The sequence below is a fragment of the Mya arenaria genome, chromosome 10 (genome assembly GCF_026914265.1).
Source record: "Mya arenaria isolate MELC-2E11 chromosome 10, ASM2691426v1".
NCBI lineage: Eukaryota > Metazoa > Mollusca > Bivalvia > Myida > Myidae > Mya > Mya arenaria.
In genome coordinates, this window is record NC_069131.1 from 73,706,856 (window position 1) to 73,851,034 (window position 144,179).

The 144,179-nt window shown below is 33.4% G+C and overlaps 9 protein-coding genes, 1 long non-coding RNA gene and 1 pseudogene across 17 annotated transcripts in view; 5 read left to right on the forward strand and 6 right to left on the reverse strand.

Moving 5' to 3' along the window:
* Window positions 1-2,009: 2,009 nt before the first annotated feature.
* Window positions 2,010-10,398, reverse strand: LOC128205335 (5-hydroxytryptamine receptor 1F-like). Of its 3 annotated transcripts, none has more exons than XM_052906902.1 (3): window positions 10,093-10,398; window positions 7,103-7,137; window positions 2,010-6,508 (listed from the first exon to the last, which is right to left on the reverse strand). In XM_052906902.1, exon 3 carries the CDS (start codon window positions 6,458-6,460, stop codon window positions 5,285-5,287), a length of 1,176 nt encoding a protein of 391 aa, XP_052762862.1. In that variant the 5' UTR covers window positions 6,461-6,508; window positions 7,103-7,137; window positions 10,093-10,398; the 3' UTR covers window positions 2,010-5,284. The 3 variants fall into 3 exon arrangements, with proteins under 3 accessions (XP_052762862.1, XP_052762863.1, XP_052762861.1); XM_052906903.1 differs by lacking the exon at window positions 10,093-10,398 and adding an exon at window positions 9,396-9,490; XM_052906901.1 differs by lacking the exon at window positions 10,093-10,398 and adding an exon at window positions 8,003-8,350.
* Window positions 10,399-24,557: 14,159 nt separating this feature from the next.
* LOC128206259 (cholecystokinin receptor type A-like) lies at window positions 24,558-32,959 on the reverse strand. Its single transcript, XM_052908613.1, has 3 exons — window positions 32,755-32,959; window positions 28,332-28,366; window positions 24,558-27,745 (listed from the first exon to the last, which is right to left on the reverse strand). The coding sequence occupies exon 3, from the start codon at window positions 27,695-27,697 to the stop codon at window positions 26,510-26,512; it is 1,188 nt and encodes a 395-aa protein (XP_052764573.1). The 5' UTR covers window positions 27,698-27,745; window positions 28,332-28,366; window positions 32,755-32,959; the 3' UTR covers window positions 24,558-26,509.
* A 4,647-nt stretch (window positions 32,960-37,606) lies between these two features.
* Window positions 37,607-41,828, forward strand: LOC128204179 (perlucin-like protein). The gene is made up of 5 exons (XM_052905553.1): window positions 37,607-37,619; window positions 38,613-38,707; window positions 38,996-39,086; window positions 39,578-39,788; window positions 41,739-41,828. The coding sequence occupies exons 2-5, from the start codon at window positions 38,633-38,635 to the stop codon at window positions 41,764-41,766; spliced, it is 405 nt and encodes a 134-aa protein (XP_052761513.1). The 5' UTR covers window positions 37,607-37,619; window positions 38,613-38,632; the 3' UTR covers window positions 41,767-41,828.
* A 3,541-nt stretch (window positions 41,829-45,369) lies between these two features.
* On the reverse strand, window positions 45,370-53,502 carry LOC128206281 (cholecystokinin receptor type A-like). Of its 3 annotated transcripts, XM_052908648.1 has the most exons (3): window positions 53,315-53,502; window positions 48,893-48,927; window positions 45,370-48,306 (listed from the first exon to the last, which is right to left on the reverse strand). In XM_052908648.1, exon 3 carries the CDS (start codon window positions 48,256-48,258, stop codon window positions 47,071-47,073), a length of 1,188 nt encoding a protein of 395 aa, XP_052764608.1. In that variant the 5' UTR covers window positions 48,259-48,306; window positions 48,893-48,927; window positions 53,315-53,502; the 3' UTR covers window positions 45,370-47,070. The 3 variants fall into 3 exon arrangements, with proteins under 3 accessions (XP_052764608.1, XP_052764609.1, XP_052764610.1); XM_052908649.1 differs by lacking the exons at window positions 48,893-48,927; window positions 53,315-53,502 and adding an exon at window positions 48,823-48,873; XM_052908650.1 differs by lacking the exons at window positions 48,893-48,927; window positions 53,315-53,502 and adding an exon at window positions 48,681-48,792.
* Window positions 53,503-58,062: 4,560 nt separating this feature from the next.
* Window positions 58,063-62,384, forward strand: LOC128205040 (perlucin-like protein). The gene is made up of 5 exons (XM_052906443.1): window positions 58,063-58,176; window positions 59,170-59,264; window positions 59,552-59,642; window positions 60,134-60,344; window positions 62,295-62,384. The coding sequence occupies exons 1-5, from the start codon at window positions 58,143-58,145 to the stop codon at window positions 62,320-62,322; spliced, it is 459 nt and encodes a 152-aa protein (XP_052762403.1). The 5' UTR covers window positions 58,063-58,142; the 3' UTR covers window positions 62,323-62,384.
* A 3,541-nt stretch (window positions 62,385-65,925) lies between these two features.
* On the reverse strand, window positions 65,926-69,408 carry LOC128206385 (cholecystokinin receptor type A-like; annotated as a pseudogene).
* Window positions 69,409-78,635: 9,227 nt separating this feature from the next.
* Window positions 78,636-82,962, forward strand: LOC128205258 (perlucin-like protein). The gene is made up of 5 exons (XM_052906776.1): window positions 78,636-78,749; window positions 79,744-79,838; window positions 80,127-80,217; window positions 80,709-80,919; window positions 82,873-82,962. Exons 1-5 carry the CDS (start codon window positions 78,716-78,718, stop codon window positions 82,898-82,900), a joined length of 459 nt encoding a protein of 152 aa, XP_052762736.1. The 5' UTR covers window positions 78,636-78,715; the 3' UTR covers window positions 82,901-82,962.
* A 3,137-nt stretch (window positions 82,963-86,099) lies between these two features.
* Window positions 86,100-88,738, reverse strand: LOC128206945 (annetocin receptor-like). The gene has a single exon (XM_052909689.1). It carries the CDS (start codon window positions 88,724-88,726, stop codon window positions 87,551-87,553), a length of 1,176 nt encoding a protein of 391 aa, XP_052765649.1. The 5' UTR covers window positions 88,727-88,738; the 3' UTR covers window positions 86,100-87,550.
* An 11,017-nt stretch (window positions 88,739-99,755) lies between these two features.
* LOC128205480 (uncharacterized) lies at window positions 99,756-101,829 on the forward strand. Its single transcript, XR_008256255.1, has 3 exons — window positions 99,756-99,839; window positions 101,397-101,491; window positions 101,780-101,829. It is a non-coding gene; the product is annotated as an uncharacterized LOC128205480 (long non-coding RNA).
* A 4,947-nt stretch (window positions 101,830-106,776) lies between these two features.
* LOC128205024 (perlucin-like protein) lies at window positions 106,777-119,728 on the reverse strand. Its single transcript, XM_052906418.1, has 4 exons — window positions 119,609-119,728; window positions 118,827-118,917; window positions 115,214-115,421; window positions 106,777-106,807 (listed from the first exon to the last, which is right to left on the reverse strand). Exons 1-4 carry the CDS (start codon window positions 119,726-119,728, stop codon window positions 106,777-106,779), a joined length of 450 nt encoding a protein of 149 aa, XP_052762378.1.
* A 15,464-nt stretch (window positions 119,729-135,192) lies between these two features.
* Window positions 135,193-144,179, forward strand: part of LOC128205213 (annetocin receptor-like) — a 9,141-nt gene continuing 154 nt past the window's right edge. Inside the window, exons 1-3 of one of the 4 annotated variants that reach the window (XM_052906709.1) lie at window positions 135,193-135,427; window positions 141,006-141,040; window positions 141,614-144,179. The exon at window positions 141,614-144,179 is cut by the window's right edge and continues 154 nt beyond it. In XM_052906709.1, the coding sequence (XP_052762669.1) occupies window positions 141,662-142,849 (1,188 nt within the window). In that variant the 5' untranslated portion in view covers window positions 135,193-135,427; window positions 141,006-141,040; window positions 141,614-141,661 and the 3' untranslated portion in view covers window positions 142,850-144,179. The other 3 variants (XM_052906710.1, XM_052906712.1, XM_052906711.1) reach the window with 3 other exon arrangements.

Genomic DNA, 144,179 nt, shown 5'->3' on the forward strand with positions numbered 1-144,179 from the left:
ATTTTCCCAACAGTGCACATTTATCCAACGGTGCCTATTTATCACATTTATTCAACAGTTCACATTTATCCAACGGTGCACATTTGTCATATGTATCAAACAGTGCGCATACATCCAACGGTGCACATTTGTCCAACAGTGCACATTTATCCAACAGTGCACATTTATCCAACAGTGCATATTTATCCAACAGTGCGCATACATCCAACGGTGCACATTTGTCCAACAGTGCACATTTGTCCAACGGTGCACATTTGTCATATTTATCCAACAGTGCGCATACATCCAACAGTGCACATTTATCCAACAGTGCACATTTATCGAACAATGCACATTTATCCAACAGTGCACATTTATCGAACAGTGCGCAAAAATCCAACAGTGCACATTTATCCAACAGTGCACATTGATCGAACATTGCACATTTATCCAACAATTCACATTTATCCAACAGTGCGCATACATCCAACAGTGCACATTTATCCAACATTGCACATTTGTCCAACAGTGCACATTTATCCAACATTGCACATTTATCCAACAGTGCTCCTTTTCCCTAAACCGTTTGCGCTCAGTGTTGATACTTTGGCTCAGGGCGATTAATATTTGATAAACACAAAGAGAGCCGATTTTTCTACCTTCTGTACCCTGTGCACAGGAGTGTACAATATGCATTTGATTCACAGTGCACATTTGTTCCATTATGAATATTTGTCACATTTGTCACACAGCGGACATTTGTTTCATTTGCCACACAGCGCACATTTCTCCCACAATGCATACCACAAAATAAACCTATGTCCAGTAAATTAGTCACACAATGCATACTTGTCCCACAATCATTTTGGTCTCGAAATGCACAGTTCAAGACTTTAAATGCATGAGCGTACTGTACATAACTGCATGACAAATTAAGTTCAATCAATGTGAAATAACTCTGAAATACTTCAGAAAAGTATGGAATTGCACTTTAATAAAATAACAGTATCAGAGATTACCAAACATTCACATTGTCAAACAGATTATACACGTATTTTCGTAAGAGATTGTCAAACAAATTGTACACGTATTTTCGTAAGAGATTGCCTAACAGATTGTATACATATTTTCATAAGAGATTGTCTAACAGAGTGTACACGTATTTTCATAAGAGATTGTCAAACAGATTGTACGCGTATTTTCATAAGAGATTGTCTAACAGATTGTACACGTATTTTCATAAGAGATTGTCTAAAAGAGTGTACACGTATTTTCAAAAGACATTGTCTAACAGATTGTACACGTATTTTCATACGAGATTGTCTAACAGATTGTACACGTATTTTCATAAGAGATTGTCTAAAAGAGTGTACACGTATTTTCAAAAGAGATTGTCTAACAGATTGTACGCGTATTTTCATAAGAGATTGTCTAACAGATTGTACACGTATTTTCATAAGAGATTGTCTAACAGATTGTACACGTATTTTCATAAGAGATTGTCTAACAGATTGTACACGTATTTTCATAAGAGATTGTCAAACAGATTGTACACATATTTTCAAAGAGATTATCTAACAGATTTAACACGTATTTTCATAAGAGATTACTTCACAGATTGTACACGTTTATTTCGTAAGAGATTGTCAAACAGAGTGTACACGTATTTTCATAAGAGAATGCTAACAGATTGTACACGCATTTTCGTAAGAGATTGTCAAACAAAGTGTACACGTATTTTCATAAGAGATTGTCAAACAGATTGTACACATATTTTCAAAGAGATTATCTTACAGATTTAACACGTATTTTCATAAGAGATTACTTAACAGATTGTATACGTTTATTTCGTAAGAGATTGTCAAACAGAGTGTACACGAATTTTCAAAAGAGATTGTCAAACAGAGTGTACACGTATTTTCGAAAGAGATTGTCAAACAGAGTGTACACGTATTTTCATAAGAGTTTGTCAAACAGAGTGTACACGTATTTTCGTAAGAGATTGTGAAACAGAGTGTACACGTATTTTCATAAGAGTTTGCCTAACAGATTGTACATGTATTTTCATAAGAGATTGTCTAACAGAGTGAACACGTATTTTCGTAAGAGATTGCCTAACAGAGTTTACACGTATTTTCGTAAGAGATTGTCTAACAGAGTGAACACGTATGTTCATAAGAGCTTGCCTAACAGAGTGTACAAGTATTTTCATAAGAGATTGCCTAACAGATTGTTCCCGCATTTTCGTGAGAAATTGTCAAACAGATTGTACACGTAATTTCGTAAGAGATTGTCTAACAGAGTTTACACGTATTTTCGTAAGAGATTGCCTAACAGAGTTTACACGTATTTTCATAAGAGTTTGCCTAACAGATTGTACATGTATTTTCATAAGAGATTGTCTAACAGAGTGAACACGTATTTTCGTAAGAGATTGCCTAACAGAGTTTACACGTATTTTCGTAAGAGATTGTCTAACAGAGTGAACACGTATGTTCATAAGAGCTTGCCTAACAGAGTGTACAAGTATTTTCATAAGAGATTGCCTAACAGATTGTTCCCGCATTTTCGTGAGAAATTGTCAAACAGATTGTACACGTAATTTCGTAAGAGATTGTCTAACAGAGTTTACACGTATTTTCGTAAGAGATTGTCTAACAGAGTGTACACGTATTTTCATAAGAGTTTGCCTAACAGATTGTACACGTAATTTCATAAGAGATTGTCAAACAGAGTGTACACGTATTTTCGTAAGAGATTGTCAAACAGAGTGTACACGTATTTTCATAAGAGTTTGCCTAACAGATTGTACATGTATTTTCATAAGAGATTGTCTAACAGAGTGAACACGTATTTTCGTAAGAGATTGCCAAACAGAGTTTACACGTATTTTCGTAAGAGCTTGTCTAACAGAGTGAACACGTATGTTCATAAGAGTTGCCTAACAGAGTGTACAAGTATTTTCATAAGAGATTGCCTAACAGATTGTTCCCGCATTTTCGTGAGAAATTGTCAAACAGATTGTACACGTAATTTCGTAAGAGATTGTCTAACAGAGTTTACACGTATTTTCGTAAGAGATTGCCTGACAGAGTTTACACGTATTTTCGTAAGAGATTGTCTAACAGATTGTACACGTAATTTCGTAAGAGATTATCTAACAGAGTTTATAGTATTTTCGTAAGAGATTGTCTAACAGAGTGAACACGTATTTTCTTAAGAGATTGCCTAACAGATTGTTCCCGCATTTTCTTGAGAAATTGTCAAACAGATTGTACACGTATTTTCATAAGAGATTGTCTAAAAGAGTGTACACGTATTTTCAAAAGAGATTGCCTAACAGATTGTTCCCGCATTTTCGTAAATGATTGTATAACAGATTCTACACGTATTTTCATAAGAGATTGCCTAACAGAGTTTACATGCATTTTCGTAAGAGATTGTTAAACAAATTGTACACGTATTTTCAAAAGAGATTGCCTAACAGATTGTTCCCACATTTTCGTGAGGAATTGGCAAACAGATTGTACACGTATTTTCGTAAGAGATTGTCTAACAGATTATACACGTATTTTCATAAGAGATTGTCAAACAGAGTGTACACATATTTTCAAAAGAGATTATCTAACAGACTGAACACGTATTTTCATAAGAGATTACTTAACAGAGTTAACACGTAGTTTCATAAGAGATTTTCAAACAAATTGTACACGTATTTTCATAAGAGATTGTCAAACAGATTGTACACGTGTTTTCGTAAGAGACTGTAAAACAGATTGTACACGTATTTTAATAAGATATTGTCTAACAGATTGTACACGTATTTTCATAAGAGATTGTCAAACAGATTGTACACGTATTTTCGTAAGAGATTGTCAAACAGATTGTACACGTATTTTCAAAAGAGATTATTTAACAGATTGAACACGTATTTTAATAAGAAATTACTTAACAGATTGTACACGTATTTCGCAAGAGATTGTCAAACATACCGTACACGTAGTTCGCAAGAGATTGTCAAACATACCGTACACGTATTTTCGTAAGACATTGCCTAACACATTGTATACGTATTTTCATAAAGGCATGCCAAACAGATTGTACACGTATTGTCATCAGAGATTTCCTAACACATTGTACACGTGTTTTCGTAAGACACTGCCTAACAAATTGTACATGTATTTTTCTAAGAGATTTCAAAACAGATTGTACGCATATTTTCGTAAGAGATTGTCTAACATAGTATACATGCATGCAGATCAAACAGAATGTACACGTATTTTCATATGATATTGTCTTACAGATACTTCACGTATTTTCAAAAGAGTTTGCAAAACATATTGCACACGTACTGTCATAGGAGATTGCTTAACAGATTTCATAAGATATTGTCTAATAGATATTGCACGTATTTTCGTAAGAGATTGTCTAACAGATTGTACACGTATTTTCGTAAGAGATTGTCAAATAACTCATACACATATTTTGTATAAGAGATTGTAAAATAGATCATACACGTATTTCTAGAGTCGGAGGATCCTTCTCCGTTTTATTTTTGGCCATCGCCCAAAGATGTATTTGAATGTACTTGTTTTTGATGGAGATGGGAAACGAAAATGTATAAAAATCTTCTCAATTAAAGAAGACACCTAACGCTTCCTACATGTGTGACGGAAATTGGAATGAGCATTGCACAGTTCCATGCATTTCATCGAGAATAGTACCTACAATGGAATTCATAACAACTCCATTCAATTCATTTCGTCTGTTTTATATTAAAGAACCATTTTCGATTCGAAATGTGTTTAGTTAATATGAACGCACATAATAATGAGGATTGACCTACATCTCTGACACTGGCTCTTAAACTGTCAACCTCCATATAGCACATGGAACCTACTCACATTGTTGGATTTACGATGGATTTCGGAATCCGATTTGAAATTAAGAATCCATATTCGGGGCATATGAAAATATTTCAGTTTATGCCCTTGAGTTTGAAACCTTTTCAGGGCATTTAGGTTAAGTAGAAGCTTAAGTTTAGTGCATGAGCCTAAGATGTAGACACAATTCATTTTCAGCTATTTTTGTTCCCCAACAGACAACAAAGTCATAGACCTGACACGCCACAGTTCATATATGAGTTGACCTTCAGGCGTAGCAATGACGTGATACTCAACTATACAGCCTTCTACTATAAAAACGACATATAAAAACTGTTTTATTCACTATCTAAAATTAAGCCTATTCAGGTTTTGAAAAACGTTCCCAATCGCCTTTGACAGGTTATCGTTTACTTCGTCCATTAACACCTGTAACAATAGAAAAGTTTGCAGAATAAATTCCTAAAGTCTCTTCGGAAGTCACGTACACATGTGAAATATACCAGAGGATTCGCCATGTTATTAATCACAAACGATCTCAGAAAAATGTTATATGTCACAACCTGTAATGACGTCATATCCTGCGCAAAATCTGGTCGAAAGGTAGAGTAGATGATAATAGCAAGATGAGGAATGAAAGAGAGCACAAAAACGGCCGTCAACCAACAAAACATGCTGGTCATCTCATGGGCGGCTCTGTTCACGCGGCTAGTGGCGTTGGACACTGCCTTCCCAACAGGCTTGTGTAGTCTGTACGTACTTCCAGTTTGATCTGACGTCGTGGTCTTCATTAAGACACTTCCAGCTTTGTTTTTATGTGTGCTTGTAGCAGCTTTGGGTGTACATAGTGACTGGCTTGATTTGGTTGACTTGTTTAAGATCGAGCCTGTGGAGTAACGTCCCGTGAATTTCAGATGCCACTGTAACTGTCGTCCAATCCGAATGTACAACACAAGCAATATAGCAAATGATATACTCACGACAATGGATTGAAATGGGAAGTATATTTTGGGCCATATTGAATCAGATTGTATAAAGTGGTCTTCAACAAAGCATTCAGTCCCTGTGATATTGTGAACTCCAGTTTTGACTGTCCTTATTCCGTAAATAAATATAGCCGGGACGGCCACTACAACTCCCATTATACAAGACACAATACACATGACATGCATTCGCCTTGTTTTCATTTCAACCACCTCAAAATTGCAGATAGCTCGGTGCCTTTCAATGGCAATACTAACAAATATAAACACTGACGTCCCAACAAGAAAAACGTGTACAAAACGTAACGTTTTGCATACGTTCTCGGACTGAAACTGGTACGGGTGGATCATGCTGAACACCAGAAGAGGCGTTCCAACGCTGGACGCTATAAAGTCTACAACAGCAAGCCACAGAATAAACACACGTGAAAATGAGCTTGGGTGGGGTATGTAGACGCTTAACACGATCAAGTTTCCGATGATCCCGATCACTGCAAGCGTAGCGCAGATGACAATGGCCGGAAGGTGTAGCGTGACCAAAGCGTCGTTGAGTTCAGTCAACGAGGCGTTGACGTCGAATTCGTCCCGCCATGATTTTGGTAAAGTTGTGTACATCTTCAGTTTCCTACCGTGGCTTTTTGAGTATACACCGCACTAACATCCCTGAAGTTGAAAACAATTTGTTTTTTGTTTTTTTATGGTTTTTAAACGTCATCTTGTTTAATAACTGTTCGTCTTGAAATTCCAATTATATGTCGATAATACGCTTTTTATGTAAGATACACGAAAACGTCGGGTTGTAATACAATTTCCAAAATACACGCGCATTTCATTTTGTCCTCAAAATTATACATTTTCAAAAAAGGTTTGCATTACCAAAATTGTTACAATTTAAAGTAAACAAATATATTATTTAAGCCCTCATCTTATTCATCTTGATTCCTACGTTGATAATTCAACAGCCTGTTCAAAAATGTTGACTTGTGGCTTGTTTGGTTGGCTAATATGCTTGTACGAAAAATACCTATAAGACTTATAATGTACAAACCACTCGGCGTGTACCCGTCTTAATATTCCTCATCATCCCTTATAATTCAACTACCTGTTTAATATGAATTTGTCTCGTGATGTGTATGAAAAGTTGGCAAATATGCCTGATCGGAATAGATCAATTTTAATGTGCAAAACACTCCACGTATCTTGAATTATAGCTTTTATGAACAGTTGATCGAATGTTCCAATATATAATGTACTTACCACTGAAAATATATTCCTTCTGGATAATAAGCTCCCTGAAATAGGATAAAATTACAGATAATGTTTCCTTCAAAACATTACATGATTCTACTTAAAGCTGTGCTCTCACAGATTGACAGTTTTAACAATTTTTGTTGTTGTTTTTCTCTCAGAATCAGCTGATTTTGGTATGAATGCCTTCAATTCAGTCATATAAGATGACTCGCAATCAAACAGATTTTTAAGGCATAAGTAACGCTTATAGACATAAAATAGCAATGTTCGAACGTAAATATGAAAAATTGCGAATTGATCTTTTTCCAACCGCCTTGTAACAATAGTTTTCAGACACAAAATTTGTCTCATTCCAATAGAAAAAAAATGCTAAAACGGCCAAACTTAAGATACCGATTGTATTCAGAACCAGAATGCATATAAATAGTATAGATTCTTTTTTTCCTTTTTTTACACAGCCACATATACTAAAATCATCAATTAGTGAAGGGGAAGTGTGAGTGTGCGTATGTGTGTGCGTGCGTATGTGCGTGCGTGTGCGTGGGTGTATGTTTTGTTTTTTGCGCGTGCGTGATTAGTATTCTGAAAATATGAAACAAATAGATATGTTTTTGATTTATAATGTGTTTGAGATTATCATTCGGTTATAATATTATCTTTGTTCAAAATAAATGAGAAAAAACGGCCAAACTGAGAGTGCAGCTTTAACCTAATAATTCTTATCAAGAATTTGCATGCGATAGATCCAACATAGTGATGCTTTCTACTCATTCTAACTGAACTCATTTTATTTAAGTAAACAAAGGCCACCGGCCAAAAATCACAGTACTTATAACCCATAAAATGTAAAAAATAAGAAATATATTTATGATAATGTTAGATCATTAATATATAAAAAACACTTACATGGATTTTATATTCCATAGAAGATGTATGTACATCGCCAATTGTAACATAGAATCATCATTGTTAGGTCCTATTAATACCACAATCAAAACACCTTATATGCCATTCATGATTGTCAAAGTACAATGTAAGTGTACATTGAGGCTATAATAACACTAACTTATCATATATGTTCGGATCATTTCTCATCAACACTGATAATTCAACAACCTGTTCAAAATTAACTCAACTTTATGGATTCTATGAGCAGATAGAATACACTGCACATAACTTCTTTGTTTAAAAAGTAACAGGTATCTACTTTAGCGTACATTTCTTCTCAAGCATTGGCCCGAGATATAAGACCAATCTAGAAATGATATGAACAAAACAGCATGCATAATGAATCCTGAAATCCTACAATCAAAACACCATATGGTTTATTGATAAGTGAAAGATACATGTATGTGTAAACTGAGGTTATAACAACACCGTGAGAGAATCTAGACCACCAGTTCGCGCTATTAATGATTAATCCGTCTGCTCTCCGCTGTATTTTGTAAACAGCAGGCGACAGGCATTTCTACGTGCAATTGCTTCTATTTAACTAATCCAATATCAATATAAATGTACAGTACCTTTAATCCAACCATAATTAACATTCATATCGTGTATGCGTAGAGAAATAGTCCATTACTATACCCCATATAGCAAGGAACATAAATCGAAAACAATAGTTTAGACGTTCGATATGGTGGCGCAAACAGTTTCTATTCCTTAATTGTTTTAGATATCATCAATATTTGCATTAAGGTAAATAGATCGTGAAGCCGATCGTCAGCTGACCATTAACGGTCGGTATCTTTTTCAACAAAGCTCAATACATGAATATTGCTGTTTGGCCCTTTTATCACTCTATTAAATTAGAACATTAAGGTTACAAATAATATCAATACATTAATGTTTGACATATACTATAAAATGAAGTACGCTCACTTCGCCTATTCTTAATCATTACTATTTTAGTTCATCTTACTATTACATAAAATCGTTACATAGAAGATTTAGGTCAGAAATAGTATCAATACATCAATGTTAGACATAAACTATTAAATGAAGGACGTTCACTCCGCCCATTCTTAATCATGAAAATCTTAATTCATGTCGTCTAACTATTACATTAAACTATATCATAGACGGTTAGGGTCAGAAAAAGAATCAATACATCAATGTTAGACATAAACTATTAAATAAAAAACCCTCATTCAGCCCATTCTTGACCATGAAGATTTTAATTCATGTCATCTAACTATTACATAAAATCGTATCATATAAAATTAGGGTCAGAAATAGTATCAATGCACTAATGTTAGACGTACATCAAAACTATAAAATGAAGTTACTAAGTACATACCAGATATACGAAAACATCCCAGAACATTCCCTTTCCTGATACACGCAACAATGCAAGTATTTATGTTTCATTAGTTGAGCTATATGTGTCATTCAGATCAATACAAATACTTAAAAGAATGGATATTCAACGAACGCATGGATAGCATTCAATTATTGTTTTCAGATTTTGTTATTTGTTCCACTTTATTTAGTCTGTATAACCTTAAACCATTGTTATACCAATAAATACGACTGATCGTGATTGAATAATATTATTTTTGTATTCGACTTAATCAAAGCGTACTAACTGGTTTCATGATTACGATGGTATGTTAGCTTGAGATCCGTTTACCCGCCTGCCATTTATTCGAGTTGACTGATTAAAATGTAATTAGCAATAGTTGAGATTTAAGCAAACAAACTGCGAAGTATTTGTTAAATTTGTAAATTCTGCTTATAATAAATGTTAGATGTTTCAAATCTCTAAAATGAGAACACTCCAAAACAAATCCAGTGACTCACTCAGCTTCAATACCCCCCATGAATAGTAATGTTTTCGATATATGTAATATTCCACACGATACTCGGTCTTGTACTTACAAAAAAACACATCTCAAATAAACTGAATACATTACAAATGAAATCATATAGCTTGAAACAATGAAAACGCGAAAACAACACAAAAAAAGTCGAAATGTTTTCGTAATAACACTCACCTTCTCTAAAAATACTCCGAATTTCATAGAAAAAACAGCATTGCCAATGATTTTGCTACTATACATGTTCAAATGCACTTAATGAAATCATGCATGTTATAGCCACAATTCACACGCTGTTATACAACTATGTTGTATTGATATATGATACTCTTGACTCCAATGTCCATAGAACGATTTGCAACTACGCATGTTCAACGCTCCTTCACATATAACCACTTTTCACAGGTTGTTTCCAAATGAACTTCTCTGATGTATTGATATAAAGCAGCCATTTTCACTTTGTGTAATTAATGAGTAATATTCAATGATGAGTGGAAACATTTAAATACTGTTTCTGACTCTAGGCTGTTTACCAGATACTTCCTGGTCGCTCGATAAAGTGCAATTAAGGCGATTACAAATTGTTTTATGTTTAGCTTAATGGTGCAGGCAACAGATACCAATAATTGATTAGTTGATAAAGCAATAGATAGGGTTCGTAAATAATGGAACATTCTTGCATATTCTAATCTCTTCAATTATTAGTATGCATGTTCATACTCCCAATTCATTTGGACAAACAGATATAGTATGGCTTCATTTGATAGTTTGCCTGTTCAGTAGAGTGGCTGCAGAGAAAATAGACTGCCACAAACGATAAAGACTATGTAAATTATGCCATATTAAAAAAATAACAATAATTTTAATTTTATTTTTAGATGTTCTTCTTTCAATGACCGTCAATCAAAGTTTATAAAATGTATTTATGTAAAACCATGCATGTTTAAATTTATTCAGCTTATAAGAAGTAATAACAAATCAACTAAATGTATGTAACTACTTGGAACAGGCGAAAAATTGAAGAAACTAATAAATCAATTATATTGTTTAAGTTTTGATCGATTAAGTTTTATTTTAAATCAATGGTATTGTTTAAGTCTTGATCGGATAAGTTTTATTTTAAATCAATGATATTGTTTAAGTTTTGATCGTATAACTTTTATTTTTAAACCAATGATATTGTTAAAGTCCAGATCGTATAAGTTTTTATTGTAAATCAATGATATTGTTTAAGTCTTGATCGTATACGTTTTATTGTAAATAAATGATATTGTTTAAATCTTGATCGTATAAGTTTTATTGTAAATCAATGATATTGTTTAAGTTTTGATCTTATAAGTTTTATTTCTAATCAATGATATTGTTTAAGTTTTGATCGTATCAGTATTTTAAAATCAAAAGTATTGTTTAAGTTTTGATCGTATCAGTATTATTTTAAATCAATGATATTGTTTGTCTTGATCGTATATGTTTTATTGTAAATCAATGATATTGTTGAAGTCTTAGTCGAATAATCATTGCAGTAACCATTAGCGATCCGCTCTTCCAAAATAAATCTAATTTACTAGATAAACAGCTTTAAATTGTTTTTGATGCATGAACATTTTGTTTATTTGTACGTATTTGTTTGACAAGATGCCTTGTTGAATAAATCGTAAAAACTTCTGTTCTGGGGCAGTTTTCAATAAGCGTGTTAGTGACAATTATTTAACTTAGTGAAACATTGTTGTTGTTTCTCTAATTTGAATTTTAGGAAAACAAACAATGTTTGTACACAAAAGGTATGGAAATTAGCAAGAAAATGGTCTAAACAATATATGCAAATGAATAAATCTGATGAAAAGTAGCGGGGTTTTAAAATAATCGATGTCTCACAAAGTTGAAAATATAAGATGCTTATTGAATACGGCCCTTGTTCTGTTAACAAAACAAAAAGTAATTCAAAATGGAAAAAAAAACTAGATTACTTTAATAACTAATGAAAGAAAAATTCAATAACTATATATGAGTAATAAGAGACGAAACATTTCAATGTATTATTTGTTCCTACTATGTTGTATTCTGCTCACGGTTAACTATATACATGCTTTCGAACAGCGGCATTTAAATTAAGTAAACAGGCAAGTTTGAAGATAAGCATGAAGTAAGCCTCAAGAGATATGAGCCTTATCAAATATAATAATCAACAAAATGCGCTCGTTAGAACAAAAACGTTTTATGAACAGGTTTCAAGGCTGAACAGGTTTGGGGTTTTGATTTGTCTCTTTTTAGACATTTTCACACAAACGCGCATGTTTCAAAAATATTTTACTACAAATGGCTAGATTTACTTTCCGAAAAAGACGTAACAAAACAAGTAACCGGTAACTTGGGATCCCATATATTGTGTTATGCTCGAGACAACTCCCGCACAATTCCGACACTTATTATGACATAAATTACGTCCGCCGTTGTCATAAAAATATTTCCGTTTTAGCTTGAGACGGAATCGGACTTGTATTTTTAAACATATAGTGTTGGGTCCTAATTTATCCAGGAGTGAGGTATCACCCGTCGCCTTTCCACAAAAGATTTAAAACACCCCCACAACCCACAGCCCGCACAACAATCGCGTCTTGTATCAAATTGTTTTAGGTCCGAGACAAGGTGTGACGATCCATCTGATTTTTTAAACATGTCACCATCAGTTTTCGAAAGCCGTACATGGCCAGCTACCGAATCTAACTAAAATTACTCAAGTTTCCTACTCTAAAAATGCACGCACTTTTATACCAATTTTTTGACCTGAGAACATGCTGTTCAAAGTTAGCTTTAAACAGAAGAAAACCTCGGGAATAAATGCTAAACGAACGAAACTCGACTTCTAATGTCGCCTACGCTACAATTTTTGGGGAAGCAATTATATTGCATCTGCAAAATTTTACAACCTAATTTTATAAAGTTTTAATAAAAGGTCACAAACAGTTGAACATGACCACGTTCACCTATTGCCATATAATTATTAATGCTAATATTAAGATCAAGAAAGTTTACACAGAACTTAAAACTCGCTTCTTGTTTCTTGGGGCGTATAACCCCCGCTCCGTTTGCAGCCGACAGTTTTTAGAGAGCGGTATTTCAGAAACGCGACTAGTCGCCTGACACGGCACATTGAACATGCAAATATTGATTTACACCACCTGCGTAGCAACAGAACTACTTACGTGAATGTGGGTGTCAAGCACATGCTTATGCTTATTTAACGCGTTATTGCATTATTTCATGACCAAACGTTGCGTATTATTTATAGTACGGTTGTACTTGTGATTTGATGAGTTTATTTGAAACAGAATGTAAATAACGCATTTACATACGGAGACATTATACTCTACAAACAATAGTTAGCTACGTCATATGTTTGTAACCCGTGTGACGTCACACATATCCCGGTATTCAAGACTGACCTAGTAAAGAAAAATATACGAATGAAAGTTATTGATATATAATTCATACGCGGTTTACAATGCTGTTAAATAGTCCTTGACATGTAATATTTTGTAAAATGGCTTCATGTTTCCAATGGCATTCATTCAGCAAGAATCGAACCAATTCAAACTATCATTTGTAAGTGGTGTAGCAATTAGTATGTCAAAACTGGAAGTATTTGTTTGACATTCAGATTTAAACTATCACAGCGTGTCAATATGATGACGTCATCTATACTATAGGGTGTAGTTTTTTCATGTATGCGTAAAGAGGTGATAAATCTTGATAAAGACAATCCAGAAATGAGTTGCCAGGAAGTGTTCGATTTCGGACACGAAGGTAAAAATAACGACTACATCTACAGGTTACTTCTTCCATGTCACAGTTTATTATTGTCGTTAATCCTGAAACACCCAAACCATCAAAACAGACGTCTGTGCTTCAAGTGTTTGATTTATTGTCTTTATAATACACCAGCTAATTGTAACCACCCCCACCCCCAGGTCGGAGGGGATAGCGGGGCAAATGGGCCGTGTTTTGTTACCTTCTGTTGCTTCTGGTTTTGTTTTTGCACCAAAAATAGCGGGAAATCGGCCTTACCTAGGATGTCCCGGGGTGCGGGGCTTTTGGCAGGGATTTTACCAGGAGTTTTTGAGGATTGTACCCGGGATTGGTTAGAACGAAAGTCAAAGTCCCCACTTTTCTCAGGACCCTTGGGCGCCATGGTTACAATTGACTGGTGCGTAACTTGCACCATACAATTTACAAGGTGCATCGTACAAACTTTAAATGTTCAGTATTTAAACCCAGTGTTGAGCTGTATTACACAAGACTCCAATAAAACTCTTGAAAAAATCAGTTACCCAGTTAGCTTAGTTTCATAGATCACAAAGCAAGTGTTCCTTTGGTCGTGGGTTCAAGCACCATACCAGTGGCACCGTTTCTCACAGGTCTACTTTAGAACCCATGATCACCCAGGGGTTAAAAAAAATATTTTTATTAACAATTACAGGCCATGTTCTTTTGTAAACTTTTAAATCGACGCAGGTCGCAATATACAACGGTATAAAACGTAAGTACCGAACTTACTGTATATCTTACTATTATTGTTTTGTAACTATATTGTATCTGCCTTTTACAGATAATAAACCAAATCAATTCATTGTGTTTTTTATGAACCAAATGACAGAAACGCGTGCTTAATCATGTGCTGCATATGAAAAAAGTGTTTAATGTCGTAACGATTTTTCTTTAATGAAATGTTTAATCGATTACATTGATTGTTTACTCAAATATACGCACATTCTCAATGTTTTCACAGTTTGCAAAATTTTTAATTGGCATTCAGTGGAAGGCCTTTCTATATCTTGATTATGTTAAATAAACTTGGATCAGGGTGTATCTTATTTTATTACCTTAATTTCCAATTAAATCGATAATTGATATGGGTATATGCACTAATTGGCATGTCGTACCACTATAACGAGTGTCATAAACCGTGTGACGTAGAAGACGGAAATCACGCGCCCACCATGTGGAGATTATGCAGTCGATCTACGTTTCAGGTTGTTGTTTTAATTTGAAAAAATGAAAAACCACAAATTCAGGTACCCACGAAAATGTTAATTTTCGGAAAACCATGAAATTTCATACCAACGAATATAAATGATTTCACAGTATCTGGAATGGCTGCCTGACCTGACTTAGAAATCGGGTGGTAATACATCTGACTAGAAGAGAGGTATTGAGATGGACAAAACCCTGAGAATACTGAAGCTGACAGATTGCACAAGAAACACATGAATGCAGGTATTTCCTGGGATATTGTAATTATCTCATGATATTTGTAATTTACTGAGGAAGCTTAGTTTAAACCGAGCTGGCAAAAAAAAGTTACAAAGGTAAATGTATTTTGAATTCTAATTCAAATTAAGAAATTTGGAGAACAGTTCAGTGCCGGCCCAGCACAAATGGTAAAACGCTAGTCTACCAATATTAATGTGCCTGATTTGTATCAGTAAAGCTGAGGAATGTACTGGTTCAGTGTATTCAAGATCTTGATGAGTCCAATTTTGACTGAGAATGCCTTTACATAACTCAAAATGTTTAAGGCTGCATTCTCACAGATATGTTTTTGACTATATTTTTTCCATTTTTTTGGCGAAAAATTCATGCCATTCATGGAACCTTAAGTTATGAATGTAAATATGAAATATGTGATTTGATCTTTTTTCAGCAGTCTTAAATCATCGTTTTCAGATATTTACGCAAACAATTTTCAAAGCGAAAACAAAAGTCAAAACTGTCGAACGTGAACGTGCAGCTTTAAATAACTTTAAATGTTTTGATTGGGCGCAATTCCCATCTAGCATTTTATAATCTTGTGGTAATTTAATGTATGTTTTAACAATATTGCATATATATGTATAAATCTATTCTCAAGTTTTGTTATTAAGGCTGGAAGTTCATTTTCTGTCTGGAATGTGGAAAGGGGCATGTTAGATACTGGTATCAGAGCCATGACAGAAACCATATTGAGGCGCTGGTCCGTTCGTATGAAGAATTGAGCCATTGGGGTGGAGCAGCGGTACTGTGGGCCATTTGGCTGGGAAATTCTCGTAATCATGAATATAGTTAATGCGACAGTTTCATTGGTTCTGCAAAGTACCCGATGCTTTACGGTTGGCAACTATCCTGGCGATTGGCGCAGTTTAACCGGGTCCGCCTTCTCTGTTCATTGGATGTAGTCAAGACCACACGACCACGGAGGCCACTGACATTGAAAAGTTCTTGGAAAATATTTGAGCTTAACACGCAAATTCATTGGAAGGAGAGTTGCCCGTCCTGCCTCATGCATATTCATTAAAACGAGATTTTGCCAGTCAATTGTCCCACGGTATGTATGAAGAGTTACAAAACTTTAGTGGGAAGTCAAAGGGTTGATCAAATTATACACCTTGGACTTTCTTTGCGTCTGCACTCAATAAAATCAGAGTTAAAGCCCTTTTTAAAACTATGCATTTCTGGACATGTGTTGCCTAACAATCCAAAACTATCTGATCTTAATTCTTGTAACATTAGATCAATGTTGATTAGGAGTTGCAATTTTGCAATCAGGTTCTTTTTTCTGCACTTAATAAAACCAGGTTTATGGCCCTTGATTCAGCAAAAATAGCATTTCTGGATATTTGTCGGTCCAAACTTCAAAACAACGGTATATGACCAAGAGTCATGAATGTATGGGGAATGCTGTTGGGGTGAGGAAGTTGGGCACCTGGGTTTTTACTTTCTAGCTGCCCTTTTTACAATCAGAGTTGTTGCCCATGAAATTGTGTTGCTGAAAACTCCAAAACGGAATCACATAGAGTCAGGAAACCATGGGGGAATGCAAATGGGTTAATAAAGTTATGCATCTGGAGTTTTGTTTGCCGCTGCACAAAGTGTATCTAGAATAATGGCAAAACACCCGGATTATTTAGATTGTTCCACTAGAGTCGCTCATAACTTTCTGGAATGTATTTGATGTTTATAATATGTGGAACTCATTATTTTGATGCACATTCATGAAGAATGGACACAATAATGGACATTGTAGTTGTGAAGAAAGTGGCCCATTGGAGCATCTGTGTCCTACGCACACATTTATAGTCGAACGTTTTTTAAGTTAGTTGATTTTTAAGTTAGTTAAATGATTATTTCAAGTATTTCAAGTATTTCAATTGGAATAAATTGTCTGAAGTTTGTTTTTGAATCCACGTTTCCCATGCAACACTTTTGAAATTGAAAGTTTACAACTTAATTTAAGTGAAGAATGCCCAAATGCCTAGAATTCAGTAGCACATTTTATTTTATTCTAGCATTCTCAAAATAGTTAATAAAAATGTAGTCATCGTTCTATTACCCAAACATTGTCATTTTATTTTCTGCAATACTTTAATATTTTATGCTAAAATTAAAGCTAAATAAGTTTACGTTTGCTGTCGAAAATTATCTCTTATACCTTTTGTTTCTTTTTATTATCCAACCCACTAAATAAGTCGATACTCTTGTTTATTGCTGTAAAAGAGTGCTTAGATTACGATTTAACATTTATTTTTTGCAGTTGTGAAATAGTTTAATTGCTTATGTTTCTTGTTATATTTACCTTTCTTGTTATATTTACCAAGTCATTTTCTTATAGTTCTGTATTACCTAAATACCACGCTTTGAAATACTCGCACAGTATTAAATGAACGTTGCAGTTTTTTTAAGGACATTAGTTTATTATTCTGATAAAGATAAGATGCCACTGCACCATGCAGATTTATTATCACTTTTTAAAGTGTAACTAGAAAACGAATTTTGTCGAAACATGTATGTGAAATATGTAATAGAAGAAATATTCAGCTATTAAAAGAGCATATTAAAGTTACATTTCCAGTCTGTCCCCTGAGTCTTGCGCCTTATTGAACGCGTCGCCTTCCTACGCCTTTCTTGTAGGCCGATCATTGATTATACTAGACAATATTCTGTACTTAATATGACGAGATATTTGTAAGCGAACTACTGTGTATCAGCAATATGTAATGATACTTCAAAACGTATAAACAATCTCTACACACAACGTGAATCAGTCGAAATATTTTGATATTCGCCGTGAGTCTCACGATTTTGGCAATGAAATCACGGTCTCATGCTGACTTTTTAAATTATCAGGCTTTTCAATGAAAAAAATGCACGAAATATACACTTTGGTTTTATGAATGTTACCCATTTCCCGTCTCTATAACGTTTACAACTGATCGCAGGTGCCGGTTCAGATTGGTCTTTACTATATGCATTACTACAAACAATTGATTAACTCATAAAATTAATGTTTTAACAAGTTATGCCCAAAATATCTGACAATACATTATTTCGATTGGCGATACTAAAGCCTGCGCCATAGAGCCTAAATAAAACAATATCACAATGTTATATAATATAGAGTGGCAAATCCGTGGTCTAATTGTAATCTTTGACTGTCATTCCAGAGGTTGCAGGTTCGAATCCCCGTTGCACCATTTAAATATGCTTATCGGCTTCCGGAAGGGACATCAAACCGTGGTCCCGTGTGACAGTGATATACACTGGTGTAAGTTAATGACACAGGGTAGCTCTAACCAGGGTTTTATTCTGTCTGTGCACTATGCTTAATAATGTACTGCTTTTGTTTCTGTTGTTTTTCATGTAAATATTGTTTTCTTTTCCGTTAAAATGACTCTCAAATTATTCAGTTTGTTTTATTTTCAGTATTCGAAGTGTACTTTACAACCTACATTTTCAGCCAATGATATAACAGATAGGCAACTATTAGTAAATAGTTAAATAATAGACTTTACCTTTAAGAATATATCAACTTTCGTGCGTGTTTAAAGGTCCTCCCTCTGCCAGTCATCCGATTTACACTCGCGTGTCAGATTTTGCATTGACAATTGTTTGGTATTCCATTCATATAAAATGTAACCATGATTACTCAGAGCTGCTAATGAATGTTCTTATTACTGTTGCAGGCTTTTATACATAGGAGAGTTGTGTTTACTATCATTAGATTAATATCGTTATTAGAGTATAAAATATTGAATTGTGTTATAGGTAACACACCACCATTGTCATTTCCTCTATAATTCAATGTGAAATGACTATTTTTAGACAACATTTAAAAGGCATTTTTAGCGAATGCAGACTATGATAAACATATATATTCTTAAAGTACAAGCTTTAAATTACCTTTTAAGCTAATAAAAAAGGGAGGTAAAGAAAGATTCTTTCCACGTGAAAAACAAACTCTAAATATTGCACAGTCCGCCATGACAGTTCTTCCAAAATGTCCTTTCAACTATAGGGCAGCAGTTTATGCTTAAATCTCTATTCTTAATGATAAATCAAGCAATAATATATACTCAAAGTATAACAGTTTCAGGAATAATGATTTTTTTTTATTTACAGTGTATTGTAGTCATGTCTATCAGTCATAAAAACACATTATTTTTTTATTGAGAATTTTCCACACAACGGAATGGTGACGTCATACCTTTATACACTGACCGCCCAATTTCATAACTTAGTATCAGAAGTAAATTCAACTGCTTGTGAGAATGGACAGCCTTAGGTATAAAAGCAATATATGCAGTGCTACTGAATTTATTTCTCTGCACCACCGAAATATACTTTCACAGATTACAAGATGAACAAATTTCATTCGACGGATAATTTTGACTTTTCATCACCAACTGAATGGGAAGATTGGAGAGACGCTGAACATCTGTTTAAACGTTTTGGACTTTCGGCAGAGAATCCAAAGAAATTTGATACCGTATTGGAAAAATTCAACGGACATTTCACACCAAAAAAGAAAATTATTCGCGAAACAGCAAAGTTTGATTCTCGAAAACAAACAATAGGCAAATCGGTCGAATCTTTCATCAGGAGTCTATACGGGTTCACTGAGAGCTGCGAGTTCAACGCTGCCGTAAAATCAGAACAAATCCGTGATGGCATAGTGGTCGGATTTTTCGACAAACAGTTGTCAGAGAAATGCAGTTAGAGGGCGATCTAACATTGGAAAAAAAAACAGTCTCAATGGCATGACAGAGCGAACTGGTTAAGGGACAATTTCAAGCACAATCAAATGGACCAGCCGCACTGAATAAGCTTAAAGAAGCAAAATTTTAGTCTGGTGGCGGGTGTGGTCAGCCGAAAAGTTGGAAATTTAATAATTTCTGCAATGGTGTTAGTGAATTACACGTATTATCAAATATGGATTACACAAGCGACAACGAAAACAATGACAAAAACATACTATTTAGGCTCCATTAACTGTGACAGGCACAAAGATGATCCGTGGAAAATCAAATTGACAATTTGTAGTCCATATTCAAATTTATGGAAAAACTCCAAGCGCTAAAGCTTTTATTTTAAGTGCTTCGTGGTCATGGTGGTCAAAATGTTTGTAAGGGTTACTTCATTGCTGATACGTACAGAGATGGTAAAAAGGTTCTGTTTTGCGTGTTTGTGATTACAGGAAACGATTAAAATAGATTGCTTAATAGAGGAGCCGCGAATGCTATGAATTTAGTACAGCGTTTAGGTGAAATTTCACAAAGCATTTTATATTTGGAACTAAGGGTACCATGAAATGTGAGCCTGTTAGAATAGAGCTCAGATCAGATGCACAGCCGTACAGTGTGAATACAGCGCGCTGCGTACCATTTCCACTATTGCCGAATGTGAAAAAAAAACACTAAATGACATGCTAAATGACGATGTCATAGAAAAAGTAACAGAACCGAAAGACTGGTGTGCACCGATGGTACTAGTAGTTAAGCCGAATGGATATGTAAGAATAAAAACGCGAACGCCATATGTTACCAAATCTTGACGATGTTTCACCGAAACTTTTGAACATGACAGTATTTTCAAAGTTAGATGCAGCGAATGGTTTCTATCTGTTACCGCTTGATGGCAATAGCTCGCGATTGACGACACGTTTGGGATCACGTCACCACATGAAATATTTCAAAGAAACATGTCTGAGCTTTAAGATGGTCTGCAAAGTGTTGATGCCATTATGGATGACATTGTCGTCTATGGTTAATGCATACTTTGATAAGATTTACCTTTTGTGTTTTATCTTTTTGAAGGATTGTTGGGATAAGAGTGAGGTTTGTGCACATAAACTGGTTTAAACCCCCTGTAAATTTACATTTTACTGACCGTTCCAAGGCGGTACCCAACTATTCTTGATAAACATACCTATTTTATATATATATATAGTATGTATGCACTGTGCTCTTTGTGGAATTTTGTGCTGTTCTATGTTTCTTGTCTGTAATTGTGTGTTCTATGTCTAGTGTTTGCCCACTGCCACTAAACTGGGTTTATGTTTAAACTTTTTGCTACTGAGCTTGTTTCTGTAGCTTTTTGCATAAATATTTAGACGTACAGGAGCATAACTGTAATTTGAGTAGAGTCCTGCAAAGGATCGATGTTCGGGACTGAAGTTAAACAAATAACAATGTTTGTTCAGACAGACCAAAATTGAATATTTTTGCCATATTTGATATTTGGGTCAGTGTAAATCCCAAAAAGGTCCAAGCAGTAAAAGACCTAAGTGCGCCAAATAATGTCGCGGAATTGAAACGCGTGATAGGGATGATTAATTATCTATGCAGATACACTCCAAATTTGTCATTCAGTCATGAGTCCTATGACTGAATTGTTAAATCTGTTTGGCAAAGGGGCGACGCGCAGGAAAAAGGCTTCCAAACTATTTAAGATTTGTTGACAAACGCGCCGACTTTAGCGTATTATGACAGATCGAAACCTTTAGTTGTTAGCGCTGATAACAGTAATTACGGATTAGGTCGAACACTGTTCGTTAAAGAAGGTTCGAATCTCAAGCCGGTAGCATATTGTCCGAGAACGTTGTCCAATGCAGAAAAGGGATACGAGGAAGAAATGACCGCCTCGGTATGGGCATGCGAAATCTTATAGGGCTAGATTCATTTGTTCTATTGACAGATCACAAACCGCTGATATCGCTTATTAACAATCAGGACATTGACCAAGCACCTTTTAGAAGTCAGAAGCGTCTCATGTGAATAAGAAAATTTAATCCAATATGCAGTTATATACCGGGCAAAAAATGGTTATGTCAGATACCAAAAGTGTCAAAGTGTCCATCGAATGATTTTTATCAAACTTATGATAATGAAGTGAATACAGCAAATGAAACAGTCGCAACAAAATGATGAAAGCATTCAAACGGGTATTACAAACACAAGGCATGGATGATCGGAAAAGGAAAATTTACTTACTCAGGAAATAAAGACGTACTCTCCAGCAAGAAATGATTAATCTGTGGCCAAAGGTTTACTGTTGTACAGGAGTAGAATTGATGTACCAGACAAATTACACTCAGAAATTTTACAACAATTGCATACAAGTCACATGGGAATTACTAAAAGTAAGAACCTAGCTGGCCTGATAGTTTGGTGGCCAGGAATATCCAAAGACATTGTGAAATTAATTCAAAACAGTCAAACTTGCCAAAAAAATAAACCAAGGACGTGAACTATTTAAAACAATGCCTTTGTCTAATGGGCCATGGGAGAAAATTGCCGCAGATATTTGCGAAGTTTCTGGTATTAATGGATTATGATTCCCGTTAATTAAATACTTACCGAGGGCAACAAGTGATTACTTTGTGGGAAAAATGCCAAACATGTTCTCACATTGGGGCGACGCCACAGAGCTAGTGACCGATAACGGTACACCTTTTTTATCTGATCAATTTACAAAATTTATGGAAAAACATAATGTAAAACACTGATTTTCTTCCCCGAGGTATCCGCAAGGAAATTCTCAAGCCAAAGCTGGGTTAAAATTAGCGATGTGTATTTTGAGGCAATCTGATGTTATAAGCGTACTTCAAAAGTATCGGAACACGCCAACAAAAGCAACAGGATTTAGTTCCAATCAGCTGATGATAGGCAGGAATGTTCGCACGTTTCTTCCACGTATGCCGGAAATCACTAGACCAACATGGCCTAGACGGTCAATTGTTCAAAGAAACGACAAGAAGACAAAACAAACTGACGACCATTTCTATAACAAGAGATATTCTGCACGTACATTGCCTTCATTGAGTGAAGGTTAAATGGTCAGAATAAAGCTAAACAATGAGAAGAAATAGGAAAGCCAAGGAACTGTTACGAGTTCAGTGATTTTCGTTAGCCTGACAAAGAAAACGATAAACAAAGTGAATATTGTGTCACTGTTCCTTTTCAACAGTCCAGGGAATCTCTGAGTGAACAAACTGATAAAACACGAACATCTCCAGTTGCATATAAAAACCGATCTGGGAGGGAAGTTAAACCCCCACAGCGATTTAGGAACTATGTTTAATGTTAGAAGTAACGACATTCAGATTAAGTTCAACAGTCTTTAAATGATTGAATAGAGAACTAATATTGATAGGCTATTTCCTTTTCCGTATTTTAATTATAACCACGGAATACAGAACAAGGCAACTAAATTTAAATTATAGAAAAGAAAAAGTCTATCAATTTTGGTTTTCTATTTAGTCAGTAGAAAAACGAAAAAGGATTTGTATGTTCCTAGTGTACCTAGAAATTGGGTAAAAACTAATGCCGTGTAACATTTTTCAAACAGTTGGTGTTGATAGTGCTTGCATGGATGGAAGGCTTCATAACAAAGACTCGTGTTACCTTAATGGGCATACTGACGTGACTTTTATTGATGCTCAGGTAATTGATGGATGTTGTTGGCCATTTTGGTTCTATAACCGTATTTTGATAAAGCTTAGAAGTATAATAGTAGATACTATTGTTCCATTATATGTACCGATGCACTTGTACGGTCTATACATATGGTTATACTATTTGTGTGCGCGTACGTTTGCATGTGCATGCGCATTCACGTGCGTGTACGTGTGTATGACGTAATCTGTGAAAGTGACTCCTGTTGATGTATTCACGTTGAAAATAAAGAAACCAGGGATATGAAAAACAAAACAATCTAATAACTGTGTCGCGCAACATTAAATTAAAGCATGTTTTTGAAAATACATGTACATATAAAATAAAACCCGTGATTGGCTAGTAATCAAACCCCGCAATTATGAAACCTTTCTTTTCCCTACACATGACTCATTACTGCTGACAGTGTCCCATATATGTCAAAACTTTCGAAAGGACAAGAAACATGTTTCATTGTATATAAAAACGATGATGAAAACACCTGGTTACAACAAATTAATATGTAGGGATTAAACGTTGAACACATATATCTCACCCTATATATATAGATTGACCTTTATCTTAATTAAGTCAAATCTTTGTTTGCGTAACCGTCTAAATTTTGAACCACGTTTCACTTTATAAAAGTAGTTCATATTCTCTTTATAGAGATATTACCAGAGTCTTGGGGCGAACCGGGTCAATTTAGAGCAAACGGAGAACACGTTTCTGAAGGGTTATCTCTCCGATCTGAAAGGTATGTTATGGTTTTGAAGTATTTATTGACTTCGTTTTGACCATTTGAAAATTATTAAGATACGTTGACAATTTTGCCATGGATATTTCATAAAAACATAATCATTACTTGTATTTTTTATTAAGAGAACTATTCAGATTTTCAATTGCGCAATAGCTAGTTTGAGCAATCTGCGGTCAAAGTAAGTTAATTATTCATTTAAGCTTTATAAAACAATTAATTGGGCAGCCAGTTTTCGCTCGTCTTTTTCAGTTGCACATATAATGGTACATTTTAAGCCATTAGTTAATTAAAACTCTTTTGAGCCTATACATCGTTAGGTTACTTTACCTTATGGAACTGACAATTTGCATATCTTCTCCATTCAAAAGTCATGAACAAAACTACATACAAACGTTTACAAAAAAACACATTTTTATTTCAACAGTTCATAAAGTTCTTAAACTGGCAAAATTATTGAATGGTTCATGAACAATAAAATCAGTTAAAGTGATACATACATAAACGTTCTCCTGTGACAAAATATATTAAGCATGTAAACACATCAAGCAACCTACTTACACAACGTACGCGCAAAATATATATAAATAAATGACTTAATAATAATTGGCAGTTGGTTGTGTTTCTTAATTGATATTGACAGATGTTTTCTTTTTTTAATGGAAATTTAGAGGTTGAAATCTATAAAATAGATATTTGATTGTCAACGCTTTTCTGAATGAATAAATGTGGATGTATCTGGTGATCTCATTGTCTGATGCATGAGCCCTCAAGTATTTTTATACTAGCTCGTGTGTGTTCGTAGTCTACAATAAATGCATTTCGCGCTCAACACTAAATATGTCAGCATTTAATTTTGGACTTCTTAACAATTGAATCGGCGACGGGCTGCGGTGGGTCTGCCGACTTAATTGTTTATAAGAACAAACTTAGAGACTGACTATAATAAAGCATTAAACTTAAAATGTCTTGTAAACGGATATCAGTTTATTGAACTTCGCACGGCTTCTCAGGTGTTAAGGATGATTGTTGGTAGTCAATCCATCTATAAGATCAATTGAAAACTAATGGTAATTAGTTTGACTTAAAATACGTCTTAAAAGCAGATATATCTGGATGAAAAATACCCAGGACATAAACTACAAACAATATGATGAGCTCTCTCAACTGATGTTTTTAATACAATACTGAAACACTAACCCTACACGTATTTTCGTAAGAGATTGACTAACAGATTGTACACGTATTTTTGTAAAATATTGACTTAAAGATTGCCCAAGTATTGTCGTAAAAGATTGCTTAAGAGATTGTACAAGTATTGTCGTAAGAGATTGTCAAATAACTCTTACAGATATTTTGTATAAGAGATTGTAAAACATCATACAGGTATTTCCAGAGTCAGAGGAGCATTCTCCGTTGTTTTTTATGCCATCGTCCAAAGATGTATTTGAATGCATTTGTTTTGATGAAGATGGGAAACGAAAAATGTATGAATATTTTCTCAATTAAAGAAGACATCTAACGCTTCCTACATGTCTGACAGAAATTGGAATGAGCATTGCACAGTTCCATGCATTACATCGCGAATAGTATATTCAATGTAATTTTTAACAACTCTATTTAATTCATTTCGTCATATTTTTAATATTAAAGAACCAGGATTGACCTATAGGTCTGACACTTGCTCTTCAATTGTCAACCTCCGTATATCACATGGAAAAGATTCACATTGTTGGTTTTATTTACGATGAGTTTCGGAATATAATTTGAAGGTATGGAGTCATATTCTGGGCATTTCAGTTTATGCCTATACCTTTGAGTTTGAAACCTTTTCATGGCATTAAGGTTTAGTAGAACCTGAAGTTTAGTGCATGAGCCTTAGAGTTAGACGCAATTCGTGTTCAGCTATTTTTGTTCCCTGACGGATAAAAGTTCATATATGAGTTGACCTTAAACCGCAGCAATGACATGATCCTCAACTATTCAGCCTTCTACTTTAAAAACAACATAGAATAACTGTTTCATTCACTATCTAAAATAAGCTAATTTAGGTCTTGAAAAACGTTCCCAATCGCTTTTGACAGGTTATCGTTTACTTCGTCCATGAACACCTGTAACAATAGAAAAGTTTGCAGAATAAATTCCTAAAGTCTCTCCGGAAGTCACGTACACATGTGAAATATACCAGAGGATTCGCCATGTTATTTATCACAAACGATCTCAGAAAAATGTTATACGTCACAACCTGTAATGACGTCATATCCTGCGCAAAATCTGGTCGAAAGGTAGAGTAGATGATAAAAGCAAGATGAGGAATGAAAGAGAGCACAAAAACGGCCGTCAACCAACAAAACATGCTGGTCATCTCATGGGCGGCTCTATTTACGTGGCTAGCGGCGTTGGACACTGCCTTCCCGACGGGCATGTGTAGTCTGTACGTTCCCTCAGTTTGTTCTGACGCCGTGGTCTTCATTAAGATACTTCCAGCTGTGTTTTTATGTGTGCTTGTCGCATCTTCTTGTGTACACAGGGACTGGCTTGATTTGGTTGACTTGTCTAAGATCGAGCTTGTGGAGTAACGTCTCGTGAATTTCAAATGCCACTTTAACTGTCGTCCAATCCGAATGTACAACACAAGTAATATAGCAAATGATATACTCACGACTATAGATTGAAATGGGAAGTATATTTTGGGCCATATTGAATCAGTTTGTATAAAGTGGTCTTCAACAAAGCATTCAGTCCCTGTGATATTGTGAACTCCAGTTTTGACTGTCCTTATTCCGTAAATAAATATTGCCGGGACGGCCACTACAACTCCCATTATACAAGACACAATACACATGGCATGCATTCGCCTTGTATTCATTTCAACCAGCTCAAAAATGCAGATAGCCCGATGCCTTTCAATGGCAATACTAACGAATATAAACACTGACGTCCCAACAAGAAAAACGTGGACAAAACGTAACGTTTTGCATACGCTCTCGGACGGAAACTGGTACGGATGAATCATGCTAAACACTAGAAGTGGCGTTCCGCCGCTGCACGCGATAAAGTCTACAACAGCAAGCCACAGAATAAACACACGTGAAAATGAGCTTGGGTGGGGTATGTAGACGCTTAACACGATCAGGTTTCCGATGATCCCGATCACTGCAAGCGAAGCGCAGATGAAAATGGCCGGAAGGTGTAGCTTGACCAAAGCGTCGTTGAGTTCAGTCAACGAGGCGTTGACGTCGAAATCGTCCCGCCATGATTTTGGTAAAGTTGTGTACATCTTCAGTTTCCTACCGTGGCTCTTTGAGTTTACACCGCACTAACATCCCTGAAGATGAAAACAATATGTTTAGTGAAAATAAATGTCATCTCGTTTAATAACTATTCGTCTTGAAATTCATATTCTATGTCGATAATATGCTTTTTATGTTAGATACACGAAAACGTCGGTTTGTAATACAATTTTCAAAAATACACGCGCATTTTATTTTGTCCTCGAAATTATACGTTTTCAAAAAAAGTTTGCGTTACCAAAATTGTTATAATTTAAAGTACACAAATATGCTATTAAAGCCCTTATCTTATTCATCTTAATTCCTACACTGATAATTCAACAGCCTGTTAAAAAATGTTGCCTTGTGGCTTGAATGGTTGGCAAATATGCTTGATCGAAATTACGTAAAAGATTTATAATGTACAAACCACTCGGCGTATATCTCTCTTAAAATTCCTCATCATCACTGATAATTCAACAGCCTGTTCAAAATGAATTTGTCTTGTGATTTGTATGAAAAGTTGGCAAATATACCTATTCGAAATAGCTAGATAAATTTAATGTACAAACCACTTCACGTATCTTGACGTATAGCTTTTATGAGCAGTTGTTCGACTGTTCCGATATATAATGTACTTACCACTGAAAGTATATTCCTTCTGAAGAATAAGCTCCCTGAAATAGGATAAAATTACAGATAATGTTTCCTTCAAAACATTACATGATTCTACTTAAAGCTGTTCTCTCACAGGTTGGCAGTTTAAACAATTTTGATTTTTGTATCAATGCCATCAATTTAGTCATATAAGATAACTTACAATAAAACAGATCTCAATTATTTGGAAAATTTACGAAAAAATCTTTTTAAGGCATTACTAACGCTTTTAGACATAAAATAGCAATGTTCGAACGTAAATATGAAAAACTGCGAACGGATTTTTTGTCAGCCGTCTTGTGTCAATAGTTTCGAGACATTTACGCAAAATTTGTCTTATGCCAATAGAAAAATAAATTTGATGTTAAAACGACCAAACTGAGAGGGCAGCTTAAACCTATTTCTTATCAAGAATTTGCCAGCGATAGTTCCAACATTAAGTGATGCTTTCTACTCATTCTAACTGAACTAATTTTATCAAAGTAAACAAAGGCCACCGGCCAAAAAACACAGTACCTATACACCATAACTTGTAAAAAATATAAGAAATACATATATGATGATGTTAGAACAGAAATATATATAAAAAAACACTTACATTTATTTTATATTCCATAGAAGATGTATGTACATCGCCAATTGTAACATAGAATCATCATTGTTAAGACCTATTAATACCACAATCAAAACACCTTATATGCCAATCATGATTGTCAAAGTATACATGTAAGTGTACATTTAGGTTATAATAACAATATCTTATCATATATATTCCGATTATTCCTCATCAACACTGATAATTCAACAACTTGTTCAAAATTAACTAAACTTTATGGATTCTATGAGAAGATAGAATACACTGTACATAACTTCTTTGTTTCAAAAGTTACTTGTATCTACTTTACCGTACAATTCTTCTCAAGCATTGGCCCGACATATCAGATCAAAACAGCATACATAATGAAATCCTAATATCATACAATCAAAACACCATATGGTTTATTGATAAGTGAAAGGTACAAGTATGTGTAAATTGAGGTTGTTTAACAACACCGTGAGAGAATCTAGACAACCAGTTCGCGCTATTAATGATTAATCCTTTTTGAAAACAGCAGGCGACCGGCATTTATACGTGTATTTGCCTATATTTAACAAATCCAATATCAATATAAATGTATATACATCTGATCCGAAGTATGAATGCACTTGTATCGTTAATGAATATACTAAACATTACCTTCATCTCACTATCGAAAATGTTGATAATAGCAAAAGATATCGCATTAAACTTTCTTTTAGCAACAAGGGTATAGATATTTTTAATCTAAATAATTTATTGAAGAATAAAAATGTTGAAAAATGTATTCCACAATACTTTAAGAATAAAGAAATGCCAATGATATGTTACAAATATAAAAAGCCTATTAGAAATTTCATATTTAATTATAATTAAGTAGTATCAGAAGATGAAATATCCGCAAATACACCTTCTTCTTGAAATTGTATTGACTCTATGTACCACTACCCTGTTTGATATATTGTTACAGGAGATCTTTTATTAAAAATAACCTTCTTAGAAAACTTCCAAATAAAGGTCCTAAATACCGGATAGCATCTGAAATTAATTTCCAACACTTTATCCAAATATAGTAAAAGCTGGTGCAAAAGAGAAGGGGTCGAACCAAATGCCTTATTGCCGTGGATGAATAAAATACTGTACCTAATAGATAAGAAAATAGAGTTTTTCAACAATAATCCGTTGGCCCTTCCCCCAAAGTCTATTTCGATAACTCCAAAGCTGATCATGGATATCAAATCTCAACATAAAAATTGTATTTGTACCAGCTGATAAAGCAGCTAATAATGTAATCATAGTTTGACGTTTATTAAATACTATTATTAAAGAGTTTCAATCTTCTAGAACTAACATTCCTAGCCAACTCGATGAAGAAAGTGTTCTTAAACATCATTCTGATTCTAATGCTAAATTTCAAGTTCTTTTGAATGATGATCATAAAAACATTCCTACAATACACTGGTTGCCTAAAATGCATAAAAATCCGTATAAATCACGATTTATTGTTAATTCCATTTCTTGTTCTACTAAACAAGTTTCAATTTTACTAACATCCTGCTTAACTGCTATAAAGTTTCATGTGAAAAAATATTGTTGTAAAGTTTATGAGAATTCTGGAATTAATCTCTTTTGGTCTATCAATAATTCTTTAGATTTAGTTAATGATTTTGAAAATAGACGGTAAATGATCTCAGTGCTTAATACTTATGACTTTACAACGCTCAATACATCTATTACACAACATTTAGTTACAAACAAACTGACTCCTCTTATCGAAAAAACTTTTGCGAGGGAGAAAATGTAAATGTTAAAAAAGCTTATTTTACTAATGATTGCCCCGATAAATATATATATCAGATATGCATCGATGTCATTGAAGTTTTAAATTTTATTCTCAATAATTATTAATGGAATTCCAATGGGTGCCAATTATGCACCTTAACTTGCAGACCTCTTTTTATACTGCTATGCACGTGAATTTATGTTGAAATTATCTAAGTCTGGAGATCTAGCTCTTGTTGATAAATTCAATAACACTTTTAGATATATTGATGATATTCTAAGTTTAGATAATCCTGTGTTTACAGATAACATTCATTCGATATACCCTTCACAATTGCAACTTAATTTATCTAATACATCCGTTTTAAAAGCATCATATTTAGATCTGCAACTTGAAGTAAAGGAAGATATATTAAGTATCAATCTTTATGATAAACGTGATGGGTTTAATTTTAAAATAATTAATTACCCTTCTTTAGATGGTGATGTTCCTAGTTCACCATCATATGGTGTTTTTATTGCACAGTTGATAAGATTCGCTAGAATATGTACAGATGTAAAAAACATATCAGCTCTCGCAGTAAACTTATGACGCAAACACTTCTAAAACAGGGTTTCAGATATTATAAATTAAGGAAAACTTTCTCAAAATTTGTTAATTGTCATCATAATCGCATATCAAAGTACAATAGTAGTCTTAAATCGCTGATTGCTAATAGTATTGCTCATCCCGATTTTTATGGTAATGTTTTAAAGAAAATTCGTAAAATTAAAATGTTTCAAGCTGGTAGTTGAGCAGATAGACTTAATGAATTACTTGGATTTTATTTAAACCGTGGATATAAAAGTAATATTTTGAAGAGCACTTGCCTTCTAGTTTTTTTAAGATGAATACCTTAAACAAAATATAGGATTGAATATAGAATCTTTTTATAACTTAGTTTTCAGTCCTTGGATTTTCTATGAAGATTTTGCTAATTCATGTTATCATTAAAACCGTTCTTGGCGAACACGTTTTTGGCTGACTCGGAGTGTTTTGGCATGTGACTTCATTTTCTTCAAACATTTTACATTTGCAAATTATTTGGAAGGAAAGATTTGCCAATTTATGTCGCTTTTATTTTTAATAATGTTTTCTTTATTTGTTCCAAGTTTTAGTACAATGATGCTTTTTATTATGAAACTCTATGATCACACAGTTTTAAACATTTTATTTTATAAGGCAGACTGTGTTGGATGTTTATAGTTTTTAACAATGATTTCATCGTAACTTTGAAAAGTTTTTGCATTAGGTGCTCTGAATTGTTTCCCTCCGTCTGCAGAAAGAGTTGGGATCTCTACTCATAGAAGTACTTGGGGTATACCTATATGTTTATTATTATTTGTTTTATTGACAAGTTTCCTCAAGTTAATGCATACTTTGATAAAATTTACCTTTTGCGTTTTATCTTTATTAAGGACTGTTGGGATAAGAGTGAGGTTTGTGCACATAAACTGGTTTAAACCCCCAGTAAATGTACATTTTACTGACCGTTCCAAGGCGGTACCTAACAGTTCTTGATAAACATACCTATTTTTTTTTAAATATGTATAGTATGTATGCACTGTGCTCTTTGTGGAGTTTTGTGCCGTTGTTCTATGTTTCTTGTTTGTGATTGTTCTTTGTCTTTGGCGTTGTCCCAGTTCCACTAAACCGGGTATATGTTTGAACGTTTTGCTACTGAACTTGTTTCTGTAGCTTTTTGAATAAATACTAAGCTAACAAACTGCAAAGCATTTGTTAAATTTGTAAATATTGCTCATAATAAATGTAAGATTTTCAAATCAAAAAGAGAACACTCAAAAACAAATCCAGTGACTCACACAGCTTCAATACCCCACATGAATACTAATGTGTTCGATACCTGTAACATTCCACACGATACTCGGTCTTGTTTACAAAAGGCATCAAATAAATTGAATATATTACAAATTAAATCATATGGCTTGAAACAATGAAAACGTAAAACAACACAACAGAAGTCGAAATATTTTTGTAATAACACTCACCTTCTGTAACAATACTCCGAAGTTCATAGAAAAACATTGCCAGAGATTTTGCTATCAACATATTCAAATGCACTTAATGAAATCATGCATGTTTAAGCCACAATTACCACGCTGTTCAACTTCTCTGTATTATATTGATATGTGATACTCTTTACTCCATAGAAAGATTTGCAACTACGCATGTTCAACGCTCGTGCACATATAACCACTTTTCATAGGTTGTTGCTAAATAAACTACTCTGATGTATTGATATAAAGCAGCAATTTTCATCGTGTGTAGTTAACGCGTGATTATCAATGGTGAGCGGAACATTTAGATACTGTTTCAAACTCTAGGCTGTTACCCACATATTACCTGCTCGCTCGATAAAGTACAATAAGGCCATTGCAAATTGATTTTATGCTTAGCTTAGTTCTTCAGACAACAGATACCAATAATTGATTAGTTGATAAAGCAATAGATACCTCCTGCTTTGTAAACAATGGAACATTCTTCCAAAATCTAATCTTTTAAATTATTTGTATACATGTTTATACTGCTATTTCATTTGGACAAACAAACATGGTGTGGCTTCCTTTGATTGTTTTTTTTTCTGTTTTATAGAGTAGCTACAGATAAAATAGACTGACAAAACATTAAAACTTATGAATATTCTGCCATATTCAAGAAATTAAGAATGATTTTTAAGATGTTCTTGTTTCAATGACGTTCAATCAAAGTTTATAAAATATATGAATGCAAACACGTGCATGTTTAAATTTATTCAACTTATAAGTAGTAAAAACAAACAAACAACTAAATGTATGAAAATATTTGGAACAGGCGACAAATTGAAGAAACTAAGCAATGAATGATATTGTTTAAGTTTTGATCGTATAAGTTGTATTGTAAATCAATGATATTGATTAAATTTTGATTGAATAAATTTCATTGTAAATCAATGATGTTGATTAAGTCCAGATCGTACAAGTTGTATTGTAAACAATGATATTGTTCAAGTCTTGATCTATAAATTTTATTGTAAATCAATGATATTGTTCAAGTCTTGATCGTAAATGTTTTATTGTAAATCAATGATATTGTCTAAGTTTTGATCGGATAAGTTTTATTGTAAATCAATGATATTGGCTAAATTTTGATCGGATAAGTTTTATTGTAAATCAATGATATTATCTAAGTTTTGATCGGATAAGTTTTATTGTAAATCAATGATATTGTCTAAGTTTTGATCGGATAAGTTTTATTGTAAATCAATGATATTGTCTAAGTTTTGATCGGATAAGTTTCATTGTAAATCAATGATATTGTCTAAGTTTTGATCGGATAAGTTTTATTGTAAATCAATGATATTGTCTAAGTTTTGATCGGAATTTTTATTGCATATCAATGATATTGTTCAAGTCTTGATCGTATAAGTTTTATTGCAAATCAATGATATTGTTTAAGTCTTAATCGTATAAGTTTTATTACAAATCAATCATATTGTTTAAGTTTTGATCGTTTCAGTTTTATTGTAAATTAATGATATTGTTTAAGTCTTTATCGTATAATCACTGCAGTAACCATTAACGACCCGATTTTCCGAAATAATATAGAATAATATAAATTACTGGATACACAGCTTTAAATTGTTTTAAGGTGTGAACATTATGTTTTCTTGTATGTATTTGTTTGACAAGATGCCTTTAAGAATAAGTCGAAATAAACTGTTGTTTTGTTCTGCTATCAAAACAAAAAGAAATTCATAATGGAATAATAAGACATTGATAACTTAAATAACTAATGACAGAACAATTCACTAACTATATATGAGTAATAAGAAACGACACATTGCAATGTATTATTTGTTCCTACAATGTTTTATTGTGCTTACTGTGAAATGTATACCTGCTTCAGAACAGCGGCATTAAATAAACAGGCAAGTTCGAAGATAAGCATGAGCCTCAAGAATTATGAGCCTTATCAAATATAATTAATCAACAAAATGTGTTCTGTTAGAACAAAAAGTTTCATAAACAGGTTTCAAGGCTGAACAGGTTTGGGGGATTTTATCGTGTTTAACGAGTTTGAAAACATGAATGGCAGCATAATCTGAAGAATCACAAGCGGACAGGGCCCCACATACGGTCGTTATTTAAAACACTGGCATGATTTGTCTCTTTTTAGACATTTTGCCCAGAAACGGGCCTGTTTCAAAAATAAATTACTACAAGTGGCTAGATTTTCCTTTCCGAAAAAGATGTAGCGAAACAGCTAACCGGTAATTTGGGATTTATTATGCTCGAGACAACTCCCACACGATTCTGACACTTCAAGATGCACTCTTTCTCCCAAATAATAATATTAACCACTATTAATTGTTTTGATATACCATAAACGATGAATAAATGTCGGAAACAATGGTTCTGATGAAGGAACCTTTTGAGACGATAGAAGATTACAGTATACCTTTTAGCACTCATCAATCATTTAATATTTGTCCGTTTTTAGCTATTAAATACACCTTAAACGCTTACAATATTGTTAATTTGTGTTCTTAAATGTCATCAGTTTTTGAAAGCAGGTCGCGGCCAACTATCGAATCTAACTAAACTTACTCAAGTTCCATTCTCTAGAAATGCACCCACTTTTATACCTAAATTTTGACCTGAGAACAAGCTTTTTAAAGTTCGATTTCAACAGAAAAATACTCGGATATATATATATATATATGCTAAACGCATGAAACTCGACTTCTCACAAAAATGAGCGGTGAAAATATAAATGTCGCCTACGTGCAATTTTTGGGGAAGCAATTATTTTGTTTCTACAGAATTTTACAACTAATTTTATTCACATTAAAAAAAGGTCACGTACAGTTGAACATGATCACGTCTCCCGACTGCCATATTATAAACAATGCTGATTTATATGGCAATCGGGAGACATACGCCCCAAAACACACAGCGAGAATAAAGTTCGTTTTGTGTAAACGTACTAAGACCAAGAACGTTTAGACAGAACGAACTTTAAACTCACTGTGTTTCTTGGGGCGTAGTTATAATACACGCTCCGTTGTTAGACTGTGTAGAGAGTGGTATTTCGGAACGCTACTGGTCATTGTCATTGCAAATTGATGTTATGTTTAGCTTTATTGTTTAGACAGCAGATACCAATAGTTGATTGATTTATAAATAAAGGATCATAAAGGGTTAATAAATGATGCAACATTATGGCATGATCAAATATATTAAATTACAAGTATGCATTTTCAAATTTCAGATTTATATGGACAAATAAACTTCGAAAACAAATATGATAGCTTTTTCTATCAGTGGATTGACTATCGGAACAAGAAGAAATTACAAACGGAAAAATTAAACATTGATTTCTTAAATAGCTAATGCCATAACAATTAAAAATAGTATCAGTAATGAGAAACGATCCATTGAAATGTATTTTTTTGTGCTTGTAAGGTTATGCAATGTTTACTCTACTCTCTTTTAAATAGGTACCTTCTTTTGGACATCGGCAGTAACTTTTAGCAAAGAGATAAGAGCTGAAAACATTGCTAGAGTACAGCCTCAACTTATATGAGGCCTGCACAAAATATGTCTTACCAAAATATGGTAAAATTGGTCTAAAGGATGTAAACAGTGTTTTTGTCATTAATCGTTATTCATGAGTTAATTATAATATACTGCATATTCACTATATCGATAATAATTTACGTGTCAAAAAATGAAAACATAAAGATACAAATATGTTTTCGTATTGGTTTAGTGCCTCGATATATCAAATAAACTTAATATTTCCACATGACATAGAATGTTTATTTTTATCGAAATACTGTGAATCATTGGTAATTTTATTGCACAATTTTAATGATAATTCAAAACGTATACACAGTCTCTCCAGACAACGGAAATCAGTCGAACTAAGTTGTATGTCATACTGATTGAATATTAAAATAAATCACCGGAGGTGTTTCGTTTGAAGCGTGCATTATTTTTAAATTCAGCATCATTTTCAAATATGTTACACTTTCAATGCTTTTAAAATCGTACGAATTTTTGTAACGTCGTTACTTCCACAGGTCGCAGTATCAGTCAGGGTAACGAATCAACTATTTGATATATTTATTTGTTGTTAATATTATTGGCTTTGAAGAGCTTGGATACACAAACACTCGTAAAAACCATCTTTAGAATATTTTTGAAGTGATTTTTCGAGAAATCAGACTTTGATCCCTTTTTAATTGTGTTTTATTTTCAAATCTGTTTCTTTGGATCCAATGACTAGTAGTTATTAAACAAAACAATACCACTTTGTGGCATAGTGAACTTGTCTGGGTTTCCGGTCCCTACAGGTAAATGGGATTTTTAGACTTTCTTTACAAAGCAAATGCCAAATGAATGGTATAATTCAATGTAACAGTATATATTACCTCTGAAATATGCTGTTCCGCATTACAATATTTATATGATTGTATGTTTTTCTGCTTATCATGCATGAATTTTATTTTGCTAACTTTGCTGTTTGTGCGTACTTGTCACAACCTGTGTCAAAGTGTTTACTACCTTAAACTTAGAAAAGGGGCTTTGAAGCAAAAAATACCGGGGGATAACAAATTTACCAGGTCACTTTATGAGCTTTGAAACGGCTAGTACAAAATCATTCATGATTATCTTATCACGCAGGACCATTTGATCCCAAATATGGACACGTCAATTTATCATTAGTGATAACGTTTCACTCCATTTTTAACGGTCATGCAATCAGTTTGTTTTATCTTTACATTGAGCATTATAATTCTTATCAGTGTGCTCAAACAAGTCACTACAGTGTAACATGAACATTCAAATTATTTTAATAATTCTTATAGGTAAGCTTTTTTCGTCTTTTTCATTTATTACATTGATTATTGACTATTTGTTTGTCATAAATGTAACACTTTTGTCTGTTTTTATGATTTTTATTTTATTTCGAAAAAATATAAATACAAGTAGTCCCATTTTTTATGTGGATTATCAGATGAACATTCTAATTAAACAGTTTAAATCAATTTTGAAGACTTCTAGGCATTAAACGAGTTAAAAAAATACTCACTTACTTGTGCTTATTTGGAAACATATCGAACATTTTTACAATTCTAACGAACCTTTGCATAATTTCAACACAGTGGTTACTTCCTTTGCCAGACAGTTATCATTGGCATCATGCAAATCACGTGATGATGTTGAAAATAATGTGACGTCATTCAAAAAGTTTAAATTTTCTTTCATTAAAACAAGTATATTCAAAACCTTTTCATACAAAATTAGATCTGCAATTGGCAAGTGCATACACCGTTTAAAACATTAAACAAGAAGTTGTTACAACATGATATCTATCACTCTCGTTGCACAATGTAATCCTGTGCTGTGGAGGAAACCGGAATACCCGAAAGAAACTTGCTAACCACACGATCCATTTCCGGGAGTTGGCCAAGATAGTTGGTGTTTGTACTATTTTAGTCTGCTATAGGCGGTTTTGTAATCTTTTCCAATAACACGTTATGTTTGTTATCAAATGCATTGAAATGTCTTTCCAAGTATTTCGTTCGTTTTATTTTCAGCATTTCGTTATTGTACTTAAAGTTATAATTCCTGCACTGAAGATAGCATCTCTTATGGAATGAGAACGTGTTGATGACCATTTTGAAAAGGCTAAATGTTTAATTCATGATTTGATGTCATTTCTACAATAAAGTGCGCTTATTAGAACTAATGTATGTGTTTATTTATCAGACGTCCGTTATGGCGTTGAAAACTGAGGATATCCAACATGGTCCTCTATTTGAACCTATGCAAACAATAATATCGTTTAATTTTTAAAGTTGGCACTGAGGGCGCTTGCATGGACGGATGGGTTCATTACGAAGACTCGTGTTACCTCATTGGACATACAGATCTGTCTTTTATAGATGCTCAGGTACTTGATGAAAGTTATTGTTCATGACTCATTTGTTCCCTTTGCTTATCTTGCATGTTTAATTTACCAATGTGACATATTTCCCATTGTAGTATAAGGTGACTGTCGATGTTCCAAAGGACAAGAAACGTGCTTGATCAAATATAAAACGGTTAAGAAAGCATCTTATGTTAACATAATGAATTTAATGTCGAACATAACAAATACCTTTTTCTTAATTAAGAGGATTAAGGTTTTGTTGTGTCGACGTACTTGTAACTTATTGACAGAGATCCATGTCCTTTACAGAGATACTGTCAGAGTCATGGGGCGAACCTAGTCAATTTAGAAACCCCAAAAGAGAACACGTTTCTAAAGGGTTATCTTTCAGATCTGAAAGGTAGGTTGGAATTATTCTTTTTTTACTGATCACGTTCAAGAATATATGATATTTAACCTTAATTTTGGAATGTTAATGAATTGCAAAATGCGTAGCAGTTCGAATATTTATGACTTTACCAGGACTTTACGTTAGAGGGGGCGTAAGAAAGGCAAACAATGCCCCTTTGACTTCAAAATATTATTTAAGTCGCATTTGAGGATGTGACGGGGTCAAGCCATAAAACAGCCATTATATGGCGCGGACAGACCTTCCGAAACTCAACAACAACAATACGACCCAAAAACAAATATAACACAACTGTTGAAAATATGTTATTTAATACGTTTTGCACTGTCAGTGAAATCTTAGTAAGACTTTACTGGGAGTCAATTCGAGACCATCCAACCTTCCACTTGTCACGACATGTATCAACAAAGTGTTAAGTGTTCCAAATGGCACGACTAGGCATTGAGGCTATGATAATAAACGAATAAATTGCTTTGGAACAGATTCGAAGCATTGGATTGGGCTTACTGACGAAATAACGGAGGGTGTGTGGAAGCAATATCCGTCAGAAGAGCTTGTGACCTTCACCGACTGGGGAACTCACCAGCCGAACAACGGCAAAACATCGAACTGTGCAGCTTATTGGGAGTCATTTGGATACCACTGGGTTGACGAACCGTGCACATCACACTATAAGGCTCTTTGCGAAATGCCGTATGTATCAGTTTATGGTATATGTATACTGTATCAGTATTAATTTTGAGATGATTTAAGGTATATGTGTGCACATGCCACCCGGAAAAGGCATATATTCGAGCTCAAACATGCTTGCGTTCTTTTGGCCTGGCTAAGATGACATCCATACCGATTAGGGTCTATAAAATACAAACATTAGAGCTTTATTATAAGGTAGTTTCACGGGAAATTTAGGCTTTTATTCATTATTCAGGTATAAACTAAACTGACTAGTTAGAGAACGTTCTTTACTATAATAAAAAGTGACGTCGTCTGCGAAAACGAATCGTGCTTGGGTATTTACTTTAATAACAAATAATCAAAATAGTCACCAAGAGATAGGATTACAAAGAAATCTTATAACAATATTATACATTTAATTAAAACCTGTTCGAACATATATATATAAACAAACTACGATTTTCTGCTTATGACGGACGAAGTTTCGCCAGAATTAAAATGTCACTTTTTCCTTCTCATCCTTTACGTTGGCACATATATATTGTCAACTTAATTAAGGACGAAGAACATGCTTCATGTAATACATATAGGATCTGACACTCGTTGTCATTTAATACAAGATTTTATTAAACGAGTTTATGAAATTTGATAGTAAGCGAGCCTCTGGCGAGCTTACTAACACCTTCCATGGACGAGTTTAATAAAATTCTTGTATTAAATGACAACGAGTGTCAGATCTTTTTTATCACATGCTTAAAACGGTGTTTTTATTACCAATATAGTTCCACTTTCTGAACCGATTGTTTGACAGCCAAAGTACTCAGAGTAGAATGTCAACGATGCGTCATATAAATAGTTCCAAATTAAAATGACAGAAGTAACTAGCAGTTATCAAGTTTTAATTCTGATAAAGCGCTTAACAAGTCACAACTATAAAAATGTATAGTAAAATATCCAACAGTATGAATAACGAACAATTTTAACAAAAAACAACAACAATAAGTACACAATTTGATGACGTCACACTCAGAGTACATGCATTTACGCGGTTTATGTGACCTGCATCGATCTATCAAGTTTTACTGTGTGCACGGATTTAAAAGTTATTCGCTGTCGCTTTCTACGATGATTTTGCAGCGTTTTCTTAGTGTACATAGAGTTTCACAACATGCAGATGATTACGGCGAAGCCTTACTCTGTACTGCATGGATGTTGATGTTGAAAAAGTTCCACCAAAAATGTTTCCAGAAAACATGATGTTTTAGCCGCCATTGGATGTGTAAGGAGGTGTCTGTGCTGCGAAATTCGTATTTGTGTTTTCGGTAACCGACAGCTGATTAAACTGGCAAGCAAATGGCATTGATTGCATATTGCTTGTGTTGGACAAGATGGAAATGTTTGAAATGTTCTTGTGGTGTTTGTCACTAATGTGGCTGTATTTGTTGACTGACTGGATATTTCTGTGACTAATGATATTCATTATCTGGTTGGCGGAACATTGTTATCAGAAAGTTTTTGTACAAGATGCTTTCTGGCACTATGATTCGTTAGCCATTTGTCTCCCGGAAGTCTTACAGCTCATTATTGAGGTAAGTATTTGTTGGCATTTAAACCATTTTGTTTACAAACAATGCGGAGGGATATCTAGGTTGCGTGTAGTCTAGCCAATAGAAATGTCTGATAGGTTATCTTACACGTGTTTAAGATAAAAATATTCGTTATGGGTATATTACACGGAAAACAAGGGTAAGCATGTGATAAAAAAAATTGAAGAAGACTTCATGTCAAAACAAGTGAATATGTAGGAATGAAAATGCAATGCTTATACTTAAGAAATAAGATAGTACCCCGTGTAAAGAACAGGACATTCTGAACTAATACTACGTCAAACTATTAGTAAAACATGCATGAAATTATCCAGCCTTGAAAACAGGTTATCCAAGTTATCTTTTTATGATATATTTTCAGGTTCGAGGCTGAGCATATCGTTGGCTAGTTATCAAATATCATTTGTACAACAATGATTTATTTTAATAAAACACTAAGACGGTTATCAAAGGTGTTGTATTTTTTCTGTTTAAAAGGCTTTGTAAATACAAGTATCACACATGATTATTGGTTGAAACTACCCTGACCAAAAAACAAACAAAAAGCTTTAAAAATATCTGACATATTTTTTTCTGAGTTAATATTGCTTAACTCTTTCTTACATCAGAACGAAGATATAGATAGAGTATGCATTTCACCATTGAAAATGATTGCATCTTCAGCCTATGAAATGCCTTACATAGTATCAAAAAGAGAAGGAAAGATTAGAGATTGAAACGTTTTAAACTTCCTAAGATCGTCTGATTATCGAATAAATTTAATAAAAGTATCATAACTGTCTCGGTGTCGTCATCGGCGTTGGCAGCGTCGTCGTGCAAACTCTTGATATCAACGTTCATGATTTTCAAAAAGACTCTTCCATTTGTAGGTGCAGCGAGGCAATAGTTCTTACATCAAGAATGAGTTATGCCCCCTGTGATTAAAAGATAAGACTAGCGTTTGCGACGTTGCAAAAGTGTTGTTTTTAGATATAAACAAACACCACTTTGCAAAGTTTTCAAATACATCATTTTTGGAGATATAATTCATTAGGAATGCATTTTACCTATTTCAACCTGGTATAACATGTCGAAAAAAGTCGACGTCCTGGCAATCCAATTAACAATATATTATGGTATCTTGATGAATACTTTCAAATTTAAAAGATATTAAATAATGTAGTGAAACATGGTGTCTAATTCTCACCTCATCGCTACTTAAATGATAATAGCTTCTGTAAAATAGAAGCAATCACAACACACAAGTGGGAAACATTCTTGAATGGATAGGGTCAATCATCTTGGCATCTTCAAATATAACTAATCTTTCTTCTTGTTTGTGTAAAAATGCCAATCCTTTTAAATCAAGATCTTCTGATGAGGTATTTCCCGCAAAATTGGTAAGGCGTTCTGAAACACATGAACATGTTCAAGCCTTGTACCTCGTTTATGCTTAAATATTTAACTCCTCGGATTATCCCTGTATTTTTCATTGTATAATAAAAACACACGTGTGTATGATGCTTGATAAAGAGTTTACCTTAAAAACATAATACTTGACCTTGTAAAATGTTTGTTTTTTGTCCATCAAACCCACTTTTGCATTATCACGATCCGTTAATTGTTCATCTTCCCGACTTTATACTGTGGAAGGCCCTTTTATCATTCCGAAAAGCGCTAAGAAATTAAAATGTAGTTTTGAGGATATCTCAATCCCCTTGTTCGCTCTATGAGACATGAACAACCATTGCTATGGTAAATTCAGAGTATTGCATCTTTCATCATGATATTTACGTATCTGCGGGATCATTTTGGAAAACATAATTAATGTTGCAGCCATGGGAGCACTTGTATTATGATGGATATACCATCCTCACTGTAAACTGTTCCTGAATAAACAACATATAGAAAAGCAGATGTTCTAGAAAGACTATGAAACGTCGAATGATAAAACTTATGTGTTTTTTACTGTTGAATGCATTTTACAAAATACGTTAGCACACCGATATCATTTATATTCAATAATTGAATGTTTGCACCTTTTGATTTATGTCTGATTACCTCATGAAGTCAACATCATAAATGATATCGACGAATTAATAAACTATTAATATATTCAACTTGAAAAGGAGTTACCTTTTAATACATTATGCAATTGTAATACTTAATTTATTCAATGATGTACAATATTTACGTTAAATATGTTATTTCTACATACATATTGAAGATACGGTTATTCCCCGTTTTATTTATAGAAATTGAATATATGGTTCGCAAAAAAGTCAATGGGTCTCAATTTGTGTATATTAATGGGAAAATTATCAACTGTTGTCTAGCTATTCTCTTACTGTTTTTAGTGTTTATGCCCATATCCACACAAATGGGATCACTTGGAGGATTCAAATTTAGAACCAACCTCAATATTTCCATATATTTCTTAATTCATATTATGAAGTGGGTTTAAAAGAAACTCGCGCATGCGCACTGGCTGTGGTTCTAGGTCCTAGGTCATTCTATTTTGATTTTAATAATCAGCTTATTCGACAGTCCAGCTGAGCCCGTCCAATGGCGAATATGGTTAAGTAAATCTAAAATGAAAAACCAGATTACATCTAAAACATATTTTTTTCACTTCATGTTATCTTATAAATGTTAATTGTACTTCATTTGAACAGGATGTTTAACGTCATTGTCGCCTAATGCTGTTCTCGATGGAGTTATTTTCAGCCGGTGTGAACAATATCGATAAAAGACTGAGACAATTCGAATCAATTTGTAATAGTGATGATATAGGGGATGAATTTAATTTTGTGTCGTTACAAGACTTAGTTAATCCGTCTCATAAATGATGTGACAACGTGTCGAAATCGTCCAGACAATCCAATCAACAATATATTATTGTGGATGAGTTTAATTTTGTGTCGTTAGAAGAATTAGTTAATCCGTCTCGTAAATGATGTGACAAAGACGGATAACACATAGAATGAATTTGACGAAATATAGATACCTTTATCGCTCCAAAAGAAAACATTCCCATTGAATGTTCTCACATCAATCTTATTGACAGTTAATTACTTTATTCTATGCATTATATGGACTTTTTTCTACCAAGGTTTTTAACTAAAGATACGTTTCTTATTATCGAGGGAATCTGTATCTAAATTAAATAATTATTTTATTTCTCCCAGTTTCTATTTTGCGTATGAAATGAAATAAATGAAGAGTTGTTTTACAAATGTCGCGAGGTTGACTTTTCAATTAATTCAGGATTGATGCTTATTCTACCTTGCATTCATTTGGAACATTCGCAAAATCGCGGCGAAGTGTTCATATTTATTCTTCATATTTACATTTTCCCTTTTCATTGATTTTTTTGTGATAATAAAGATATTGGTTTAATGATTTTCGCGTATAGTAAGATTACTTATTTAAATACGTGTTTTATATATGCATGATTCAGTCTCAGGTCCTTCGTGCAAAACTCCGCCTATAAAGGAAACAAAATTTCGAGGAGTACTTGCAAAATGAATAACAATTTCATCGTACAGAAAATCAAGTGCGAAAGTATTTTTTTATAAAATGTCCTCAAATGTTTCTCTGATGAAAAATGTTAAAAAACGTTATGGAATCCTATGGGATTCCCATATAATCGGTGAAAACATCTCTGACGAAAACAACCGTCAAATTTACAATTAATCATTACTTGTTTTCTTATTAAGAGAACTATTCAGATTTTCAATTGCGCAATAGCTAGTTTGAGCAATCTGAGGTCAAAGTAAGTTAATTATTCATTTAAGCTTTATAAAACAATTAATTGGGCAGCCAGTTTTCGCTCGTCTTTTTCAGTTGCACATATAATGGTACATTATAAGCCATTAGTTAATTAAAAACTCTTTTGAGCCTATACATCGTTAGGTTACTTTACATTATGGAGCTGACAATTTGCATATCTTCTCCATTCAAAAGTCATGAACAAAACTACATACAAACGTTTACAAAAAGCACATTTTTATTTCAACAGTTCATAAAGTTCTTAAACTGGCAAAATTATTGAATGGTTCATGAACAATAAAATCAGTTAAAGTGTTACATACATAAACGTTCTCCTGTGACAAAACATATTAAGCATGTAAACACATTAAGCAACCTACTTACACAACGTACGCGCAAAAAATATATAAATAAATGACTTAATAATAATTGGCAGTTGGTTGTGTTTCTTAATTGATATTGACGGATGTTTTCTTTTTTTTAATGGAAATTTAGAGGTTGAAATCTATAAAATAGATATTTGATTGTCAACGATTTTCTGAATGAATAAATGTGGATGTATCTGGTGATCTCATTGTCTGATGCATGAGCCCTCAAGTATTTTTATACTAGCTCGCGTGTGTTCGTAGTCTACAATAAATGCATTTCGCGCTCAACACTAAATATGTCAGCATTTAATTTTGGACTTCTTAACAATTGAATCGGCGACGGGCTGCGGTGGGTCTGCCGACTTAATTGTTTATAAGAACAAACTTAGAGACTGACTATAATAAAGCATTAAACTTAAAATGTCTTGTAAACGGATATCAGTTTATTGAACTTCGCACGGCTTCTCAGGTCTTAAGGATGATTGTTGGTAGTCAATCCATCTATAAGATCAATTGAAAACTAATGGTAATTAGTTTGACTTAAAATACGTCTTAAAAGCAGATATGGCTGGATGAAAAATACCAATGACATAAACTACAAACAATATGATGAGCTCTCTCAACTGATGTTTTTAAAACAATACTGAAACACTAACCCTACACGTATTTTCGTAAGAGATTGACTAACAGATTGTACACGTATTTTTGTAAAATATTGACTTAAAGATTGCCCAAGTATTGTCGTAAAAGATTGCTTAAGAGATTGTACAAGTATTGTCGTAAGAGATTGTCAAATAACTCTTACAGATATTTTGTATAAGAGATTGTAAAACATCAGGTATTTCCAGAGTCAGAGGAGCATTCTCCGTTGTTTTTTATGCCATCGTCCAAAGATGTATTTGAATGCATTTGTTTTGATGAAGATGGGAAACGAAAAATGTATGAATATTTTCTCAATTAAAGAAGACATATAACGCTTCCTACATGTCTCACAGAAATTGGAATGAGCATTGCACAGTTCCATGCATTACATCGCGATTATATATTCAATGTAATTTTTAACAACTCTATTTAATTCATTTCGTCATATTTTAAATATTAAAGAACCAGGATTGACCTATAGGTCTGACACTTGCTCTTCAATTGTCAACCTCCGTATATCACATGGAAAAGATTCACATTGTTGGTTTTATTTACGATGAGTTTCGGAATATAATTTGAAGGTATGGAGTCATATTCCGGGCATGTAAAAATATTTCAGTTTATGCCTATACCTTTGAGTTTGAAACCTTTTCATGGCATTAAGGTTTAGTAGAACCTGAAGTTTAGTGCATGAGCCTTAGAGTTAGACGCAATTCGTGTTCAGCTATTTTTGTTCCCTGACGGATAAAAGTCACAGACCTGACACGCCACAGTTCATATATGAGTTGACCTTAAACCGCAGCAATGACATGATCCTCAACTATACAGCCTTCTACTTTAAAAACAACATAGAATAACTGTTTCATTCACTATCTAAAATAAGCTAATTTAGGTTTTGAAAAACGTTCCCAATCGCTTTTGACAGGTTATCGTTTACTTCGTCCATGAACACCTGTAACAATAGAAAAGTTTGCAGAATAAATTCCTAAAGTCTCTCCGGAAGTCACGTACACATGTGAAATATACCAGAGGATTCGCCATGTTATTTATCACAAACGATCTCAGAAAAATGTTATACGTCACAATCTGTAATGACGTCATATCCTGCGCAAAATCTGGTCGAAAGGTAGAGTAGATGATAAAAGCAAGATGAGGAATGAAAGAGAGCACAAAAACGGCCGTCAACCAACAAAACATGCTGGTCATCTCATGGGCGGCTCTATTTACGTGGCTAGCGGCGTTGGACACTGCCTTCCCAACGGGCATGTGTAGTCTGTACGTTCCCTCAGTTTGTTCTGACGCCGTGGTCTTCATTAAGATACTTCCAGCTTTGTTTTTATGTGTGTTTGTCGCATCGTCTTGTGTACACAGTGTCTGGCTTGATTTGGTTGACTTGTCTAAGATCGAGCTTGTGGAGTAACGTCTCGTGAATTTCAAATGCCACTTTAACTGTCGTCCAATCCGAATGTACAACACAAGTAATATAGCAAATGATATACTCACGACTATAGATTGAAATGGGAAGTATATTTTGGGCCATATTGAATCAGTTTGTATAAAGTGGTCTTCAACAAAGCATTCAGTCCCTGTGATATTGTGAACTCCAGTTTTGACTGTCCTTATTCCGTAAATAAATATAGCCGGGACGGCCACTACAACTCCCATTATACAAGACATAATACACATGGCATGCATTCGCCTTGTATTCATTTCAACCAGCTCAAAAATGCAGATAGCCCGATGCCTTTCAATGGCAATACTTACGAATATAAACACTGACGTCCCAACAAGAAAAACGTGGACAAAACGTAACGTTTTGCATACGCTCTCGGACGGAAACTGGTACGGATGAATCATGCTAAACACTAGAAGTGGCGTTCCGCCGCTGCACGCTATAAAGTCTACAACAGCAAGCCACAAAATAAACACACGTGAAAATGAGCTTGGGTGGGGTATGTAGACGCTTAACACGATCAGGTTTCCGATGATCCCGATCACTGCAAGCGAGGCGCAGATGAAAATGGCCGGAAGGTGTAGCGTGACCAAAGCGTCGTTGAGTTCAGTCAACGAGGCGTTGACGTCGAAATCGTCCCGCCAAGATTTTGGTAAAGTTGTGTACATCTTCAGTTTCCTACCGTGGCTCTTTGAGTTTACACCGCACTAACATCCCTGAAGATGAAAACAATATGTTTAGTGAAAATAAATGTCATCTCGTTAAATAACTATTCGTCTTGAAATTCATATTCTATGTCGATAATATGCTTTTTATGTTAGATACACGAAAACGTCGGTTTGTAATACAATTTTCAAAAATACACGCGCATTTTATTTTGTCCTCGAAATTATACGTTTTCAAAAAAGGTTTGCGTTACCAAAATTGTTATAATTTAAAGTACACAAATATGCTATTAAAGCTCATATCTTATTCATCTTAATTCCTACACTGATAATTCAACAGCCTGTTAAAAAATGTTGACTTGTGGCTTAAATGGTTGGCTAATATTCTTGATCGAAATTACGTAAAAGATTTATAATGTACAAACCACTCGGCGTATATCTCTCTTAAAATTCCTCATCATCACTGATAATTCAACAGCCTGTTCAAAATAAATTTGTCTTGTGATTTGTATGAAAAGTTGGCAAATATGCCTTTTCGAAATAGCTAGATAAATTTAATGTACAAACCACTTCACGTATCTTGAGGTATAGCTTTTATGAGCAGTTGTTCGACTTTTCCGATATATAATGTTCTTACCACTGAAAATATTTTCCTTCTGAAGAATAAGCTCCCTGAAATAGGATAAAATTACAGATAATGTTTCCTTCAAAACATTACATGATTTTACTTAAAGCTGTTCTCTCACAGGTTGGCAGTTTAAACAATTTTGATTTTTGTATCAATGCCATCAATTCAGTCATATATGATAACTTACAATAAAACAGATCTCCATTGTTTGGAAAATTTACGAAAAAATCTTTTTAAGGCATTACTAACGCTTTTAGACATAAAATAGCAATGTTCGAACGTAAATATGAAAAACTGCGAACGGATTTTTTGTCAGCCGTCTTGTGTCAATAGTTTCGAGACATTTACGCAAAATTTGTCTCATGCCAATAGAAAAATAAATTTGATGTTAAAACTACCAAACTGAGAGGGCAGCTTAAACCTATTTCTTATCAAGAATTTGCCAGCGATAGTCCCAACTTTAAGTGATGCTTTCTACTCATTTTAACTGAACTAATTTTATCAAAGTAAACAAAGGCCACCGGCCAAAAACACAGTACCTATACACCATAACATGTAAAAAAAATAAGAAATACATATATGATGATGTTAGAACAGAAATATATAAAAAAAACACTTACATTTATTTTATATTTCATAGAAGATGTATGTACATCGCCAATTGTAACATAGAATCATCATTGTTAATACCTATTAATACCACAATCAAAACACCTTATATGCCAATCATGATTGTCAAAGTATACATGTAAGTGTACATTTAGGTTATAATAACAATATCTTATCATATATATTCCGATTATTCCTCATCAACACTGATAATTCAACAACTTGTTCAAAATTAACTAAACTTTATGGATTCTATGAGAAGATAGAATACACTGTACATAACTTCTTTGTTTCAAAAGTTACTTGTATCTACTTTACCGTACAATTCTTCTCAAGCATTGGCCCGACATATCAGATCAAAACAGCATACATAATGAAATCCTAATATCATACAATCAAAACACCATATGGTTTATTGATAAGTGAAAGGTACAAGTATGTGTAAATTGAGGTTGTTTAACAACACCGTGAGAGAATCTAGACAACCAGTTCGCGCTATTAATGATTAATCCTTTTTGAAAACAGCAGGCGACCGGCATTTATACGTGTATTTGCCTATATTTAACAAATCCAATATCAATATAAATGTATATACATCTGATCCGAAGTATGAATGCACTTGTATCGTTAATGAATATACTAAACATTACCTTCATCTCACTATCGAAAATGTTGATAATAGCAAAAGATATCGCATTAAACTTTCTTTTAGCAACAAGGGTATAGATATTTTTAATCTAAATAATTTATTGAAGAATAAAAATGTTGAAAAATGTATTCCACAATACTTTAAGAATAAAGAAATGCCAATGATATGTTACAAATATAAAAAGCCTATTAGAAATTTCATATTTAATTATAATTAAGTAGTATCAGAAGATGAAATATCCGCAAATACACCTTCTTCTTGAAATTGTATTGACTCTATGTACCACTACCCTGTTGGATATATTGTTACAGGAGATCTTTTATTAAAAATAACCTTCTTAGAAAACTTCCAAATAAAGGTCCTAAATACCGGATAGCATCTGAAATTAATTTCCAACACTTTATCCAAATATAGTAAAAGCTGGTGCAAAAGAGAAGGGGTCGAACCAAATGCCTTATTGCCGTGGATGAATAAAATACTGTACCTAATAGATAAGAAAATAGAGTTTTTCAACAATAATCCGTTGGCCCTTCCCCCAAAGTCTATTTCGATAACTCCAAAGCTGATCATGGATATCAAATCTCAACATAAAAATTGTATTTGTACCAGCTGATAAAGCAGCTAATAATGTAATCATAGTTTGACGTTTATTAAATACTATTATTAAAGAGTTTCAATCTTCTAGAACTAACATTCCTAGCCAACTCGATGAAGAAAGTGTTCTTAAACATCATTCTGATTCTAATGCTAAATTTCAAGTTCTTTTGAATGATGATCATAAAAACATTCCTACAATACACTGGTTGCCTAAAATCCATAAAAATCCGCGTAAATCACGATTTATTGTTAATTCCATTTCTTGTTCTTCTAAACAAGTTTCAATTTTACTAACATCCTGCTTAACTTCTATAAAGTTTCATGTAAAAAATACTGTAGTAAAGTTTATGAGAATTCTGGAATTAATCTCTTTTGGTCTATCAATAATTCTTTAGATTTAGTTAATGATTTTGAAAATAGACGGTAAATGATCTCAGTGCTTAATACTTATGACTTTACAACGCTCAATACATCTATTACACAACCTTTAGTTACAAACAAACTGACTCCTCTTATCGAAAAAACTTTTGCGAGGGAGAAAATGTAAATGTTAAAAAAGCTTATTTTACTAATGATTGCCCCGATAAATATATATATATCAGATATGCATCGATGTCATTGAAGTTTTAAATTTTATTCTCAATAATTATTAATGGAATTCCAATGGGTGCCAATTATGCACCTTAACTTGCAGACCTCTTTTTATACTGCTATGCACGTGAATTTATGTTGAAATTATCTAAGTCTGGAGATCTAGCTCTTGTTGATAAATTCAATAACACTTTTAGATATATTGATGATATTCTAAGTTTAGATAATCCTGTGTTTACAGATAACATTCATTCGATATACCCTTCACAATTGCAACTTAATTTATCTAATACATCCGTTTTAAAAGCATCATATTTAGATCTGCAACTTGAAGTAAAGGAAGATATATTAAGTATCAATCTTTATGATAAACGTGATGGGTTTAATTTTAAAATAATTAATTACCCTTCTTTAGATGGTGATGTTCCTAGTTCACCATCATATGGTGTTTTTATTGCACAGTTGATAAGATTCGCTAGAATATGTACAGATGTAAAAAACATATCAGCTCTCGCAGTAAACTTATGACGCAAACACTTCTAAAACAGGGTTTCAGATATTATAAATTAAGGAAAACTTTCTCAAAATTTGTTAATTGTCATCATAATCGCATATCAAAGTACAATAGTAGTCTTAAATCGCTGATTGCTAATAGTATTGCTCATCCCGATTTTTATGGTAATGTTTTAAAGAAAATTCGTAAAATTAAAATGTTTCAAGCTGGTAGTTGAGCAGATAGACTTAATGAATTACTTGGATTTTATTTAAACCGTGGATATAAAAGTAATATTTTGAAGAGCACTTGCCTTCTAGTTTTTTTAAGATGAATACCTTAAACAAAATATAGGATTGAATATAGAATCTTTTTATAACTTAGTTTTCAGTCCTTGGATTTTCTATGAAGATTTTGCTAATTCATGTTATCATTAAAACCGTTCTTGGCGAACACGTTTTTGGCTGACTCGGAGTGTTTTGGCATGTGACTTCATTTTCTTCAAACATTTTACATTTGCAAATTATTTGGAAGGAAAGATTTGCCAATTTATGTCGCTTTTATTTTTAATAATGTTTTCTTTATTTGTTCCAAGTTTTAGTACAATGATGCTTTTTATTATGAAACTCTATGATCACACAGTTTTAAACATTTTATTTTATAAGGCAGACTGTGTTGGATGTTTATAGTTTTTAACAATGATTTCATCGTAACTTTGAAAAGTTTTTGCATTAGGTGCTCTGAATTGTTTCCCTCCGTCTGCAGAAAGAGTTGGGATCTCTACTCATAGAAGTACTTGGGGTATACCTATATGTTTATTATTATTTGTTTTATTGACAAGTTTCCTCAAGTTAATGCATACTTTGATAAAATTTACCTTTTGCGTTTTATCTTTATTAAGGACTGTTGGGATAAGAGTGAGGTTTGTGCACATAAACTGGTTTAAACCCCCAGTAAATGTACATTTTACTGACCGTTCCAAGGCGGTACCTAACAGTTCTTGATAAACATACCTATTTTTTTTTAAATATGTATAGTATGTATGCACTGTGCTCTTTGTGGAGTTTTGTGCCGTTGTTCTATGTTTCTTGTTTGTGATTGTTCTTTGTCTTTGGCGTTGTCCCAGTTCCACTAAACCGGGTATATGTTTGAACGTTTTGCTACTGAACTTGTTTCTGTAGCTTTTTGAATAAATACTAAGCTAACAAACTGCGAAGCATTTGTTAAATTTGTAAATATTGCTCATAATAAATGTTAGATTTTCAAATCAAAAAGAGAACACTCAAAAACAAATCCAGTGACTCACACAGCTTCAATACCCCACATGAATACTAATGTGTTCGATACCTGTAACATTCCACACGATACTCGGTCTTGTTTACAAAAGGCATCAAATAAATTGAATATATTACAAATTAAATCATATGGCTTGAAACAATGAAAACGTAAAACAACACAACAGAAGTCGAAATATTTTTGTAATAACACTCACCTTCTGTAACAATACTCCGAAGTTCATAGAAAAACATTGCCAGAGATTTTGCTATCAACATATTCAAATGCACTTAATGAAATCATGCATGTTTAAGCCACAATTACCACGCTGTTCAACTTCTCTGTATTATATTGATATGTGATACTCTTTACTCCATAGAAAGATTTGCAACTACGCATGTTCAACGCTCGTGCACATATAACCACTTTTCATAGGTTGTTGCTAAATAAACTACTCTGATGTATTGATATAAAGCAGCAATTTTCATCGTGTGTAGTTAATGCGTGATTATCAATGATGAGCGGAACATTTAGATACTGTTTCAAACTCTAGGCTGTTACCCACATATTACCTGCTCGCTCGATAAAGTACAATAAGGCCATTGCAAATTGATTTTATGCTTAGTTTAGTTCTTCAGACAACAGATACCAATAATTGATTAGTTGATAAAGCAATAGATACCTCCTGCTTTGTAAACAATGGAACATTCTTCCAAAATCTAATCTTTTAAATTATTTGTATACATGTTTATACTGCTATTTCATTTGGACAAACAAACATGGTGTGGCTTCCTTTGATTGTTTTTTTTCTGTTTTATAGAGTAGCTACAGATAAAATAGACTGACAAAACATTAAAACTTATGAATATTCTGCCATATTCAAGAAATTAAGAATGATTTTTAAGATGTTCTTGTTTCAATGACGTTCAATCAAAGTTTATAAAATATATGAATGCAAACACGTGCATGTTTAAATTTATTCAACTTATAAGTAGTAAAAACAAACAAACAACTAAATGTATGAAAATATTTGGAACAGGCGACAAATTGAAGAAACTAAGCAATGAATGATATTGTTTAAGTTTTGATCGTATAAGTTGTATTGTAAATCAATGATATTGATTAAATTTTGATTGAATAAATTTCATTGTAAATCAATGATGTTGATTAAGTCCAGATCGTACAAGTTGTATTGTAAACAATGATATTGTTCAAGTCTTGATCTATAAATTTTATTGTAAATCAATGATATTGTTCAAGTCTTGATCGTAAATGTTTTATTGTAAATCAATGATATTGTCTAAGTTTTGATCGGATAAGTTTTATTGTAAATCAATGATATTGGCTAAATTTTGATCGGATAAGTTTTATTGTAAATCAATGATATTATCTAAGTTTTGATCGGATAAGTTTTATTGTAAATCAATGATATTGTCTAAGTTTTGATCGGATAAGTTTTATTGTAAATCAATGATATTGTCTAAGTTTTGATCGGATAAGTTTCATTGTAAATCAATGATATTGTCTAAGTTTTGATCGGATAAGTTTTATTGTAAATCAATGATATTGTCTAAGTTTTGATCGGAATTTTTATTGCATATCAATGATATTGTTCAAGTCTTGATCGTATAAGTTTTATTGCAAATCAATGATATTGTTTAAGTCTTAATCGTATAAGTTTTATTACAAATCAATCATATTGTTTAAGTTTTGATCGTTTCAGTTTTATTGTAAATTAATGATATTGTTTAAGTCTTTATCGTATAATCACTGCAGTAACCATTAACGACCCGATTTTCCGAAATAATATAGAATAATATAAATTACTGGATACACAGCTTTAAATTGTTTTAAGGTGTGAACATTATGTTTTCTTGTATGTATTTGTTTGACAAGATGCCTTTAAGAATAAGTCGAAATAAACTGTTGTTTTGTTCTGCTATCAAAACAAAAAGAAATTCATAATGGAATAATAAGACATTGATAACTTAAATAACTAATGACAGAACAATTCACTAACTATATATGAGTAATAAGAAACGACACATTGCAATGTATTATTTGTTCCTACAATGTTTTATTGTGCTTACTGTGAAATGTATACCTGCTTCAGAACAGCGGCATTAAATAAACAGGCAAGTTCGAAGATAAGCATGAGCCTCAAGAATTATGAGCCTTATCAAATATAATTAATCAACAAAATGTGTTCTGTTAGAACAAAAAGTTTCATAAACAGGTTTCAAGGCTGAACAGGTTTGGGGGATTTTATCGTGTTTAACGAGTTTGAAAACATGAATGGCAGCATAATCTGAAGAATCACAAGCGGACAGGGTCCCACATACGGTCGTTATTTAAAACACGGGCATGATTTGTCTCTTTTTAGACATTTTGCCCAGAAACGGGCCTGTTTCAAAAATAAATTACTACAAGTGGCTAGATTTTCCTTTCCGAAAAAGATGTAGCGAAACAGCTAACCGGTAATTTGGGATTTATTATGCTCGAGACAACTCCCACACGATTCTGACACTTCAAGATGCACTCTTTCTCCCAAATAATAATATTAACCACTATTAATTGTTTTGATATACCATAAACGATGAATAAATGTCGGAAACAATGGTTCTGATGAAGGAACCTTTTGAGACGATAGAAGATTACAGTATACCTTTTAGCACTCATCAATCATTTAATATTTGTCCGTTTTTAGCTATTAAATACACCTTAAACGCTTACAATATTGTTAATTTGTGTTCTTAAATGTCATCAGTTTTTGAAAGCAGGTCGCGGCCAACTATCGAATCTAACTAAACTTACTCAAGTTCCATTCTCTAGAAATGCACCCACTTTTATACCTAAATTTTGACCTGAGAACAAGCTTTTTAAAGTTCGATTTCAACAGAAAAATACTCGGATATATATATATATATGCTAAACGCATGAAACTCGACTTCTCACAAAAATGAGCGGTGAAAATATAAATGTCGCCTACGTGCAATTTTTGGGGAAGCAATTATTTTGTTTCTACAGAATTTTACAACTAATTTTATTCACATTAAAAAAAGGTCACGTACAGTTGAACATGATCACGTCTCCCGACTGCCATATTATAAATAATGCTGATTTATATGGCAATCGGGAGACATACGCCCCAAAAAACACAGCGAGAATAAAGTTCGTTTTGTGTAAACGTACTAAGACCAAGAACGTTTAGACAGAACGAACTTTAAACTCACTGTGTTTCTTGGGGCGTAGTTATAATACACGCTCCGTTGTTAGACTGTGTAGAGATTGGTATTTCGGAACGCTACTAGTCATTGCCATTGCAAATTGATGTTATGTTTAGCTTTATTGTTTAGACAGCAGATACCAATAGTTGATTGATTTATAAATAAAGGATCATAAAGGGTTAATAAATGATGCAACATTATGGCATGATCAAATATATTCAATTACAAGTATGCATTTTCAAATTTCAGATTTATATGGACAAATAAACTTCGAAAACAAATATGATAGCTTTTTCTATCAGTGGATTGACTATCGGAACAAGAAGAAATTACAAACGGAAAAATTAAACATTGATTTCTTAAATAGCTAATGCCATAACAATTAAAAATAGTATCAGTAATGAGAAACGATCCATTGAAATGTATTTTTTTGTGCTTGTAAGGTTATGCAATGTTTACTCTACTCTCTTTTAAATAGGTACCTTCTTTTGGACATCGGCAGTAACTTTTAGCAAAGAGATAAGAGCTGAAAACATTGCTAGAGTACAGCCTCAACTTATATGAGGCCTGCACAAAATATGTCTTACCAAAATATGGTAAAATTGGTCTAAAGGATGTAAACAGTGTTTTTGTCATTAATCGTTATTCATGAGTTAATTATAATATACTGCATGTTCACTATATCGATAATAATTTACGTGTCAAAAAATGAAAACATAAAGATACAAATATGTTTTCGTATTGGTTTAGTGCCTCGATATATCAAATAAACTTAATATTTCCACATGACATAGAATGTTTATTTGTATCGAAATACTGTGAATCATTGGTAATTTTATTGCACAATTTTAATGATAATTCAAAACGTATACACAGTCTCTCCAGACAACGGAAATCAGTCGAACTAAGTTGTATGTCATACTGATTGAATATTAAAATAAATCACCGGAGGTGTTTCGTTTGAAGCGTGCATTATTTTTAAATTGAGCGTCATTTTCAAATATGTTACACTTTCAATGCTTTTAAAATCGTACGAATTTTTGTAACGTCGTTACTTCCACAGGTCGCAGTATCAGTCAGGGTAACGAATCAACTATTTGATATATTTATTTGTTGTTAATATTATTGGCTTTGAAGAGCTTGGATACACAAACACTCGTAAAAACCATCTTTAGAATATTTTTGAAGTGATTTTTCGAGAAATCAGACTTTGATCCCTTTTTAATTGTGTTTTATTTTCAAATCTGTTTCTTTGGATCCAATGACTAGTAGTTATTAAACAAAACAATACCACTTTGTGGCATAGTGAACTTGTCTGGGTTTCCGGTCCCTACAGGTAAATGGGATTTTTAGACTTTCTTTACAAAGCAAATGCCAAATGAATGGTATAATTCAATGTAACAGTATATATTACCTCTGAAATATGCTGTTCCGCATTACAATATTTATATGATTGTATGTTTTTCTGCTTATCATGCATGAATTTTATTTTGCTAACTTTGCTGTTTGTGCGTACGTGTCACAACCTGTGTCAAAGTGTTTACTACCTTAAACTTAGAAAAGGGGCTTTGAAGCAAAAAATACCGGGGGATAACAAATTTACCAGGTCACTTTATGAGCTTTGAAACGGCTAGTACAAAATCATTCATGATTATCTTATCACGCAGGACCATTTGATCCCAAATATGGACACGTCAATTTATCATTAGTGATAACGTTTCACTCCATTTTTAACGGTCATGCAATCAGTTTGTTTTATCTTTACATTGAGCATTATAATTCTTATCAGTGTGCTCAAACAAGTCACTACAGTGTAACATGAACATTCCGATTATTTTAATAATTCTTATAGGTAAGCTTTTTTCGTCTTTTTCATTTATTACATTGATTATTGACTATTTGTTTGTCATAAATGTAACACTTTTGTCTGTTTTTATGATTTTTATTTTATTTCGAAAAAATATAAATACAAGTAGTCCCATTTTTTATGTGGATTATCAGATGAACATTCTAATTAAACAGTTTAAATCAATTTTGAAGACTTCTAGGCATTAAACGAGTTAAAAAAATACTCACTTACTTGTGCTTATTTGGAAACATATCGAACATTTTTACAATTCTAACGAACCTTTGCATAATTTCAACACAGTGGTTACTTCCTTTGCCAGACAGTTATCATTGGCATCATGCAAATCACGTGATGATGTTGAAAATAATGTGACGTCATTCAAAAAGTTTAAATTTTCTTTCATTAAAACAAGTATATTCAAAACCTTTTCATACAAAATTAGATCTGCAATTGGCAAGTGCATACACCGTTTAAAACATTAAACAAGAAGTTGTTACAACATGATATCTATCACTCTCGTTGCACAATGTAATCCTGTGCTGTGGAGGAAACCGGAATACCCGAAAGAAACTTGCTAACCACACGATCCATTTCCGGGAGTTGGCCAAGATAGTTGGTGTTTGTACTATTTTAGTCTGCTATAGGCGGTTTTGTAATCTTTTCCAATAACACGTTATGTTTGTTATCAAATGCATTGAAATGTCTTTCCAAGTATTTCGTTCGTTTTATTTTCAGCATTTCGTTATTGTACTTAAAGTTATAATTCCTGCACTGAAGATAGCATCTCTTATGGAATGAGAACGTGTTGATGACCATTTTGAAAAGGCTAAATGTTTAATTCATGATTTGATGTCATTTCTACAATAAAGTGCGCTTATTAGAACTAATGTATGTGTTTATTTATCAGACGTCCGTTATGGCGTTGAAAACTGAGGATATCCAACATCATCCTCTATTTGAACCTATGCAAACAATAATATCGTTTAATTTTTAAAGTTGGCACTGAGGGCGCTTGCATGGACGGATGGGTTCATTACGAAGACTCGTGTTACCTCATTGGACATACAGATCTGTCTTTTATAGATGCTCAGGTACTTGATGAAAGTTATTGTTCATGACTCATTTGTTCCCTTTGCTTATCTTGCATGTTTAATTTACCAATGTGACATATTTCCCATTGTAGTATAAGGTGACTGTCGATGTTCCAAAGGACAAGAAACGTGCATGATCAAATATAAAACGGTTAAGAAAGCATCTTATGTTAACATAATGAATTTAATGTCGAACATAACAAATACCTTTTCTTAATTAAGAGGATTAAGGTTTTGTTGTGTCGACGTACTTGTAACTTATTGACAGAGATCCATGTCCTTTACAGAGATACTGTCAGAGTCATGGGGCGAACCTAGTCAATTTAGAAACCCCAAAAGAGAACACGTTTCTAAAGGGTTATCTTTCAGATCTGAAAGGTAGGTTGGAATTATTCTTTTTTTACTGATCACGTTCAAGAATATATGATATTTAACCTTAATTTTGGAATGTTAATGAATTGCAAAATGCGTAGCAGTTCGAATATTTATGACTTTACCAGGACTTTACGTTAGAGGGGGCGTAAGAAAGGCAAACAATGCCCCTTTGACTTCAAAATATTATTTAAGTCGCATTTGAGGATGTGACGGGGTCAAGCCATAAAACAGCCATTATATGGCGCGGACAGACCTTCCGAAACTCAACAACAACAATACGACCCAAAAACAAATATAACACAACTGTTGAAAATATGTTATTTAATACGTTTTGCACTGTCAGTGAAATCTTAGTAAGACTTTACTGGGAGTCAATTCGAGACCATCCAACCTTCCACTTGTCACGACATGTATCAACAAAGTGTTAAGTGTTCCAAATGGCACGACTAGGCATTGAGGCTATGATAATAAACGAATAAATTGCTTTGGAACAGATTCGAAGCATTGGATTGGGCTTACTGACGAAATAACGGAGGGTGTGTGGAAGCAATATCCGTCAGAAGAGCTTGTGACCTTCACCGACTGGGGAACTCACCAGCCGAACAACGGCAAAACATCGAACTGTGCAGCTTATTGGGAGTCATTTGGATACCACTGGGTTGACGAACCGTGCACATCACACTATAAGGCTCTTTGCGAAATGCCGTATGTATCAGTTTATGGTATATGTATACTGTATCAGTATTAATTTTGAGATGATTTAAGGTATATGTGTGCACATGCCACCCGGAAAAGGCATATATTCGAGCTCAAACATGCTTGCGTTCTTTTGGCCTGGCTAAGATGACATCCATACCGATTAGGGTCTATAAAATACAAACATTAGAGCTTTATTATAAGGTAGTTTCACGGGAAATTTAGGCTTTTATTCATTATTCAGGTATAAACTAAACTGACTAGTTAGAGAACGTTCTTTACTATAATAAAAAGTGACGTCGTCTGCGAAAACGAATCGTGCTTGGGTATTTACTTTAATAACAAATAATCAAAATAGTCACCAAGAGATAGGATTACAAAGAAATCTTATAACAATATTATACATTTAATTAAAACCTGTTCGAACATATATATATAAACAAACTACGATTTTCTGCTTATGACGGACGAAGTTTCGCCAGAATTAAAATGTCACTTTTTCCTTCTCATCCTTTACGTTGGCACATATATATTGTCAACTTAATTAAGGACGAAGAACATGCTTCATGTAATACATATAGGATCTGACACGAGTTGTCATTTAATACAAGATTTTATTAAACGAGTTTATGAAATTTGATAGTAAGCGAGCCTCTGGCGAGCTTACTAACACCTTTCATGGACGAGTTTAATAAAATTCTTGTATTAAATGACAACGAGTGTCAGATCTTTTTTATCACATGCTTAAAACGGTGTTTTTATTACCAATATAGTTCCACTTTCTGAACCGATTGTTTGACAGCCAAAGTACTCAGAGTAGAATGTCAACGATGCGTCATATAAATAGTTCCAAATTAAAATGACAGAAGTAACTAGCAGTTATCAAGTTTTAATTCTGATAAAGCGCTTAACAAGTCACAACTATAAAAATGTATAGTAAAATATCCAACAGTATGAATAACGAACAATTTTAACAAAAAACAACAACAATTAGTACACAATTTGATGACGTCACACTCAGAGTACATGCATTTACGCGGTTTATGTGACCTGCATCGATCTATCAAGTTTTACTGTGTGCACGGATTTAAAAGTTATTCGCTGTCGCTTTCTACGATGATTTTGCAGCGTTTTCTTAGTGTACATAGAGTTTCACAACATGCAGATGATTACGGCGAAGCCTTACTCTGTACTGCATGGATGTTGATGTTGAAAAAGTTCCACCAAAAATGTTTCCAGAAAACATGATGTTTTAGCCGCCATTGGATGTGTAAGGAGGTGTCTGTGCTGCGAAATTCGTATTTGTGTTTTCGGTAACCGACAGCTGATTAAACTGGCAAGCAAATGGCATTGATTGCATATTGCTTGTGTTGGACAAGATGGAAATGTTTGAAATGTTCTTGTGGTGTTTGTCACTAATGTGGCTGTATTTGTTGACTGACTGGATATTTCTGTGACTAATGATATTCATTATCTGGTTGGCGGAACATTGTTATCAGAAAGTTTTTGTACAAGATGCTTTCTGGCACTATGATTCGTTAGCCATTTGTCTCCCGGAAGTCTTACAGCTCATTATTGAGGTAAGTATTTGTTGGCATTTAAACCATTTTGTTTACAAACAATGCGGAGGGATATCTAGGTTGCGTGTAGTCTAGCCAATAGAAATGTCTGATAGGTTATCTTACACGTGTTTAAGATAAAAATATTCGTTATGGGTATATTACACGGAAAACAAGGGTAAGCATGTGATAAAAAAAATTGAAGAAGACTTCATGTCAAAACAAGTGAATATGTAGGAATGAAAATGCAATGCTTATACTTAAGAAATAAGATAGTACCCCGTGTAAAGAACAGGACATTCTGAACTAATACTACGTCAAACTATTAGTAAAACATGCATAAAATTATCCAGCCTTGAAAACAGGTTATCCAAGTTATCTTTTTATGATATATTTTCAGGTTCGAGGCTGAGCATATCGTTGGCTAGTTATCAAATATCATTTGTACAACAATGATTTATTTTAATAAAACACTAAGACGGTTATCAAAGGTGTTGTATTTTTTCTGTTTAAAAGGCTTTGTAAATACAAGTATCACACATGATTATTGGTTGAAACTACCCTGACCAAAAAACAAACAAAAAGCTTTAAAAATATCTGACATATTTTTTTCTGAGTTAATATTGCTTAACTCTTTCTTACATCAGAACGAAGATATAGATAGAGTATGCATTTCACCATTGAAAATGATTGCATCTTCAGCCTATGAAATGCCTTACATAGTATCAAAAAGAGAAGGAAAGATTAGAGATTGAAACGTTTTAAACTTCCTAAGATCGTCTGATTATCGAATAAATTTAATAAAAGTATCATAACTGTCTCGGTGTCGTCATCGGCGTTGGCAGCGTCGTCGTGCAAACTCTTGATATCAACGTTCATGATTTTCAAAAAGACTCTTCCATTTGTAGGTGCAGCGAGGCAATAGTTCTTACATCAAGAATGAGTTATGCCCCCTGTGATTAAAAGATAAGACTAGCGTTTGCGACGTTGCAAAAGTGTTGTTTTTAGATATAAACAAACACCACTTTGCAAAGTTTTCAAATACATCATTTTTGAAGATATAATTCATTAGGAATGCATTTTACCTATTTCAACCTGGTATAACATGTCGAAAAAAGTCGACGTCCTGGCAATCCAATTAACAATATATTATGGTATCTTTATGAATACTTTCAAATTTAAAAGATATTAAATAATGTAGTGAAACATGGTGTCTAATTCTCACCTCATCGCTACTTAAATGATAATAGCTTCTGTAAAATAGAAGCAATCACAACACACAAGTGGGAAACATTCTTGAATGGATAGGGTCAATCATCTTGGCATCTTCAAATATAACTAATCTTTCTTCTTGTTTGTGTAAAAATGCCAATCCTTTTAAATCAAGATCTTCTGATGAGGTATTTCCCGCAAAATTGGTAAGGCGTTCTGAAACACATGAACATGTTCAAGCCTTGTACCTCGTTTATGCTTAAATATTTAACTCCTCGGATTATCCCTGTATTTTTCATTGTATAATAAAAACACACGTGTGTATGATGCTTGATAAAGAGTTTACCTTAAAAACATAATACTTGACCTTGTAAAATGTTTGTTTTTTGTCCATCAAACCCACTTTTGCATTATCACGATCCGTTAATTGTTCATCTTCCCGACTTTATACTGTGGAAGGCCCTTTTATCATTCCGAAAAGCGCTAAGAAATTAAAATGTAGTTTTGAGGATATCTCAATCCCCTTGTTCGCTCTATGAGACATGAACAACCATTGCTATGGTAAATTCAGAGTATTGCATCTTTCATCATGATATTTACGTATCTGCGGGATCATTTTGGAAAACATAATTAATGTTGCAGCCATGGGAGCACTTGTATTATGATGGATATACCATCCTCACTGTAAACTGTTCCTGAATAAACAACATATAGAAAAGCAGATGTTCTAGAAAGACTATGAAACGTCGAATGATAAAACTTATGTGTTTTTTACTGTTGAATGCATTTTACAAAATACGTTAGCACACCGATATCATTTATATTCAATAATTGAATGTTTGCACCTTTTGATTTATGTCTGATTACCTCATGAAGTCAACATCATAAATGATATCGACGAATTAATAAACTATTAATATATTCAACTTGAAAAGGAGTTACCTTTTAATACATTATGCAATTGTAATACTTAATTTATTCAATGATGTACAATATTTACGTTAAATATGTTATTTCTACATACATATTGAAGATACGGTTATTCCCCGTTTTATTTATAGAAATTGAATATATGGTTCGCAAAAAAGTCAATGGGTCTCAATTTGTGTATATTAATGGGAAAATTATCAACTGTTGTCTAGCTATTCTCTTACTGTTTTTAGTGTTTATGCCCATATCCACACAAATGGGATCACTTGGAGGATTCAAATTTAGAACCAACCTCAATATTTCCATATATTTCTTAATTCATATTATGAAGTGGGTTTAAAAGAAACTCGCGCATGCGCACTGGCTGTGGTTCTAGGTCCTAGGTCATTCTATTTTGATTTTAATAATCAGCTTATTCGACAGTCCAGCTGAGCCCGTCCAATGGCGAATATGGTTAAGTAAATCTAAAATGAAAAACCAGATTACATCTAAAACATATTTTTTTCACTTCATGTTATCTTATAAATGTTAATTGTACTTCATTTGAACAGGATGTTTAACGTCATTGTCGCCTAATGCTGTTCTCGATGGAGTTATTTTCAGCCGGTGTGAACAATATCGATAAAAGACTGAGACAATTCGAATCAATTTGTAATAGTGATGATATAGGGGATGAATTTAATTTTGTGTCGTTACAAGACTTAGTTAATCCGTCTCATAAATGATGTGACAACATGTCGAAATCGTCCAGACAATCCAATCAACAATATATTATAGTGGATGAGTTTAATTTTGTGTCGTTAGAAGACTTAGTTAATCCGTCTCGTAAATGATGTGACAAAGACGGATAACACATAGAATGAATTTGACGAAATATAGATACCTTTATCGCTCCAAAAGAAAACATTCCCATTGAATGTTCTCACATCAATCTTATTGACAGTTAATTACTTTATTCTATGCATTATATGGACTTTTTTCTACCAAGGTTTTTAACTAAAGATACGTTTCTGTTTATCGAGGGAATCGGTATCTAAATTAAATAATTATTTTATTTCTCCCAGTTTCTATTTTGCGTATGAAATGAAATAAATGAAGAGTTGTTTTACAAATGTCGCGAGGTTGACTTTTCAATTAATTCAGGATTGATGCTTATTCTACCTTGCATTCATTTCGAACATTCGCAAAATCGCGGCGAAGTGTTCATATTTATTCTTCATATTTACATTTTCCCTTTTCATTGATTTTTTTGTGATAATAAAGATATTGGTTTAATGATTTTCGCGTATAGTAAGATTACTTATTTAAATACGTGTTTTATATATGCATGATTCAGTCTCAGGTCCTTCGTGCAAAACTCCGCCTATAAAGGAAACAAAATTTCGAGGAGTACTTGCAAAATGAATAACAATTTCATCGTACAGAAAATCAAGTGCGAAAGTATTTTTTTATAAAATGTCCTCAAATGTTTCTCTGATGAAAAATGTTAAAAAACGTTATGGAATCCTATGGGATTCCCATATAATCGGTGAAAACATCTCTGACGAAAACAACCGTCAAATTTACAATTAATCATTACTTGTTTTCTTATTAAGAGAACTATTCAGATTTTCAATTGCGCAATAGCTAGTTTGAGCAATCTGAGGTCAAAGTAAGTTAATTATTCATTTAAGCTTTATAAAACAATTAATTGGGCAGCCAGTTTTCGCTCGTCTTTTTCAGTTGCACATATAATGGTACATTATAAGCCATTAGTTAATTAAAAACTCTTTTGAGCCTATACATTGTTAGGTTACTTTACATTATGGAGCTGACAATTTGCATATCTTCTCCATTCAAAAGTCATGAACAAAACTACATACAAACGTTTACAAAAAGCACATTTTTATTTCAACAGTTCATAAAGTTCTTAAACTGGCAAAATTATTGAATGGTTCATGAACAATAAAATCAGTTAAAGTGTTACATACATAAACGTTCTCCTGTGACAAAACATATTAAGCATGTAAACACATTAAGCAACCTACTTACACAACGTACGCGCAAAAAATATATAAATAAATGACTTAATAATAATTGGCAGTTGGTTGTGTTTCTTAATTGATATTGACGGATGTTTTCTTTTTTTTAATGGAAATTTAGAGGTTGAAATCTATAAAATAGATATTTGATTGTCAACGATTTTCTGAATGAATAAATGTGGATGTATCTGGTGATCTCATTGTCTGATGCATGAGCCCTCAAGTATTTTTATACTAGCTCGCGTGTGTTCGTAGTCTACAATAAATGCATTTCGCGCTCAACACTAAATATGTCAGCATTTAATTTTGGACTTCTTAACAATTGAATCGGCGACGGGCTGCGGTGGGTCTGCCGACTTAATTGTTTATAAGAACAAACTTAGAGACTGACTATAATAAAGCATTAAACTTAAAATGTCTTGTAAACGGATATCAGTTTATTGAACTTCGCACGGCTTCTCAGGTCTTAAGGATGATTGTTGGTAGTCAATCCATCTATAAGATCAATTGAAAACTAATGGTAATTAGTTTGACTTAAAATACGTCTTAAAAGCAGATATGGCTGGATGAAAAATACCAATGACATAAACTACAAACAATATGATGAGCTCTCTCAACTGATGTTTTTAAAACAATACTGAAACACTAACCCTACACGTATTTTCGTAAGAGATTGACTAACAGATTGTACACGTATTTTTGTAAAATATTGACTTAAAGATTGCCCAAGTATTGTCGTAAAAGATTGCTTAAGAGATTGTACAAGTATTGTCGTAAGAGATTGTCAAATAACTCTTACAGATATTTTGTATAAGAGATTGTAAAACATCAGGTATTTCCAGAGTCAGAGGAGCATTCTCCGTTGTTTTTTATGCCATCGTCCAAAGATGTATTTGAATGCATTTGTTTTGATGAAGATGGGAAACGAAAAATGTATGAATATTTTCTCAATTAAAGAAGACATATAACGCTTCCTACATGTCTCACAGAAATTGGAATGAGCATTGCACAGTTCCATGCATTACATCGCGATTATATATTCAATGTAATTTTTAACAACTCTATTTAATTCATTTCGTCATATTTTAAATATTAAAGAACCAGGATTGACCTATAGGTCTGACACTTGCTCTTCAATTGTCAACCTCCGTATATCACATGGAAAAGATTCACATTGTTGGTTTTATTTACGATGAGTTTCGGAATATAATTTGAAGGTATGGAGTCATATTCTGGGCATTTCAGTTTATGCCTATACCTTTGAGTTTGAAACCTTTTCATGGCATTAAGGTTTAGTAGAACCTGAAGTTTAGTGCATGAGCCTTAGAGTTAGACGCAATTCGTGTTCAGCTATTTTTGTTCCCTGACGGATAAAAGTCACAGACCTGACACGCCACAGTTCATATATGAGTTGACCTTAAACCGCAGCAATGACATGATCCTCAACTATACAGCCTTCTACTTTAAAAACAACATAGAATAACTGTTTCATTCACTATCTAAAATAAGCTAATTTAGGTTTTGAAAAACGTTCCCAATCGCTTTTGACAGGTTATCGTTTACACCTGTAACAATAGAAAAGTTTGCAGAATAAATTCCTAAAGTCTCTCCGGAAGTCACGTACACATGTGAAATATACCAGAGGATTCGCCATGTTATTTATCACAAACGATCTCAGAAAAATGTTATACGTCACAATCTGTAATGACGTCATATCCTGCGCAAAATCTGGTCGAAAGGTAGAGTAGATGATAAAAGCAAGATGAGGAATGAAAGAGAGCACAAAAACGGCCGTCAACCAACAAAACATGCTGGTCATACTCATGGGCGGCTCTATTTACGCGGCTAGCGGCGTTGGACACTGCCTTCCCAACGGGCATGTGTAGTCTGTACGTTCCCTCAGTTTGTTCTGACGCCGTGGTCTTCATTAAGATACTTCCAGCTTTGTTTTTATGTGTGTTTGTCGCATCGTCTTGTGTACACAGTGTCTGGCTTGATTTGGTTGACTTGTCTAAGATCGAGCTTGTGGAGTAACGTCTCGTGAATTTCAAATGCCACTTTAACTGTCGTCCAATCCGAATGTACAACACAAGTAATATAGCAAATGATATACTCACGACTATAGATTGAAATGGGAAGTATATTTTGGGCCATATTGAATCAGTTTGTATAAAGTGGTCTTCAACAAAGCATTCAGTCCCTGTGATATTGTGAACTCCAGTTTTGACTGTCCTTATTCCGTAAATAAATATAGCCGGGACGGCCACTACAACTCCCATTATACAAGACATAATACACATGGCATGCATTCGCCTTGTATTCATTTCAACCAGCTCAAAAATGCAGATAGCCCGATGCCTTTCAATGGCAATACTTACGAATATAAACACTGACGTCCCAACAAGAAAAACGTGGACAAAACGTAACGTTTTGCATACGCTCTCGGACGGAAACTGGTACGGATGAATCATGCTAAACACTAGAAGTGGCGTTCCGCCGCTGCACGCTATAAAGTCTACAACAGCAAGCCACAAAATAAACACACGTGAAAATGAGCTTGGGTGGGGTATGTAGACGCTTAACACGATCAGGTTTCCGATGATCCCGATCACTGCAAGCGAGGCGCAGATGAAAATGGCCGGAAGGTGTAGCGTGACCAAAGCGTCGTTGAGTTCAGTCAACGAGGCGTTGACGTCGAAATCGTCCCGCCAAGATTTTGGTAAAGTTGTGTACATCTTCAGTTTCCTACCGTGGCTCTTTGAGTTTACACCGCACTAACATCCCTGAAGATGAAAACAATATGTTTAGTGAAAATAAATGTCATCTCGTTAAATAACTATTCGTCTTGAAATTCATATTCTATGTCGATAATATGCTTTTTATGTTAGATACACGAAAACGTCGGTTTGTAATACAATTTTCAAAAATACACGCGCATTTTATTTTGTCCTCGAAATTATACGTTTTCAAAAAAGGTTTGCGTTACCAAAATTGTTATAATTTAAAGAACACAAATATGCTATTAAAGCTCATATCTTATTCATCTTAATTCCTACACTGATAATTCAACAGCCTGTTAAAAAATGTTGACTTGTGGCTTAAATGGTTGGCTAATATTCTTGATCGAAATTACGTAAAAAAATTTATAATGTACAAACCACTCGGCGTATATCTCTCTTAAAATTCCTCATCATCACTGATAATTCAACAGCCTGTTCAAAATAAATTTGTCTTGTGATTTGTATGAAAAGTTGGCAAATATGCCTTTTCGAAATAGCTAGATAAATTTAATGTACAAACCACTTCACGTATCTTGAGGTATAGCTTTTATGAGCAGTTGTTCGACTTTTCCGATACATAATGTACTTACCACTGAAAATATTTTCCTTCTGAAGAATAAGCTCCCTGAAATAGGATAAAATTACAGATAATGTTTACTTCAAAACATTACATGATTTTACTTAAAGCTGTTCTCTCACAGGTTGGCAGTTTAAACAATTTTGATTTTTGTATCAATGCCATCAATTCAGTCATATATGATAACTTACAATAAAACAGATCTTCATTGTTTGGAAAATTTACGAAAAAATCTTTTTAAGGCATTACTAACGCTTTTAGACATAAAATAGCAATGTTCGAACGTAAATATGAAAAACTGCGAACGGATTTTTTGTCAGCCGTCTTGTGTCAATAGTTTCGAGACATTTACGCAAAATTTGTCTCATGCCAATAGAAAAATAAATTTGATGTTAAAACTACCAAACTGAGAGGGCAGCGTAAACCTATTTCTTATCAAGAATTTGCCAGCGATAGTCCCAACTTTAAGTGATGCTTTCTACTCATTTTAACTGAACTAATTTTATCAAAGTAAACAAAGGCCACCGGCCAAAAAACACAGTACCTATAACCCATAAAATGTAAAACAAAATAAGAAATACATATATGATGATGTTAGAACAGAAATATATATAAAAAAACACTTACATTTATTTTATATTCCATAGAAGATGTATGTACATCGCCAATTGTAACATAGAATCATCATTGTTAAGACCTATTAATACCACAATCAAAACACCTTATATGCCAATCATGATTGTCAAAGTATACATGTAAGTGTACATTTAGGTTATAATAACATATCTTATCATATATATTCCGATTATTCCTCATCAACACTGATAATTCAACAACTTGTTCAAAATTAACTAAACTTTATGGATTCTATGAGCAGATAGAATACACTGTACATAACTTCTTTGTTTCAAAAGTTACTTGTATCTACTTTACCGTACAATTCTTCTCAAGCATTGGCCCGACATATCAGATCAAAACAGCATACATAATGAAATCCTAATATCATACAATCAAAACACCATATGGTTTATTGATAAGTGAAAGGTACAAGTATGTGTAAATTGAGGTTGTTTAACAACACCGTGAGAGAATCTAGACAACCAGTTCGCGCTATTAATGATTAATCCTTTTTGAAAACAGCAGGCGACCGGCATTTATACGTGTATTTGCCTATATTTAACAAATCCAATATCAATATAAATGTATATACATCTGATCCGAAGTATGAATGCACTTGTATCGTTAATGAATATACTAAACATTACCTTCATCTCACTATCGAAAATGTTGATAATAGCAAAAGATATCGCATTAAACTTTCTTTTAGCAACAAGGGTATAGATATTTTTAATCTAAATAATTTATTGAAGAATAAAAATGTTGAAAAATGTATTCCACAATACTTTAAGAATAAAGAAATGCCAATGATATGTTACAAATATAAAAAGCCTATTAGAAATTTCATATTTAATTATAATTAAGTAGTATCAGAAGATGAAATATCCGCAAATACACCTTCTTCTTGAAATTGTATTGACTCTATGTACCACTACCCTGTTGGATATATTGTTACAGGAGATCTTTTATTAAAAATAACCTTCTTAGAAAACTTCCAAATAAAGGTCCTAAATACCGGATAGCATCTGAAATTAATTTCCAACACTTTATCCAAATATAGTAAAAGCTGGTGCAAAAGAGAAGGGGTCGAACCAAATGCCTTATTGCCGTGGATGAATAAAATACTGTACCTAATAGATAAGAAAATAGAGTTTTTCAACAATAATCCGTTGGCCCTTCCCCCAAAGTCTATTTCGATAACTCCAAAGCTGATCATGGATATCAAATCTCAACATAAAAATTGTATTTGTACCAGCTGATAAAGCAGCTAATAATGTAATCATAGTTTGACGTTTATTAAATACTATTATTAAAGAGTTTCAATCTTCTAGAACTAACATTCCTAGCCAACTCGATGAAGAAAGTGTTCTTAAACATCATTCTGATTCTAATGCTAAATTTCAAGTTCTTTTGAATGATGATCATAAAAACATTCCTACAATACACTGGTTGCCTAAAATGCATAAAAATCCGTATAAATCACGATTTATTGTTAATTCCATTTCTTGTTCTACTAAACAAGTTTCAATTTTACTAACATCCTGCTTAACTGCTATAAAGTTTCATGTGAAAAAATATTGTTGTAAAGTTTATGAGAATTCTGGAATTAATCTCTTTTGGTCTATCAATAATTCTTTAGATTTAGTTAATGATTTTGAAAATAGACGGTAAATGATCTCAGTGCTTAATACTTATGACTTTACAACGCTCAATACATCTATTACACAACCTTTAGTTACAAACAAACTGACTCCTCTTATCGAAAAAACTTTTGCGAGGGAGAAAATGTAAATGTTAAAAAAGCTTATTTTACTAATGATTGCCCCGATAATATATATATATCAGATATGCATCGATGTCATTGAAGTTTTAAATTTTATTCTCAATAATTATTAATGGAATTCCAATGGGTGCCAATTATGCACCTTAACTTGCAGACCTCTTTTTATACTGCTATGCACGTGAATTTATGTTGAAATTATCTAAGTCTGGAGATCTAGCTCTTGTTGATAAATTCAATAACACTTTTAGATATATTGATGATATTCTAAGTTTAGATAATCCTGTGTTTACAGATAACATTCATTCGATATACCCTTCACAATTGCAACTTAATTTATCTAATACATCCGTTTTAAAAGCATCATATTTAGATCTGCAACTTGAAGTAAAGGAAGATATATTAAGTATCAATCTTTATGATAAACGTGATGGGTTTAATTTTAAAATAATTAATTACCCTTCTTTAGATGGTGATGTTCCTAGTTCACCATCATATGGTGTTTTTATTGCACAGTTGATAAGATTCGCTAGAATATGTACAGATGTAAAAAACATATCAGCTCTCGCAGTAAACTTATGACGCAAACACTTCTAAAACAGGGTTTCAGATATTATAAATTAAGGAAAACTTTCTCAAAATTTGTTAATTGTCATCATAATCGCATATCAAAGTACAATAGTAGTCTTAAATCGCTGATTGCTAATAGTATTGCTCATCCCGATTTTTATGGTAATGTTTTAAAGAAAATTCGTAAAATTAAAATGTTTCAAGCTGGTAGTTGAGCAGATAGACTTAATGAATTACTTGGATTTTATTTAAACCGTGGATATAAAAGTAATATTTTGAAGAGCACTTGCCTTCTAGTTTTTTTAAGATGAATACCTTAAACAAAATATAGGATTGAATATAGAATCTTTTTATAACTTAGTTTTCAGTCCTTGGATTTTCTATGAAGATTTTGCTAATTCATGTTATCATTAAAACCGTTCTTGGCGAACACGTTTTTGGCTGACTCGGAGTGTTTTGGCATGTGACTTCATTTTCTTCAAACATTTTACATTTGCAAATTATTTGGAAGGAAAGATTTGCCAATTTATGTCGCTTTTATTTTTAATAATGTTTTCTTTATTTGTTCCAAGTTTTAGTACAATGATGCTTTTTATTATGAAACTCTATGATCACACAGTTTTAAACATTTTATTTTATAAGGCAGACTGTGTTGGATGTTTATAGTTTTTAACAATGATTTCATCGTAACTTTGAAAAGTTTTTGCATTAGGTGCTCTGAATTGTTTCCCTCCGTCTGCAGAAAGAGTTGGGATCTCTACTCATAGAAGTACTTGGGGTATACCTATATGTTTATTATTATTTGTTTTATTGACAAGTTTCCTCAAGTTAATGCATACTTTGATAAAATTTACCTTTTGCGTTTTATCTTTATTAAGGACTGTTGGGATAAGAGTGAGGTTTGTGCACATAAACTGGTTTAAACCCCCAGTAAATGTACATTTTACTGACCGTTCCAAGGCGGTACCTAACAGTTCTTGATAAACATACCTATTTTTTTTTAAATATGTATAGTATGTATGCACTGTGCTCTTTGTGGAGTTTTGTGCCGTTGTTCTATGTTTCTTGTTTGTGATTGTTCTTTGTCTTTGGCGTTGTCCCAGTTCCACTAAACCGGGTATATGTTTGAACGTTTTGCTACTGAACTTGTTTCTGTAGCTTTTTGAATAAATACTAAGCTAACAAACTGCGAAGCATTTGTTAAATTTGTAAATATTGCTCATAATAAATGTTAGATTTTCAAATCAAAAAGAGAACACTCAAAAACAAATCCAGTGACTCACACAGCTTCAATACCCCACATGAATACTAATGTGTTCGATACCTGTAACATTCCACACGATACTCGGTCTTGTTTACAAAAGGCATCAAATAAATTGAATATATTACAAATTAAATCATATGGCTTGAAACAATGAAAACGTAAAACAACACAACAGAAGTCGAAATATTTTTGTAATAACACTCACCTTCTGTAACAATACTCCGAAGTTCATAGAAAAACATTGCCAGAGATTTTGCTATCAACATATTCAAATGCACTTAATGAAATCATGCATGTTTAAGCCACAATTACCACGCTGTTCAACTTCTCTGTATTATATTGATATGTGATACTCTTTACTCCATAGAAAGATTTGCAACTACGCATGTTCAACGCTCGTGCACATATAACCACTTTTCATAGGTTGTTGCTAAATAAACTACTCTGATGTATTGATATAAAGCAGCAATTTTCATCGTGTGTAGTTAATGCGTGATTATCAATGATGAGCGGAACATTTAGATACTGTTTCAAACTCTAGGCTGTTACCCACATATTACCTGCTCGCTCGATAAAGTACAATAAGGCCATTGCAAATTGATTTTATGCTTAGTTTAGTTCTTCAGACAACAGATACCAATAATTGATTAGTTGATAAAGCAATAGATACCTCCTGCTTTGTAAACAATGGAACATTCTTCCAAAATCTAATCTTTTAAATTATTTGTATACATGTTTATACTGCTATTTCATTTGGACAAACAAACATGGTGTGGCTTCCTTTGATTGTTTTTTTTCTGTTTTATAGAGTAGCTACAGATAAAATAGACTGACAAAACATTAAAACTTATGAATATTCTGCCATATTCAAGAAATTAAGAATGATTTTTAAGATGTTCTTGTTTCAATGACGTTCAATCAAAGTTTATAAAATATATGAATGCAAACACGTGCATGTTTAAATTTATTCAACTTATAAGTAGTAAAAACAAACAAACAACTAAATGTATGAAAATATTTGGAACAGGCGACAAATTGAAGAAACTAAGCAATGAATGATATTGTTTAAGTTTTGATCGTATAAGTTGTATTGTAAATCAATGATATTGATTAAATTTTGATTGAATAAATTTCATTGTAAATCAATGATGTTGATTAAGTCCAGATCGTACAAGTTGTATTGTAAACAATGATATTGTTCAAGTCTTGATCTATAAATTTTATTGTAAATCAATGATATTGTTCAAGTCTTGATCGTAAATGTTTTATTGTAAATCAATGATATTGTCTAAGTTTTGATCGGATAAGTTTTATTGTAAATCAATGATATTGGCTAAATTTTGATCGGATAAGTTTTATTGTAAATCAATGATATTATCTAAGTTTTGATCGGATAAGTTTTATTGTAAATCAATGATATTGTCTAAGTTTTGATCGGATAAGTTTTATTGTAAATCAATGATATTGTCTAAGTTTTGATCGGATAAGTTTCATTGTAAATCAATGATATTGTCTAAGTTTTGATCGGATAAGTTTTATTGTAAATCAATGATATTGTCTAAGTTTTGATCGGAATTTTTATTGCATATCAATGATATTGTTCAAGTCTTGATCGTATAAGTTTTATTGCAAATCAATGATATTGTTTAAGTCTTAATCGTATAAGTTTTATTACAAATCAATCATATTGTTTAAGTTTTGATCGTTTCAGTTTTATTGTAAATTAATGATATTGTTTAAGTCTTTATCGTATAATCACTGCAGTAACCATTAACGACCCGATTTTCCGAAATAATATAGAATAATATAAATTACTGGATACACAGCTTTAAATTGTTTTAAGGTGTGAACATTATGTTTTCTTGTATGTATTTGTTTGACAAGATGCCTTTAAGAATAAGTCGAAATAAACTGTTGTTTTGTTCTGCTATCAAAACAAAAAGAAATTCATAATGGAATAATAAGACATTGATAACTTAAATAACTAATGACAGAACAATTCACTAACTATATATGAGTAATAAGAAACGACACATTGCAATGTATTATTTGTTCCTACAATGTTTTATTGTGCTTACTGTGAAATGTATACCTGCTTCAGAACAGCGGCATTAAATAAACAGGCAAGTTCGAAGATAAGCATGAGCCTCAAGAATTATGAGCCTTATCAAATATAATTAATCAACAAAATGTGTTCTGTTAGAACAAAAAGTTTCATAAACAGGTTTCAAGGCTGAACAGGTTTGGGGGATTTTATCGTGTTTAACGAGTTTGAAAACATGAATGGCAGCATAATCTGAAGAATCACAAGCGGACAGGGTCCCACATACGGTCGTTATTTAAAACACGGGCATGATTTGTCTCTTTTTAGACATTTTGCCCAGAAACGGGCCTGTTTCAAAAATAAATTACTACAAGTGGCTAGATTTTCCTTTCCGAAAAAGATGTAGCGAAACAGCTAACCGGTAATTTGGGATTTATTATGCTCGAGACAACTCCCACACGATTCTGACACTTCAAGATGCACTCTTTCTCCCAAATAATAATATTAACCACTATTAATTGTTTTGATATACCATAAACGATGAATAAATGTCGGAAACAATGGTTCTGATGAAGGAACCTTTTGAGACGATAGAAGATTACAGTATACCTTTTAGCACTCATCAATCATTTAATATTTGTCCGTTTTTAGCTATTAAATACACGCTTAAACGCTTACAATATTGTTAATTTGTGTTCTTAAATGTCATCAGTTTTTGAAAGCCGGTCGCGGCCCAACTATCGAATCTAACTAAAACTTACTCAAGTTCCATTCTCTAGAAATGCACCCACTTTTATACCTAAATTTTGACCTGAGAACAAGCTTTTTAAAGTTCGATTTCAACAGAAAAATACTCGGATATATATATATATGTATATATATATATATATATATATATATATATATATATATATATGCTAAACGCATGAAACTCGACTTCTCACAAAAATGAGCGGTGAATAATATAAATGTCGCCTACGTGCAATTTTTGGGGAAGCAATTATTTTGTTTCTACAGAATTTTACAACTAATTTTATTCAGATTAAAAAAAGGTCACGTACAGTTGAACATGATCACGTCTCCCGATTGCCATATTATAAACAATGCTGATTTATATGGCAATCGGGAGACATACGCCCCATAAAACACAGCGAGAATAAAGTTCGTTTTGTGTAAACGTACTAAGACCAAGAACGTTTAGACAGAACGAACTTTAAACTCACTGTGTTTCTTGGGGCGTAGTTATAATACACGCTCCTTTGTTAGACTGTGTAGAGAGTGGTATTTCGGAACGCTACTAGTCATTGCCATTGCAAATTGATGTTATGTTTAGCTTTATTGTTTAGACAGCAGATACCAATAGTTGATTGATTTATAAATAAAGGATCATAAAGGGTTAATAAATGATGCAACATTATGGCATGATCAAATATATTCAATTACAAGTATGCATTTTCAAATTTCAGATTTATATGGACAAATAAACTTCGAAAACAAATATGATAGCTTTTTCTATCAGTGGATTGACTATCGGAACAAGAAGAAATTACAAACGGAAAAATTAAACATTGATTTCTTAAATAGCTAATGCCATAACAATTAAAAATAGTATCAGTAATGAGAAACGATCCATTGAAATGTATTTTTTTGTGCTTGTAAGGTTATGCAGTGTTTACTCTACTCTCTTTTAAATAGGTACCTTCTTTTGGACATCGGCAGTAACTTTTAGCAAAGAGATAAGAGCTGAAAACATTGCTAGAGTACAGCCTCAACTTATATGAGGCCTGCACAAAATATGTCTTACCAAAATATGGTAAAATTGGTCTAAAGGATGTAAACAGTGTTTTTGTCATTAATCGTTATTCATGAGTTAATTATAATATACTGCATGTTCACTATATCGATAATAATTTACGTGTCAAAAATGAAAACATAAAGATACAAATATGTTTTCGTATTGGTTTAGTGCCTCGATATATCAAATAAACTTAATATTTCCACATGACCTAGAATGTTTATTTGTATCAAAATACTGTGAATCATTGGTAATTTTATTGCACAATTTTAATGATAATTCAAAACGTATACACAGTCTCTCCACACAACGGAAATCAGTCGAACTAAGTTGTATGTCATACTGATTGAATATTAAAATAAATCACCGGAGGTGTTTCGTTTGAAGCGTGCATTATTTTTAAATTGAGCATCATTTTCAAATATGTTACACTTTCAATGCTTTTAAAATCGTACGAATTTTTGTAACGTCGTTACTTCCACAGGTCGCAGTATCAGTCAGGGTAACGAATCAACTATTTATTTGTTGTTAATATTATTGGCTTTGAAGAGCTTGGATACACAAACACTCGTAAAAACCATCTTTAGAATATTTTTGAAGTGATTTTTCGAGAAATCAGACTTTGATCCCTTTTTAATTGTGTTTTATTTTCAAATCTGTTTCTTTGGATCCAATGACTAGTAGTTATTAAACAAAACAATACCACTTTGTGGCATAGTGAACTTGTCTGGGTTTCCGGTCCCTACAGGTAAATGGGATTTTTAGACTTTCTTTACAAAGCAAATGCCAAATGAATGGTATAATTCAATGTAACAGTATATATTACCTCTGAAATATGCTGTTCCGCATTACAATTTTTATATGATTGTATGTTTTTCTGCTTATCATGCATGAATTTTATTTTGCTAACTTTGCTGTTTGTGCGTACGTGTCACAACCTGTGTCAAAGTGTTTACTACCTTAAACTTAGAAAAGGGGCTTTGAAGCAAAAAATACCGGGGGATAACAAATTTACCAGGTCACTTTATGAGCTTTGAAACGGCTAGTACAAAATCATTCATGATTATCTTATCACGCAAGACCATTTGATCCCAAATATGGACACGTCAAATTATCATTAGTGATAACGTTTCACTCCATTTTTAACGGTCATGCAATCAGTTTGTTTTATCTTTACATTGAGCATTATAATTCTTATCAGTGTGCTCAAACAAGTCACTACAGTGTAACATGAACATTCCGATTATTTTAATAATTCTTATAGGTAAGCTTTTTTCGTCTTTTTCATTTATTACATTGATTATTGACTATTTGTTTGTCATAAATGTATCACTTTTGTCTGTTTTTATGATTTTTATTTTATTTCGAAAAAATATAAATACAAGTAGTCCCATTTTTTATGTGGATTATCAGATGAACATTCTAATTAAACAGTTTAAATCAATTTTGAAGACTTCTAGGCATTAAACGAGTTAAAAAAATACTCACTTACTTGTGCTTATTTGGAAACATATCGAACATTTTTTACAATTCTAACGAACCTTTGCATAATTTCAACACAGTGGTTACTTCCTTTGCCAGACAGTTATCATTGGCATCATGCAAATCACGTGATGATGTTGAAAATAATGTGACGTCATTCAAAAAGTTTAAATTTTCTTTCATTAAAACAAGTATATTCAAAACCTTTTCATACAAAATTAGATCTGCAATTGGCAAGTGCATACACCGTTTAAAACATTAAACAAGAAGTTGTTACAACATGATATCTATCACTCTCGTTGCACAATGTAATCCTGTGCTGTGGAGGAAACCGGAATACCCGAAAGAAACTTGCTAACCACACGATCCATTTCCGGGAGTTGGCCAAGATAGTTGGTGTTTGTACTATATTAGTCTGCTATAGGCGGTTTTGTAATCTTTTCCAATAACACGTTATGTTTGTTATCAAATGCATTGAAATGTCTTTCCAAGTATTTCGTTCGTTTTATTTTCAGCATTTCGTTATTGTACTTAAAGTTATAATTCCTGCACTGAAGATAGCATCTCTTATGGAATGAGAACGTGTTGATGACCATTTTGAAAAGGCTAAATGTTTAATTCATGATTTGCTGTCATTTCTACAATAAAGTGCGCTTATTAGAACTAATGTATGTGTTTATTTATCAGACGTCCGTTATGGCGTTGAGAACTGAGGATATCCAACATGGTCCTCTATTTGAACCTATGCAACCAATAATATCGTTTAATTTTTAAAGTTGGCACTGAGGGCGCTTGCATGGACGGATGGGTTCATTACGAAGACTCGTGTTACCTCATTGGACATACAGATCTGTCTTTTATAGATGCTCAGGTACTTGATGAAAGTTATTGTTCATGACTCATTTGTTCCCTTTGCTTATCTTGCATGTTTAATTTACCAATGTGACATATTTCCCATTGTAGTATAAGGTGACTGTCGATGTTCCAAAGGACAAGAAACGTGCTTGATCAAATATAAAACGGTTAAGAAAGCATCTTATGTTAACATAATGAATTTAATGTCGAACATAACAAATACCTTTTTCTTAATTAAGAGGATTAAGGTTTTGTTGTGTCGACGTACTTGTAACTTATTGACAGAGATCCATGTCCTTTACAGAGATACTGTCAGAGTCATGGGGCGAACCTAGTCAATTTAGAAACCCCAAAAGAGAACACGTTTCTAAAGGGTTATCTTTCAGATCTGAAAGGTAGGTTGGAATTATTCTTTTTTTACTGATCACGTTCAAGAATATATGATATTTAACCTTAATTTTGGAATGTTAATGAATTGCAAAATGCGTAGCAGTTCGAATATTTATGACTTTACCAGGACTTTACGTTAGAGGGGGCGTAAGAAAGGCAAACAATGCCCCTTTGACTTCAAAATATTATTTAAGTCGCATTTGAGGATGTGACGGGGTCAAGCCATAAAACAGCCATTATATGGCGCGGACAGACCTTTCGAAACTCAACAACAACAATACGACCCAAAAACAAATATAACACAACTGTTGAAAATATGTGATTTAATACGTTTTGCACTGTCAGTGAAATCTTAGTAAGACTTTACTGGGAGTCAATTCGAGACCATCCAACCTTCCACTTGTCACGACATGTATCAACAAAGTGTGAAGTGTTCCAAATGGCACGACTAGGCATTGAGGCTATGATAATAAACGAATAAATTGCTTTGGAACAGATTCGAAGCATTGGATTGGGCTTACTGACGAAATAACGGAGGGTGTGTGGAAGCAATATCCGTCAGAAGAGCTTGTGACCTTCACCGACTGGGGAACTCACCAGCCGAACAACGGCAAAACATCGAACTGTGCAGCCTATTGGGAGTCATTTGGATACCACTGGGTTGACGAACCGTGCACATCACACTATAAGGCTCTTTGCGAAATGCCGTATGTATAGGTTTATGGTATATGTATACTGTATCAGTATTAATTTTGAGATGATTTAAGGTATATGTGTGCACATGCCACCCGGAAAAGGCATATATTCGAGCTCAAACATGCTTGCGTTCTTTTGGCCTGGCTAAGATGACATCCATACCGATTAGGGTCTATAAAATAGAAACATTAGAGCTTTATTATAAGGTAGTTTCACGGGAAATTTAGGCTTTTATTCATTATTCAGGTATAAACTAAACTGACTAGTTAGAGAACGTTCTTTACTATAATAAAAAGTGACGTCGTCTGCGAAAACGAATCGTGCTGAGGTATTTACTTGAATAACAAATAATCAAAATAGTCACCAAGAGATAGGATTACAAAGAAATCTTATAACAATATTATACATTTAATTAAAACCTGTTCGAACATATATATATAAACAAACTACGATTTTCTGCTTATGACGGACGAAGTTTCGCCAGAATTAAAATGTCACTTTTCCTTCTCATCCTTTACGTTGGCACATATATATTGTCAACTTAATTAAGGACGAAGAACATGCTTCATGTAATACATATAGGATCTGACACGAGTTGTCATTTAATACAAGATTTTATTAAACGAGTTTATGAAATTTGTTAGTAAGCGAGCCTCTGGCGAGCTTACTAACACCTTTCATGGACGAGTTTAATAAAATTCTTGTATTAAATGACAACGAGTGTCAGATCTTTTTTATCACATGCTTAAAACGGTGTTTTTATTACCAATATAGTTCCACTTTCTGAACCGATTGTTTGACAGCCAAAGTACTCAGAGTAGAATGTCAACGATGCGTCATATAAATAGTTCCAAATTAAAATGACAGAAGTAACTAGCAGTTATCAAGTTTTAATTCTGATAAAGCGCTTAACAAGTCACAACTATAAAAATGTATAGTAAAATATCCAACAGCATGAATAACGAACAATTTTAACAAAAAACAACAACAATAAGTACACAATTTGATGACGTCACGCTCAGAGTACATGCATTTACGCGGTTTATGTGACCTGCATCGATCTATCAAGTTTTACTGTGTGCACGGATTTAAAAGTTATTCTCTGTCGCTTTCTACGATGATTTTGCAGCGTTTTCTTAGTGTACATAGAGTTTCACAACATGCAGATGATTACGGCAAAGCCTTACTCTGTACTGCATGGATGTTGATGTTGAAAAAGTTCCACCAAAAATGTTTCCAGAGAACATGATGTTTTTAGCCGCCATTGGATGTGTAAGGAGGTGTCTGTGCTGCGAAATTCGTATTTGTGTTTTCGGTAACCGACAGCTGATTAAACTGGCAAGCAAATGGCATTGATTGCATATTGCTTGTGTTGGACAAGATGGAAATGTTTGAAATGTTCTTGTGGTGTTTGTCACTAATGTGGCTGTATTTGTTGACTGACTGGATATTTCTGTGACTAATGATATTCATTATCTGGTTGGCGGAACATTGTTATCAGAAAGTTTTTGTACAAGATGCTTTCTGGCACTATGATTCGTTAGCCATTTGTCTCCCGGAAGTCTAACAGCTCATTATTGAGGTAAGTATTTGTTGGCATTTAAACCATTTTTGTTTACAAACAATGCGGAGGGATATCTAGGTTGCGTGTAGTCTAGCCAATAGAAATGTCTGATAGGTTATCTTACACGTGTTTAAGATAAAAATATTCGTTATGGGTATATTACACGGAAAACAAGGGTAAGCATGTGATAAAAAAAAATTTGAAGAAGACTTCATGTCAAAACAAGTGAATATGTAGGAATGAAAATGCAATGCTTATACTTAAGAAATAAGATAGTACCCCGTGTAAAGAACAGCACATTCTGAACTAATACTACGTCAAACTATTAGTAAAACATGCATAAAATTATCCAGCCTTGAAAACAGGTTATCCAAGTTATCTTTTTATGATATATTTTCAGGTTCGAGGCTGAGCATATCGTTGGCTAGTTATCAAATATCATTTGTACAACAATGATTTATTTTAATAAAACACTAAGACGGTTATCAAAGGTGTTGTATTTTTTCTGTTTAAAAGGCTTTGTAAATACAAGTATCACACATGATTATTGGTTGAAACTACCCTGACCAAAAAACAAACAAAAAGCTTTAAAAATATCTGACAGATTTTTTTCTGAGTTAATATTGCTTACCTCTTTCTTACATCAGAACGAAGATATAGATAGAGTATGCATTTCACCATTGAAAATGATTGCATCTTCAGCCTATGAAATGCCTTACATAGTATCAAAAAGAGAAGGAAAGATTAGAGATTGAAACGTTTTAGACTTCCTAAGATCGTCTGATTATCGAAGAAATTTAATAAAAGTATCATAACTGTCTCGGTGTCGTCATCGGCGTTGGCAGCCAATGCCTTTTAAATCAAGATCTTCTGATGAAGTATTTCCCGCAAAATTGGTAAGGCGTTCTGAAACACATGAACATGTTCAAGCCTTGTACCTCGTTTATGCTTAAATATTTAACTCCTCGGATTATCCCTGTATTTTTCATTGTATAAAAAAAACACACGTGTGTATGATGCTTGATAAAGAGTTTACCTTAAAAACATAATACTTGACCTTGTAAATGTTTGTTTTTTGTCCATCAAACCCACTTTTGCATTATCACGATCCGTTAATTGTTCATCTTCCCGACTTTATATTGTGGAAGGCCCTTTTATCATTCCGAAAAGCGCTAAGAAATTAAAATGTAGTTTTGAGGATATCTCAATCCCCTTGTTCGCTCTATGAGACATGAACAACCATTGCTATGGTAAATTCAGTGTATTGCATCTTTCATCATGATATTTACGTATCTGCGGGATCATTTTGGAAAACATAATTAATGTTGCAGCCATGGGAGCACTTGTATTATGATGGATATACCATCCTCACTGTAAACCGTTCCTGAATAAACAACATATAGAAAAGCAGATGTTCTAGAAAGACTATGAAACGTCGAATGATAAAACTTATGTGTTTTTTACTGTTGAATGCATTTTACAAAATACGTTAGCACACCGATATCATTTGTATTCAATAATTGAATGTTTGCACCTTTTATTTTATGTCTGATTACCTCATGAAGTCAAGATCATAAATGATATCGACGAATTAATAAACTATTAATATATTCAACTTGAAAGGAGTTACCTTTTAATACATTATGCAATTGTAATACTTAATTTATTCAATGATATACAATATTTAACGTTAAATATGTTATTTCTACATACATATTGAAGATACGGTTATTCCCCGTTTTATTTATAGAAATTGAATATATGGTTCGCAAAAAAGTCAATGGGTCTCAATTTGTGTATTTTAATGGGAAAATTATCAACTGTTGTCTAGCTATTCTCTTACTGTTTTTAGTGTTTATGCCCATATCCCCACAAATGGGATCACTTGGAGGATTCAAATTTAGAACCAACCTCAATATTTCAATATATTTCTAAATTAATATTATGAAATGGGTTAAAAAGAAACTCGCGCATGCGCACTGGCTGTGGTCCTAGGTCCTAGGTGATGCTAAGTAAGTCATTCTATTTTGATTTTAATAATCAGCTTATTCGACAGTCCAGCTGAGCCCGTCCAATGGCGAATATGGTTAAGTAAATCTAAAATGAAAAACCAGATTACATCTAAAACATATTTTTTTCACTTCATGTTATCTTATAAATGTTAATTGTACTTCATTTGAACAGGATGTTTAACGTCATTGTCGCCTAATTCTGTTCTCGATGGAGTTATTTTCAGCCGGTGTGAACAATATCGATAAGAGACTGAGACAATTCGAATCAATTTGTAATAGTGATGATATAGGGGATGAATTTAATTTTGTGTCGTTACAAGACTTAGTTAATCCGTCTCGTAAATGATGTGACAACATGTTGAAATCGTCCAGACAATCCAATCAACAATATATTATAGTGGATGAGTTTAATTTTGTGTCGTTAGAATACTTAGTTAATCCGTCTCGTAAATGATGTGACAAAGACGGATAACACATAGAATGATTTTGACGAAATATAGATACCTTTATCGCTCCAAAAGAAAACATTCCCATTGAATGTTCTCACATCAATCTTATTGACAGTTAATTACTTTATTCTATGCATTATATGGACTTTTTTCTACCAAGGTTTTTAACTAAAGATACGTTTCTTATTATCGAGGGAATCTGTATCTAAATAAAATAATTATTTTATTTCTCCCAGTTTCTATTATGCGTATGAAATGAAATAAATGAAGAGTTGTTTTACCAAGTTCGCGAGGTTGACTATTCAATTAATTCAGGATTGATGCTTATTCTACCTTGCATTCATTTGGAACATTCGCAAAATCGCGGCGAAGTGTTCATATTTATTCTTCATATTTACATTTCCGCTTTTCATTGATTTTTTTGTGATAATAAAGATATTGGTTTAATGATTTTCGCGTATAGTAAGATTACTTATTTAAATACGTGTTTTATATATGCATGATTCAGTCTCAGGTCCTTCGTGCAAAACTCCGCCTATAAAGGAAACAAAAGGTCGAGGAGTACTTGCAAAATGAATAACAATTTCATCGTACAGAAATTCAAGTGCGAAAGTAATTTTTTCATAAAATGTCCTCAAATGTTTCTCTGATGAAAAATGTTAAAGAACGTTATGGAATCACCTATGGGATTCCCATATAATCAGTGAAAACATCTCTGACGAAAACAACCGTCAAATTTACAATTAATCATTACTTGTTTTTTTATTAAGAGAACTATTCAGATTTTCAATTGCGCGATAGCTAGTTTGAGCAATCTGCGGTCAAAGTAAGTTAATTATTCATTTAAGCTTTATAAAACAATTAATTGGGCAGCCAGTTTTCGCTCGTCTTTTTCAGATGCACATATAATGGTACATTATAAGCCATTAGACAATTAAAACTCTTTTGCGTCTATACATCGTTAGGTTACTTTACATTATGGAACTGACAATTTGCATATCGTCTCCATTCAAAAGCCATGAACAAAACTACATACAAACGTTTACAAAAAGCACATTTTTATTTCAACAGTTCATAAAGTTCTTAAACTGGCAAAATTAAATGATTCATGAACAATAAAATCAGTTAAAGTGATACATACATAAACGTTATCCTGTGACAAAACATATTAAGCATGTAAACGCATTAAGCAACATACTTACACAACGTACGCGCAAAAAATATATAAATAAATGACTTACTAATAATTGGCAGTTGGTTGTGTTTCTTAATTGATATTGATGGATGTTTTCGTTTTTTTTAATGGAAATTTAGAGTTGGAAATTTATAAAATAGATATTTGATTGTCAACGCTTTTCTGAATGAATAAATGTGGATGTATCTGGTGATCTCATTGCCTGATGCATGAGCATGAGCACTCAAGTATTTTATACTAGCTCGCGTGTGTTCGTAGTCTACATTAAATGCATTTCGCACTCAACACACAATATGTCAGCATTTAATTTTGGACTTCTAAACAATTGAATCGGCGACGGGCTGCGGTGGGTCTGCCGACTTAATCAGTTTGACTTAAAATACATACTAAAAGCAGATATGGCTGGTTGAGAAATACCCATGACATAAACTACAAACAATATGATGAGCTCTCTCAACTAATGTTTTTAATACAATACTGAAACACTAACCCTACACGTATTTTGGCAAGAAATTGACTAACAGATTGTACACGTATTTTTTTAACATATTGCCTAAAAGATTGTCCTAGTAGTGTCGTAAGAGATTGCTTAAGTGATAATACAATTATTGTCGTAAGAGATTGTCAAATAACTCTTACAGATATTTTGTATAAGAGACTGTAAAACATCATACACGTTTTTCCAGAGTCAGAGGAGCTTTCTCCGTTGTTTTTTTATGCCATCGTCCAAAGATGTATTTGAATGCATTTGTTTTGATGAAGATGGGAAACGAAAAATGTATAAAAAAATCTCAATTAAAGAAGACACCTAACGCTTCCTACACGTGTGACAGAAATTGGAATGAGCATTGCACAGTTCCATGCATTACATCGCGAATAGTACATTCAATGTAATTCTTAACAACTCTATTCAATTCATTTCGTCATATTTTAATATTAAAGAACCAGGATTGACCTTTAGGTCTGACACTTGCTCTTCAACTGTCAACCTCCGAATATCACATGGAAAAGATTCAAATTGTTGGTTTTATTTACGATGAGTTTCGGAATCCAATTTGAAGGTATGGAGGCATATTCCGGGCATGTAAAAATATTTCAGTTTATGCCCTATACCTTTGAGTTTGAAACCTTTTCATGGCATTAAGGTTCAGTAGAACCTGAAGTTAAGTGCATGAGTCTTAGAGTTAGACGCAGTTCGTGTTCAGCTATTTTTGTTCCCTGACGGATAAAAAGGTCACAGACCTAACACGCCACAGTTCATATATGAGTTAAAGCGTAGCAATGACATGATCATCAACTATACAGCCTTCTACTATAAAAACGACATAGAATAAATGTTTCATTCACTATCTAAAATAAGCTAATTTAGGTTTTGAAAAACATTCTCAATCGCTTTTGACAGGTTTTCGTTTACTTCGTCCATTAACACCTGTAACAACAGAAAAGTTTGCAGAATAATTTCCTAAAGTCTCTTCGGAAGTTACGTACACATGTGAAATATACCAGAGGATTCGCCATGTTATTTATCACAAACGATCTCAGAAAAATGTTATACGTCACAACCTGTAATGACGTCATATCCTGCGCAAAATCTGGTCGAAAGGTAGAGTAGATGATAAAAGCAAGATGAGGAATGAAAGAGAGCACAAAAACGGCCGTCAACCAACAAAACATGCTGGTCATCTCATGGGCGGCTCTATTTACGCGGCTAGCGGCGTTGGACGCTGCCTTCCCAACGGGCGTGTGTAGTCTGTACGTTCCCTCAGTTTGTTCTGACGCCGTGGTCTTCATTAAGATACTTCCAGCTGTGTTTTTATGTGTGTTTGTCGCATCTTTTTGTATACACAGTGACTGGCTTGATTTGGTTGAATTGTTTAAGATCGAGCTTGTGGAGTAACGTCTCGTAAATTTCAAATGCCACTGTAATTGTCGTCCAATCCGAATGTACAACACAAGCAATGTAGCAAATGATATACTCACGACTATGGATTGGAATGGGAAGTATATTTTGGGCCATATTGAATCAGTTTGTATAAAGTGGTCTTCAACAAAGCATTCAATTCCTGTGATATTGTGAACTCCAGTTTTGACTGTCCTTATTCCGTAAATAAATATAGCCGGGACGGCCACTACAACTCCCATAATACAAGACACAATACACATGGCATGCATTCGCCTTGTTTTCATTTCAACCAGCTCAAAAATGCAGATAGCCCGGTGCCTTTCAATGGCAATACTTACGAATATAAACACTGACGTCCCAACAAGAAAAACGTGGACAAAACGTAACGTTTTGCATACGTTCTCGGACGGAAACTGGTATGGATGAATCATGCTGAACACCAGAAGTGGCGTTCCGATGCTGCACGCTATTAAGTCTACAACAGCAAGCCACAGAATAAACACACGTGAAAATGAGCTTGGGTGGGGTATGTAGACGCTTAACACGATCAGGTTTCCGATGATCCCGATCACTGCAAGCGAAGCGCAGATGAAAATGGCCGGAAGATGTAGCGTGGCCAAAGCGTCGTTGAGTTCCGTCAACGAGGCGTTGACGTCGAATTCGTCCCGCCATGATTTTGGTAAAGTTGTGTACATCTTCAGTTTCCTACCGTGGCTCTTTGACTATACACCGCACTAACATCCCTGAAGATAAAAAACAATATGTTTAGTGAAAATAAATGTCATCTTGTTAGATAACTATTCGTCTTAAAATTCCAATTCTATGTCGATAATATGCTTTTTTTTATGTTAGATACACGAAAACGTCGCTTATTATATACAATTTTCAAAAATACACGCGCATTTTATTTTGTCCTCGAAATTATACGTTTTCAAAAAAGGTTTGCGTTACCGAAATTGTTATAATTTAAAGTAAGCAAATGCTATGCTATTAAAGCCCTTATCTTATTCATCTTAATTCCTACACTGATAATTCAACAACCTGTTCAAAAATGTTGACTTGTGGCTTGAATGGTTGGCAAATATGCTAGTTCGAAATTACGTAAAAGATTTATAATGTACAAACCACTCGGCGTATATCCCTCTTAATATTCCTCATCAACACTGATAATTCAACAGCCTGTTCAAAAAGAATTTGTCTTGTGATTTCTATGAAAAGTTGGCAAATATGCCTATTCGAAATAGCTAGATAAATTTGATGTACAAACCACTTCACGTATCTTGAGGTATAGCTTTTATGAGCAGTTGTTCGACTTTTTCGATATATAATGTACTTACCACTGAAAGTATATTTCGTCTGAAGAATAAGCTCCCTGAAATAGGATAAAATTAAAGATAATGTTTCCTTCAAAACATTACATGATTTTACTTAAAGCTGCACTCTCACAGGTTGGCAGTTTAAACAATTTTGATTTTTGTATCAATGCCTTCAATTCAGTCATATAAGATAACTTAACAGATCTCAATTGTTTGGAAAATTGACGAAAAAATCTTTTTAAGGCATTACTAACGCTTTTAGACATAAAACAGCAATGTTCGAATATGAAAAAAATGCGAACTGATCTTTTGTCAGCCGTCTTGTGTCAATAGTTTCGAGTCATTTACGCAAAATTTGTCTTATTCCAATAGAAAAAAAAATAAAAAAAAGATGTTAAACTGAGAGGGCAGCTTAAACCTAATAATTTTATCAAGAATTTGTCAGCGATAGATCCAACATAGTGATGCTATCTACTCATTCTAACTGAATTTTTTTTATTAAAGTAAACAAAGGCCACCGGCCAAAAATCACAGTACCTATAACCCATAAAATGGAAAAAAAAATAAGAAATACATATATGATGATGCTAGAACAGAAATGTATAAAAAAAAAACTTACATGGATTTTATATTCCATAGAAGATGTATGTATATCGTTAATTGTAACATTGAATCAGCATTGTTAAAACCTATTAATACCACAATCAAAACACCTTATATGCCAATCATGATTGTCAAAGTATACATGTAAGTGTACATTTAGGTTATAATAACACTGTCTTATCATATATATTCCGATTATTCCTCATCAACACTGATAATTCAACAACTTGTTCAAAATTAACTAAACTTTATGGATTCTATGAGCAGATAGAATACAATGTACATAACGTCTTTGTTTCAAAAGTTACGTGTATCTACTTTACCTTACATTTCTTCTCAAGCATTGGCCCGACATATCAGATCAATCTAGAAATCATATAAACAAAACAGCATACATAATGAAATCCTAAAATCCTACAATCAAAACACCATATGGTTTATTAGTAAGTGAAAGGTACAAGTATGTGTAAACTGCGGTTGTATAACAACACCGTGAGAGAATCTAGACAACCAGTTCGCGCTATTAATGATTAATCCGTCTGCTCTCCGCTATATTTTGAAAACAGCAGGCGACAGGCATTTATACGTGCAATTGCCTATATTTAACAAATCCAATATCAATATAAATGTATATACATCTGATCCGAAGCATGAATGCGCTTGTATCGTTAATGAATATACTAAACATTACCTTCAACTCACTATCGAAAATGTTGATACTAGCAAAAGATATCGCATTAAACTTTCTTTTAGCAACAAGGGTATAGATCTTCTTAATCTAAATAATTTATTAAAGAATAAAAATGTAGAAAAATGTATTCCACAATACTTTAAGAATAAAGAAATGCCAATGATATGTTACAAATATAAAAAAGCCTATTAGAAATTTCATATTTAATTATAATAAAGTAGTATCAGAAGATGAAATTTCCGCAAATACACCTTCTTCTTTAGATTGTATTGACTCCATGTACCGCTACGACCCTGTTAGACATATTGTTACAGGAGATTTTTCTTTTATTAAAAATAATCTTCTTAGAAAACTTCCAAATAAAGGTCCTAAATACTAGATAGCATCTGAAATTAATTTCCAACACTTTATCCAAATATAGTAAAAGCTGGTGCAAAAGAGAAGGGGTCGAACCAAATGCCTTATTGCCGTGGATGAATAAAATATTGTACCTAATAGATAAGAAAATAGAGTTTTTCAACAATAATCCGTTGGCCCTTCCCCCAAAGTCTATTTCGATAACTCCAAAGCTGATCATGGATATCATATCTCTACATAAAAAATTGTATTTGTACCAGCTGATAAAGCAGCTAATAATGTAATCATAATTTGACGTTTATATTATGTAAATACTATTATTAAAGAGTTTCAATTTTCTAGAACTTACATTCCTAGCCAACTCGATGAAGAAAGTGTTCTTAAAAATCATATTGATTCTAATGCTAAATTTCAAGTTCTTTTGAATGATGATCATAAAAACATTCCTACAAAAATCCGTATAAATCACGATTTAATGTTAATTCCATTTCTTGTTCTACTAAACAAGTTTCAATTTTACTAAAATCCTGCTTAACTGCTATAAAGTTTCATGTGAAAAAATACTGTAGTAAAGTTTATGAGAATTCTGGAATTAATCTCTTTTGGTCTATCAATAATTCTTTAAATTTAGTTAATGATTTTGAAAATAGACAGTATAAGGTCTCAGTGCTTAATACTTATGACTTTACAACGCTCTATACATCTATTACACAACCTTTAGTTACAAATTGACTCCTCTTATCGAAAAAACTTTTGCGAGGGAGAAAACTACTCACATGGCAGTAAATGTTAAAAAAGCTTTTTTTACTAATGATTCCCCCGATAAATATATCTATTAGACGTGCAAAGATGTCATTGAAGTTTTAAATTTTGTACTCAATTATTATTTTCTAAAATTCGGTAAATGTTTATATAAGCAAACGATTGGAATTCCAATGGGTGTCAATTATGCACCTTAACTTGCAGACCTCTTTTTATCCTGCTATGTTATGTTGAAATTATCTAAGTCTGGAGATCTAGCTCTTGTTGATAAATTCAATAGCACCTTTATGATATTCTAAGTTTAGATAATCCTGTGTTTACATATAACATTCATTCGATATACCCTTCACAATTGCAACTTAATTTATCTAATACATCCCTTTTAAAGGCATCATATTTAGATCTGCAACTTGAAGTAAAGGAATATATATTGAGTATCAATCTTTATGATAAACGTGATGATTTTAATTTTAAAATAATTAATTACCCTTCTTTAGATGCTGATGTTCCTAGTTCACCATCATATGGTGTTTTAATTGCAGAGTTGATAAGATTTGCTAGAATATGTACAGATGTAAAAAATATCAGCTCTCGCAGTAAACTTATGACGCAAACACTTCTAAAACAGGGTTTCAGATATTATAAATTAAGGAAAACTTTCTCAAAATTTTGTAATAGTCATTATAATCTCATATCAAAGTACAATAGTAGTCTTAAATTGCTGATTGTTTATAGCTTATAATATTGCTCATCCCGATATTTATGGTGATGTTTTAAAGAAAATTCGTTAAAATGTTTCAAGCAGGTAGTCGAGCAGATAGACTTAATAAATTACTTGGATTTTATTTAAACCGTGGATATAAAGGCAATATTTTGAAGAGCACATGCCTTCTAGTTTTTGAAACAAAATATAGGATTGAATATAGCATCCTTTTATAACTTAGCTTTCAGTCCTTGGATTTTCTATGAAGATTTTGCTAATTCATGTTATCATTAAAACCGTTCTTGGCGAACACGTTTTTGGCTGACCCGGAGTGTTTTGGCATGTGACTTCATTTTCTTCAAATATTTTACATTTTCAAATCATTTGGAAGGAAAGATTAGCGCATATATGTCGCTTTTATTTTTAATAATGTTTTCTTTATTTGTTCCCAGTTTTAGAACAATGATGCTTTTTATTATGAAACTCTATGATCATACAGTTTTAAACATTTTATTTTATAAGGCAGACTGTGTTGGATGTTTATAGATTCTAACAATTATTGCATCGTACCTTTGAAAGGTTTTTGCATTAGGTGCTCTGAATTGTTTCCCTCCGTCTGCAGATAGAGTTGGGATCTCTAATCAAAGAAGTATTTGGGGTTTACCTATACGTTTATTATTATTTGTTTTATTAATAAGTTTCCTCAAGTTAATGCATACTTTGATAAGATTTACCTTTTGCGTTTTATCTCTATTAAGGATTGTTGGGATAAGAGTGAGGTATATGCACATAAACTGGTTTAAACCCCCAGTAAATTTACATTTTACTGACCGTTTCAAGGCGGTACCTAACAATTCATGATAAACATACCTATTTTTTAATGTATAGTATGTATGCACTGTGCTGTTTGCGGAGTTTTGTGCCGTTGTTCTATGTTTCTTGTTTGTGATTTTGTGTTCTGTGTCTTTGGCGTTGGCCCAGTGCCACTAAACCGGGTATATGTTTGAACGTTTTGCTACTGAGCTTGATTCTGTAGCTTTTTGAATAAATATTAAGCTAACAAACTGCGAAGTATTTGTTAAATTTGTAAATTCTGCTTATAATAAATGTTAGATTTTCAAATCAAAAAGAGAACACTCCAAAACAAATCCTGTGACTCAAACAGCTTCAATACCCCACATGAATACTAATGTGTTCGATATATGTAACATTCCAAACCATACTCAGTCTTGTTTACAAAACGCATCAAATGAATTGAATATATTACAAATTAAATCAAATTATATTGACATGTGATTCTCTCTACCCCATAGAAAGATTTGCAACTACGCATGTTCATATGCACATATAACCACTTTTCATAGGTTGTTGCTTAATAAACTACTGTGATGTATTGATATAAAGCAGCAATTTTCACCGTGTGTAAATAACGCGTTATCAATGATGAGCGGAACCATTCAAATACTGTTTCTGACTCTAGGCTGTTACCCACATATTACCTGGTCGCTCGATAAAGTGCAATTAGGCCATTGCAAATTGATTTTACTTAATTGTTCAGACAACAGATACCAATAATTGATTAGTTGATAAAGCATTAGATACCTCCTGCTTTGTAAATAATGGAACATTCTTCCATTATCTAATCTTTTAAATTATTAGTATACATGTTCATACTTCAATTTCATTTGGACAAACAAATATGGTGTAGCTTCATTTGATTGTTTTTCTGCTTAATAGAGAAGCTACAGGGAATATAGACTGACAAAACATTAAAAATTATGTATATTATGCCATATTAAGAATGATTTTTAAGATGTTCTTGTTTCAATGACGTTCAATCAAAGTTTATAAAATATATGAATGAAACAAGAAACATAGAACAGCACACAACTCTACAAACATGTCATTTCATCATTTAGTTGCTGAGCTGCAGACAAAGGATCATCGACAATAATATACAAGGTAGTATCATCTGCGAAAAGACGTATGGGTGATTTTATTTCCCGTACGATATCATTTATAAAGACCAGAAAGAGTAGGGGTCCAAGAATTGAACCCTGTGGTACTCCGGCAGATATTGAAACCGTATCTGATATAGTACCAGACAGGACAACCCTCTGTTTTTTCTCACTGAGATAATCAGTAAGCCATGATAATAGGGAACCGGAAATACCACTTTCACGAAGCTTGTAAAGTAGACCTTCATGCCACACACGATCAAAGGCTTTTGAGATGTCACAGAATACTACCATTACTTCTTTACCCTCGTCTAGTGCAAGACAGTGATAGGAGAAGGAGTGATAGATAGTTACATGCTGATTTACAGTGGAGTCTTTTGGGACAAACCCTGACTGAAATGGGGTTAAGATATCATTTTGACGGAATAAGTTAAACATGTGTTTATGCAAAATCCTTTCTTAAACCTTACTTATAACACCCAATAGGGATATTGGACGATAATTACCAACAGCTTGGGGATCTGATTTCTTTAAAATCGCACAGACATGAGCCAGTTTCCACTGGTTAGATACTTTACCAGAACGAAGAGAGTAATTAAAAAGATTTCGAAGGGGCTGTGAAATTTCGGTTCCCTTAGTACAAAGCTATTTACAGAGTCAGGTCCTGTTGCCTCTCCAGTTTTAAGTACCTTAATTGAATCTATAAAATCCTGTTGGGAAATATCAAAATCTTGCAAGAATGGGACATCAGAGACAGTAGGAAGAGGTCTGTTAGTAAACATTCAGAACGCTCTGAGATTGGAAAAAGTTATTCAGAAGATTTGCCTTGTCAATGATAGATTCGTATACGATGCCGTCGTGGATGAGAGGGGGAATGTGTTTAGAAGCCGGCGTAGCACTAGTAAAATGTTTGATAGTTTTCCAAACATCGGACGAGGAAAATGTATTTCCCTGAAGTTTCTAGGCAGGTTTTTTCATAATGTGATTGTTTTGCAGTTTTTATGATATGGTTAGCATTATTGCGAATAGTCCTGTAAGCTTGCCAGTGATTTTCATAGTTTGAGCGTCTGGCCCTTTTGTATGCTCTTTGTCTCTGGCGGAGTAATTTACGAAATTCATAATGAAACCACGGAGGGTCCTGAGTGCAAATCGTTATAGACTTTTACGGTATACATTATTCACAAAATATCAAAAGTTGATTGGTAAAATTTTTAGCGTAAATATAAATATTCGTGTGAAAACATGCATTCCAGTCAAAAGATGCCATTGGAAATTGATGTTATGTTTAGCTTAATTGTTCAGACAGCAGATACCAATTGTTGAATAATTTATAAATAAAGGATCATGAAGGGTTTATAATTGATGAAACATTATGGCATGATCAAATATATTCAATTACAAGTATGCATTTTCAAATTTCAGATTCATATGGACAAATAAACGTCGAATAAAAATATAGTGTGGCTTCATTCGATAGCTTTTTCTTTCAGCGGATTGACTATCGAAATAAGACGAAATAACAAACGGAAAAAATAAACATTGATTTCTTAAATAGCTAATGCCATAACAATTAAAAAAATGTATCAGTAATAAGAAACGATCCTTTGAAATGTTTTAACTGTGCTTGCAAGATTATACCGTGTATACTCTATTCCCTTTGAAATAGGTACATTCTTTTGGACAGCGCAGTAACTTTAAGTAAAGAGGAAGGTCCGAAGATCAGATCTGAAAATTTTGTTAGAGTACAGCCTTAAAATATATGAGCATGTTTAACCAAAAATTGGTCAAATGTTTTATTGTTAATCGATGATATTGTTTAAGTCTTGATCGTATAAGTTTTATTATAAATCAATCATATTGTTTAAGTCTTGATCGTATAAGTTTTATTATAAATCAATGATATTGTTTAAGTCTTTATCGTATCAGTTTTATTGCAAATCAATGATATTGTTAAAATCTTGATTGTATAAGTTTTATTGGAAATTATTGATATTTTTAAGTCTTGATCGTTTAAGTTTTATTGCAAATCAATCATATTGTTTAAGTTTTGATCGTATAAGTTTTATTGTAAATTAATGATATTTTTAAGTCTTTATCGTATAATCACTGCAGTAACCATTAACGACCGGATTTTCCGAAATAATATAGAATAATGTAAATTACTGGATACACAGCTTAAAATTGTTTTAAGGTGTGAACATTATGTTTTCTTGCATGTATTGTTTGACAAGAGGCCTTTAAGAATAAGTCGAAATAAACTGTTGTTTTGTTCTGCTATCAAAACAAAAAGAAATTCAAAATGGAATAATATGACATTGATAACTTAAATAACTAATGACATAACAATTCACTAACTATATATGAGTAATAAAAAACGACACATTGCAATGTATTATTTGTTCCTACAATGTTTTATTGTGCTTACTGTGAAATATATACCTGCTTCAGAACAGCGGCATTAAATAAACAGGCAAGTTCGAAGATAAGCACGAGCCTCAAGAGATATGAGCCTTATCAAATATAATAATCAGCAAAATGTGTTCCGTTAAAACAAAAAAAGTTTCATTAACAGGTTTCAAGGCTGAACAGGTTTGGGGGATTTTACCGTGTTTCACGAGTTTGAAAACTTGCATGGCAGCATAATCTGAATGAATCACAAATGGACAGGGTCCCACATACGGTCGTGATTAAAAAAAAACGGGCATGATTTGTCTCTTTTTAGACATTTTGCCCAGAAACGGGCCTGTTTCAAAAATAAATTACTACAAGTGGCTAGATTTTCCTTTCCGAAAAAGATGTAGCGAAACAGCTAACCGGTAATTTGGGATTTATTATGCTCGAGACAACTCCCACACGATTCTGACACTTCAAGATGCACTCTTTCTCCCAAATAATAATATTAACCACTATTAATTGTTTTGATATACCATAAACGATGAATAAATGTCGGAAACAATGGTTCTGATGAAGGAACCTTTTGAGACGATAGAAGATTACAGTATACCTTTTAGCACTCATCAATCATTTAATATTTGTCCGTTTTTAGCTATTAAATACACGCTTAAACGCTTACAATATTGTTAATTTGTGTTCTTAAATGTCATCAGTTTTTGAAAGCCGGTCGCGGCCAACTATCGAATCTAACTAAACTTACTCAAGTTCCATTCTCTAGAAATGCACGCACTTTTATACCTAAATTTTGACCTGAGAACAAGCTTTTTAAAGTTCGATTTCAACAGAAAAATACTCGGATATATATATATATGCTAAACGCATGAACCTCGACTTCTCACAAAAATGAGAGGTGAAAATATAAATGTCGCCTACGTGCAATTTTTGGGGAAGCAATTATTTTGTTTCTACAGAATTTTACAACTAATTTTATTCAGATTAAAAAAAAAGGTCACGTACAGTTGAACATGATCACGTCTCCCGATTGCCATATTATAAACAATGCTGATTTATATGGCAATCGGGAGACATACGCCACAAAAAACACAGCGAGAATAAAGTTCGTTTTGTGTAAACGTACTAAGACCAAGAACGTTTAGACAGAACGAACTTTAAACTCACTGTGTTTCTTGGGGCGTAGTTATAATACACGCTCCGTTGACTGTGTAGAGAGTGGTATTTCGGAAGGCTACTAGTCATTGCCATTGCAAATTGATGTTATGTTTAGCTTTATTGTTTAGACAGCAGATACCAATAGTTGATTGATTTATAAATAAAGGATCATAAAGGGTTAATAAATGATGCAACATTATGGCATGATCAAATATATTCAATTACAAGTATGCATTTTCAAATTTCAGATTTATATGGACAAATAAACTTCGAAAACAAATATGATAGCTTTTTCTATCAGTGGATTGACTATCGGAACAAGAGGAAATTACAAACGGAAAAATTAAACATTGATTTCTTAAATAGCTAATGCCATAACAATTTAAAATAGTATCAGTAATGAGAAACGATCCATTGAAATGTATTTTTTTGTGCTTGTAAGGTTATGCAGTGTTTACTCTACTCTCTTTTAAATAGGTACCTTCTTTTGGACATCGGCAGTAACTTTTAGCAAAGAGATAAGAGCTGAAAACATTGCTAGAGTACAGCCTCAACTTATATGAGGCCTGCACAAAATATGTCTTACCAAAATATGGTAAAATTGGTCTAAAGGATGTAAACAGTGTTTTTGTCATTAATCGTTATTCATGAGTTAATTATAATATACTGCATATTCACTATATCGATAATAATTTACGTGTCAAAAAAATGAAAACATAAAGATACAAATATGTTTTCGTATTGGTTTAGTGCCTCGATATATCAAATAAGCTTAATATTTCCACATGACCTAGAATGTTTATTTGTATCGAAATACTGTGAATCATTGGTAATTTTATTGCACAATTTTAATGATAATTCAAAACGTATACACAGTCTCTCCACACAACGGAAATCAGTCGAACTAAGTTGTATGTCATACTGATTGAATATTAAAATAAATCACCGGAGGTGTTTCGTTTGAAGCGTGCATTATTTTTAAATTGAGCATCATTTTCAAATATGTTACACTTTCATTATGCTTTTAAAATCGTACGAATTTTTGTAACGTCGTTACTTCCACAGGTCGCAGTATCAGTCAGGGTAACGAATCAATTATTTGATATATTTATTTGTTGTTAATATTATTGGCTTTGAAGAGCTTGGATACACAAACACTCGTAAAAACCATCTTTAGAATATTTTTGAAGTGATTTTTCGAGAAATCAGACTTTGATCCCTTTTTAATTGTGTTTTATTTTCAAATCTGTTTCTTTGGATCCAATGACTAGTAGTTATTAAACAAAACAATACCACTTTGTGGCATAGTGAACTTGTCTGGGTTTCCGGTCCCTACAGGTAAATGGGATTTTTAGACTTTCTTTACAAAGCAAATGCCAAATGAATGGTATAATTCAATGTAACAGTATATATTACCTCTAAAATATACTGTTCCGCATTACAATATTTATATGATTGTATGATTTTCTGCTTATCATTCATGAATTTTATTTTGCTAACTTTGCTGTTTGTGCGTACGTGTCACAACATGTGGCAAAGTGTTTACTACCTTAAACTTAGAAAAGGGGTTTTGAAGCAAAAAATACCGGGGGATAACAAATTTACCAGGTCACTTTATGAGCTTTGAAACGGCTAGTACAAAATCATTCATGATTATCTTATCACGCAGGACCATTTGATCCCAAATATGGACACGTCAATTTATCATTTGTGATAACGTTTCACTCCATTTTTAACGGTCATGCAATCAGTTTGTTTTATCTTTACCTTGAGCATTATAATTCTTATCAGTGTGCTCAAACAAGTCACTACAGTGTAACATGAACATTCCGATTATTTTAATAATTCTTATAGGTAAGCTTTTTTCGTCTTTTTCATTTATTACATTGATTATTGACTATTTGTTTGTCATAAATGTATCACTTTTGTCTGTTTTTATGATTTTTATTTTATTTCGAAAAAATATAAATACAAGTAGTTCCATTTTTTATGTGGATTATCAGATGAACATTCTAATTAAACAGTTTAAATCAATTTTGAAGACTTCTAGGCATTAAACGAGTTAAAAAATACTCACTTACTTGTGCTTATTTGGAAACATATCGAACATTTTTACAATTCTAACGAACCTTTGCATAATTTCAACACAGTGGTTACTTCCTTTGCCAGACAGTTATCATTGGCATCATGCAAATCACGTGATGATGTTGAAAATAATGTGACGTCATTCAAAAAGTTACAAAATTAGATCTGCAATTGGCAAGTGCATACACCGTTTAAAACATTGGAAATAACACAACGAAAATTGTTTGTGTGGCATATTTATGTTTAATTTGTAAGTACAGTTGTTATGTTTTTTTATCAGTCAGTTTCAGTCACATATTATATAACACTACAGTATTTTATTTTGTAATGATATGTTATGTGTATTTGTCAAATAGTCCCTTGTAATTCTGTATAGAATGGCCATATACTTGGTTATGTGTTGCATTTAGCTTTTAGTAAGTATATTGACGAGCCCAAATAAAGATATATAACCCATACAATTGGCTGAAGGTCAGCTGATTTAGTAATTGATAGCATATAGAGCTCTTCGGTTATTTTTTATCCAAAACGTTTCGATGAAATATTGTCAAAGAGTTCGAAATGAAGTGATAGAGGAGATTTTCTCTGCTCGTAAAGAGAGATCACTTCATAAAAGATTAAAAGAACTGTTTATGAATGAATAATCAACCTTTTTTGCTGATATTTTGTTTGCTAAGACAAACGATTTAAGAATAGAAATCTCAGGAATTTAATATTAATCATTAACGGTCAGAAAAAAAAATCTTACCTATGTGTATCCGATTTAAAATCGGTTAGACTTGTATCTGATTGGTTAAGCAAAACAGAATAAATGTTTTCTATATCTAGCCGATATTTAGTTCAGTAAACATTTTTTCTATCAAACTGATTGTAAAAGAAGTTGTTACAACATGATATCTATTACTCTCGTTGCACAATGTAATCTTGTATTGTGGAGGAAACCGGAATACTCGAAAGAAACTTGCTAACCACACGATCCAATTCCGGGAGTTGGCCAAGATAGTTATGTTTGTTATCAAATGCATTGAAATGTCTTTCCAAGTATTCCGTTCGTTTTATTTTCAGCATTTCGTTATTGTACTTAAAGTTATAATTCCTGCACTGAAGATAGCATCTCTTATGGAATGAGAACGTGTTGATGACCATTTTGAAAAGGCTAAATGTTTAATTCATGATTTGCTGTCATTTCTACAATAAAGTGCGCTTATTAGAACTAATGTATGTGTTTATTTATCAGACGTCCGTTATGGCGTTGAAAACTGAGGATATCCAACATGGTCCTCTATTTGAACCTATGCAAACAATAATATCGTTTAATTTTTAAAGTTGGCACTGAGGGCGCTTGCATGGACGGATGGGTTCATTACGAAGACTCGTGTTACCTCATTGGACATACAGATCTGTCTTTTATAGATGCTCAGGTACTTGATGAAAGTTATTGTTCATGACCCATTTGTTCCCTTTGCTTATCTTGCATGTTTATTTTACCAATGTGACATATTTCCCATTGTAGTATAAGGTGACTCTCGATGTTCCAAAGGACAAGAAACGTGCTTGATCAAATATAAAACGGTTAAGAAAGCATCTTGTGTTAACATAATGAATTTAATGTCGAACATAACAAATACCTTTTTCTTAATTAAGAGGATTAAGGTTTTGTTGTGTCGACGTACTTGTAACTTATTGACAGAGATCCATGTCCTTTACAGAGATACTGTCAGAGTCATGGGGCGAACCTAGTCAATTTAGAAACCCCAAAAAGAGAACACGTTTCTAAAGGGTTATCTTTCAGATCTGAAAGGTAGGTTGGAATTATTCTTTTTTTACTGATCACGTTCAAGAATATATGGTATTTAACCTTAATTTTGGAATGTTAATGAATTGCAAAATGCGTAGCAGTTCGAATATTTATGACTTTACCAGGACTTTACGTTAGAGGGGGCGTAAGAAAGGCAAACAATGCCCCTTTGACTTCAAAATATTATTTAAGTCGCATTTGAGGATGTGACGGGGTCAAGCCATAAAACAGCCATTATATGGCGCGGACAGACCTTTCGAAACTCAACAACAACAATACGACCAAAAAACAAATATAACACAACTGTTGAAAATATGTTATTTAATACGTTTTGCACTGTCAGTGAAATCTTAGTAAGACTTTACTGGGAGTCAATTCGAGACCATCCAACCTTTCACTTGTCACGACATGTATCAACAAAGTGTGAAGTGTTCCAAATGGCACGACTAGGCATTGAGGCTATGATAATAAACGAATAAATTGCTTTGGAACAGATTCGAAGCATTGGATTGGGCTTACTGACGAAATAACGGAGGGTGTGTGGAAGCAATATCCGTCAGAAGAGCTTTTGACCTTCACCGACTGGGGAACTCACCAGCCGAACAACGGCAAAACATCGAACTGTGCAGCTTATTGGGAGTCATTTGGATACCACTGGGTTGACGAACCGTGCACATCACACTATAAGGCTCTTTGCGAAATGCCGTATGTATCAGTTTATGGTATATGTATACTGTATCAGTATTAATTTTGAGATAATTAAAGGTATATGTGTGCACATGCCACCCGGAAAAGGCATATATTCGAGCTCAAATATGCTTGCGTTCTTTTGGCCTGGCTAAGAGGACATCCATACCGATTAGGGTCTATAAAATAGAAATATAAGAGCTTTATTATAAGGTAGTTTCACGAGAAATTTAGGCTTTTATTCATTATTCAGGTATAAACTAAACTGACTAGTTAGAGAACGTTCTTTACTATAATAAAAAGTGACGTCGTCTGCGAAAACGAATCGTGCTGAGGTATTTACTTGAATAACAAATAATCAAAATAGTCACCAAGAGATAGGATTACAAAGAAATCTTATAACAATGTTATACATTTAATTAAAACCTGTTCGAACATATATATATAAACAAACTCCGATTTTCTGCTTATGACGTACGAAGTTTCGTCAGAATTAAAATGTCACTTTTCCTTCACATCCTTTACGTTGGCACATATATATTGTCAACTTAATTAAGGACGAAGAACATGCTTCATGTAATACATATAGGATCTGACACGAGTTGTCATTTAATACAAGATTTTATTAAACGAGTTTATGAAATTTGTTAGTAAGCGAGCCTCTGGCGAGCTTACTAACACCTTTCATGGATGAGTTAAATAAAATTCTTGTATTAAATGACAACGAGTGTCAGATCTTTTTTATCACATGCTAAAAACGGTGTTTTATTACCAATATAGTTCCACTTTCTGAACCGATTGTTTGACAGCCAAAGTACTCAGAGTAGAATGTCAACGATGCGTCATATAAATAGTTCCAAATTAAAATGACAGAAGTAACTAGCAGTTATCAAGTTTTAATTCTGATAAAGCGCTTAACAAGTCACAACTATAAAATGTATAGTAAAATATCCAACAGCATGAATAACGAACAATTTTAACAAAAAAAACAAACAATAAGTACACAATTTGATGACGTCTTACTCAGAGTACATGCATTTACGCGGTTTATGTGACCTGCATCGATCTATCAAGTTTTACTGTGTGCAGGGATTTAAAAGTTTTTCGCTGTCGCTTTCTACGATGATTTTGCAACGTTTTCTTAGTGTACATAGAGTTTCACAACATGCAGATGATTACGGCGAAGCCTTACTCTGTACTGCATGGATGTTGATGTTGAAAAAGTTCCACCAAAAATGTTTCCAGAGAACATGATGTTTTAGCCGCCATTGGATGTGTAAGGAGGTGTCTGTGCTGCGAAATTCGTGTTTGTGTTTTCGGTAACCGACAGCTGATTAAACTGGCAAGCAAATGGCATTGATTGCATATTGCTTGTGTTGGACAAGATGGAAATGTTTGAAATGTTCTTGTGGTGTTTGTCACTAATGTGGCTGTATTTGCTGACTGACTGGATATTTCTGTGACTAATGATATTCATTATCTGGTTGGCGGAACATTGTTATCAGAAAGTTTTTGTACAAGATGCTTTCTGGCACTATGATTCGTTAGCCATTTGTCTCCCGGAAGTCTTACAGCTCATTATTGAGGTAAGTATTTGTTGGCATTTAAACCATTTTGTTTACAAACAATGCGGAGGGATATCTAGGTTGCGTGTAGTCTAGCCAATAGAAATGTCTGATAGGTTATCTTACACGTGTTTAAGATAAAAATATTCGTTATGGGTATATTACACGGAAAACAAGGGTAAGCATGTGATAAGAAAAATGAAGAAGACTCCATGTCAAAACAAGTGAATATGTAGGAATGAAAATGCAATGATTATACTTAAGAAATAAGATAGTACCCCGTGTAAAGAACAGCACATTCTGAACTAATACTACGTCAAACTATTAGTAAAACATGCATAAAATTATCCAGCCTTGAAAACAGGTTATCCAAGTTATCTTTTTATGATATATTTTCAGGTTCGAGGCTGAGCATATCGTTGGCTAGTTATCAAATATCATTTGTACAACAATGATTTATTTTAATAAAACACTAAGACTGTTATCAAAGGTGTTGTATTTTTTCTGTTTAAAAGGCTTTGTAAATACAAGTATCACACATGATTATTGGTTGAAACTACCCTGACGAAAAAACAAACAAAAAGCTTTAAAAATATCTGACAGATTTTTTTTCTGAGTTAATATTGCTTAACACTTTCTTACATCAGAACGAAGATATAGATAGAGTATGCATTTCACCATTGAAAATGATTGCATCTTCAGCCTATGAAATGCCTTACATAGTATCAAAAAGAGAAGGAAAGATTAGAGATTGAAACGTTTTAAACTTCCTAAGATCGTCTGATTATCGAAGAAATTTAATAAAAGTATCATAACTGTCTCGGTGTCGTCATCGGCGTTGGCAGCGTCGTCGTGCAAACTCTTGATATCAACGTTCATGATTTTCAAAAAGACTCTTCCATTTGTATGTGCAGCGAGGCAATAGTTCTTACATCAAGAATTGGTGAGTTATGCCCCCTGTGATTAAAAGATAAGACTAGCGTTTGCGACGTTGCAAAAGTGTTGTTTTTAGATATAAACAAACACCACTTTGCAAAGTTTTCAAATACATCATTTTTGAAGATATAATTCATTAGGAATGCATTTTACCTATTTCAACCTGGTATAACATGTCGAAAAAAAGTCGACGTCCTGGCAATCCAATTAACAATATATTATGGTATCTTGATGAATACTTTCAAATTTAAAAGATATTAAATAATGTAGTGAAACATGGTGTCTAATTCTCACCTCCTCGCTACTCAAATGAAAATAGCTTCTGTAAAATAGAAGCAATCACAACACACAAGCGGGAAACATTCTTGAATGGATAGGGTCAATCATCTTGGCATCTTCAAATATAACTAATCTTTCTTCTTGTTTGTGTAAAAATGCCAATGCCTTTTAAATCAAGATCTTCTGATGAAGTATTTCCCGCAAAATTGGAAACACATGAACATGTTCAAGCCTTGTACCTCGTTTAGGCTAAAATATTTAACTCCTCGGCTTATCCCTGTATTTTTCATTGTATAATAAAAACAAACGTGTGTATGATGTTTGCTCAAGAGTTTACCTTAAAAACATAATACTTGACCTTGTAAAATGTTTGTTTGTTTTGTCCATCAAACCCACTTTTGCATTATCACGATCCGTTAATTGTTTACCTTCTCGTCTTTATATTGTGGAAGGCCCTTTTATCATTCCGAAAAGCGCTAAGTAATTACAATGTAGTGTTGAGGATATCTCAATCTCCTCGTTCGCTCTATGAGACATGAACAACCATTGCTATGGTGAATTTGGTGTATTGCATCTTTCATCGTGATATTTATGTATCTGCGGGATCATATTGGAAAACATGATTAATATTACAGTCATGGGAGCACTTGTATTATGATGATTATAACATCCTCACTGTAAACTGTTCCTGAATGAACAACATAAAGAAAGGCAGATGTTCTAGAAAGATTATAAGACGTCCTATGATAAACCTTATATGGTTTTTGCAGTTTTTCATTTTACAAAATTTGTTAAGTACATCGAAATTTATATTCAATAATTGAAATTTTGCACTTTTTTCACATTTTGTATTAGTTCTGATTACATTATGATGTCAACATAATATATAATATCGACGAATTAATAAACTATTAATATTCTCAATCTGAAAAGGAGTTACATGTTAATACATTATACAATTGTTATACTTAATTTATTTAATGATATACAATATTTAACATATGCTATTTTACATACATATTTAAGAAACGTAAATTCCTCTCTTTATTTATAGAAATTGAATACATGGTTCGCAAAAACAGCCAAAGGGTCTCAATTTGTGTAAAATCATGGGAAAATTATCAACTTTTGTCTAGCTATGCTCCTTCCGTTTTTAGTGTTTACGCACATGTCTCCACAAATGGGATCACTAGCAGGATTCAAATAAAGCACCAACCTCAATATTTTCGAATTATTCCTTAAGTCATTGTATGAGATGGGTTAAAAATTGGCGAAGGCATCTGTGTCTATGTTAAATAATTATTTAACACATCATACAACCTACATTATCAGCCAATGACTTGCAGATACACACTCCCTGTGTACAATGTTTGTGTCGGCAATGTCGACAATCAGCCAATAAGGTTGCATTCTAAGTCAGTAAGATGACATGAAGTAAATTCTATATGATTAAGACGGACTCGTTCGCTACGCTCACTCCTAATCATTAAGATTTCACTTCATGTCATCAAACTATTACATGGAATCACAGATAGGATTCCCATTTAATCAGTAAAAACATCTGATTTAAAAATGTATCATTAATTGTTGTTTTTCATAATTATCAACTAATTATGCAATCGATACAGGGATCTACGTTTACTTAAAGCGACAGTCCGCAAATCGGGCAAATTAGCCATGAAAAAAAAAATAAATTCATCTATGTGTTGATAAGCATTCCTGACTGACGAATCCAAAAAAAATTTGGTTCAAATCGACCTAGAAATGAGTTTTTCGTGTCATTTTCAATATCTCTTCTTAACTATCGGCCCCCGAGAGTTAACGGTTATATAAATAGAAAAAAACAGTGGGATTCTAAAGTTCTTGCGCATGCGCAGGGCGATACTATTTCCCGGTCTCTCCTCGTAAAATCCGGTCTCATCCGGTCTCATAATTCCCGGTTCATAACTTATGGCCCCAGGCAACGGATTGTGTTGCTGATGTTTATAACACGATTTTGACAATCTTATTTGTTTTTATATGTAACAAAATGGTATAAAATATATAAACATTATGTCTTAATTTATGCAATTTGTTATAGGTATACACTATTTATGCAATTCGTGTTAAAGGTGTAGAGAAAGATGCGATGCAGTACAAATGCTCATGTTTTTTGCATAAAAGATTGAGGACGGCTAGAGTATGAAGTAACTTAGAATTGCACCTTTTAAATTATGTTATGTTATGTTATTGTTCTTCCTTTTATGTTCCCCCCCCCCGACATAATTTTTTTTAAGCATAAATGATTACAATTGAAAAATTCCATGTTTGCATATCCGACTCATATCGATACGATACGATATGTTTATTGCGTAAAACATTATACAATGTTCATCGCATGTAAACAAGTAAATCAATGAATGGAGAAAAAGTACACAAACACATTTTCTGGAGCTAAAAGTTGCAATGTTATAACATCCTATTATAGTAATTATGCGTGTGCTTAGACATTAAAGCTACTAGATGAAGAGTGTTTCTTTGAAGTTGCGCCATTCTGAAGTAATCAACACATTATGTCTCCATCTTTCGTTTATAATTTTGTGCTATTCGCTAATGCTAGGTTTATATTAGGCCACGATTACCACGATGTCCCCGATTCCAGAGCATCGTGGCGAACGTAACAGAGCGTGGAGTCGAATCGGGGTGATCGTGGGGGAGCGTAACGGAACGTGGTTGAATCGGGGACATCTTGGGCATCGGGACAGATTTTAAATCAAACTTAAATTTCACCACGATTGCCCCGATTCATTTTCTAATCGTGACATAGCGTGGCCTTCGTAACAAAACGTAACGGAACGTAACGAAGCGTAACAGAACGTGGAATACAATCGCAATAGATCGGGACCAGCGTGGACACATTTTTTCATCCCGCTTCGCTGCGACGTCTCACGATAGCTCCACGCTCTTCTACGATCTACCACGATCTGTTACGATATACACTTTTCTACCATTTATTGCTCCACGTTGCGTCACGCTCTCCTACGGTATCCCCGATTGTCGTTCACGTTCTGATACGCTCTGACACGCTCCAACACGTTTCCTCACGATAGCCACGATTTCCACGCAAGCTGCATATACATAACAGCTTTATCTACTGGTACTCTATCGTTTAAGATTCCACATGAAATGCGTCGGCATCAAAATTAAAATTAGACGATCAGTTGGCAGAAATACATAAGGCAACTGGTCGTGGAAGCGCATCTGCTGCAACAAAATCAATAGTTAAACAAAAGAAGGATAATAGAATTCCTGAAGTACTGAGATAACTTACAAATTTGATTTACATGTAGTCAAGCATTGTTATTTTTTGTATTACTATTATCAATAGTATACTTATAACTGAATTTAATATGAAAAAAACACACACTCAATGTGTTTGTTATTCATGACATTAATTTCAGTACATGTGCATATTTCATGTTTTTATCTTTGCCTAAATTTATTTTATGTTTTATTGATATAAAATTTGAAATAAATAGTGACATAATTATCATCAAATATCTAATGTTTTAATCAACTGTAATCTTTTGTAATCCTATTACCCCCCGCGGTCATTAACACCTTTTTGATCACGCCCGATAGCTACTATAAAACAGAGACCGGAGGAGACCGGGACTGGATGAGACCGGGACCGGGAAATAGTATCGCCCCCAAGAGTAGTCGGAAAAACCGTAGACCTACTTTCTCTTTTGCCGTCTAAAAATAGCAACTTTCGGCAATTTTCAATTTGTTAAATCTAAGTTATTAAAGCGATTTTTTTTAAAAAATAATTGCGGTTCAGTCGGTCTGAAACAATTTGGAACTTATTAAAAACTTTTGAAATACGGTTACTTTTGCGGACTGTCCCTTTAAACAATTAATTGGGCAGCCAGGTTGCGCTCGTCTTTTGCATTTGCACATAAAATGGTACAAGAACCATTTGTTTAATAACATTTTTTGAGCCTATAATTCATTTAGTTACTTTAAATTATGGAACTGACAATTCGCATATCTTCTTCATTTAAAGGCTATGAACAAAACCGATTTTTTTATTTGAGCCGTTCAAAAAGTTCTTAAACTGGGAAAATTATAGAATTGTGAATGAACAATAAAATCAGTTGAAAAGATACATACATAAACGTTATCCTGTGATAAAACATATCAAGCATGTAAACGCATTAAGCAACATACTTACACAAAGTACGCGCAAATAATATAAATATTATTTTTAGAAATAGTGACGCTGTGTTTTACTTACACGGTGACGTTTAGTGACTTAAGTGTTCAGGGTCATTACTCAGCCAATGAAATCGCCAAATAAATTTGCTCCGTTGGATAAATGTGCACTGTTGGATAAATGTGCACTGTTGGGCAAATTTGTCCAACAGTGCACATTTATCCATCGGTGCACATTTATCCAACGGTGCACCCGTTGGATAAATGTGCACCGATGGATAAATGTGCACTGTTGGACAAATGTGCACCGTTGGATAAATGTGCACTGTTGGACAAATGTGCACCGTTGGATAAATTTGTTCCGTTGGATATATGTGCTCTGTTGTGCGAATGTGCACAGTCGGATAAAAGTGTGCTGTTTGATAAATGTGCGACGTTGGATAACGGTGCGCTGTAAATTAAATATGCTCTGTTGGATAAATGTGCACTGTTGGACAAATGTGTACTGTTGGATAAATGTGCACCGTTGGATAAATTTGCACTGTTGGATAAATGTGCACTGTTGGATAAATATGCACTGTTGGCAAATGTGCATTGTTGGATAAATATGCACTGTTGGCAAATGTGCATTGTTGGATAAATATGCACTTTTGGATAAATATGCACTGTTGGTTAATGTGCATTGTTGGATAAATATGCACTGTTGGATAAATGTGCACTGTTGCATAAATGTGCACTGTTGGATAAATGTGCACTGTTGGACAAATGTGCACCCTTGGATAAATATGCTGTGTTGGATAAATGTGCACTGTTGAATAAATCTGCACTGTTGGCAAATGTGCATTGTTGGATAAATATGTACTGTTGGATAAATTTGCACTGTTGAATAAATGTGCACTGTTGGATAAATGTGCACTGTTGGACAAATGTGTACTGTTGGATATATATGCACTGTTGGATAAAATATGCACTGTTGGCAAATGTGCATTGTTGGATAAATGTGCACTGTTGGAAAATTGTGCATTTCTGGATAAAAGTGCACTAGCCATATTATCAAATAACTCGTTTAGTCATACACATTTATAACGTTTATCAGTGCTGTATTAAAAAAATGTTAGGTGAGAAAGCTATTCATATTGTTTGTAAGATATGACATATGTGTTTTTGTCTAGCCATAGCTACTTCAAGTACATAAGTTTTCAATTGATCTAATAATAGATGAATTGACTACAAACAATTGTCCTTTAGACCTAAGTAGCCGTGTGAAGTTCCATAAACTAATATTCGTTTACAAGACATAAGATATTTTACGTTTAATATCATGTTATAGTCAGTGTCTAAGTTTGTTCCTATAAACAATTAAGTCGGCAGACCCACCGCAGCTCGTCGGCGATTTAATTGTGAGAAAGTCCAAAATTTAATGCTGACATATTTAGTGTTGAGCGCGAATGCATCTATTGTAGAAAACGAACATACGCGAGCCAGTAGAAAAACAAACTTGAGTGCTCATGCTCCTTCATCAGGCAATGAGATCACCTAATACATTCACATAAATTCATTCCGAAATGCTCTGACAAACAAATATCTATTTAACAGATTACAACATTCTACAATATCAATTTAGAAACAAAACCAATTGCCAATTTTTAATTAAGTCATTTATTTATTTTATTTTTGAGTCATTGAAAAAACTCTTGCGTGCTATTACAACGCCGTTTGGTAGGCATTTTGCATTGAACACGAAGAACTTTTATTTTGGGTTTTATAAATTAAATAGCCGGCGCAGGGCTGAAACAGCCTGCCAACATGATCTAGAAGACAAAAATAGACATTAACTTGTACGTTTAAAACCAATTAACGTCTTATTGGAAAATTGATGGTCGTAATATTCTTAGTGTATTTTAGGTAGTCAAGGCCCTTTTTAATAAGTAAACATGAATTTGTCTGGCGGGCCCATCGGGCTATTTCTTAAAATAGTATTTATATTGTTTTGTGCGCAGGTTGTATAAGTATGTTGCTTAATGCTTTCACATGCTAAATATGTTCTATGTCAGGATAACATGTATGTAACATTTTAACTGATTTTATTGTTCATGCACCATTCTATAATTTTAAGATGTTTATGAACTGTTGAAAACAATGTGTTTTTTTGTAAACGTCATGGCTTTTGAATGGAGACGATATGCAAATTGTCAGTTCCATAATGTAAAGTAACCTAACGATGTATAGGCTCCAAAGAGTTTTAATTAGCTAATGGTTTATAATGTACCATTATATGTGCAGATGCAAAAGACGAGCGCAAACTGGCTGCCCAATTAATTGTTTAATAAAGCTAAAACAAAAAATAAACTTTCTTTGAGCGTAGATTGCTCAAACTAGCCATTGCGCAATTGAAAATCTGAATTGCCCTCTTTATGAAAAAACAAGTAATGATTAATTGTAAATTTGACGGTTGTTTTCGTCAAATTCAATCTATATGTTATCTGTCTTTGTCACATCATTTATGAGACGGATTAACTAAGTCTTCTAACGACACAAAATCAAATTAATCCCCTTTATCATCACTATTACAAATGGATTCGAATTGTCTCAGTCTTCTATCGATTTTTTTCATACCGACTGAAAATAACTCCTTCGAGAACAACATTAGGCGACAATGACGTTAAACAACCTGTTTAAATGAAGTGAACTTAACATTTGTAAGATAACATGAAGTAAAACAATTATGTTTTAGATGTAATCTGGTTGTTCATTTTAGATTTACTAAACCATATTCGCCATTGGACGGGCTCAGCTGGACTGTCGAATAAGCTGATTATTAAAATCAAAAATGAATGACTTACTTAGCATCACCTAGGACCTAGGACCACAGCCAGTGTGCATACGCGAGTTTCTTTTTAACCCACTTCATAATATGAAGTAAGAAATACATGGAAATAATGAGGTTGGACTAAATCTGAATCCTGCTTGTTATCCCATTTGTGGCGACATGTGCGTAAACACTAAAAACGGTAAGACCTTAGCTAGACAACAGTTGATCATTTTACCATGAATATACACAAATGGAGAACCATTGACTTTTTTTGCGAACCATATATTCAATTTCTATAAATAATAAAGGGAATATTTGTATCTTCAATATGTATGTAGAAATTACATATTTAACGTTAAATATTGTATATCATTGAAAGAAATAAGTATTACAATTGTATAATGTATTAAAATGTAACTCTTTTTCAGGTTGAATATATTAATAGTTTATTAATTCGTCGATATCATTTATTATGTTGACAACATAATGTAATCAGACCTAAATCAAAAGGTGTAAAATTTCAATTATTGAATATAAATGATATCGGTGTACTTACGTATTTTGAGAAATGCTTTCAACTGCAAAAACACATAAGTTTTATCATTCGACGTTTTATAATCTTTCTAGAACATCTGCTTTTCTGTATGTTGTTTATTCAGGAAATTTATTTCCAAAATGATCCCGCAGAACGGTGAAAGATGCAATACACCAAATTTACCATAGCAATGGTTGTTTATGTCTCACAGAGTAAACAATGGGATTGAGATATCCTCAACACTACATTGAAATTTCTTAGCGCTTTTCGGAATGATAAAAGGGCCTTCCACAATATAAAGTCGGGAAGGTGAACAATTAACGGATCGTGATAATGCAAAAGTGGGTTTGATGGACAAAAAAAATAATATTTTACAAGGTCAAGTATTATGTTTTTAAGGTAAACTCTTTGACAAACATCTTACACACGTGTCTTTTTATTATACAATGAAAAATACAGGGATAAGCCGAGGAGTTAAATATTTAAACATAAACGAGATCAAGGCTTGAACATGTTTATGTGTTTCAAACAGCCTTACCAATTTTGCGGGAAATACTTTACCAGAAGATATTGATTGAAAAGGCATTTGCATTTTTACACAAACAAGAAGAAAGATTATTTATATTTAAAGATGCCAAGATGATTGACTCGATCCATTCAATAATGTTTCCCGTTTGTGTGTCTATTTTTGCTTCTATTTTAAGCATTTTCATTTGAGTAGCAAGGAAGTGATTATTAGACACCATGTTTCACTATATTATTGAACATGTCTTTAATTTAGAAGTATTCACCAGGATACCCTAATATATTGTTGATTGGATTGCCTGAACGATTTCGACATGTTTTACCAGGTTGAAATAGGTAAGTTGAAATAGGTAAAAGAATTCCTAATGATTGATATCTTCAAAAATGATTTATTTGAAATACTTGCAAAGTGGTGTTTGTTTATATCCTGAAAAGCATTTTATCTAAAAACAACACTTTGGCAACGTCGCATACGTTAGTCTTATCTTTTAATCACAGGGAACATAACTCATCAATTATTGATGTTAGAACTATTGCCTTGCTGCACATACAAGTGCAAGTTTCTTTTTGAAAATCATGAACGTGAGTTTGCACGACAACGCTGCCAACGCCGATGACGAAACCGAGACAATATCAATACCTTTATTTTATTTCTTTGATAATCAGACGATCTTAGGAAGTTTATAATGTTTTTATTTCTAATCTTTCCTTCTCTTTTTAATACTATGTAAGGCATTTAAAAGGCTTAAGATGCAATCATTTTCAATGGTGAAATGCATACTCTATCTACATCTTCGTTTTGATGTAATAAAGAGTTAAGCAATATTAACTCAGAAAAAAAATCTATCAGATATTTGTAAAGCTTTTTGTTTGTTATTGGTCAGGGTAGTTTAAACCAATAATCATGTGTGATACTTGCATTTACAACTTTTTTTAAACAGAAAAAATACAACACATATGATAAGCGTATTATTGTTTTATTAAAATAAATCACTGTTGCTCAAATGATATTTGATAACTAGCCAACGATATGCTCAGCCTCGAACCTGAAAATAGATTATAAAAAGACAACTTGGATGATTTGATTTTAAGCCGGAATAATTTTATGCATGTTATACTTCTAGTTTGACGTAGTATTACTTCAGAATGACCTGTTCTTTACACGGGGTACTATCGTATTACTTAAATATAAGCATTGCATTTTAATTCCTACACATTTACATGATTTCCTCTTTACTGTTTGCATGTACAATGAAGCAGGTCCCATGTCCTTTATAAAGTGATGATACACATGTAAAATTGTCAGCCCAAAAAATGTCATCTGAAGGATGACAAGTTTCATATTTGAGAGGTTTCTTGCCTAATAAGTAGGTGATCATAGTTATTTTCATAGATTTTGAAAACTAATCTGAGATAAATATGACACATTGTGATAAATTTGTTTTGTTTTCCTATTTCTTAAGCTTTGTTTTTGCTGTTAACGTGAATTCTGCAACATGATTCATTTTTGCAGACAAAGTCTCATATTATTGTAATAAAATATATCCACTCGAGGATGAATGTCAAAAAGTTTTAAAAGACATTCCATAAAGAAGAAAATAAAACATTTTTTCTTTAACCTCTCTAACCAGTGCGTTAAGTGTATACCTAAATAATTAATAATTATATCGATATTATAGTAAAACACATGCAAGTAAACATCAAAGCACTCTCTAGGATAACGTATTCATAGTTCATTTCGAATGGAATTTGTTTTGGTTATAAATGTACACACAATACCACTAATAAACCGCATAATCTGATACATACGGCATTTCGCAAAGAGCCTTAAAGTGTGATGAGCACGGCTCGTCAACCCAATGGTATCCAAATGACGCCCAATAAGCTGCACAGTTTGATGCTCTGCCATTGTTCGGCTGGTGAGTTCCCCAATCAGTGAAGGTCACAATCGTCTCTGACGGGTAGTGCTTCCACAGACCCTCCACATTTTGGTCAGTTAACCCGATCCAGTGCTTTGAATCTGCACGCAAACATTATTTACGTTCACTGTTATATTTGCATTGTCTAACATTGCCTATTGGAATACTTCTTTGATACAATCTGGGACATGTGTGAGGTTGGATGCTTTATAAAGTTTAAATCCCAGTGAAGTCTGACTAATATCTCACTGACAGAGCTGGGGCGGTTTTCAACAAAATTTACCAAACAACATTTTTGTATGGCTGTGTTATTGTTGCCCTATGACTTCACTACTTATTTGGTTGTATCGATTTTTGTTAAAACCTAGGACCTTGAAGGTATACCCTCTAGGATTAATACAGTTTTATTTTGTCTCTGTATACCTTGTTGCATATGATTACAACTTAAGATGTCATTACAGGGTTTTAATGAGTTATTCTTCCAGTTAAAATTCATTATTCCATTATCAAATTTTAGTATTGAGTTATATTAGTTTGTTAAAGATGCACTTCTACTACCAAATAAGATTTACCGCAATTAATAATATTGTTTAATATTCAAAAAAAAAGATGAATAAATGTCGAATACAATGGTTCTTATGAAGGATACCGAGTTGATTTTGAAAGAAAAGAGCATAAAACTCGGTTTTTCTACCTTATGTGACAAAAGATCACAGTAAATCTTGAAGCACTCACCGATCATTTAATATTTTTTGCTTTCTGCTATTAAATCAACGGTTACAATATTGTTATCAGAAATTAATATTTTCCATCAATGCATTATTTAGGAAGTGGTTAAAGGTTAATCAGTCAAAATGTATGTTTGTTATACATGTGTATGTATTGATTTTGAATAAGAGTTTCACTTTAAGGTTGAAATAACAAAACTTGATGCAAGTGCAAGACAGTGTTATCCGGCAGAGTTTCCATAAGTCTAAATTACGTTTAGTAAGTATTAAACGTTTCATTATACTGTCGACTTTTAAAGCTTCTGCGACCAAAACCTGGCACATGTTGCTGATATTCCTACTGCACTGAACACTGCGTGAACTAACTTGATTAAATCATACTATCAATTTGCAAACTGTGCGGCCCAAAACGGCATATATGTTTCCTATTTTACCCGTTTCAATCATATTGTCAATTTGCAAACTGAACGGCCCAAAACAGCATTTGTTTCCTATTTTATGTCATTCAAAAGCGGCCCTGACGTTTCTCACAGGCTCCAATTTTTCGAAACGTCTTAAGTCCCTTATAAAAGAATCAAGCTCAGCACGTTTTTTTATTTAATATAAAATGCATAATATTCTTTCTCTTAACAGTTTTGCGGTTTTTAAAGATAAAAAATATAAATAAGATAAACTTCTTGTTTAGAAATTGGGGCCTGTTGCTTTATTTATGTTCTTGTCAAGCAAATCTGAGCAGACATGGGCACGAATGGATGTTATTGCTGGTTTGTACAGCAAAATATGTTACTTAGTTGAAGCGTACTTCGTATATCTCTTGGAAAAGTATATTTAAGCTTAAGTTCTATTTTTTTGTTAATAAAACTTTTTATTCAAAATACTACAATACTTCAAAAGTAAAGGTTCAACATTCTGTGTATTTTCATGAGCCTTTTTTTTACAACAACAAGTTAAATTGTCATTAATGTTGATACAACGTGAACACATTAACTACAAAAGAATGCATGATGGCGTTTATCTTCAATATGACAAGCCGAAAACAACAAATGATGATATATACAAAGTATATACATTAAGAAAGAGAACTTATTCAATACTAATAAACATGATTACTGCATGCAGATGTGCAAATTGTTATCTTTCAATACCCTTATTTATTACGTTACATAGCCAATATTTTTATCCAATTAAACTTAAAATTTATAAAACCTAATTATTCAAAAGTTTCTTTAAACGATATACGCCGGTACTATTAAATTTATGAACTTCTTATAAGGAATAACACCTGATTATTTTAATTAAATAATAATGATATAAGAAAAAAATGCGGTAATGCATAAATCACAAATTATTTTCAGATCGAAAAATTGGGGCGATATAGTTATAAAATAATTTCATTACTCTAACTGATATACTTAGTTTCACATGCCATATCCGAAGTGCCATAACCTTGCCGAGTGATTATTCATACCCCAATGTGATCACGCCGCGGGAGAGGCAACAAAACCTTTATCGTACAGTTGAATGCTCATGAGCATAGTTTATCCTTCTATTTGTACATAAATGCTTAAAAAGATATTCATTTTTCGAAATGTGCATATGAAAGAGACAAAAAAAATGCATCGAAATCCCCTGAAAGCTACGCGATTGGATGTCTATAAATAACTTCAAATAGCAAATTTAAATAAATAGCTTTAGGTGACCAACAAAACCCTTAAAAAGGATCAAATGTAAAATTTATAAAATTAAAACAAAAACATCATCTTAAAGGGCAAGATTCATCCTAACATATATGAGTATGCACAAGGTCCGAACCCGGCATGCGCTTTTTGGCTTTATTCGCGGACGGGTATCAGTCATGAGGTAAACATATCCCCGGTTCCCGTTTGCGCGTATTATTGAAAAGCGCATGCCTGGTCCGGCAGGTGTACATGCTCAAAAGCTGGCGAAGATTTGTGAGTCGGTAAATAAACAGTATTGTTGACAGAGTTAACTAAGAAAATTGTGAAAACGCTACTAGTTTGTGCTTGTTGAGCTTTTGTACCTTGGAGATAACTCCCATCTGAACATGCATGGGACGTATACAGTTGTTTTATCAAAAACATCATGTAGATCTGAGCTCGTTTTCATACATATGTCTCAATCCGAAATCTGTTTACCTTCATAACTTGTGAATGATAAAGATTGTATGAAATTTTAAGATATTTAATATGTAAAAATATACGACTAAAATCAGATTATTTGTTTATTATGTGTATCATAGAGTACTAGAACACATTTTTATGCTTCTCAGTCCAAAAGATTACTCTAGGGACCAATCGCTCGAATCAGGTAGTTCGACTGGTCAAATCTGCAGTCCAAATACCAAGAAACTGTGTTCTAAATACGGACAACTTTAGTTTGCAATATGTTTGACTTGCAGATCGTGACGTGTATACTTAATATATGATGGTCCATTTGTTGACATGATTAATCCTGTAATCGTGTTTTAATCATACCCTCAAATCAAACTTAAATTAAGAAACAGAGCTTTCTCCTGTATCCTTTTGAATATTTTTACAACAAGGGATTTGGCCTTGTCGTGTTCGTGTTATGTATATAAACATTTTTTTGTAAAACGAACACACTAGTTCACATTCTGAAACTTATTAATATTGCTGATTTTTTATGGAGCCTACTATGTATATTTATGAAATATCCATGGCAAAATAGTCAATGTATGTTAACAGTTTTCAAATCGTCAAAACGAAGTCAGTAAAAGACTTCGAAATCCCGACTTACCTTTCAGATCGGAGAGATAACCCTTCACAAACGTATTCTCCGATTGTGTCTCTAAATTGACCAGGTTCGCCCCAAGACTCTGGCAATATCTCTATAAAAAGAATATGAGCTACTTTTATAAAGTGAAACGTGGGTCGAAATTTCCCCGGTTATGCAAACAAAGATTTGACCTTAATTAAGATAAAGGTCAATCTATATTCAAAATTAAAAAGAATTAAACGTTGAATATATATATATATATATATTTGGTTAGGTATATATGTTCAACGTTAAATTCCTACATATTAACTTGTTTCCACCAGGTGTTTTTATCACCGTTTTTATATACAATTAAACAAGTTTCTAGTCCTGTCGAAAGTTTTGGTATATATGTGACACCGTCAGCAGTAATGAATAACGTGTAAGGAAAAATGACGTGTTCATAATTGCGGGATTTTATAACCAGCCAATCAAAAGTGTATTTTCGCAAATATCCTTTAATTTAATATTGCGCAACACAGTTATTAGATTGTTTTGTTTTTTCTATCTCTTGTTCTTATCTTCAACGTGAATACCTCAACATGAGTCACTTTCACAAATTACGTCATACACACGTACACGCACGTGAATGAGCACGCATATGCAAACGTACGCGCACACAAATAGTCTTACCATGTGTATAGACCATACCAGTGCATCGGTATATATAATGGAACAATATTATCTACTATTATACAACTAAGCTTTATCAAAATGAAAGGTCAGAAAAGGGACCTAAAGGGTCAATAACTTCCATCAATTACCTGAGCATCAATAAAAGTCAGGTCAGTATGCCCATTAAGGTAGCACGAGTCTTTGTTATGAAGCCACCCGTCCATGCAAGCACTATCAGCACCAACTGTTTGAAAAATGTTAGACGGCATTAGTTTTTACCCAATTTCTAGGTACAAAAAGAGGACAGCGGTGGATATACCAGCCATGATGATTGCATCTGATGTATATCAGTTTATGGTCGGATTGGCGATTGTTCTTTGGACCAACGACTTGTCGATATAAACATGCTCTGATATGAACGGACACTATTGAAATAAATGATAGCAAACAATGTATAACCGTTTTGTTCGGATAACTGGTGCACGTGCCGGTTACGACCACCCTCGGTTCGACTCAGGGTCAACGCATCGGCTTCGAGAAAAGAAAGATGCACGAGGGTTGCACGTTTCCGTACTAAGTTTCATTTATTTAATATCAGTATTCTAATAATTCAGATTTGTATGTGTTTAAATGGACCATTACGTTCCAACGAAGGCTGATTTTCGTGGTTCATTTACTTTGCCTGCAGTTCGCCAAAGGCCGAGACGTGTGGCAGGTTTACTTACTTATTTATTTATACCCCATTATGTTGACGATAACATTCATTGTTTAACAGTTAATTTACAGAATTATACATTGGAACTTATCTAAAAAGCGGTGAACGACAATGGGACAATTCAACAATAAAATACCTAGGGACCACTACCGTAGGATTATAGCCGAAGAGCCAAACAAATATACAACAAAACTAGCAATACAATATGTTATGTCTAAAAAAATTGAAAGGTATGATTAATAATTCAAAAATGAGAAAGACAATGCAATTTTATGTACCTAAGAAAGTTAGACAATAATGAAACCTGTATGAGATTGTTATCATAGAAATGATTTATTTCATAAATTTAATTTATAATGTCGATTACCTATTAACTAAAGATAGACCCATATCCTAATGTTACATATAAGTTGTTTGTAAAATGAAATGGCAAGATTAGCTCCCCTTTACAAAGTTATAAACCAACAAACCATCTAATACTACAACCTCATTGGCTGATACATTGTCCATGCAAAATCTGACACGTGAGTGTAAATTGGATGACTGGCAGTAGTAGAGGCGGACCTTTAAACACGCGCGAAAGTTGACATTCTTAAGGCTACAGTCTACTGCTTAACTCTTTACTAATAGTTGCCTATCTGTTATATCATTGGCTGAAAATGTAGGTTGTAAAGTACACTTCGAATACTGAAAATAATACAAACTGAATACTTTGAGAGTCATTTTAACGGAAAAGAAAACACTATTTATATGGAAAACTACAGAAACAAGCACAGTAGCCAAACATTTAAAGAAGCACTCTTACTCCCGAATAAGATTTACCACAATTAATACGATTAAATCTTATCAAAGTATGCATTTACCCGGCCCGACGTCGACCTGATACGATCTAAATATCCCATAAAGGTTTTTATATTAAGTACACATGAAATACTGAAAATAATACAAACTGAATACTTTGAGAATCATCAAGAAAACAATACCGGCCTTATATCGGACCGATATGATCTAAATATCGGGTAAATGTTATCCTGTTTTCCCATTGCAAATCGGATAGGAGTCATACCGATATCGTGTCCGATACACATATGGTCGATACTATCTGATATCTGCAATGTAACACTTTTCTATGCTGAAATCATCTTTCATTACAAAGCAAACACAATATCTGCTATAAGATTGATTTTCTTACAGCAACATTTATCAACTCCTACTCAGTGAGTTCCATAGACGAAAACAGAATATCTTAAATATCACGAACGAAGATAGCTCGAGTTCAGCTTATTACTTTTAGGAAAAAACATTTTAGCACATATGAAATGAAATCATGTATTGAAATTCTTATACTGTTTACAAAGTTTAAAATATTAAAAATGACGTTAATGAAGTTAATGAAAGACGTCACATCTTCCGTTCAATTTTCGTAATGCCTAAAAGTCTTTAGATTGATTGCGCCTAGGAAATGCTCATTATCTTTAAATAATCCATTAATAAAGGGAACAATGGCATTTTGAGTAATGTTTAAGTAAATGGTCATGATAACAGCAACCATTCATGAAACATTTATATACAAACCACTGGCCATCAATCAATGTGTTTGATAAAATATAGTCACAAGAAAAAGCTTACCTATAAGAATGATTAAAACAAACGGTATATTCATGTTCTTGCCGTTAGTTGTTGGGAACACTGTGTTCACACACGATGATCTAGATCAATGGTAACAGCACAATCTTATCACATGACGGTCAAACACGAAGTTAAACACGTCATTACAAATGAAAACATGTCCTATCTCGGATTTCGGATAAAATGGTCCCACTTGAGTAAATAATTGTAAATTACTTGTCACGATTTATTTAAAACTGATCTCAACCAAAGGTGAATTCTCTATCCTACAGTGTACTTGCTTAAACATACTTTTTCTTAGTGTTGTAAGCACTTCCACACATGTTGTGACACATTCTTTTATGTTAACTTTCATCTTTTTTTTTCCTTTTTTAGTAACAAGTCGGGACCTGGTTTCTTTATTATACGCGTTTCATAGTTTTGCCGAAGGTGACACAGATCATTTTAAAACTGCACTCTCACATATTGAACGTTTTGATAACTTTTTTTTATTTTTTGTCTTGGAACGAGGCAATATTTGCGAAAATCTATGGAAACAAGTTATATAAGACTGCTGACAAAAATAAGATCGCAGAATTTTATATTTAAGTTCAAAAATGTATGTTTTATGCATTTTTCTTAAACCGTTAGTAACGGTATAATCCATGAAACATTAATTTTCGAACGGAAATATGCAATCTACGATCTAAATTTTGTCAGCAATCTTATATGATTTGTTTGCAAATTTTTATGCAAAACAGTTGCTCTTTCCAAGACAAAAAATATAAAAGTATATCTGTGAGAGGACAGCTTTAAAGCATGCTAAAGCATTATAATTTGAAATCAGAAACTAAGAGAAAGGGACCATAACTCATTGGATATTAATGCTTTAATAAGGCGCAGTTGATATAAATTGATAAAACAAAGTTTTAGGCTTAATGGAACCGTTTAATGTCATGCAATTGTTCATTTAGTGAAGGCAACTCTAACATGTTAACGTAAAGCCAAAGTTAATATGTGGTACACTTACTATCAACTCTAAACAGAGTGCAAACTTAAAACAAAACAATATTATACCCTTATATATATATATATATACTTATAATAAATGAAATATCTGCTGCAAAATATTATACAAATATTTACTTATTAGCTGTGAACTTTGCTGTCATATTGACCATAACAATAATACTGGTTTTGCGGTCCTTATGAACAGCATCTTTCACTGTCTTATTGCATGAACCGTGAATTTTGGCCTTTGATTTGTAAGAATGTCTGAGTATCATTTGTACAGATAGGGGCAGTTAACCAAAACGAGGTGTTTTACTATGTCACAGTGTGTGTGTGTGTGTGTGTGTGTGTGTGTGTGTGTGTGTGTGTGTGTGTGTGTGTGCGTGCGTGCGTGCGAGCGTGCCTGAGTGCGTGCCTACGTGCGTGTGTGTTTGTGTGTGTTAGCTTATTTATACTCGCACTCGGACCCTTATTTATACTCACACTCGGACCCTTATTCATACTCGCACACGTACCCTTATTTATACTCGCACTCGGACCGTTATTTATACTCGCACTCGTACCCTTATTTATACTCGCACTCGTACCCTTATTTATACTCGCACTCGTACCCTTATTTATACTCACACTCGGACCGTTATCTATACTCGCAATCGGACCTTTATTTATACTCGCACTCGTACCCTTATTTATACTGTCACTCGTACCCTTATTTATACTCGCACTCGTACCCTTATTTATACTCGCACTCGGACCCTTATTTATACTCGCACTTGGACCCTTATTTATACTCGCACTAGGATCGTTATTTATACTCGCAATCGGACCTTTATTTATACTCGCACTCGGACCCTTATTTATACTCGCACTTGGACCTTTATTTATACTCGCACTCGGACCGTTATTTATACTGTCACTCGGACCTTTATTTATACTCGCAATCGGACCTTTATTTATACTCGCACTCGGACCCTTATTTATACTCGCACTTGGACCTTTATTTATACTCGCACTCGGACCGTTATTTATACTGTCACTCGGACCTTTATTTATACTCGCACTCGGACCTTTATTTATACTCGCACTCGGACCTTTATTTATACTCGCACTCGGACCGTTATTTATACTGTCACTCAGACCGTTATTTATACTCGCACTCGGACCGTTATTTATACTCGCACTCGGACCGTTATTTATACTCGCACTCGGACCCTTATTTATACTCGCACTCGTACCTTTATTTATACTCGCACTCGGACCTTTATTTATACTCGCACTCGGACCCTTATTTATACTCGCACTTGGACCTTTATTTATACTCGCACTCGGACCCTTATATATACTCACACTCGGACCCTTATTCATACTCCCACTCGGAACCTTATATATACTGGAACTCGGACCTTTATTTATACTCGCACTCGGACCCTTATTTATACTCTCACTCGGACCTTTATTTATACTCGCACTTGGACCGTTATTTATACTCGCACTCGTACCTTTATTTATACCCGCACTCGGACCCTTATTTATACTCGCACTCGGACCCTTATTTATACTCGCACTTGGACCTTTATTTATACTGTCACTCGGACCGTTATTTATACTCGCACTCGGACCCTTATTTATACTCGCACTCGGACCCTTATTTATACTCGCACTCGGACCCTTATTTATACTCGCTCTTGGACCTTTATTTATACTCGCACTCGGACCGTTATTTATACTCGCACTCGGACCTTTATTTATACTCGCACTCGTACCCTTATTTATACTCGCACTCGGACCGTTATTTATACTCGCAATCGGACCTTTATTTTATACTCGCACTCGGACCCTTATTTATACTCGCACTCGGACCCTTATTTATACTCGCACTCGGACCCTTATTTATACTCGCACTCGGACCGTTATTTATACTGTCACTCGGACCTTTATTTATACTCGCACTCGGACCCTTATTTATACTCTCACTCGGACCTTTATTTATACTCGCACTCGGACACTTATTTATACTCGCAATCGGACCTTTATTTATACTCGCACTTGGACCGTTATTTATACTCGCACTCGGACCTTTATTTATACTCGCACTCGTACCCTTATTTATACTCGCACTCGGACCGTTATTTATACTCGCAATCGGACCTTTATTTATACTCGCACTCGGACCCTTATTTATACTCGCACTTGGACCCTTATTTATACTCGCACTCGGACCGTTATTTATACTGTCACTCGGACCTTTATTTATACTCGCACTCGGACCCTTATTTATACTCTCACTCGGACCTTTATTTATACTCGCACTCGGACCCTTATTTATACTCGCAATCGGACCTTTATTTATACTCGCACTCGGACCTTTATTTATATTCGCACTCGTACCCTTATTTATACTCGCACTCGTACCCTTATTTATACTCGCACTCGTACCCTTATCTATACTCACACTCGGACCCTTATTCATACTCGCACTCGTACCCTTATTTATACTCGCACTCGTACCCTTATTTATACTCGCACTCGTACCCTTATCTATACTCACACTCGGACCCTTATTCATACTCGCACTCGTACCCTTATTTATACTCGCACTCGTACCCTTATTTATACTCGCACTCGTACCCTTATTTATACTCACACTCGGACCTTTATTTATACTCGCACTTGTACCCTTATTTATACTCGCACTCGTACCCTTATTTACTCTCGCACTCGTACCCTTATTTATACTCGCACTCGTACCCTTATTTATTCTCGCACTCGTACCTTTATTTATACTCGAACTCGTACCCTTATTTATACTCGCACTCGGACCTCTGTTTATACTCACACTCGGACCCTTATTCATTCTCGCACTCGTACCCTTATTTATACTCACACTCGTACCCTTATTTATACTCGCACTCGGACCGTTATTTATCATTAGACCACGGATTCACCACTCTATATTATATAACATTGTGATATTGTTTTGTTTTTGTAGGCTTTATGCCGCAGGCTTTAGTATCGCCAATCGAAATATTGTATTATCAGATATTTTGGATATAACTTGTTAAGATAATAATTTTATGATTTAATCAAATGTTTGGAATCATGTTCATAATAAAAAACGAATCTAAACCGGCACCTGCATAAAGTTGTAAATGCTATAGAGACGGGACGGGGAATGGGTAACATAAATAAAACCATTGTTTTTGTTTTCGTGCATTTGTTTTAATTGAAAAGCCTGATAATTGAAGTAGTCAGCGTGAGACCGTGATTTCATTGCCAAAATCGTGAGACTCACGGCGAATATCAAAATATTTTGACTGATTCACGTCGTGGGTAGAGATTGTTTGTACGTTTTGAAGTATCATTACAGATACTGATACACAGTAGTTCGCTTACAAATAAATAATTAATAAGTACAGAATATTGTCTAGTATAATCAATGATCGGCTTACAAGAAAGGCGTTGAAAGGCGACGCGTTCAACAAGGCGCAGGCGGTTTTTCGCGCGGTGAATTCTATTTCAGAAAACATTTACTGTTTTCATTCAATGATTGCTAAATAAACATCAAAATGTGAGGGAAGTTTTACGTAATGTTTGCCGACATTTGGTTCGTTAGTTCAACAATAACTGGGTTTGATGAGTAAAGGCATTCGCTTCAAAATATTAAATGTTCTATGTGTGCAAATTTGAACGAGAGCGTAAGAGTAGACAAGAGGAATTTATCAGTTTTTATTTGCAACACAGATACTAGTACTAGATAAGGGGATTGGAGTTGAACGATAATTTTTGTCTGTTCTTATTAAGGGGGAAATCATAATAGAAGAGTTTTCACAACAAATGATATTTCCAACCTTATAAGACGACGTTGCAGATTGCACAGAAACCGCGAATAACTTAAAATCACAACCTTATTGAATAACGGATAATTGTGATAACGCGGGAATGAGTTCTACTTAATCAAAGCGCTGAAAGCGCTGACAGACTGTCGGTGATGTAACTGACTCCTAGCAAACACTAGTGGTAAGTCTTTTTAAATGAATAAGTTAAAACGACTTTATTCATTTGATGAACTTTCTTCAAAGTAGATGAAATCGGATTAATGTGATTATATTAAGCACAAATAAATCATCCGTACCAAATCAAGTATCCAATGGCTTTGATGATTCTTAATTCAAGTTTAAACCGCTTTAAGTCAGTTTAAAGTATTTTTTATGTTTGAAATGCTTCAATACTTGCTTTTTGACATCCTTTACAACAGTTTACATGCCCTCATTTAGTTTGGGTCAGTTCAAGGCAATGTCCTAAAAATGCAAATACAATACAAATTATACGCAAGTCTCAGGGGACAGAATGAAAATACAACTTTAATATGCTCTTTCAATGACTGAATATTTCTTCGGGAACTTTTATCACATATTTCACATACATGTTTTTACAAAATTCGTTTTTTAGTTACACTTTATAAAGTGAAATTTAAATCTGGATGGTTCTGTGGCATCTTATCTTTTTAAGAATGATAAACTAATGTCCTAAATATCAAACCTGTAACTTTCATTTTACTATTGGGTGAGTTTTGCAAAGCGTGGTATTAAGGTAATACAGAACTATAAGTAAATATAAGAAGAAACATAAGCAATTCAGCTTTTTCACGACTGCAATAGATAAAAAAAAAATGTAATCCAAACACTCTTTTACAGCAACAAACAAGATTATCTACTTATTTAGTGGTTTGGATGATAAAAAGAAACAAAAGGTACAAGAGAGCTAATTTAAACTTTAAGCTTTAATCTTAGCATACAAGCAATATAAAACTTTTACATTTTTTATTCGACTGTGGGGTAGTATTGCAAAAAATAAAATGACAATATCTGGGTAATAGAACCATGATTACATTTTTATAACCTATTTTGAGACTGCTAAATTAAAATAAAATGTGCTACTGTATCCTAGGCATTTGGGCATTCTTCACTTAAATTAAGTGGTAAACTTTCAATTTCAAAAGCATTGCATGGGAAACGAAGATTCAAAAACAAATTCCAGACAATTAATTCCACATTTTAAATACTTCCAACATAAAAAAGTAAACTAACTTAAAAACCGTTCAACTAAAAATGTGTGCATAGGACACAAATGCTCCCTCCCATGGGCCACGTTTGTTTGTCACAACTGCAATATCAATTATTTTGTCCATTTTTCATGAATGCGCATCAACATAATGAGTTCCACATATCATAAACACCATATACCTTCCTGAAAGTTATGAGCGACTTTAGTGGCACAATCCAAAAATAATATTTGTTGCCGTAACCCTAGATACACTTTGTGTACCGGCAAACAAAACTCCAAATGCACAACTTTATAAACCTATTTACATTCCCCATGGTGTCATGACTCTAGGTGAATCCGTTTTTGAGTTTTCAGCAACACAATTTCAGAAATGACATTATTTGCTAATTCAAGGGCAACACCTCTGATTGTACAAAATGCAGCTAGAAACTAAAAACCCAGGTACCCAACTTCATCACCCCAACAGCATTCCCCCAAACTGTCATGACTCTTGGTCATACACCGTTGTTTTGAAGTTTTGACCGACAAAAATCCAGAAATGCTATTTTTGCTCAATCAAGGGCCATACACCTGGTTTTATTAAGTGCAGCAAAAAGAACCTAATTGCAAAATTGCAACTCACAATTAGCATTGCTCTAAGGTTTCAAGAATTTAGATGTGACAGTTTTGGATTTTTAGCCAACTCGAGTTCAGAAATGTATAGTTTTCAAAGGGGCTTTAACTCTGTTTTGATTGAGTGCAGCCGCAAGGAAAACCCTAGGTGCATATTCATCCCTTTGACTTTCCACTACATTTTTATAACTCTTGGGGTTCTGATTGACAACAATCTAGGAATGTACATGTTTGATAGTTTAAGGGCTATAACTCTTGTTGTACTAAAAGCAGCAGAAAACAAACCCCAGTTGCAAACCTTTATCACATGAATGACATTCCACCAATGTTTGTTGACTCTAGGTAAAATAACCTTTGAGTTTTAAGCAACACAGTTTTGTACAGATCCACAGACTGCTGCACATACACATACACAGAAGGACAGGGTCAAAATACATTATAATTGAAAATGATTAGATATTTTTTATGTATTATGTTAACTAACTTACACTACACACAACACATCATATTGTATCATTTTGTTATTTTTAACTGCTCATTTGGCATGTACAAGGGTTTTGATCTGACAATAAACATGAAACTACAGTGTGATGTTCCCTCCTACCATTTTTCAATTAAGATACCCATGACAAAGCAAGCGTTTTCTCACTTTGAATAAATATTACACGAAATAAATGTACTTACATCATCCAAGTTATTCAAGATTTATTTCACACTTTCTCTTGATGATTTAAGCGCAGCGCTGACTGCAGGTTTTTGCAAGTTATTACATATAACAAGGTCAGAACAGGAATTGGTTCCTTATCGTAGGGCACTTTCTCTTTATCTGCAGAGAAAACATACTGGGGCAATTTTCACTGTAACACCTGCATTTTTTTTTATTTATATTCTTACTTAACTCTGCACCTATATCATATGAGCCGCATCATGCGATTTTGGGCCTTCGGACATAATGATTACAAATGAAATAATCATTAGTAAAAACTGCCAAAAATAATATTTTTTTCTATGTAAATCAGTTTCTTCCAAACTTCTTTCTTTTTAAGATTTGTCATTGGTGCATCATTTTCTCGATAATTTATGACCATTGGTTTACTCATGTTTCCATAGCAACCATGGATTTCGTCCCGACATATTTTGACCGGAATAATAGTCTGTGTTTAAAATGGCCAAATGTATTAAAAATATAAAAAATGATTAATTATTTTTATCTTAATTAATGGTCTTTGAAGAATCTGTGATAAGAAAACAATCTAAATTATAAGCTAGTTGTAATATTGATACATTAAGTTTGCACTTCATTTGAATAATGTGCTTTCGTAATGACGTCATTTGCATGACGTCAAATTTAGTATTCAAAATGTGCAATACATGGTCTTACTTGTAAGCACGTATCTAACGCAATTTAAGTGATATCATCATGAAATTTTCAGAATATATTCCTGAAATATCATTTCATTCAAATACCTTAAAACATTGTAATAGCAAATATATGTCCGAAGGCCTAAAATCGCGCGACGCTGCTCATATCATTTTAATATTGGATTTAGGAAATGTCTTAGTTTTAAAGGGTTTTTAAAGATTTGGGCATTTTTTTTTTAATTTAATGAAATTTCATGTTGAACTCATTTGACTTTGATGATCAAAACAAAAAAAAGCCATATGAGTTGTGTACAGATTAAAAATTATTAATCATAAATGTGTTTTTAATTAATAGACACGTGACCACAAATTCCCAAGTTAAAAATGCCAAAACAGTGCTAAAAATTGGTATATCTGTATACAATCACTTGCTTTTTTGTTCTAATCGTAGAAGTCAAATGAGTTAGACATGATAATGCATTAAAATTATATTTTTGGGGCATCAAAACTCGTAAATTAAATCTTCTCAACAGATGCTTGATTCATAGAAAATTTAATAAACCAAGATTTTGATTATAACATACCTGCATAGTAAGTGGTCGTTTTAAGTGCTCAGCAAAGAATGCCCTATATGACAAAGAAAGTTTTGTTACAAACCGCATGGACTTAAGGCTGCGGAATAGCGCCACCCAATTCCTCAATTCTTTTTACGAACGGACCAGCGCCTCAATATGGTTTCTGCCAGGGTTGTGATAGCAGTTTGTAACACGCCTTATTCCTTATTCCAGACAGTAAATGAACTTCCAACCGTAATCAGATCAAATATTTCATATTTACATTCATAACTTAAGGTTTCATAAATGGCATGAATTTTCGGCAAAAAATGAAAAAAAAGTCAAATCGTATCTGTGAGAATGCAGCTTTAAACATTCTAAGTTATTTAAAGGCATTCGCAGTCAAAAATGCCTGGCTTGTTGGGCTCATTCACATCTTGACTTCACTGAACCAGTACATTCATCAGATTAACTGATACAAACCAGGTACATTTATATTGGTAGACTAGCGTTTTACCATCTGTGCTGGGCCGGCACTGAACTGTTTAATTTCTCAATTTGAATTAGAATTCAAAATACATTTACCTTTGTTATTGTCGTTTATAAGAGCATGGCCTGTAATTTCTGTTAAAAAGATTGATAATTTTCAACACCTGGATGATCATCGGTTCTAAAGTAATCCCGTGAAAAAAGGTGCTACTGGTATGGTGCTTGAACCCACGACCATAGGAACACTTGCATGGTCATCAATGAAACTGAGCCAACTGGATAATTGAATTTTATACAGTTCCCCGCGTGGGCAATTAAATGTACCTTATGTAACCTATTATCTTTCAAAAGGCATGTTCTGTGTGATACAGCTTAACACAGGGTGTTGGCAGCTCTTAACTGGGTTTAAATACTGTACATTTAAACTTTGTACGATGCACCTTGTGAATTGTATGGTGCAAGTTTCGCACCAGTCAATTGTAACCATGGCGCCCCAGGGTCCTGAGAAAAGCGGGGACTTTGACTGTCGTTCTAGCCAATCCCGAGCACAATCCTCACAAACTGCTAGTAAAATCGCTGCCAAATGCCCCGCACCCCCGGGATATCCTAGTTAAGGCCCATTCCCCGCTTTTTTCGGTGCAAAAACAAAACCACCGCATTCACTCAGCACTGTGGGGCCACCAAGAAGGTAAAAATCACGGCCCATTTCCCCCGCTATCGACCGGGGGTGGGGGTGGTTACAATTGACTGGTGTATTATAAAGACAATAAATCAAACATTTGAAGCACAGCTGTTCTTTTTTTTTGATGGGTTGGATGCTTCATGTTTAACGACTATTAAAATTGTTTAGTGCATCGCACAATAATCAACTCTGACATGGAAGAAGTAACCTGTAGATGTAGTTGTTATTTTTATCTTCGTGTCCGAATTCGATCGCTTCCTGGCAACTAATTTTTGGATTGTTTTCATCAAGATTTATCATCTCTTTACGCATACATTAAAAAACTACACCCTATAGTATAGAATGACGTCATCATATTGACACGCTGTGATAGTTTTAATCCGAATAATTATCTCAAACAAATACTTCCAGTTTCGACATACTAATTGCTACACCACTTATAAATGATAGCTTGAATTAGTTCGATTACCGCTGAACAAATTTAATTTTTAATCATAAAAGCTATTTGACAAAATATTACATGTCACGGACTATTTAACCGCATTATAAACCGCGTATGAATTATTTATCAATAGCTTTCATTCATTTTTTTTTTACTAGGTGGGTCTTGAAGACCGCGATATGTGTATTACGTCACACGGGTTACAAACATATGGCGTAGCTAACTATTGGTTGTAGAGTAAAATGTCTTCGTATGTAAATGTGTGACCTTTTATTAAAACTTTATAAAATCAAGTTATAAAATTCAGCAGATGCAAAATAATCGCTTCCATTAAAATTGTAGCGTAGGCGACATTAATATTTTCACCGCGCATTTTTGTTAGAAGTCGAGTTTCATGCATTTAGCATATATTCCCGAGGTTTTCTCCTGTTAAAATCTAACTTTGAACAGCATGTTCTCAGGTAAAAAATAGGTATAAAAGTGCGTGCATTTCTAGAGCAGGAAACTTTATTAATTTTAGTTAGATGTGGTAGTTGGCCGTGTTCGGCTTTCGAAACCTGATTATGACAGTCATTTTCATTATTTTTTAAAAAAATCAGATGGATCGTCACACCTTGTCTGGGATCTAAAACAATTTGATACAAGAAGCGTCTGTTGTGGGAGCGGGGGGTCGGAAGGGGTGCTAGAATGTTTTAAGTATTTTGGGGAGAGGCGACGGGTGACACCTCACTCCCGGCTAAATTAGTGTTCAACACTATATATTTGAATAATACAAGCCCGATTCCGTCTTAAGCTAAATACGGAAACATTTTTATGACAACGGCGGACGTAATTTAAGTGTCAGATTCGTGACGGTGAGTTGTCTCGAGCATAACACAATATATGGGATCCAAAATTACCGGTTACCTGTTTCGCTACGTCTTTTCCCGAAAGCAAATCCAGCCGTTTGCAGTGATTCATTTTTGAAGCAGGCCCGTTTGTGGGAAAATGTCTAAAAGGAGACAAATCATGCCCGTTTTTTATCACGACCGTATGTGAGACCCTGTTCGTTTGTGAGTCAATCAGATATGCTGCCATTCATGTTTTCAAGCTCGTGAAACACGATAAAAGTCCCAAAACATATTCAGCCTTAAAACCTGTTTATAAAACTGTTTTTGTTCTAACAGAACGCATTTTGTTGATTATTATATTTGATAAGGTTCATAACTCTTGAGGCTTTCTTCATGCTTATCTTCGAACTTGCCTGTTTACTTAATGTAAATGCCGCTTTTCGAAAGCATGTATATAGTTAACCGTGAGCAGAATACAACATAGTAGGAACAAATAATACATTGCAATGTGTCATTTCTTATTACTCATATATAGTTAATGAATTGTTCTGTCATTAGTTATTAAAGTAATCGATGTCTTATTTTTCCATTTGGATTTTTGTTTTGTTTTAATAGCAGAACAGGAGCCGTATTCAATAAGCATCTTATATTTTCAACTTAGTGAGAATTTCGTAATTTTTTACATCGATTATTTCAAAACCCCGCTACTTTTCATCATATTTATTCAGTTGCATACATTGAATAGACCATTTTCTTGCTTATTTTCATACTTCTGGTGTAAAAAACATTGTTTGTTTCCCTAAAATTCAAATTAGAAACAACAACATTTTTTCTTTATGATAAAAATTGTCACTAAGATGTCAGGCATCTTGTCAAACAAATACATACAAATAAACAAAATGTCCATGCATCAAAAAACAATTTCAAGCTGTGTATCTAGCCAATTAGATTTGTTTAGAAAAAAACGGACCGTTAATGCTTAAGCAATGATTATACGATCTAGATTTAAACAATATCATTGATTTAAAATAAAACTTATACCATCAAATCTTAAACAAAATCATTGATTTATTAGTTACGATCTAGACTTAAACAATACCATTGATTTACAATAAAAGTTATACGATCAAGACTTAAATAATATCATTGATTTACAATAAAACATATACGATCAAAACTTAAACAATATCATTGATTTAAAATAAAACTTATACGATCAAGACTTAAACAATCTCATTGATTTACAATAAAAGTTATACGATCAAAACTTAAACAATATCATTGATTTAAAATAAAACCTATACGATCTAGACTTAAACAATATCATTGATTTAAAATAAAACTTATACGATCTAGACTTAAACAATATCATTGATTTACAATAAAAGTTATACGATCAAAACTTAAACAATATCATTGATTTAAAATAAAACTTATACGATCTAGACTTAAACAATATCATTGATTTACAATAAAACTTATACGATCTAGACTTAAACAATATCATTGATTTAAAATAAAACTTATACGATCTAGACTTAAACAATCTCATTGATTTATAATAAAAGTTATACGATCAAGACTTAAACAATATCATTGATTTACAATAAAACTTTTACGATCAAAACTTAAACAATATCATTGATTTAAAATAAAACTTATACGATCTAGACTTAAACAATATCATTGATTTACAATAAAAGTTATACGATCTAGACTTAAACAATATCATTGATTTAAAATAAAACTTATACCATCAAATCTTAAACAAAATCATTGATTTATTAGTTTCTTCAAACTTTTGCCTGTTCCAAGAATTTACATTTATTTAGTTGGTTTGTTATTACTACTTATGAGTTTAATAAATTTAAACATTTACATTAATACATTTTATAAACTTTGATTGATGGTCATTGAAACAAGAACAGCTTAACATAAAATTATAATCATTCTTAATTTCTTGAATATGGCATAATATACATAGTCTTTTATTTCTTGGCAGTTTATTTTCTCTGAAGCCACTCTACTGAACAGACAAACAATCGAATGAAGCCACACTATATTTGTTTGTCCAAATGAATTTGTAGTATGAACATGTATACTTATAATTGAAAAAGATTAGATTATGCAAGAATGTTCCATCATTTACAAACCATATCTAATGCTTTATCAACAAATCAATTATTGGTATCTGTTGTCAAAACAATTAAGCTAAACATAAAATGGCTAATGGCCTTAATTGCACTTTATCGAGCGACCAGGAAGTATCTGGGAAACAGCTTAGTTAGAGTCATAAACAGTATTTAAATGTTTCCGCTCATCATTGAAAATTACTCATTAATTTAACACGGTGAAAGTGGCTGCTTTATATCAATACATCAGAGAAGTTTATTTGGCAACAACTTGTGAAAAGTGGTTAATTGTAAAGAAGCGTTGAACATACGCAGTTGCAAATCATTCTATGGACCTTGGGGTAAAACAGCGTGTGAATTGTGGCTTAAACATACATGATGAAGTCATTTAGTGCATTTGAACATGTATATTAGCAAAATCACCGGCAATTTTTTTCTATTAACTTCGGAGTATATTGTCAGAGAAGGTGAGTGTTATAACGCAAATATTTCGACTTCTTTTTTATGTTTTCATTGTTTCTAGCTATATATTTAATTTGTAATATATTCAGTTTATTTAATGTGTTTGAGTAAATACAAGACCGAGTATCGTGTGGAATGTTACATATATAGAACTAATTTATTCATATGGGATTTTGAAGCTGTATAAGTCACTGGTTTTGTCTTAGCTCTTTTTAGAGATTTGAAACATCTAACATCAGCAGAATTTACAAATTTAACCAATACTTCGTAGATTGTTTGCTTAAACTTCAACTATTGCGAATAACATTTTTATCAGTGAACTCGAATAAATGGAAGGCCGGTAAACAGATCTCAAGGTAACATTCCATTATAATCATGAAACTAGTCAGTTTGCTTTGATTAGGTCGAGCACAATAAAGAATATTCCTCAATAACGATCACTATGTATTGGTATAAAAATGGATTGAGGTTATACAGACTAAATAAAGTGGAACAAATAACAAAACCTGAAAACAATAATGGAATGCTATCCATGCGTGCGTTGAATATCTACTCTTTTAAGTATTTGTATTGATCTGAATGACACATATAGCTCAACTAATGAAACTTAAATACTTGCATTATTGCGTGTATCAGGAAAGGGAATATTCTGTGATGTTTTCTTTTATCTGGTATGTACTTAGTAACTTCATTTAATAGTATTCATGTACGTCTAACATTGGTGTATTGTTATTATGTCTGACCTTAATTTTCTATTATACGATTTTATGTAATAATTAGATGAAATGAATTAAAATCTTCATGATTAAGAATGGGCGGAGTGAGCGTGCTTCATTTAATAGTATATGTCTAACATTGATGTATTGATACTATTTCTGACCGTTATTTTCTATGTTACGACTTGATGTAATCGTTAGATGACATTAATTAAAATCTTCATACTTAAAAAGGGGCGGTGTGAGCGTACTTCATTTAAGAGTATATGTCTAACATCGGTGTATTGATACTTTTTTCTGCCCTTAATCTTCAATGATAAGATTTTATTTAATAGTTAGATGACATGAACTTAAATCTTAATGATGAAGAATAGGCAGGGTGAGCGTTCTTCATTATATAGTTAATGTCCAACATTAGTGTATTGATCAAAGGTGCTCGTCACATTGCCTGGATACAGTTTTTTATAAAAAAAAATAAAAAAAAAATATTTTAATTATTATTTATTTTGGTCAAAATAGTGAATATATGTCATTTAAAAAAATATTCCACAATTTTTCATGAAAGAAAATTAGTTTTATATATAAATAAATATAAGGTTAACATGTGCAAAAAATCATCAATTCCAAACGGACCTAATCAATAGAGCATAGTTCCTAAAATAACTGAGATAATGTAATAATTTTTACTGTTCTGATAAGGTAAGATTCCCATCTACAAGAAAAATATAACTTTTATGCTAGTAAGATTGACCTTTACGGCATATTCCAACAAAATGCACCGACCAGAAACTGAAATTCGCCATTACGAAAGAACCGGGAGGTTGAAAAACAACGGATTTTTTCCCCCTAAAATACGTTAAGAAAGACTGACATGCAAACTTTGCGCATGCATTACAAAGAGAAGCTTAAACTATCGTTCCTACCGTTAAAAACTCGTTGAATAAGACGTGTATTTATCCAAATCGAACGTTTTTTGTTGCAGTATTTCTACTTTCACTTTGGACCACATTTGAATGTTTTTCCAATTACGTCATTAAAACAAGGAAAGTCGATGGTAGCCGTCCAATGAAAACGCTTCGTGTATTTAAGTCATAGCCGAGTGCGCGGTCAAGGTCAAAATTGCAAGAAGGTGATTCGAAGTGAAAGTAGAAATACTTCAAGTGTTTGTTTGGAGTGTTTGTAGAGCCATATGACGCGGGATTTTGTCTTGTATACCGTAAAGTTGTCATTGCAAATCATGTAGTAGTTAAGGAAAAGGTCAAGTAGAGAAAGAGATATATTGCTGTGTAACAGCAGGTTCGATACGGTCGTTGTCCACACTAGAATGGCTAGTTCTTGGACTATGGGTAACAACTTCAGGTTCTCCACATTGCATACGCTTACTGCATTGGTCATTACGTTTTATGCTGGTCAGTTTTGTTGGCTATTTCCATAATACCCAGTAGTTTTTAAGTTAAAGGCATTTTCCTTGATGTTAGCTTACCCCTAGGTCGACAGATTTACATTTAACGCAAGTTGTTTACTATATATACTCTGTCCCTTCAACCTCATGTTGAGTGCCATGTCTTGCCCTGGTTTAATTGCGATACACTTGTACTGCAAAGCTTTGGTGTTACAGACTTCACTTGGATCCCAACTCCCAACTCGAGTCCCAACTCCTCCACTTTCAGGATCCCAAAACCATCTGTCACAACAACGCGCGATCCGAATGCTTGTGTAACAAGCTCTGTATCCTGATGAAAAAGGTAAAATATCAATTGCTGGGAATACATGAACTCAATATATATGCAAAAAGCATATACAATCCGACATGTACAGAATCTTTGACAACTAAGCTTTGGTATTTAATTTCCTGGAGAACTATCCCATATCAATATTCATGGTTCTTTCCTGCTGTTTATAAATGCAAACAAATGTCCATTTTCAAGTACCTTTGCTTATCTATTTACTAGCTTACCAAACACAGATCTGTAAGATCTTACAAATGGTATCTCCACTTAAAAAAACTGCCAAATTCAGCAATGACTGCTTATGGTTATGTACTATATATTGAAAGTATAAAACACATGTTAAAATAGCAAATAACAATCAATCCGTATGTTAACCAGTCGTTATTCACTTCAATATAAGCAAGTACTCATTTGTTTACGTTTACCCCTGGTCGCGGCCATCTTGGATTGACGCATGCGTGTTACGCGTTTCCGGTCAACTGTCAAATTTCCACAGATTGTTCACGTGTTCTCAAAACTATTACAAAGAGCTTTATTTATACATCCTCGTCGCCATTATTGTATTTACCCAACTCACGGTAACTGTAGATTGGACAGCACGGCTGTATATTAAAACGAATCCCCCAAAACACGTCTTGTCGGGTCCAGGAACAGCAGTTTAAGAGCTCCGCTCGCTGCCACGCATGCGCGAAGTTAACTAAATTCCTATACCGAAATATAACCGGCTAACTTATACTAATACTTTCACCACACCTGTTTATCGTTGATTTAATCAGTGTGTATGCTTTTCTAGACTTGACTCTGCAGATTTTGAAATGCCTCCTTTAGTGACATTGCACATACTTATGAGTAAAGCGCTGTACAGTCTAAGGAAGCATGTCTTTTCGTCTTTATTTCGTAAATCGTATGCCAAAACGTCAAATGTTTCACCTTCTTTGTCCATTTTTTCGGTGAACACACTCATTATAGACTTAAAAACCACTATTTTATCAACCCGTACAAGGCGATTGAAGAATTTAATAGGCTAGTATTTCCAAATAGGTTAAAACGAAGCACAATTTTTTTGAAACAGTCGAAAAACGAAAAACAAAATGGATTCCTTTTAAAATAATTTCCAGCATATTTCTCATATAAGGCGAGTTTCGACAGCCAATCAAAACGGAGGAGACTCATATTTGCGAGTTTTGTTGATATTGGCAGAGTTTGGACAAAATAGGCCGAATTTTGGAATATATTGTCTTCAATTGCCTGGTATTGGTATCGAGATTGTCTCCGTATCGCGTCAAATACGTAATAGTTGATTAATAATCATGTATATTGAGCTTTGTGGATAAATATACCGATCGTTGATGATCAAATGACGATTGGCTTCACGATCCAATTACCTTAATGCAAATATTGATGATATCTAAAACAACAAACAATTAAGGAATAGAAACTGTTTGCGCCACCATTTCGAACGTCTAAACTATTGTTTTTGATCTATGTTCCTTGCTATATGGGGTATAAAAATGGACTATATTTCTACGCGTTCACGATATAATTATGGCTGCATTAAAAGTACTGTACATGTATATCGAAATGGATAAGGTCAAATGGAAGCGATTGCACTTAGAAATGACTGTCACCTGCTGGTTTCATAATATAGCGGTGAGCAGACGGATAAATCATTCATAGCGCGAACTGGTGGTCTAGATTCTCTTACAGTGTTGTTATAGCCTCAATTTAAACATACATGTATCTTTCACTTATCAATAAACTATATGGTGGTTAGATTGTAGGATTTCAACTTGAAGGTTTCATTACAAATGCTGTTCCGTTGATATCCTTTTTAGATTGGTCGTATCTTGGGCCAATACTAGAAAAGAAATGTACGGTAAAGAAGATACATGTAACTTTTGGAACAAAGAATTTATGTGCAGTTTATTCTATCTGCTTATACAATCCATAAGTTGACGATATTTTTGAACAGGTTGTTTAATTATCGGTTATGATGAGGAATAATCGGAGGATAAACATATGGTAAGCAGGGATGTAGCTAGGCCTTAAAATCTTGTAGGCCCAATGGTCGTATATGAGTTTGGGGATACTGCCCCCCAACACACACACACCCCGATTTAATTTGGGAGCATTCCAGGAGAAAATCAAAAGGCACAATTACATCAATTTTATAAGCAAATAAAACACAAACTTAATTGTATATGCAATGATTACAAAAAAAAAATCAAACAAGACATCCTGCACGTAATGAAAATAATCACCAGACTTGCTTTGGTTATAATACTGTTATATAAAACTTTTGAGATGTTCAAAGTGTTTGAGTAGCTATTAGTTTTTATTGCGTTTTTGGGTTATTTAAATTTTGTCATTTTTCAAAAAAGTTGTAAGCCCTGGTCTACATGGCCTATATGTATCTACGCCACTGGTAAGTCAGTGTCATTAAAGCCTCAATTTACACTTGATTGTGGTATTATTAAGTTTTAACAATGATGATTCTATGTTACAATTAACGATATACATATATATATTCTATTGAATATGATAACCATGTAGACTTTTGTTATATTTTTTATTTTAACATTTAACAGTATTTTAACAGTATTATATATTGTTTTATATTTTACATGTTATGGTGTATAGGTACTGTGTAATTTGGCCGGTGGCCTTTGTTTACTTTAATAAAATGAGTTCAGTTAGAATGAGTAGATAGTATCACTATGTTGGATCTATCGCATGCAAATTCTTGATAAGAATTATTAGGTTAAAGCTGATCTCTCAGTTTGGCCGTTTTAACAACTATTTTGCGTAAATGTCTGGAAACCATTGAAACAAGACGGCTGACAAAAGATCAGTTCGTATTTTTTTCATATTTACGTTTGAACATTGCTATTTTATGGCTAACGTTACTAATGCCTTAAAAATATATATTTTTCGGCAATTTTCCAAACAATTCAGATCTGTTTTATTGTGAGTTATCTTATATGACTGAATTGAAGGCATTGCTTACAAAATCAGCTGATTCTGAGACAAAAACTTAAACAAAATTGTTAAGACTGTCAATCTGTGAAAGTGCAACTTTAAGTAGAATCATGTAATGTTTTGAAGGAAATATTACCTGTAATTTCATCCTATTTCAGGGAGCTTATTCTCCAGAAGGAATATATTTTCAGTGGTAAGTTCATTATATATTGGAACAGTCGAGCAACTGCTCATGAAAGCTATACGTCAAGATATGTGGAGTGGTTTGTACATTAAAATTTATCAAGCTATTTTGGCATATTTGCCAAATTTTCATACACATCACGAGACAAGTTCATATTGAACAGACTGTTGAATTATCAGTGTTGATAAGGAATATTAAGAGGGATATACGCCGAGTGGTTTGTACATTATAAGTCATATAGATAATTTCATACAAGCATATTTGCCAACCATAAAAGCCACAAGTCAACATATTTTTACAATTATCAGTGTAGGAACTAAGATGTATAAGATATTGGCTTTAATAATATAATTGTTTACTTTAAATTGTAACAATTTTGGTAACGCAAACTTTTTTGAAAATGTAAAGTTTCGACGACAAAATGACGTCTATTTTTGAAAATTTTATTACAAACCGACGTTTTTGTGTATCTAACATAAAAAAGCGTATTATCTACATATAATTGGAATTTCAAGACGAATAGATATTAAACAATATGACATTTATTTTCACTAAACATATTCAAATTGGTTTTATCTTCAGGAGCGTTAGTGCGGTGTATACTTAAAGAGCCACGGGAGGAAACTGAAGATGTATACAACTTTACCAAAATCATGGCGGGACGAATTCGACGTCAACGCCACGTTGACGGAACTCAACGACGCTTTGGTCACGCTACACCTTCCGGCCATTGTCATCTGCGCTACGCTTGCAGTGATCGGGATCATCGGAAACTTGATCGTGTTAAGCGTCTACATACCCCACCCAAGCTCATTTTCACGTGTGTTTATTCTGTGGCTTGCTGTAGTAGACTTTATAGCGTGCAGCGTCGGAACGCCTCTTCTGGTGTTTAGCATGATCCATCCGTACCAGTTTCCGTCCGAGAACGTATGCAAAACGTTACGTTTTGTCCACGTTTTTCTTGTTGGGACGTCAGTGTTTATATTTGTTAGTATTGCCATTGAAAGGCACCGGGCTATATGCATTTTTGAGTTGGTTGAAATGAAAACAAGGCGAATGCATTTCATGTGTATTGTGTCTTGTATTATGGGAGTAGTAGTGGCCGTCCCAGCTATATTTATTTACGGAGTAAGGACAGTCAAAACTGGAGTTCACAATATCACAGGGACTGAATGCTTTGTTGAAGACCACTTTATACAGACTGATTCAATATGGCCCAAAATATACTTCCCATTTCAATCCATAGTCGTGAGTATATCATTTGCTACATTGCTTGTGTTGTACATTCGGATTGGACGACAGTTAAAGTGGCATTTGAAATTCACGAGACGTTACTCCACAAGCTCGATCTTAGACAAGTCAACCAAATCAAGCCAGTCACTGTGTACACAAAAAGATGCGACAAGCACACATAAAAACACAGCTGGAAGTGTCTTAATGAAGACCACGGCGTCAGAACAAACTGAGGGAACGTACAGACTACACACGCCCGTTGGGAAGGCAGCGTCCAACGCCGCTAGCCGCGTAAATAGAGCCGCCCATGAGATGACCAGCATGTTTTGTTGGTTGACGGCCGTTTTTGTGCTCTCATTCATTCCTCATCTTGCTTTTATAATCTACTCTACCTTTCGACCTGATTTTGCGCAGGATATGACATCATTACAGGTTGTGACGTATAACATTTTTCTGAGATCGTTTGTGATAAATAACATGGCGAATCCTCTGGTATATTTCGCATGTGTAAGTGACTTCCGAAGAGACTTTAGGAATTTAATCTGCAAACTTTTCTGTTGCTGCAGGTGTTCATGGACGAAGTAAAGGGAAACCTGTCAAATACGATTGGGCTTTTTTTTAAACCTTAATTAGCTTATTTTTAGATAGTGAAAAAGTTATTCTATGTCGTTTTTATACTAGAAGGCTATATAGTTGAGGATCACGTCGTTGCTACGCTTTAATGTCAACTCATATATGAATTGTGGCGTGTCAGGTCTATGACTTTGTTGTCCGTTAGGGAACAAAAAATAGCTGAACATGAATTGTGTCTACATCTTAGGCTCATGCACTAAACTTCAGCTTCTACTAAACCTAAATGCCCTGAAATGGTTTAAACTCAAAGGTATAGGGCATGAACTGAAATATATTCACATGCCCAGAATAAGCATTCTTACCTTCAAATTAGATTCTAAATTTCATCGTAAATAAAACCAGCAATGTGAGTAGGTTCCATGTGCTATACTCAGGTTGACAGCTGAAGAGCCAGTGTCAGAGATGTAGGTCAATCCTCATTATTATGTGTGTTCATATTATTAAAAATTAAATACACTTGGAATCGAAAATGGTTCTTTAATATTAAACATATGACGAAATGAATTGAATGGAGTTGTTAGGAATTGCATTGAATGTACTATTCTCGATGTAATGTATAGAAAAGTGGATAGCTCATTCCATTTTTGGTCACACATGTAGGAAGCGTTAGCTGTCTTTTTTAATTGAGAACATTTTAATACATTTGTCGTTTCCCATCTTCATCAAAAACAAGTACATTCAAATATATCTTTGAACGATGGGCCAAAAAGACAATATTTGACAATATCTTTAGAAAATACGTGTACAATCTGTAAGGCAGTTTCTTATTAAAATACGTGTACAATATGTTAGACAATAATATCTTACGAAAATAGGTGCACGCTCTGTAAGGCAATCAATGTGTTAGGCAATGTCTTACGAAAATACGTGTATAATATGTTAGGCAATGTTTTACAAAAATACGTGTTCAATATGTTAGATAATCTTACGAAAATACGTGTACAATCTTTTAGGCAATGTCTTACGATGATACGTTTACAACCTGTAAGACAATCTCTTATGAAAGTACGTGTACAATCTGTTACGCAATCTCGTATGAAAATACGCGTACAATCTGTTTGACAATCTTTTACAAAAATACGTGTTCAATCTGTTACGCAATCTCTTTTGAAAATACTTGTACAATCTGTAAGCAATCTCTTACGAAAATACGTGTACAATCTGTTAGGCAATCTCTTACGAAAATACTTGTACAATCTGTAAGCAATCTCTTACGAAAACACATGTACAATATGTTAGGCAATCTTTTGTGGAAATACGTGTACAATCTGTTAGACAATTG

Excerpts from the sequence above, each read along its gene's own strand:
- LOC128205335 (XM_052906902.1), bottom strand. The coding sequence starts at position 6,460 with ATGTACACAACTTTACCAAAATCATGGCGGGACGAATTCGACGTCAAC.
- LOC128206259 (XM_052908613.1), bottom strand. The coding sequence starts at position 27,697 with ATGTACACAACTTTACCAAAATCATGGCGGGACGATTTCGACGTCAAC.
- LOC128204179 (XM_052905553.1), top strand. The coding sequence starts at position 38,633 with ATGGACGGATGGGTTCATTACGAAGACTCGTGTTACCTCATTGGACAT. Across the intron at positions 39,087-39,577 it reads TTATCTTTCAGATCTGAAAG|ATTCGAAGCATTGGATTGGG; the intron begins GTAGGTTGGAAT and ends GCTTTGGAACAG. Across the intron at positions 39,789-41,738 it reads AAGGCTCTTTGCGAAATGCC|GTTCGAGGCTGAGCATATCG; the intron begins GTATGTATCAGT and ends ATATATTTTCAG.
- LOC128206281 (XM_052908648.1), bottom strand. The coding sequence starts at position 48,258 with ATGTACACAACTTTACCAAAATCTTGGCGGGACGATTTCGACGTCAAC.
- LOC128205040 (XM_052906443.1), top strand. The coding sequence starts at position 58,143 with ATGAACATTCCGATTATTTTAATAATTCTTATAG. Across the intron at positions 59,265-59,551 it reads TGTCTTTTATAGATGCTCAG|AGATACTGTCAGAGTCATGG; the intron begins GTACTTGATGAA and ends TGTCCTTTACAG. Across the intron at positions 60,345-62,294 it reads AAGGCTCTTTGCGAAATGCC|GTTCGAGGCTGAGCATATCG; the intron begins GTATGTATCAGT and ends ATATATTTTCAG.
- LOC128205258 (XM_052906776.1), top strand. The coding sequence starts at position 78,716 with ATGAACATTCCGATTATTTTAATAATTCTTATAG. Across the intron at positions 80,218-80,708 it reads TTATCTTTCAGATCTGAAAG|ATTCGAAGCATTGGATTGGG; the intron begins GTAGGTTGGAAT and ends GCTTTGGAACAG. Across the intron at positions 80,920-82,872 it reads AAGGCTCTTTGCGAAATGCC|GTTCGAGGCTGAGCATATCG; the intron begins GTATGTATAGGT and ends ATATATTTTCAG.
- LOC128206945 (XM_052909689.1), bottom strand. The coding sequence starts at position 88,726 with ATGTACACAACTTTACCAAAATCATGGCGGGACGAATTCGACGTCAAC.
- LOC128205024 (XM_052906418.1), bottom strand. The coding sequence starts at position 119,728 with ATGCCGTCTAACATTTTTCAAACAGTTGGTGCTGATAGTGCTTGCATG. Across the intron at positions 115,422-118,826 it reads TTATCTCTCCGATCTGAAAG|ATTCAAAGCACTGGATCGGG; the intron begins GTAAGTCGGGAT and ends GTTTGCGTGCAG. Across the intron at positions 106,808-115,213 it reads TTTAAGGCTCTTTGCGAAAT|CGTAGCGAACGAGTCCGTCT; the intron begins GCCGTATGTATC and ends ATTAGGAGTGAG.